At 39.6% G+C, this 144,179-nt stretch overlaps 12 protein-coding genes across 15 annotated transcripts in view; 4 read left to right on the plus strand and 8 right to left on the minus strand.

Annotated features, from left to right (window-relative positions):
* The window catches only part of LOC132932882 (uncharacterized), a 5,129-nt gene extending 698 nt beyond the window's left edge, over positions 1-4,431 (minus strand). The window contains 11 exon segments of the mRNA XM_060999230.1: positions 81-380; positions 448-671; positions 1,021-1,213; positions 1,502-1,762; positions 1,824-2,046; positions 2,396-2,667; positions 3,027-3,150; positions 3,152-3,290; positions 3,385-3,498; positions 3,731-3,805; positions 4,388-4,431. Coding sequence (XP_060855213.1) covers positions 81-380; positions 448-671; positions 1,021-1,213; positions 1,502-1,762; positions 1,824-2,046; positions 2,396-2,667; positions 3,027-3,150; positions 3,152-3,290; positions 3,385-3,498; positions 3,731-3,805; positions 4,388-4,431 — 1,969 coding nt within the window.
* Positions 4,432-10,845: 6,414 nt separating this feature from the next.
* Positions 10,846-18,508, minus strand: LOC132932884 (uncharacterized). Its single transcript, XM_060999232.1, has 5 exons — positions 18,311-18,508; positions 17,653-18,248; positions 16,774-17,027; positions 15,021-16,185; positions 10,846-13,099 (listed from the first exon to the last, which is right to left on the minus strand). The coding sequence occupies exons 1-5, from the start codon at positions 18,506-18,508 to the stop codon at positions 10,846-10,848; spliced, it is 4,467 nt and encodes a 1,488-aa protein (XP_060855215.1).
* Positions 18,509-38,821: 20,313 nt separating this feature from the next.
* LOC132932885 (proteoglycan 4-like) lies at positions 38,822-39,917 on the plus strand. The gene has a single exon (XM_060999233.1). It carries the CDS (start codon positions 39,189-39,191, stop codon positions 39,915-39,917), a length of 729 nt encoding a protein of 242 aa, XP_060855216.1. The 5' UTR covers positions 38,822-39,188.
* Positions 39,918-42,533: 2,616 nt separating this feature from the next.
* On the minus strand, positions 42,534-45,604 carry LOC132932886 (uncharacterized). Its single transcript, XM_060999234.1, has 3 exons — positions 45,402-45,604; positions 44,528-44,781; positions 42,534-43,651 (listed from the first exon to the last, which is right to left on the minus strand). Exons 1-3 carry the CDS (start codon positions 45,602-45,604, stop codon positions 42,534-42,536), a joined length of 1,575 nt encoding a protein of 524 aa, XP_060855217.1.
* Positions 45,605-54,579: 8,975 nt separating this feature from the next.
* LOC132932887 (uncharacterized) lies at positions 54,580-55,086 on the plus strand. The gene is made up of 3 exons (XM_060999235.1): positions 54,580-54,718; positions 54,785-54,832; positions 54,899-55,086. The coding sequence occupies exons 1-3, from the start codon at positions 54,580-54,582 to the stop codon at positions 55,084-55,086; spliced, it is 375 nt and encodes a 124-aa protein (XP_060855218.1).
* A 12,570-nt stretch (positions 55,087-67,656) lies between these two features.
* LOC132932888 (uncharacterized) lies at positions 67,657-79,718 on the minus strand. The gene is made up of 6 exons (XM_060999236.1): positions 79,640-79,718; positions 78,156-78,717; positions 77,310-77,569; positions 71,629-72,793; positions 68,924-69,911; positions 67,657-68,880 (listed from the first exon to the last, which is right to left on the minus strand). Exons 1-6 carry the CDS (start codon positions 79,716-79,718, stop codon positions 67,657-67,659), a joined length of 4,278 nt encoding a protein of 1,425 aa, XP_060855219.1.
* A 4,427-nt stretch (positions 79,719-84,145) lies between these two features.
* LOC132937258 (uncharacterized) lies at positions 84,146-86,608 on the minus strand. Its single transcript, XM_061004091.1, has 2 exons — positions 85,142-86,608; positions 84,146-85,059 (listed from the first exon to the last, which is right to left on the minus strand). The coding sequence occupies exons 1-2, from the start codon at positions 86,447-86,449 to the stop codon at positions 84,916-84,918; spliced, it is 1,452 nt and encodes a 483-aa protein (XP_060860074.1). The 5' UTR covers positions 86,450-86,608; the 3' UTR covers positions 84,146-84,915.
* A 2,816-nt stretch (positions 86,609-89,424) lies between these two features.
* LOC132935454 (uncharacterized) lies at positions 89,425-91,252 on the plus strand. 4 transcript variants are annotated; one of them, XM_061002005.1, is made up of 5 exons: positions 89,427-89,780; positions 89,880-90,029; positions 90,123-90,209; positions 90,266-90,462; positions 90,809-91,249. In XM_061002005.1, the coding sequence occupies exons 1-5, from the start codon at positions 89,736-89,738 to the stop codon at positions 90,957-90,959; spliced, it is 630 nt and encodes a 209-aa protein (XP_060857988.1). In that variant the 5' UTR covers positions 89,427-89,735; the 3' UTR covers positions 90,960-91,249. The 4 variants fall into 4 exon arrangements, with proteins under 4 accessions (XP_060857991.1, XP_060857988.1, XP_060857989.1 ...); XM_061002006.1 differs by having other exon boundaries at positions 89,434-89,780; positions 89,880-90,017; positions 90,809-91,244; XM_061002008.1 differs by lacking the exon at positions 90,123-90,209 and having other exon boundaries at positions 89,425-89,780; positions 90,809-91,252.
* Positions 91,253-98,093: 6,841 nt separating this feature from the next.
* LOC132935459 (uncharacterized) lies at positions 98,094-100,762 on the plus strand. Its single transcript, XM_061002019.1, has 2 exons — positions 98,094-98,513; positions 99,772-100,762. The coding sequence occupies exons 1-2, from the start codon at positions 98,122-98,124 to the stop codon at positions 100,664-100,666; spliced, it is 1,287 nt and encodes a 428-aa protein (XP_060858002.1). The 5' UTR covers positions 98,094-98,121; the 3' UTR covers positions 100,667-100,762.
* LOC132935460 (uncharacterized) lies at positions 98,510-101,642 on the minus strand. Its single transcript, XM_061002020.1, has 2 exons — positions 101,179-101,642; positions 98,510-99,367 (listed from the first exon to the last, which is right to left on the minus strand). The coding sequence occupies exons 1-2, from the start codon at positions 101,363-101,365 to the stop codon at positions 98,670-98,672; spliced, it is 885 nt and encodes a 294-aa protein (XP_060858003.1). The 5' UTR covers positions 101,366-101,642; the 3' UTR covers positions 98,510-98,669.
* A 41,211-nt stretch (positions 101,643-142,853) lies between these two features.
* LOC132932889 (ATP-dependent DNA helicase PIF1-like) lies at positions 142,854-143,888 on the minus strand. The gene has a single exon (XM_060999237.1). The coding sequence runs from the start codon at positions 143,886-143,888 to the stop codon at positions 142,854-142,856; it is 1,035 nt and encodes a 344-aa protein (XP_060855220.1).
* Positions 143,889-144,016: 128 nt separating this feature from the next.
* The window catches only part of LOC132932890 (uncharacterized), a 4,166-nt gene continuing 4,003 nt past the window's right edge, over positions 144,017-144,179 (minus strand). Inside the window, exons 2-3 of the mRNA XM_060999238.1 lie at positions 144,140-144,179; positions 144,017-144,077 (exon numbers count right to left, since the gene is read on the minus strand). The exon at positions 144,140-144,179 is cut by the window's right edge and continues 929 nt beyond it. Coding sequence (XP_060855221.1) covers positions 144,017-144,077; positions 144,140-144,179 — 101 coding nt within the window. The remainder of the gene's footprint in view (positions 144,078-144,139) is intronic.

Below are 144,179 nucleotides of genomic sequence, written 5' to 3' on the forward strand. Positions count from 1 at the left end.
ATTATAATTTGGTTTTAATTATTTTAAATTAATTATAACTAATTAGGTATTGTTATTTAATAGTTTTTGCTTTTAACTACCTGGACTTGCGGCTAAATATAGAATGTTCTCATCTACACACAAACCCACAGGTGCAATTATCAAATTATATAAACTTTCAAATTTTTGTTTTGCTTCGATCTCCATTACACGTCCATATTCAATAGCCTTTATTTTTATGTTTATGCAACTATAGAGCAAGTCGTATACAATCTTTTTACAAGATGTATATTGTCGCATTTTGCATATTTTCCCTATATTTGAGGCAGTAATTCTTTTTTTTCTCTCCGAATACCAAAGTTGGGATTTAGATTGATCTTTGGTTTCGTTTTCCAATTTTTCTGAAAAATTAATACAAAAGATTCATATAGCATCAATTTTATTCGATACCTAATTAAAATTTTTTACCTCGATTAGTGGTCTTAAATTCGTTGAGAAAATTATCTTTTCTTATTTTGAATTCTGCAGGAGTTAAATCGTCAACCAACTCATCTGCTAATCCATAGTTTTCATCCGGACCACATTTTTTATTAATTTTTTTATTTTTAGAAGGAAATAACTCTCGGCTTCGTGCATTATTACGTCTCTTTCTCGCAACATCTTTTAAGAATAATTTACTAAATTTCCCTAAAATATTTATAATGAATTATTATAAATTTATATATATTAACATTTTACCTATAATATATAAAATGACAACTCATTATACTTATTTATTTGTTATTTTTATGATATTTTATAAGATATAATTTTATTAATTGACAATTGACAATTGTCCAAACTAGTTATTATAAATAGGTACCTGGACTTTTTTCCATCACGTTTTTATTTATTGCTCGCAGGTATTCTTTAGAATTGAAGGACACTACTGCAGCTTCAACCCGGGTGTTGTATGAATTTCGTTGCGATAAATTTATTCTTTTTCCGCCGATGTATTTATTTATAATGCTGTTAAATTGCTCGCATATGTTGTTATCTACGTCTAAAATCAAACTTTCCGAATTTATCACTAAGCGATTAACAATATTTTTTATTTCAACCATCATTCCACAGATTTCTGCACGCTGTACCCAATTTTCTTCTTCTAGAAGTCTTTTTTTACAAAAATAATCGTCACACTTTGAATGTTCACCAAAAATGTGATACGGACTATTAAATAAGTCGGCTGATAAATCTAAAAAAATATATTCATTTAGTACAATACACAAATTTTATACAAATATTAAATTTATAACATATATAGGTTTGTACATATTTATTTATTATTTATAATTAAAATATAATAAACTATTTATAAGAAACCTTTTACTAAATTTTACTATAAAGTATAAATGTATATATTATATTGTCAATTGTGTCACTATAACTAAAATTTTGGGGTGTTTGAATGATTTATCTGTCGACCATAAATCATAATACAGTATAATATACTGTGTATTTATAATTAAAATGTTTTACAAACTTTTAATTTTCTGTGCTGTTGGTACATTTTCATTTTTTCTGTGTCTTATTGCTGTCACAATAGCAGTCCGGAATCTTAATATATTTTTCAAAATAAATTGCCTTAAGTTGATAGGATAATTAGTTTTTTTTGCAATAAAAGTTAATTTTTGGATATAATTCCGTAACATGTGATTACGGCACTCGATCTTCTGCACAATATAATCAGGTCCATAGGGTAGAATTTCTTTAAGTCTTTTAGTGACACTACTGTCACCATCACCTATGAAATCAAAAGTAAATTAATATAGGTGCATAATAGTTTTTAAAATTGAATAACGTACCAATAAGCTTATTGAACTTCAATTTGTGTAGCTCTACACTTTTTAAAAAGCCCTCAGCTATTCCATCTGATTCTATACCGGTGGCTGCTTTTTTCCAGTTTAGAAAACATGTATGAATGCCTGGAGTTTCATTTTTTGTTTCAGCTCGACTACAGATAATACAAAAGCGGTTTCTGATCCCAACAAATAGCACTTTTTTAGTTTTGTATCCAATAATAGTGGCCTGTATATTTTAATATTTTAATAATTATAATTTATTTTTTATAAATAATAATAAATATTATAAATAATTTCTATAGATTAACACGTTATTTTCCACGTTACTAAAATAATAATTATGAATGTAGAATATATAAATGTATATTGTATGACAAACATTAATTTACCTAGCACTGCAGGCTTTATCTAACAATAGTCGAATTATTTGTACTAATTTTGGGAGACAAATATTTCAAATAAAATTTACTTATAAAATAAAAAACAAGGTACCTACTACTTAAATTTTTAAAGTTTGAAAATCATATTTTAATGGGCTTTAAATATATAACGAAAGTACAAAGTATAGTATATACCACTCCGGATAAAGCGTCGTATTTAGATTTATAACTCCGTTTTGACCATTGTCCATCTGCTACAACGGTACAAAACGGTATCCCATCATCGCCAACATCTCCTGCTTCTATTGCTAATTTTCTTTCTTCCTCTCCGGCTTTTTGTATTTCCTCCCACGCTGAGTTATGAATACTAGAGCTTAAGTTTTCATGTTCTTTAAAAAAAGTGGTACTTGTCATGCACGGAATTTCCATTGCAGCTGATAATTCAGCTAGTTGTTTTTGGCCAATTCCTTGAAGATGATTTATAACAATGTATAACTTTTACAACCAACGACAAAATCGAATACAACAAAAACTGTATTGACTATTTTCAATTTTTTTTTTTTTCAAAATTTTAGATTAATGATTTTCTAATAGTGTATAATATTTTAATTTTTTTAGACCCTTATATTTATTGGTTAAAACACTATAACATTTTGATTTTAAAATGGCAACATATAATACAAATTTATGACATTTGAAAATCAAATGACGATAGTGGTTTAATCAGAAAACATAAAAAAAAAAATAATAAGGTAATATAATATTACCTCTATAATTTAGGTAGGTATATATTAAGTAAATCAATATTATTATTTTTTCAACTTACCAATTGCTACAGTTCCATTTGTTACGGCTTTATTTATGGGAAGATATGATTTATCAGATGGTTCTGAAGAAATAACTGTTACAATGTTGCACATTTTGCATTGAAATTTGAATTTGGAAAAAAAAACCATAACGTTTTTCTGAGACAAAAGACATATTCAAAAAAGAACAGTCTAGTCCACTACCATGTGAACTGTTTTGGATTTGTTTAAAAATATAATCAACATCTACAATTCGTCTACCCGATAAATGGTCAGCAAGAACCCTAAATATAAAAAAAATAAAAATAATAATAAAATCGAAAACGAAATTCGAAATAAGAATAATCAAAGAGATTATTGTTTTTTTCTGATACTTACTCAGTATTACTATTTTCCTCAACACATGGTAATGTGTAGGATTCAATATCATTTAAATTAAAAGATTGATTACATTCAACAATTGGGTCAACTTGAACAGGTGTCGAAGTAAACCTAAAGTTTTTAATTAATTCATTATTTCTTAAAAGGTGAAGTCTCAAAAACAAAATACACGATAAAATGTTTGGCACTGCCTACTAATGTACAATAATAGGTAAAAATATATTATGTCAAAATTATGAATAATATAAAATGTACTATAGTTAGATTTAACATTTAACTGGTTTTGTGTTATATTAACACACACACACACACCAATTTATAGGTTCTAAAATAATGTTATTACCTCGAATTTTGATCAACATTGTTGAATCGAATTTGAACTGAAGATTCTTCAGGATCTCTGTCCTCAACAACACCACTAGAGTTTAATTAATTAAAAAAAAAAAAGTAAGTATAATCGCTCTGCTATATAGTAGATGTCAAGTGAACCTCGTCATTGAGTCATAGGTTAGTTTGATTGATGTGTTAAAATATGAAATTCAAACACGTTTTAGATTCTGAGCGGATATTTTATTTGTTAGGTAAAAAATCTTGAAAATTTAATAGCAGGCTCCATATATATTATATAGTAAGATATTATATAGACTGACTGACCGTCTTCGCTCAGAATCGTTTTTCTTATTCAATGATATTATATCATTGGATTCAAATTTAACACAATCCATTACAGTGACTTACTTTTAATTTCAATAATTTCTTTGTTTTATATGTTCAAGATTTTTGGGGTGGTATACATTTTTATCGGCATTTTACAAATGATCAGTGACTTTCTCTATGACGAGGTGCAGTCGAGACTCGACACTAATTATATATATATATATATAACAAAACAATTTTTTTCGTTTTAGATCGGGAGACTAAGCTTATAAAATTAAATTTAAATTGGTAATACACTGTTTTTAATTTTTAAAATAAATAATATGTAATTTAGGGCACTTACCTTGGTTTTTTAGATCGTCTAAGTGCAAGTGTCTTAGTGACCATTTTTTTAGTCGACCGTTTACGCTTTAGCACATTTTTTTTATTTGCCATAATGAACAATGTAGATCCGGAAAATTATAAAAAAAAATGATAAAAATTTTCACAACTGATGTGATCACGTTGAATCATACAGAAGAAATGGTTATTTTTCAGAGTTTACTTTACGATAATTCGAGTATTAAAATAGTTATAGTAATAATTATACTTGAATATTTATTTTTAATTTTTATACATATTTCTGGAAATACAGCAATTAGTCTAGCAATAATCTATTCTCAGAAGCGTTTGTCGTAGTGTCGTCGGCACTCGTCGCCGATCACCGGCGACCGTACGAGCAGTCACTTTTTGGCGTAGTGGGGAATTTGCGACCTCCGTCACAACGGCATGTAGGTGGCAGCACACTATTGCAATGAAATATCAAATCTAACGACGTAAACACGCTGTCGAAAAACAAACGAAAAGCAATTAAAAAGTGGTTTTAGAGTAAAATTACCTATAATAAATTTTATAGAAAACAATATTTGGGAGGGAACCTCATCGGGGTTTTGTATTTATACAAATACACAGCTCGATATTAAAGGCACAAAAATCTTTTTTTTTACATTTTTTAAATAACTGTAACTTTTTTACTGCTTAATATTTCGAAAAACACCGATGAGGTTCCCTCCCAAATATTGTTCTCTATAAATTTCATAATAAGTATTTTTACTCTAAAAACACTTTTTAATGCCGTTTCGTTTGTTTTTCGTAGACGTGTTTTTACCGCTGAAAATAACCAGTGTGACATCCTCTTAATTCTACTATAATTACTTTCTTAAACATGCTTATCCAGCAAAATTCTGATTTTAAGTAGGTACCTATGTTTCTTTAATTAGGTATATTTCATAAAAAATGTGTAATTATATTTAGTTTTAAATAAGTATGTATGTAGGTGACTACTTGATTGATGTAAAATTTATCACAATTATTATAAGTAAGTTAATAATATAAACTAGCATTATTAAAAGAAAGATATTTTTTCTAGGCCTAAGTTCTATAATATATAAATTATTGTTTATATTCAACACTATAACATTATTATTTGGAAATTTAGAAAACTTTGATAAATTACTACTTTTTTATTTTATAGATTACTAGCTCTCCGAGCGTCAACTCAGTGGTCCGAGTAGGCAATCCGACTTCGTCGGATAGCAGACAATATGCGACGGCCGGGTCACGTCGTCAGGTATGCAATCCGACTGCGTCGGATAGCGGACAGCGTTCTTTACTGTGAAAAAAATTTTAAAACATTTCGGGGGTCCATGAAAATCATATAGCCTCCGTCTTTTTATGGGTGTCTAGCAGGTCAGTCACCTCGAATGACGTTCGCCGTAGTAATAAGGGTAGGCTATCCGACAATGTGCGACGACTGGGTTACGTCGACAGGTATGCAATCCGACTGCGTCGAATCGCGGACAGCGTTCATTACTGTCTCCGAAAACAGAAAATTAAGTAATAATGTACGTGAAAAAAAATTCAAAACATTTCGGGCTTCTATGCAAATCTTATAGTAACCGTCTTTTTAGGGTGTCTAGCAGGTCAGTCACCTCAGTGGTCCGGATAATTATATATATGCAGTATAATGTTATACTATGTATACTATGTATATATGTAAATAAACTTTAGGTATATAATAAGCAAACCCATATAATGTTACAAATTACAATAACCAATACGATCTACAAAAACATTAAACATTTCCATGCGTAATATATATTGGAAATATTATGTGAATTTCCAGCGGCCACGTTAATAATTTCTGTCGTCATAAGCTTAGTAGTAGAGTAGAGCAATATAGAAGCGAAACTCGATCAGCGGATCGGGGTTCTGTTTCCCATACGAACCTCCGAAAAACACGGAAACGTTTCCGCGCACCAACATGATGTTTGACCCAAGGTCTCCCGTATCGTGTAATCGGGGGATACGTAACGCGGGGTCGGCTTGTTAAAAGTCGCGCCTACAACTTACTGTAAGTCATTCGCTGATAGCGAGAGGATCGACGATAAACGGTCGGTGATAAGGCCTACCACTTTGGCGGTATTCTGTCAAAGGCGGGAATGTTTGAAAACCATGTTTGCGTGTGTATTAATGAATTTGAGTGATGATCCTGTGGCATTATTATGACTATATGAAAATTTTTTGCAAAAATGAAAAAAAAAATGATGGTCAAAAGTGTAAGGTGTAATGCTGTGTTCGAATGAATAATAAAAATATAAAATATCGATATAATATGTCAATTCAATAAATCAGCCGTGCGATATCGTCACCCGCATGGGTTACCTGCCTTGACTCTTGTTATTGTCGCCGCTCTAAGACTGCGCCGACGACCCGACGTCCGACTATAACCGTTATTAAACATCCGACAGCCGTGAATAACAGAAAACACGTGAGTATACAATTTAGTATTAATTTAATTTGTTGCTTTTTAAAACATTGACCGCAGATCGTAGGTATTAATCAATCAATGTAATGTAACACATGCTTTCCGTTCAACGAATTTAATATTTTATCATACCATCGACTTAATAATACCGACAGATCACTTATTGTTTGTTTTACTATACACTTTCTTTATTGCTTTTTATTTGTCAACTTCAGAATGAGTAACAAAGTCTAAAACATTAACGGCAATTGCCAAGCGTACATCAGGGCCTTGTTTTTTTAACACGTTCAACGCGGATCGTATATAATAATTTATTAATTTAAATAATAAAATAATAATATAAATTTGCGAAGAAAATCGAGCCTTAGTTTTGTCTGCAACACATGCTATCTGTGAAACTAAATATTTTTTCTATTTTTTGTTTTTGTTTTTAACACGGTCACCGCCGATCGTATTTACCAATTAATTTGAACGCTGGCTTAGTTTTAGTGTGCACCATATTATGCATTTCGTTAGACAAATTGAATATTTTATAATGCCACAAACATAATAATGCAGACCAATCAATTGTTCTTTTCAACTGTCTTATTAAATTTAGAATGAGCCTCTTCAATATAAGCCACAGCTGCACAGTTTATGTGAACCACGGGCAAGACCGCGCTCAGCGTAAGTATAAATTTGTATAAGATCATTGGTTAATATATTATATATTATCTACCCGTTTCAGAATGTTATAACTGTTATGTATATTATGTATATAATTGTAATTTATATTGTAGCCAAGCCCAGAGGTGGCCCGTTGAAAGGGGGCGGTGGTGGTGGTGATAGCGATGGCGGTGGTGGTGGAGGTCGCGACCGAAGTAAGCATACATTTGTATAAGACTATTGGTTAATATATATATATTGTATACAATAATTAGAAACGATTAAAATGATATCTACCCGTTTCAGAATGCTATAACTGTGGTAAACAGGGACATTTGTCCCGGGATTGCGGTGAGTGTTTACTTTACATATTCCTTAATAACAGTCTTAATATTATGTATATAATTGTAATTTATATTGTAGCCAAGTCCAGAGGTGGCCCGTCCAAAAGGGGCGGTGGCGGTGGCGGTGGCGGTGGCAAAGGTCGTGATAGTGGTAGGCGGAGGGGTGGTGATGGTGGTAGGCGGCGGCCGTCGTCAAGCGTAAGGATATATTAGTATATTTAAAAAGACATTCAAGTTTTCGAAATCAAAAAATCTAATTAAACAAATTATTTTCAGGACGGTCTACTGAAAACGGCCTCGCCGCGGCCGAAGAAGGTAAGGATATATATTTAGTATAATTAAAAAAAGCGTTCAAGTTTTCGAAATTGATAAATCTAATTAAACAAATTTTTCAGGACCGTAGGCAGACGGAAAGTCGGAGGCCGCCGAACGTAATGATATATTAGTATATTTAAAATAATTATCAAGTTTTTGAAATTTATAAATCTAATTAAACAAATTATTTTCAGGAGGCCAGCAGTAGTCGACCAGCAGACGTAAGGATATATTAGTATAATAAAAAAAAGCTATTGAGTTTTTGAAATTTATAAATCTAATTAAACCAATTATTTTCAGGAGGCCAGCAGTAGTCGACCAGCAGACGTAAGGATATATTAGTATATTAAAAAAAAGCTATTGAGTTTTTGAAATTTATAAATCTAATTAAACAAATTATTTTCAGGAGGCCAGCAGTAGTCGACCAGCAGACGTAAGGATATATTAGTATATTAAAAAAAAGCTATTGAGTTTTTGAAATTTATAAATCTAATTAAACAAATTTTTCAGGACCTCAATCAGACCGCCGAAACTGCGCAGCCGCCAAACGTAAGGATATATTAGTATATAATATATTTAAGAAAACTTCAAGTTTTGTCTAATCAAACACATTATTTTCAGGAGCTCTACGTCACAGCAAGGGAGACGCCACCGAGCCCACCGCCAAACGTCGTAAGGATATAATATAAATACTTTAGTTTTTGAAATTAATAATTCTAATCAAACATATCATTTTCAGGTACCGATAGCAGACACCCAATAAGTGAGTTTTTAACAGGAACATTTTTTCTCAACAAAAATTTTTCTATGTTTATTTGTTATGTTTTTTTCAGATGATCAATAAAATAATGACATTTATGACAAAAACATGACTATATCATTTAAAATTATATTTTATTTTCCTTTTCCTCTCCTACTGGATATTTTTAAATTACTATGTGTGTACTTTCGGTACAGTATGAAGGATTTTTTTAAATTTCTATTAGTTACCAAAAACATAATATAGTTCATACTATTACAACACAATAAATTATGTGTGGTGTGTGGATCAAATAAGAGTTATAAATAGTTATAATGGTTGTCAGGATGTCAGTGAAGTTAATGACATTAGGTAGGTATTGCATGGGATGTCTAAAGATTTGCATGTAACAAAATTAAAGATTTTAGAATCAATATACTACAATGAGTAAAACAAATACAACCTAAATTGTATAAATATTTCCATTGTTAAAGTAATTTAATTTCATGTGTAATAATAATATAAAACTAATAAAAACTAATAAAAAAGTAAATAATATAATATGTGTTTCCGTCTCATCCGAGAGTTACTTTTCATAGCAATTGATCCAGTGGCAAAATAAATTATATCAATTCACGGTGACCTAGTATGTAGTAGCACACTACATAATATTAAAGTTTTTAGTGAATAAAATAGTATCATCAATGGTGTTTTATTATGTAAAACAAATTATGTAAAAAATAATTTACAGCAATTTGCAGTGTTGTAGCGTGTACAAAATGTTGCATTACACATTATCTTATATAATAAATTATAAATTAAATATTGTTATTAAGATATCCAATTGTGTGTATAGTATCAATGGTTTTTTAAATTGTTATTTTAGTTATATTAGTTAGGTTAGGTTCTACTCATGTACCAAATAGGACAAAACTGTTGTGCTTATTAATTTACTGTATTTTAAAAAAAATTGTTATTGAACAAATGGTGTTTAACACAAAACAAATACTCTTTTACTGAGCAAAACAATTAATACAATGTCAATTATATAAATATTGAAATAATTACATTTATATATAGTAAGTAAATAGTAATAAAATCTAATTATATAGTATCTAATAGTAATGAAATCTCAATCATGAGTAAAACAATTAATAAAAATATGTCAATACGTTAATACAATTAAGTAATGTCTCAACCATTAATACAATATAAATCAATCAAGTAGTTCAGCGAAATACAGTGTACAAAATATTAAAAATATTGTGAGTACAGTGAAATTGACTGATTAATGTCAATAGCATATATATGATTACATAAAAACAAAGGAGAACCATTAATACAATATAAATTAATACTACTTAAGAAAGAAATACAACAATAAAATGGTGTAATAAATATTGGGAACATAGTGAAATTAACTTATTAATGTTATTTATACATCATATAATATAGGTACATTAGAATCTTAATGTGTGAAATAAAATACAACATTTAAATTAAATTGTCTGTACTATCTGTACTATATCATACTATTCAATAGGATGTGGTACAATACAAATAACACAGACATTACATACATTGTTTGACATTAGTTACGAATTCACATTATAGTGAATTCGCATCCAGAGAGAACCACTAGGAGGTTGTCAAACTTTCTCTCCGTTTAGCCCGAAGGCAAGGTCCACGAAGTACCTCCACACAGACCACGTAGAACAGCGGTGTAACGTATTATTTTTGAAAAATATGTCACACATGTTAGGTTTAAAGTCACCTAGACTATCATCATCATCTTTGACCATCGGGCGCATGTAGAACACATACCACGTAGAACAGCGGTGTAACGTATTATGTTTGAAAAATATGTTACACGTGTTAGGTTTAAAGTCACCTAGACTATCAGCAGGCGTCACCTAATTATAATATACTTACCATTGTCACCACTCGTTGCATTACAGAACTTCCCTGTACACTATGTTCTTGGTGACGAATCGGCCGCTGTCATCGGCGTACATGCCGACTCTCACGGACTGTGCGTTTCTCACCCTCGAAAACGCTACGTACAGCTGCCCGTGCGTGAACACAGGCGACGTCAGTAGCAAACCTACCCTGTAGAACGTCTGACCCTGCGACTTGTTGATAGTCATGGCGAACGACAATCTCACCGGGAATTGAAGGCGCCGCAGTAAGATGGGCAGGTCGTCCTCACCGCTGGACGTGAGCGGTATCTTGGGCACGACGATGTCGTCGTCCTGTGCTTCACCACCCAAAATCCTAGCCTTGAAATTGTGACGCCGCAGTTCGGTGACCACCAACCTCGTACCGTTGCACAGTCGTCTCCTCAGATCGAGATTTCTGAGCAACATCACGATGCACCCCACCTTCAACGTCAGCCGGTACGGCGGCAGGCCGTCCGGTTCCAAGCTGTTGAGGAACTCCGTGGGAAAATTGGCCACTTCGTCGGGATCGTCCGCCATCATGGTGTTGACGGCGGTGTAGCTCATCTGAGCACCGTCGACGCGCTCCAGCACGTCCCTGTTGACACCTCTACAGTCTTCGTTTGTGGGACACACAACGATTCTCCGAGCGAATTCGTCGACGTTGGCCAACGACATTTGCTGCGGGTACACGAAATCGATCAAATCATCAACGTCGCATACCATTTGCCGCGGGATTTGCACGGTGTTCGGAACGCCGTCGACCGCGGGCAGTCGGCCGTTGCCGAGCTCAAGCAACCAAGTCGCAAAGTCCGCGTCGTGGTCCGCGCGCATGTTCTGGACCAGATTGAAGCGCTCCATGACGCGCCAAAGACCGTTTTCCTTGATCGACGACATGACGATCTCGGCTCTCGTCCCTCTCCGGACCACGGGCAATATCTGCCTGAAGTCGCCGGCGAACAGCATGGTTTTACCGCCGAACGGTAATTCCGATGCCATGACGTCCCTGAGCAGGCGGTCCACCACCGTCAGTTGCAGTCCCGGCGACATTGGGGCTTCGTCCCAGACGATGAGCGCCGCGTTGCGTATCTTCTGCGCTCGCTCGGACTGCATGGTGACGCTGGACGTCGAGTCTTCGGTCACCGTGCCGAAAGGCAGTCCGAACGTCGAGTGTACGGTCATGCCGCCGTCCATGAGCGACGCGGCGATACTGGTGAACGCCACGCACAACACCTCCCGCTGCGGAGGTCGGTGCCGAAGCGCCCATATCAGGCATCCGTACAGCGTCGTTTTTCCGGTACCCCCGGGTCCGTCGACGAAGAAAGTTTTCGCCACCTCGCGTTGGTCGTCGACGGCCGCCATCACGCGGTCGTACACCGTTCGCTGTTCGGCGTTCAAGGCGTCTACTTGTGGGGCCCACCGTGCCGCCACGTCTATTGCCCGGAACAGCGCGTCGTCCTGCAGCGGTTCCAGTAGACGGGGGTCGGCGAGGGGCAGACTGTAGTCGCCCGGCGATTTCCGGTGTACACGAAGTAGATCCTCGATGGCCGCCAGACACGCGGCCCTCGCGCGGTCGACGTCTTGGAGACGGCGGTTGAAGTCCTCCATCATGTTTGCTTCGTTCGCCTCGTACAACGCCAGCGGGTTTGAGGGCTCGCAGAACACCAGTATAGTGACGAACAGATACCGCAGCTGCCGCGGTGTGTCCAACGTCGCCGATTCCGTCAAGCAATCCCGCCACGCTCGGTCGTCTTCCAATAATCCGAGTGCAACGGCAGCCGCCGTGAATGTTTCGTGAACGACCCCGTCCACCGTCCTTATGTCTTGAAAGGACTTCGGGCCTCTTCGGTTCAGAAGTAGCAATCTCAGGTGGAAACGGTCCCGGTCCAGTGGGTTTACTATGTACATCCGAGCCAACGTAACGTTTGCCATCCGAATCCGCCGCGGCAACCATTGGGTGACATTTCTTACGAGTGCGTTTTCTTGATTACGTGGCATCTGCCAGGTGTAATGCGTCGGTATTTCTTGGTACAAGTATTGTCGAGCATTCACGTCTGTTGTGTTGAGCGCGAAGAACTGCGTGAGTTTCGTACTACGCACAGCTTGGTTCTGTAGCCGTTCTTCTGCTTGGCCCGGCGCAAAGTACACGTTCTGACGACCCTCCAGGTGGACAGGAAGTCTGACGACCTTGTGACTCTTGCCGTGCAATTTGTACGAAAACAACCGCCAGATGCCTTCTGGTGGGCTGACATATCTTGAGTTTACGTAACTGAAAATTAATATTGAAAAGATAACTAACAATGGCTCTATAGATGATACCGTCTGGTGTTGTGATTGGTATTATTATGTGCATATGACGAAGAATCCCTACAACTGTTGAACGATATATTATGATGTTTTGATAAATAAATGTCGTGAAATGTCAACTCGAGTAGCTAAATATAATCATAGTGGACGTCTAGTGAATGTTATGAATTAATTTATATAAGTATACAATTTAATCTATAATTTACAGAGTTGGTATTAGTATATTAGTAGTATATTAGGTGATCAAGGTGATAGCAGTGTACAATCGGTGTATTTAATTCGATTTATATTCGAATTACACATAAAATATTCAAAATTTAAATTATTATTATTATTATTATTATTATATTATATTATATTGTATCAGGTGGAGTACATTATAACTGTATAATATTATTTAAGAATGGCAAAGCTGTAGGAATTTTAATTTATGCCAACGAAAATAACAACCATAAAAGCGTGTTTCACATTGCCGAGGTGTTGAAGTTTACAATTTGAGGCAGTATATTATGTGATCACGGTTAAACTTAGATCAGGTTATAAACCAAAATTTATATCTATTAGGTATATTAGTTAATTGGTGTAATTAATGTCATTGATGTTTAGTTCTCTATGCAATGTAATGTGTATAAACAACTTGAATGAAATAAAATAACAAATTTAATGTAATAATAATAATACCTAAAGAACACACATTAAATGTTAAGTACATAATATAGCTAGTATACAATAGTAAAAAAAACTAAAAGTTATCGGTAAACGATTACAACTACCCTAAAAACCTAAAAAATAGTGAGTAAAATAATTCATACGCACTGGACACACTGCTAAAAATGACATATGCATAAAATATTGTTATATGCTAATAATGATGGAATGGTAATAATTTTCAATGTAATACCTATAATAAAAATCTAACAATAATAATGTACACCACCTATAGAACTCTCTGTATAGAAGTACATAACATAAGGTACAACCTACATATTAATTAATATATAATTATAAAAATCCTAAGACACTATTAAATCATTTATTAATTAACTATTTATTTAATTTATGTTTAATACTGTATGCAATAGAATGTTTATTGTACACAGCTTGAATGAAGACACATGAAAAAAAGGATTAAATGTAATATAAAATTATAAAATTAATATATAATATTATAAAAATCTTAAGACACTATTAAATCATTTATTAATTAACTATTTATTTAATTTATGTTTAATACTGTATGCAATAGAATGTTTATTATACACAGCTTGAATGAAGACACATGAAAAAAAGGATTAAATGTAATATAAAATTATAAAAATCTTAGACACTATTGATGGGAATTATTAAAAATTAATAAATGATTTATTAGTTAACTATTTATTCAATTGATGTTTATTACTGTGTGCAATAGAATGTTTATTATACACAGTTTGAATGAAAACACATGATATAACGCATTAAATGTAATAATAATAATAATAATAATAATAATAATAATAATAATAGTTTATAAATGTAGAAGTTCCTAAAGTTTTTCTCAACTGAATATTCTTATTAAAATGTAGAAATGATTTCATAAAAAAGTAAAGTTCTTTAATCATTAAAATTTTAGTTTTTAGCCAATGTCAAACCAAAGTAATTTTATTATTTCAAACTAAAACGTACATATTTAAAATTAAAAACAAAACAAGAGTAATACAAATTTTAAATTTAAGATTTTTATGTGAATTTTAAAAATTGTCCAATTTAATATTTAAAAGTAGTAAATAATTCCTACACAAAAAAACACACTAAATAAACATATACAATATACTATTGTAATCATTATACCATGTATACATTATATCGTTTATTTAAAATTATAAAATTAAGTTAAGACTCACTTGGCAATCTCATCCTGGTCCTGAACTTCCAACGTCACACGGTCGTGTCCCTTGTATATATACTTGTAGATATACATGACACTCTTTATGGACGTGCATATCTCGACGTTGATGTGCGCGTCATACTTGGCCAGAAGGTAAGGGTTGTATGGCACTACACACTCGTTACCAACCTCACGACCTCTCACAAGTACCACCCGGCCGTCATCCGGTCGGCGGTACTTTGGATATCCGCCGTCCGCAACGTACACAGTCTCCTCTGCGTACGCTTTCGGGAAATCTTTGGAGCATTTGTTGTCCACCATGCACGGACACTGTGGATTGACTGTTCCACACGGCCCGTGGATCATGTGAGACTTGACGCAGTCGTGTAGGCGCCTGTCGATTGCGGGGTCCGGCAAGAAGGCGCAAACCACGTCGTCCACGTCCTTGGCCGTGCGGAACTTACAGTCCTCCGCCAGGATTATCAGTATATGCGCATGGGGCAGACCACGTTTCTGAAACTCGATAGTGTACACGTAAGCGCCGACATTACCAAACACACGATTCACAGTTATGTCAACTATTAGCTCCTGTAGCTTCCTGTTGAACACTCTGGCCACCAGGTCCGGCCTGTCGCTTGCCGTGCTGTGGGCAGCCAGGTTTTCAGTGATCTCTGGCCACCTGGGATTGCACGTAAACGTTATGAACAGGTCGGGTTTCCCTTTGGTACGCACTATGGTGATGGCGTCTTGATAATTCATCTTGTTGAATCGGTCGCTACCCGTGAACGTCGACGGCAATATGACCCTACGCCCGACCGCCATGGGATCGACGTGGAGCTGTTGGTTCACATGGTCCATGAGCCCTTGATACACTTCGGCGAGGAGATCCCTCTGGTGCAAACGTATGTAGTTCAGATTGTTCGACTCCATTCGAACATACTGGTCGCACACATACATCTGCAACAAGAACCGACCCTGATGTAATAAACTAAACAGTTCATGCCTTTGGTCGTTATTTCCCTGATATCTAACAGCCAAACGGTAGGACGCAAACGCTCTGATACTGTTGCGATTGCGGACATTGTTTCGTCGGTTGCCCGCTTGCAACATCCCGTTATGCCAACCGGCCTCGCCGTACGGGAAAAACAGCGGATACAACATCGGATCCGAGTGACACGACCCTTGTGAAATGTAACGAATGGTATATATTATTTAAAGTGAATTGCTAAATCAACGATTTGTAGTAGCTGGGGGTTAGAGGATGGAGTTGTGATTGTGTTGTGAGTATATAACCGCAAAAGAAAGGTTATTAAAATATTAACTCTGATCTCTTTGTATTCCAATGATTTATAGTGTATATTTGTAAGTGATGTCCTAAATAGAATTCCTGGCCTGTCTATCTAACATTCTAATCACTGATAAATCTTTGAACGACACTTATTGTCGGAGATGCGAACAATAATATAATTATCCTTCATAGTCTTTCATCTGTGTATTTCGCAAAAAAAATTTGTCAAAATATCAGTAAAGCTTATTAAAATAATTGTACCTCAGATTGTTAAAGTAATAGAAATTAATAGAATCATTCAAAAGAATGTCCAAAATGTAGTGTATACTTAATGTAAATTTAAAATCGCAGTGTCAGCTTTACTGTACAACAAAAACTATGATTCTATTTGATGGTGTTGATATTAATGTGCAATGAATATAGTGAATATAAGTGAACAATTTGAGACAGCTGTGTTTATAGGAAATAATTATTAACTAACCCACTGGTATGGTTTGCATCCTGTGTTGCGGGGTGATTGGATTCGTATCGTAGATGACCAGATTAATGTCTCTTGGCGGACGACCCCCTTCGCCTACGAACACGGCCGCAACTTCGTTTGCGGTAGGCAGGTTGTTTCGCCCGTCGTCCCGGGCCGCATCTCGGACAAAATGCATCGTCACTGGCCTAGGTCGCACACCTGCGGGATCGGCGTCGGCTAGGTCTCTTTCTGCCAGCCACACCTCACGCATGTTCCTGGAATAAATATAGACATGTATATTTTTATACTTAGACAGACTACACGTAGAAATCATAAATAAATCATTCAGTGCATTTAACTCTATAATTGTATAATTAACATAATACATAATAATAAATATATATATTATAAATGTGTGTGAAGTGTAGTAAGCTTAGGAGACCACATAGGTTAGGTAATAACAATAAAACCTATATACTTCATATAAAATATAAAAACGTCCCAGCCCTAAGTTATATTTAATGTTACCTGTATCATTCATAAGTACATATATCTCTGTTGGTAGCAGAGTAAAATTATAATAAACACATAAAATACATATAATATTTAATATAATTTAAGTAATAAAGGTAAGAAAATTTTTTGCTTTGTATACTATGTTGAATGAACATTAAGTAATAACTGCAGTATATTGGTAGCTGTGAGTGTCTAATATCAACGTAATATCTAGTTTGACAGTTAACATAGTTAGTTTATTGGTTACAGTGTGTAATTTTTTTTGTTTTTTCTGTCTACTTTGAGAAAGGTATATGTAAAAGAAATTTACTCTAAGGGGCAATTCATAGTCCTAATGTTAATAAATACAATAAATTTATATCTTAATTAAAAGCCATTGCGTACGGATTTACGTCCCGCAGAAAACCGTCCAATAGTCCCATCACAACTACGGACAGTTCACGATGATTTCTCTGCAGAGCCATACCGACGCGGCGGGCGTTGGCCTCTGCGGACTCGAGGAAATACAACTGACAGTAGTTGGCATCTACTCGGTCAACGGCCACGTCATTATTTATCCTCTGATAAGTTTGGCCTTGGATACACATCGTTCGCGGTCCACGCCCTCGCAAACGCCTGTCGTCTGTGCCACAGCTAAACGCAGCGAATGCCAGGGCGTTGTTGTACCGGCGGATGTCGTCTCGGAATCTACGACCATCCTGTGAATCTCCAACCAACAAACTCATTAGTAAAAAAGGGGCGGGCAACAACGCGTGTTGTCCTGCAGCGGTCACTTGACCGTTGTTACAGCAAGTGGAGAAGTGCCTATTGGCATCCCGGCCCACTACCTCGCCTTCGAAGTGGCGGGCGTTACACTGTGTGCAGATTCTGTTCAACGCGCCCGCGTTGTGCTGCTCTGGAAGCGGGTGTGTCACGCTTGCCTGCCTGTCAATTATTGGCGCACGCCCTCGGGGTTGTTCACCCACGGCAAGTGGTCGGAACTGCAATTTAAATGATGAGTTTTATTTATGGTTTTTTTTATAAGGAAGACATATTTACTGACCTCTTCGTCGACGTCTGGCTGCAACTCGTCGAGCATGTCCACAAACTCCAGTTCCGCTTGCACTTCGTCCATCTGCACTTCTACAACTTCCACGTCATCCCCTCCGTCCATCTGGACTTCTACCACTTCCACGTCATCCCCTCCGTCCATCTGTACCTCAACAAATTCCACGTCCTCCACCACCTCCACTCCTTCCATGTCATTCCCTACATCCACTGGGACACCAACGACTTCCACGTACTCCACACCCTCCACTGGGACGCCGACGACCTCCACGTCCTCCCTTTCTTCCATCTCGACATCCCCAAGCACCTAAAAGTTAGGTTGAGTTTAGAGTAGGTACAATTGTATTGATAATTCTATATAATTATAATAATAACAACAATAATCATTGCTATCTATGACAGTAAGCGTAGGTATACCTATAATATGCAATAAGTGAATATTTATATGAAATAAGGTTTACGTCACACAAATAAAAGCATACATGTTGTGGTTCAAATTTTTTTTTAAATAGTTACAAAATAATGTTTAGCTGAATGTGTGTTCAATGTGATCAAGTCACACCTATATACAAGCCCTGCCTAACCTAACCTTAATACAATCTTTTATGATAACATTGTAAAATAATATAAAACTGCCATTGCAGTAGGCAGGTATATTGAGATAATAAAAGATGCACTGAATTTTGTTACAGTGAAATAAATAAATGTTAACTTTAAATTAAAACTTTGGTTGAATGAAGTTTAAAAAGTGAGCTGTATATTGAACGCCATAACTATATCAAATGTTGGCAATAAGGTTTATAGAATGTTTTTGCTGTTGTAATTTCGTACTGGTAGTACAGTGTACCTACACACTTTATTTGAAATAAAATTAGTTATAAAATCATGTGATAATTATAAACCATCAGCACAGCAAGTAGCCTATTGGATTTGGTTTGCAGTCTAGTGAAGTATCAAACTGTAGCCACTGTGAAATACCGCCCACATGGGTAAATTGAAATAATAAACACATTTTAATGCACAAAAGTTGATGTAGTAGGTAACATTTAAAATAAAGTGAGATAATTGTAACTCAAACTACAGGAGATTAAACCTAGGTCAGTAATAAGTAGTGAGTAGTAGTAGTAGTAATATTAAGAACAGTGTGAGGAAACGTTTAAGTATTTTGTTTATTGGTTGTAAACACCCATAATAAAAGTGAAAATACAGTGTGTTAACTGGAAATTACACTACCCATTGCGTATGAGTAGATAATATACAGTTTAACATGACATTTTGAAATGAAAATTGTCCAACTGAACAACATTATATAGGTTGTATTAGTTACCTAATGAATCACAATAAGATTGACCCAGTGTTTAATATGCAATGAAACAGCAATGTTGTTCGTAATTGTTTAAAGAATAAAAGCAATAACAAAAAAAGATTATAATTTTATATAGAATGCAAGTAGGCTATTGGATTTGGTTTGCAGTCTAGTAAAGTATCAAACTGTAGCCACTGTGAAATACCTACCACATGGGTGTATATAAATAATAAACACATGATAATGCACACCGTAGTAAAAGTTGATGTATTAGGTAATATTTAAAACTAAGTGAGATAATTGTAACTCACACTACCTACAATTGTGTATGAGTGGACAATGACTTACATTTTAAAAATGTATTGTACTCTTTAACAGTAAGTGTCATATGCAATAAGTGCATTTATATTAAATCACATGATAAGTTGAATATAATAAGGTTTATGTTACACTAATAGAAGCATACATGATATGATTCTAATTATTTTTTAAAGAGTCTTCAATGTGATTAAATTAAGTACACCTACCAAATAATACACAGGGTGCACAGTGTACATATTTTATTTTAAACAAAGTTAGTCATACAAATAAAGTCAAGAAAGTATTGAAATAATCTTACTGTATAACAGTAAGTGTTAAAGTGAAATTGCATGATAATTTAAGGTTTATGATACACCCATAAAAGTATACATGTTATAGTAAGTCTAAGAGTACCACATGTGAAATGATAAAATACCTATCTAGTACCCAAGGTCAGTAGTAAGTAGTGAGTGGTGGTAATATTAAGAAGTGTGTGAAGTATCTTGTTTATTGGTTGTGAATACCCATAATAAAAGTTAAAATACAGTGAGTTAACTGTAACTTACACTACCCATTGTATATGAGTAGATAATATACAGTTTAACATGACATTTTGATAGAAAAAAGTCCAATTGAACAACATTATATAATATAGTTTAACACAGAATGTTAACCAACAACAATAAAAGTACCTATTGTATTTGGTTTGCAGTCTAGTAAAGCATCAAACTGTAGCCGCTGTGAAATAATAAACACATGTGATATTTTAATGCACACCGTAGTAAAAGTTGATGAATTAAATAACGTTTGAAACAAAGTGAGATAATTGTAACTCACACTACCTACAATTGTGTATGAGATGGCAGTTTAACGTGACCTTTTACCACACATTAGTAGTAATATTACACTGTAGTGTATAGGGTGTACAGTGTACATATTTTATTTTAATCAAAGTTAAAGAAAGTATTGAAATAATCTTGACATTGCTAACAGATGTGACACATGTTCTTAAATGATAAAATACTTATCCAGTAATGAGTCAAGTAATACTTTGTGTAGTAGTTGTATTAAGAAAATGTAAATTCATGTAAGAAAACGTCAAGCACTCTGTTTAGGTTAAGTCAATATACCCGTAATAATTTTAGTTAATGTATTAAAATAAGCTTTACCCAGTGTTTAATATCCAATTACAATGTTGAACGGCAGTAACGCAATTGAATAACGAAGCATACAAGTAGGTAGTGTTTAAGACACTGTCTGAAAAACACTATATTAAGTCAATCCCATATTGTAAATGATCAAAATGTATATCAATGTGATATTATCATGACCTTTGTTACAGAACCGTAGTACATACCTATTTATTATGTTTAGTAGTATACTTGTATGTTGCTACAAAATAGTTGAATGTCATTGAGTTAAGTTATTAAATCAAGTTTGAAATACACAGTAGGTACCTACATTAAACTTATGGGAGTACACGACAGTAATAGTGACAAAGTGTCGAGGTCCACCATAATAAAATTTATACTCACCAAAGACGGCAGTGCTGTGTGCAACAGACGGCGGTGATGTGCATTTCCTACAGGATAGTCATAACCCGGAATAAAGTGCCTTGAACACACCTTGGAGGTGTGGTTCACAGCAAAACCCTGGGCCACCACAAATGCCACCCACTCAAGACGACGACGCACGTCGGTTGGAAATCTAAAGGTGACATATTATTGATTTTATTACATTGATATTCATTGACGTGTTGTGTGAAATTGTAAATACCCGTGTATTGAAACGCCGTCGATGTCGTCCACGATTCCGCATAGAATGCAGCGTTTGACCATATTGAATGGCCTAAAGACATCACGAACAGGTTATAGTAAATTTATCAGATTTATTTATATAAGTAAAAAGTAAAATATACTAAATAGTAAATAATATGAAAAACTCGTTCAAAAAAAAAAAATCGTTGTAATCGAATATAACGACGGTATCAGTCTGTTATCAGTGTTGATGTATTTTTAGAATTAATAGGTATACACCTTACATTGTAGTGTACGTAAGAGAAAATAGGAAAATGTGAAAAATGACATACCCAGCTCGTCGTAGCACACCTAACTGTTTGCGTAAAAATATGCTAAAGCGACTTAAAAAAATGTCATGAAAAAAAATAGTCGCCGAAACGGCCAACGGGCTTACGTCGATCAGAGCAACTGATAATTGTCAATACGAATGCGGCTATAAAAAAGTTAAAAAAGTACAATGAAACTGCGGTGTCAAAAACAAAAAAAGCGACGTGGTCAAAATAACGGAAAACCATGTGTGTGTAGGTAGTTAAACGGCACGCGCTACCGCGAATACACGTGTGTGCGGAAAAGGTAATCTGAATATTATGATGCGTATCTTGACTTGTACTCACCGGTATGAAAAGCGCCCAAAACAAAGCACACCAAAACACAGAGAAAAGCTCTAAACAACAAACTCTATCACTTTATAGTTACTTTTCTGTGTTCGTAAATGTGCGTTGCGAGAGCGCCGGTCACGAGATGACGTTGGATGACACGGACGCGCACCGCGTCGCTAAAGTTGTCCCCCGCACACCGCCACACCACCGAGGACGAATGCGTATAATCATAATCTACTGGTCATACTGTAACAACTACGTGGTATTGCAGTGATATATTGCACACCCACACACACACGCATACCCACAAACACACAATATACACATACCTATGTATATTATAGTGTGGATATTCACGGACAACATTGTTGAAAGCACATACTGCTCGTAGGTAGCTATTGAATCAACTCGACCAACTATTTCCCTTTAAGCTGTAATATAAAAAAAAATTGTATTAATGACTAATGAATAATATATTTTAACCTAAGCAATAAATACCGAAATATACCTACCTATGTGAATTAATAAATCCACACTTCTAAATATATAATAATATAGTCCATCATTTACCAACTGACTTCCCTGTTAATCGATATATATATATATATGTATACTATGTCATAATATAACGTAGTCAAATATAATATAATAATAATTGTATAAAGTCAACAGCACATATTATTGTGTAATAGCTTAAAAATACAAACTACCTACATACTGTATAGGTACATTTATAATATTATGTTGTCGTATTATACATCTGAGTTAATTTTACACGTAAATACACAGGCACACTAATGATTATCAATTATCATTCTTAATTACTATTCCATAATTACAAACTACCTTTCGTTGAGTGTGATAGCAAAAGATAAATTACGAAAAAAAAATTCCAAATTAACACAGCCGCCGGAAATTATCTTCAATCCCGGCGTCCGGCATCGAAACCACGACCCCCGGGTCATCCGCACCGACGCCTTACCTACCTACCTACCTACTGAGTTGATAACTGGTGTCGAATCTATGACTCTTAGGCCGTTTCAACGTCCCGGCGAATTACGAACGCGGATTCGACGTCCGCAGAGGGCTTTTGAGCCGGCGATCCCACGGCTTCGGGCAGCGGACGACCGGCTCCGCCACCCTCGGACGTCGAAAACGCGATATTCGCGAAAAAAATATAACCCTCCGACGCACGTATTTATGTCTGTATATAGTAATACCTACTCGACGGCGGCGATATCGGCACTCGACTCTCGGCGCCGTCCCGCCGCCCCGAGAATCGTACCGGACGAAGTACGGCCGGGTGCAACCTGTAAATTTAGCGGGAAACGCGAATATCGCGTCGACGGGGAGGTGAGACTTTCGAGAGAGCGGTGAGACGCGACTTTAGTCGAAAAAGTCGGAAAAATCGGTAAAACGGCGACGACGCCGCGCTTTCCGCTATCGTTCTCTACGCCTCGGCGCGCGCGGCCTATAAATGACACGGGGAACGCGAATAAGTCGCGAACGGGAGGTGAGACGTTTCCAAAACGGTTAAAACTCGACTTTTCGAAAAAATTATCGAAAAACGCGGGCGACGGCGGCACTCCTATTGCACGTCGTCTCGGCCGGGGCGGGACGGGACGGGACGAAGTACGGCCGCGCGCGGCCTCAAAATTTAACGGGGAACGCGAATAAGGTCCGAACGGGGCCGTCCGAGGTGCGTGAAGGCGTTAAAACACGAATTTTGAAGTAATTTTGAAAAAATTCGTCAAAAGTGATAGGGCGGAAGTAAATAAGGAAAAAAAAAAACGCGAAAAAAAAAATCCGAAATAACACGGCCGCCGCAAATTATCATCGATCCCAGCGGCCGGCATAGAAACAACGACCCCCGGGTCATCCGCACCAACGCCTTACCTACCTACCTACCTAATGAGTTGAAAACTGGTGTCGAATCTATGACTCTTAAGCCGTTTCGCCGTCCCGGCGAATCGCGAACGCGGTCCCGGCGTCCGCGGAGGGCTTTTGAGCCGGTGATCCCACCGCTTCGGGCGACGGACGACAGGCTCCGCCATCCCCGGACGTCGAAAACGCGATATTCGCGAAAAAAATCGGACCCTCCGACGCACGTATTTATGACCGTATATAGTAATACCTACTCGACGGCGGCGATATCGGCACTCTGCTCTCGGCGTCGTCCCGCGGCCTAGAAATTTAGCGGGGAACGCGAATATCGCGTCGGCAGGGAGGTGAGACTTTCGAGAGAGCGGTGAGACGCGACTTTAGTCGAAAGAGTCGGAAAAATCGGTAAGACGGCGACGCCGCCGCGCTTTCCGCTATCGATCTCTACGCCGCGGCGCTCTAAAATATTCGAGTACGGCCGCGCGCGACCTATAAACGTAACGGGGAACGCGAATAAGTCGCGAACGGGGAGGGCGGACGCCCCGAAGAGGGCTAAAACTCGAATTCTCGAAAAAAAAAGGCAAAAAACGCGCGCGACGGCAGCGGACGTAAAGCGCGTCTTCTCGGCCGCGGAGAGCCCGCCGGGAAAAAAGTACGGCCGTGCGCGGTATGTAAATTTAGCGGGGAAGGCGAATAAGGTCCGAACAGGGCTGCCCGGGGACCCCCGGGGGGGTAAAACACGAAAATTTGCAAAAATTTTGAAAAAAATCGCGAAAAGTGATAAGAAGGAGTGATAACGCAGCGACGGCTCCGCCGCCGCCGGGAGACCCGTTTTCCCTCCATTATCCTCTAAGAGGGTTCGGAAATTCGCCACAGGCTGCGCCACACGGATCTTCGTTTTATACTATAAGACTAGCTCTCCGAGCGTCGCTGGGGGAGACCCCCAGACCCCCCGGTGTTGGTTATGAGTGTTTTCGATGTCGGAAGCCGCAGTGGTCTTGTGGTCTGGTCGTCAACTGAAGCCGACGCGGTGTATGGGTGATACAGAGGTCTAGTGATAGGGATCTGTGAAAAAATTAAGTGATAAGGATTTTAGATTTTGATAAGAAAAGTGGATTTATGATAAGGATGGTGGATTAGTGATAAGGATTTTGGATTTCTGATAAGGATTCTGGGTTAATGATAAGAATAGTGGATTGTGAATGGTGGACAATGTGCGACAACTGGGTAACTTCGTCAGGTATGCAATCCGACTGCGTCGAATCGCGGACAGCGTTCATTACTGTCACCGAGAACGGAAAAATTAATTACTTGAAAAAAAATTCAAAACATTTCGGGCTTCTATGCAAATCATATAGCAATCGTCTTTTAAGGGTGTCTAGCAGGTCAGTCACCTCAGTGGTCTGAGTAGGCAATCCGTCTTCGTCGGATAGCAGACAATGTGCGTCGGCCGGTCGTCAGGTATGCAATACGACTGCGTCGAATCGCGGACAGCGTTCATTACTGTCGCCGAAAACGCGAAATTAGGTAATAAGTTTCATGAAAAAAATTGTAACATTTCGGGCGTCCATGCAAGTCATATAGCTGTCGTATATTTTTGAGTGTCTAGGTGGTCAGTCACCTCAAATGACGTTCACCGTAATAATAAGGGTAGGGTGTCTAGCAGGTCAGTCACCTCAGTGGTGTGGGTAGGCAATCCGACTTCGTCGGATAGCAGACAATATGCGACGGCCGGGTCACGTCGTCAGGTATGCAATCCGACTGCGTCGAATCGCGGACAGCGTCCATTACTGTCGCCGAAAACGCGAAATTAGGTAATAAGTTTCGTGAAAAAAATTCAAAACATTTCGGGCTTCTATGCAAATCATATAGCAATCGTCTTTTAAGGGTGTCTAGCAGGTCAGTCACCTCAGTGGTGTGGGTAGGCAATCCGACTTCGTCAGATTGCAGACAATATGCGTCGGCCGGGTCACGTCATCAGGTATGCAATCCGACTGCGTCGAATAGCGGACAGCGTTCATAACTGTCACCAAAAATGCAAAATTAAGTAATAAATTACGTGAAAAAAAATTATGCAAAATTCAAAACATTTCGGGCTTCTATGCAAATCATATAGCAATCGTCTTTTAAGGGTGTCTAGCAGGTCAGTCACCTCAGTGGTCCGAGTAGGCAATCGTCGGATAGCGGACAATGTGCGACGGCTGGGTAACTTCGTCAGGTATGCAATCCGACTGCGTCGAATCGCGGACAACGTTCATTACTGTCACCGAAAACGGAAAAATTAATTACGTGAAAAAAATTCAAAACATTTCGGGCTTCTATGGAAATCATATAGCAATCGTCTTTTAAGGGTGTCTAGCAGGTCAGTCACCTCAGTGGTGTGGGTAGGCAATCCGACTTCGTCAGATAGCAGACAATATGCGTCGGCCGGGTCACGTCATCAGGTATGCAATCCGACTGCGTCGAATAGCGGACAGCGTTCATAACTGTCGCCAAAAATGCAAAATTAAGTAATAAATTACGTGAAAAAAAATTATGCAAAATTCAAATCATTTCGGGCTTCTATGCAAATCATATAGTAACTGTCTTTTTAGGGTGTCTAGCAGGTCAGTCACCTCGGTGGTCCGAGTAGGCAATCCGACTTCGTCGGATAGCGGACAATGTGCGACGGCTGGGTAACTTCGTCAGGTATGCAATCCGACTGCGTCGAATCGCGGACAACGTTCATAACTGTTCATAACTCCCCGGGTCATCCGCACCGACGCCTTACCTACCTACCTACCCACAGAGTTGAAAACTGGCGTCGAATCTATGACTCTTAAGCCGTTTCGCCGTCCCGGCGAATCGCGAACGCGGTCCCGGCGTCCGCGGAGGGCTTTTGAGCCGGCGATCCCACCGCTTCGGGCGGCGGACGACAGGCTCCGCCACCCCCGGACGTCGAAAACGCGATATTCGCGAAAAGAAATCGGACCCTCCGACGCACGTATTTATGCCTGTATATAGTAATACCTACTCGACGGCGGCGATATCGGCACTCGACTCTCGGCGTCGTCCCGGACGAAGTCCGGCCGCCCGCGGCCTAGAAATTCAGCGGGGAACGCGAATATCACGTCGGCGGGGAGGTGAGACTTTCGAGAGAGCGGTGAGACGCGACTTTAGTCGAAAAAGTCGGAAAACTCGGTAAGACGGCGACGACGCCGCGCTTTTCGCTATCGTTCTCTACGCCGCGGCGCTCTAAGATATTCAAGTACGGCCGCGCGCGGCCTATAAATGTAACGGGGAACGCGAATAAGTCGCGAACGGGAGGTGAGACGTTTCCAAAACAGTTAAAACTCGACTTTTCGAAAAAATTATCGAAAAACGCAGGCGACGGCGGCACTCCTATCGCACGTCGTCTCGGCCGCGGCGGGACGGGCCGAGACAAAGTACGGCCGCGCGCGGCCTCACAATTTAACGGGGAACGCGAATAAAGTCCGAACGGGGCCGTCCGAGGTGCGAGAAGGCGTTAAAACACTAATTTTGAAGAAATTTTGAAAATTCATCAAAAGTGATAAGGCGGAAGTGATAGCGAAAGGAAAATAACGAAAAAAAAAAAACGTGAAAAAAAAATTCCGGATTAACACGGCCGCCGCAAATTATCTCCGATCCCGGCGGCCGGCATCGAAACCACGACCCCCGGATCATCCGCACATACGCCTAAACCTACCTACCTACCTACTGAGTTGAAAACCGGTGTCGAATCTATGACTCTTAAGCGGTTTCGCCGTCCCGGCGAATCACGAACGCTCTCCCGGCGTTTGCAGAGGGCTTTTGAGCCGGCGATCCCACGGCTTCGGGCAGCGGACGACCGGCTCCGCCACTCCCGGACGTCAAAAACGCGATATTCGTGAAAAAAATCGAACCTTCCGACGCACGTATTTATGCCTGTATATAGTAATACCCACTCGACGGCGGCGTTCTCCGCACTCGGCTCTCGGCGTCGTCCCGCGGACCCGGGACTTGTACCGGACGAAGTACGGCCGCGCGCGGCCTATAAATTTAGCGGGGAACGGGAATAAGTCTTCGACGGGGAGGTCCGACGTCTTCAAAAGAGGTGAAACTCGAATTTAAAAAAAAAAACGTCAAATTTTCGTCAAATCCGTATATCACGATAAGGCGAAAGTGATGGCGAAAGGAAAATGACAAAAAAAAAAACGCGAAAAAAAAAAATTCCGAAATATCACGGCCGCCGCAAATTATCTCCGATCCCGGCGGCCGGCATCGAAACCACGACCCCCGGATCATCCGCACATACGCCTAAACCTACCTACCTACCTACTGAGTTGAAAACTGGTGTCGAATCTATGACTCTTAAGCCGTTTCGCCGTCCCGGCGAATCGCGAACGCTTTCCCGGCGTCCGCAGAGGGCTTTTGAGCCGGCGATCCCACGGCTTCGGGCAGCGGACGACCGGCTCCGCTACCCCCGGACGTAAAAAACGCGATATTCGCGAAAAAAATCAAACCTTCCGACGCACGTATTTATGCCTGTATATAGTAATACCCACTCGACGGCGCCGCTCTCCGCACTCGGCTCTCGGCGTCATCCCGCGGCCTCGGGACCCGTCCCGGAGGAAGTACGGCCGCAGGCGGCCTATAAATTTGGCTGGGAACGCGAATATCGCGTCGACGGGGAGGTGAGACTTTTGAGAGAGCGGCGAGACGCGACTTTAGTCGAAAAAGTCGGAAAAATCGGTAAGACGCCGCGGCGCTCTAAAATATTCAAGTACGGCCGCGCGCGGCCTATAAATGTAACGGGGAACGCGAATAAGTCGCGAACGGGAGGTGAGACGTTTCCAAAACGGTTAAAACTCGACTATTCGAAAAAATTATCGAAAAACGCGGGCGACGGCGGCACTCCTATCGCACGTCGTCTCGGCCTCGGCGGGACGGGACGGGACAAAGTACGTGCCGCGCGCGGCCTCACAATTTAACGGGGAACGCGAATAAGGTCCGAACGGGGCCGTCCGAGGTGCGCGAAGGCGTTAAAACACGAATTTTGAAGAAATTTTGAAAATTCGTCAAAAGTGATAAGGCGAAAGTGATGGCGAAAGGAAAATGACAAAAAAAAAAACGCGAAAAAAAAAATTCCGAATTATTACAGCCGCCGCAAATTAACGACATTCCCGGCGGCCGGCATCGAAACCACGACCCCCGGGTCATCCGCACAGACGCCTTACCTACCTACCTACCTACTGAGTTGAAAACCGGTGTCGAATCTATGACTCTTAAGCGGTTTCGCCGTCCCGGCGAATCACGAACGCTCTCCCGGCGTTTGCAGAGGGCTTTTGAGCCGGCGATCCCACGGCTTCGGGCAGCGGACGACCGGCTCAGCCACTCCCGGACGTCAAAAACGCGATATTCGTGAAAAAAATCGAACCTTCCGACGCACGTATTTATGCCTGTATATAGTAATACCCACTCGACGGCGGCGTTCTCCGCACTCGGCTCTCGGCGTCGTCCCGCGGACCCGGGACTTGTACCGGACGAAGTACGGCCGCGCGCGGCCTATAAATTTAGCGGGGAACGGGAATAAGTCTTCGACGGGGAGGTCCGACGTCTTCAAAAGAGGTGAAACTCGAATTTAAAAAAAAAAACGTCAAATTTTCGTCAAATCCGTATATCACGATAAGGCGAAAGTGATGGCGAAAGGAAAATGACAAAAAAAAAAACGCGAAAAAAAAAAATTCCGAAATATCACGGCCGCCGCAAATTTACGAAATTCCCGGCGGCCGGCATCGAAACCACGACCCCCGGGTCAACCGCACCGACGCCTTACCTACCTACCTACCTACCGAGTTGAAAAGTTGTGTCGAATCTATGACTCTTAAGTGGTTTCGCCGTCCCGGCGAATCGCGAACGCGGTCCCGGCGTCCGCGGAGGGCTTTTGAGCCGGCGATCCCACCGCTTCGGGCGGCGGACGACAGGCTCCGCCACCCCCGGACGTCGAAAACGCGATATTCGCGAAAAAAAATCGGACCCTCCGACGCACGTATTTATGCCTGTATATAGTAATACCTACTCGACGGCGGCGATATCGGCGCTCCGCTCTCGGCGTCGTCCCGCGGCCCCGGGACTCGTCTCGGACGAAGTACGGCCGCGCGCGGCCTATAAATTTAGCTGGGAACGCGAATATCGCGTCGACGGGGAGGTGAGACTTTCGAGAGAGCGGCGAGACGCGACTTTAGTCGAAAAAGTCGGAAAAATCGGTAAGACGGCGACGACGCCGCGCTTTCCGCTATCGTTCTCTACGCCGCGGCGCACTAAAATATTCGAGTACGGCCGCGCGCGACCTATAAACGTAACGGGGAACGCGAATGAGTCGCGAACGGGGAGGGCGGACGCCTCGTTGAGGGCTAAAACTCGAATTCTCGAAAAAAAAAGGCAAAAAACGCCCGCGACGGCGGCGCTCGGTTTTCACGTAACGGCCTACGCGGCGGGCCCGCCGGGAAAAAATTACGGCCGCGCGCGGTACGTAAATTTACCGGGGAACGCGAATAAGGTCCGAGCGGGGCCGCCCGGGGACCCCAGGGGGGGTAAAACTCGAAATGTGAAGAAATTTTGAAAATATCGAAAGAAATCGCGAAAAGTGATAAGAAGGAGTGATAACGCGGCGACGGCTCCGCCGCCGCCGGGAGACCGCCCGTCGAATTTTTTCATTGGTAGTCTCTTACGCTGGTTCGGAAAATCGACATAGGAGGCGCCACACGGGTCTTCGTTTTATACTATACTAGCTCTCCGAGCGTCGCTGGGGGAGACCCCCAGACCCCCCGTGGTTGGTGAGGAGTGTTGTCGATGTCGGATGCCGCAGTGGTCTTGTGGTCTGGTCGTCAACCGAAGCCGACGCGGTGTATGGGTGATACAGAGGTCTAGTGATAGGGATCTGTGAAAAAATTAAGTGATAAGGATTTTAGATTTTGATAAGAAAAGTGGATTTATGATAAGGATGGTGGATTAGTGATAAGGATTTTGGATTTCTGATAAGGATTCTGGGTTAATGATAAGAATAGTGGATTGTGAATGGTGGACAATGTGCGACAACTGGGTAACTTCGTCAGGTATGCAATCCGACTGCGTCGAATCGCGGACAGCGTTCATTACTGTCACCGAGAACGGAAAAATTAATTACTTGAAAAAAAATTCAAAACATTTCGGGCTTCTATGCAAATCATATAGCAATCGTCTTTTAAGGGTGTCTAGCAGGTCAGTCACCTCAGTGGTCCGAGTAGCAGACAATATGCGACGGCCGGGTCACGTCGTCAGGTATGCAATCCGACTGCGTCGGATATCGGACAGCTTTCTTTACTGTGAAAAAAAAAAGTAAAACATTTCGGGCTTTTATGCAAATCATATAGCCACCGTCTTTTTAGGGTGTCTAGCAGGTCAGTCACCTCAGTGGTGCAGGTAGGCAATCCGACTTCGTCGGATAGCGGACAATGTGCAACGGCCGGGTCACGTTGTCAGGTATGCAATCAGACTGCGTCGAATCGCGGACAGCGTTCATTACTGTCACCGAAAACGCAAAATTAAGTAATAAAATTCAAAACATTTCGGGCTTCTATGCAAATCATATAGTAACCGTCTTTTTAGGGTGTCTAGCAGGTCAGTCACCTCAGTGGTGCGGGTAGGCAATCCGACTTCGTCGGATAGCGGACAATGTGCGACGGCCGGGTCACGTCGTCAGGTATGCAATCCGACTGCGTCGAATCGCGGACAACGTTCATTACTGTCACCGAAAACGGAAAATTAAGTAATAAAATTCAAAACATTTCGGGCTTCTATGCAAATCATATAGCCACCGTCTTTTTAGGGTGTCTAGCGACCTGCTGAGTCAACTCGGTGGTCCGAGTAGGCAATCTGACTTCGTCGGAAAGCAGATAATATGCGACGGTCGGGTCACGTCGTCAGGTATGCAATCCGACTGCGTCGGATAGCGGACAGCGTTCTTTACCGTGAAAAAAATTTTAAACCATTTCGGGGGTCCATGAAAATCATATAGTCTCAGTCTTTTTATGGGTGTCTAGCAGGTCAGTCACCTCGAATGACGTTCACTGTAGTAATAAGGGTAGGCATCCGACAATCTGCGACGGCTGGGTTACGTCGTCAGGTATGCAATCCGACTGCGTCGAATCGCGGACAACGTTCATTACTGCCACCGAAAACGGAAAAAAAAATTCAAAACATTTCGGAATTCTATGCAAATCATATAGCCATCGTCTTTTTAGGGTGTCTAGCAGGTCAGTCACCTTTGTGGTCCGAGTAGGCAATCCGACTTCGTCGGATAGCAGACAATATGCGATGGCCAGGTCACGTCGTCAGGTATGCAATCCGACTGCGTCGGATAGCGGACAGCGTTCTTTACTGTGAAAAAAATTTTAAAACATTTCGGGGGTCCATGAAAATCATATAGCCTCCGTCTTTTTATGGGTGTCTAGCAGGTCAAACCTCGAATGACGTTCGCCGTAGTAATAAGGGTAGGCAATCCGACTTCGTCAGATAGCGGACAATGTGCGACGGCTGCGTAACTTCGTCAGGTATGCAATCCGACTGCGTCGAATCGCGGACAACGTTCATTACTGTCGCCGAAAACACAAAATTAAGTAATAAATTCAAAACATTTCGGGCGCATATATTCAAGCCTGTATAAGATAGTAATAGCGACACGACGGTGGAGCTCTCCGCGATGTCAATCGGCCCCCGGGACTCGTCGCGAACGAAGCGCGGCCGCGAGCAGCCTATACATCTAGGAGGGAATGCGAATAAGGTTTCAACGGAACTGTATGGAGTTCGAAAAGGAGGTAAAACTTGAATTTCGAAAAAAATATTGAAATTTTCGTTAATTACGAATAATATAGGCGGAAGTGATAGCAAAAGTAAATAACGGAAAAAAAAATACGGATTATCACGGCCGCCGCAAAATATCTTCAATCCCGGCTGCCGGCATCGAAACCACGACCCCGGGTCATCCGCACCTACGCCTTACCTACTGAGATGAAAACTGGTGTCGAATCTATGACTCTTAAGCCGTTTCGCCGTCCCGGCAAATTACGAACGTGGTTTCGACGTCCTTCAAAGGGCGCGTAAAGGGGGACGCGATCGCGTCGGGAAGCGGACGACGTGCTCCGCTGTCTTCGGACGTCGAAACGGCAAGATTCGCGAAAAAAATCGAACCTTCTGACGCACGTATTTATGCCTATATATAGTAATACCCACTCGACGGCGGCGTCCTGCGGCCTGTAAATTTAGCTGGGAACGCGAATATCGCGTCGACGGGGAGGTGAGACGTTTCCAAAACGGTTAAAACTCGACTTTTCGAAAAAATTATCGAAAAACGCGGGCGACGGCGGAACTCCTATCGCACGTCGTCTTGCTCAAAATTTAACGGGGAACGCGAATAAGGTCCGAACGGGGCCGTCCGAGGTGCACGAAGGCGTTAAACCACGAATTTTGAAGAAATTTTGAAAAAATTCGTCAAAAGTGATAAGGCGGAAGTGATAGCGAAAGGTAAATAACGAAAAAAAAAACGCGAGAAAAAAATTCCGAATTAACACGGCCGCCGCAAATTATCTTCAATCCCGGCGACCGGCATCGAAACCACGACCCCGGGTCATCCGCACATACGCCTAAACCTACCTACCTACCTATCGAGTTGAAAACTGAAGTCAAATCTATGACTCTTAAACCGTAATGCGCAAAAAAATATATCCCTCCGACGCATATATTAAAGCCTGTATATAGTAATAACGACTTGACGCCGCTAAATTAATTATTGTTGTTAATCAATTACTTATTTAAAAACAATATTTACTAAACGTATCTATACATAAGCAATATCAAACAGTATAGGCATATCATTATACAATTTAACTACCAGATTTTACTGAAATATATGAAAATCTATTTGTTTATTAATATTGTATTATATGGTATCTGCAGCATTATAATTTTTAATTTCCTCAACCAATCAAGTCACCTAAAAACTGTAATGAATTAAGTGGGTACTATATAGTTATTTTGTACTATTGTCTATTCAAGTAAAGAACCATATAATGCAGCCCTTGTTAAATAATATAGGGGGGTCACTCAATAAATGTGTAGATAATAAAATAGTATTAATTAAATATTAATTATTAAATAGTTTAATGGTATAGTCATATCATAATACAATTTAACTGCCAGAATTTAATTAAATACATAATATGTTATTTTTTGTCTATTAATATACATAATTTGACTCACCTAAAAACTGAAATATTTTATTATATATTTAATATTTAACCACATAATCGTTTGACATGGGCTCAAAACCTATCCATATAGTATAGTCATATCATAATACATTACCTCAACCAATTAACTCACTTGAACTGTAATATATTGAGCACAACATACTATACGTTAGTTATGTTACTATTGTCTATTCAAGTAATTAATTTATTATGTTTTAAATAGTTTATTTCATATTATACTCATAATTAAACCTACCTATATAAGTTGTTTCAAATAGTTTATAGTCATATAATCATACAATTTAATAAAAGCAGTAGCTGTGTATATTTTTTATTTATTAATTTGATTTTATGCTAAAGATTGAAGAATTTCAAGAAATTAATTAAATACATTCATTTTTACTATGTTTATTTATATTGTATTATTTAAAATCTGTAGCATCGTTTGTATTTTATACCAAATTTGACTCACCTAATAACTGTACATAAAATACATAAAATTTATAATTAGCAAATTATATTACCTCAAAACTGTAATATATTTAGTACTACCTTTATAGTATACATGTAGGTAAATTATATTACTATTGTCTAATTCAAGTATAAAAGAACCGTCCCATATATTCCATAAGTTCTATTTTGTTATTGTATTATTTAGAATCTGTTGCAGTATATTTTGTATGCTACACTAAATTTATTTACATATTTAATATTTAACCACATAATCGAGCCCAATAAATATTGCTCAATAAAATATGTACCTAGTCAATAAAAGCCATAGCTGTGTATATCAATTTGTTATTTACCTTTAAATTAACTGTTTATTAATTTGATTTTGTGCTCTTTACGGGGTAAATAAACTCACTTGAACTGTAATATATTTAGCATAACATAGTATACATGTACATTAGTTATGTTACTATTGTCTATTCGAGTAATTAATTTATTATGTATTAAATAGTTGATTTCATATAATACTCATAATTAAACCTACCTATATAAGTTGTTTCAAATAGTATATAGTCATATAATCATACAATTTAATTTCCAGACTTTAATTAAATACATACATTTTTATTTTTTCTTTATTAATATTGTATTATTTAAAATCTGTATCATCATTTGTATGCTACAACAAATTTGACTCACCAAAAATCTGTAATGAATGAAGTGGGTACTACATAGTTAACATTTAGTTTAGTTATTATAAGATAATAAAAGCATTAGCTGTGTATATTTGTTATATTTTATTAATTTGATTTTATGCTAATGATTGAACCAATCAAACAATGCTTAATAAATGTAGCTAATTATTTATCAAATAGTCTAATTGATCACTTAATACTCATAACTAAACCTACCTACATAAGTAATATCAAATAGTATAGCCATATCTTTATACAATTTAACTGCCAGAATTTAATTAAATACATTAAGATCTATAAGTTCATAATAATTATTGTATTATATAGTATCTGCAGCAGCTTTGTATCATACATAAAATTTATAATTAGCAAATTATATTACCTCGAACAATCAACTGCCCTAAAAACTGTAATATATTTAGTACTACCTACATATTATACAATGTAGGTAAATTATATTACTATTGTCTAATTCAAGTATAAAAGAACCGTCCCATATATTCCATAAGTTATATTTTGTAATCATTAATATAAAGTTAAATTGTATAATGATATGGCTATACTATTTGATATTACTTATGTAGGTAGGTATTGTGTATTTAATCATGAGCATAAAATCAAATTAATAAATAGATAATCAAAAGGTAAATAATAAATTACAGTTTTTAGGTGAGTCAAATTTGGTAAACAAAAATTTAGTGTGGCATACAAAATATACCTACCCGTAGTATAGTCATATCGACCAATCGATCAATAATAATATATGTATTGTAATACACTCTGCGTTGAAGTATTCGAACGTTTCCGTCACATCCATCGTCGACTCGAGCTAGGATATTATTATATAATTCAACTAACCCAACCACCGTATCAACTCTTAACATTTAGGCGTTTATTTATTAAGTATACGTGTACCTACAGTACCTTCTGTGGCTATATCGTGTATCAAATATATATGTATACCGATATGAGTAGCTCACGGCGTCACCGAGACCGAGTAGGCAAAAGTCTGTAAAATATAAAATCGAACGCTTCGACGCATATATATATATATGCCTGTACATAATAATAACGACGCCGACCGATCTCGCTGTTCGCGAACGAAGTACAGCCGCAGGCGGTCAATACATTTAGCGGAGAACGCGATTAAGTCATCAAGGGGGAGGTCCGACGTCTTCGAAAAGGGTAAAACTCGAATTTTGAAAAAAAAGGTAAAATTTTCGTTCAATACGAATATATAATATGATAAGGCGAAAATGATAGCGAAAGGAAAATGACAAAAAAAAAAATGTGGAAAAAAAAATTCCGATTTAACACGGCCGCCGCAAATTAACTCCCGGCGGCCGGCATCGAAACCACGACCCCAGGTCTTCCGTACCGACGCCTTACCTACCTACCTACCTACTGAGTTGATAACTGGCGTCGAATCTATGACTCTTAAGCCGTTTCAACGTCCCGGCGAATTACGAACGCGGATTCGACGTCCGCAGAGGGCTTTTGACAGGGCAATCCCACCGCTTTGGGCAGCGGACGACCGGCTCCGCCACCCTCGGACGTCGAAATCGAACCCTCCGACGCACGTATTTATGCCTGTATTTAGTATTACCCACTCGACGGCGGCGATATGGGCACTCGGCTCTCGGCGTCGTCCCGCGGCCACGGGACTCGTCCCGGAGGAAGTACGGCCTATAGATTTAGCGGGGAACGCGAATAAGGGGCAAACGGGGAGGGCAGACCCCTCGAAAAGGGCTAAAACTCGAATATTTTAAAAAAAAGGCAAAAAACGCGCGCAACGGTGGCGGACGTAAAGCGCGTAGTCTCGGCCGCGGAGGGCCAAAAGGTACTCAAAATCTGACGGGGAACGCGAATAAGTCATCAACGGGGAGGTCCGACGTCTTCAATAGGCGTAAAACTCGAATTTTGAAAAAAAAAACGTAAAATGTTGGCTAAATACGAATATCACGATAAGGCGAAAGTGATGGCGAAAGGAAAATGACAAAAAAAAAAACGCGAAAAAAAAAAATTCCGAATTATCACGGCCGCCGCAAATTAACGAAATTCCCGGCGGCCGGCATCGAAACCACGACCCCCGGGTCAACCGCACCGACGCCTTACCTACCTACCTACCTACCGAGTTGAAAACTCGTGTCGAATCTATGACTCTTAAGCGGTTTCGCCGTCCCGGCGAATCGCGAACGCGGTCCCGGCGTCCGCGGAGGGCTTTTGAGCCGGCGATCCCACCGCTTCGGGCGGCGGACGACAGGCTCCGCCACCCCCGGACGTCGAAAACGCGATATTCGTGAAAAAAAATCGGACCCTCCGACGCACGTATTTATGCCCGTATATAGTAATACCTACTCGACGGCGGCGATATCGGCGCTCCGCTCTCGGCGTCGTCCCGCGGCCCCGGGACTCGTCTCGGACGAAGTACGGCCGCGCGCGGCCTATAAATTTAGCTGGGAACGCGAATATTGCGTCGACGGGGAGGTGAGACTTTCGAGAGAGCGGCGAGACGCGACTCTAGTCGAAAAAGTCGGAAAAATCGGTAAGACGGCGACGACGCCGCGCTTTCCGCTATCGTTCTCTACGCCGCGGCGCACTAAAATATTCGAGTACGGCCGCGCGCGACCTATAAACGTAACGGGGAACGCGAATGAGTCGCGGACGGGGAGGGCGGACGCCTCGAAGAGGGCTAAAACTCGAATTCTCGAAAAAAAAAGGCAAAAAACGCCCGCGACGGCGGCGCTCGGTTTTCACGTAACGGCCCACGCGGCGGGCCCGCCGGGAAAAAATTACGGCCGCGCGCGGTACGTGAATTTACCGGGGAACGCGAATAAGGTCCGAGCGGGGCCGCCCGGGGACCCCAGGGGGGGGTAAAACTCGAAATGTGAAGAAATTTTGAAAATATCGAAAGAAATCGCGAAAAGTGATAAGAAGGAGTGATAACGCGGCGACGGCTCCGCCGCCGCCGGGAGACCGCCCGTCGAATTTTTTCATTGGTAGTCTCTTACGCTGGTTCGGAAATTCGCCACAGGCGGCGCCCTCGGGTTTCTGTTTTATACTATAAGACTAGTAACGGGCAAACATAAATCTTGGGACACGAAACTACCCTCAATCCTATTTTCGATACGGAACAGGTGCAACGAACAGACATGCTACCCACCCGCGGTCCTTGTCCTCGGCAGAGAGTGCAAGAGACCCGAGACTGGGCGCTGTCTAAAGCGGCGCCGGTACACATCAAAAAAATACAGGAAGAGAGGGTAGAGCGGGAGAAACGTATTTTAGGCAAAAAGGTAGTGGTAAAACCAAGCACGAACACCGGCACACCGGTGAAGTTCGGCAAGGGCGACGTAGTCTACTACAAAGCACACCACTTATCTAAGGCACACAAAGATTTTCACGCCGGTTTCGCACCAAAGTGGTGGGGACCGGTAAGACTGGCGAAACAGGTCGGGAAAGGAGTCTTCCAAACCGACCAACAACCACCGCGGAAAATACATGTGTCATGCTTAAAACGGGCACCGATAGGCCAACATTAAATAAACAATTGTCTGTAATAATAATCATTTACAGACAACATGACCGGCCAACAGCAGGAGAAGTGGCAGCAGGTTGCCGAGCTAATCCAACGGCTGGGGCTGGTATCCGGTGGCCAGGATGAGCCACGAACAGCCGCCCAGGTCGCGAGGATGACTACCCGCCAACTCCTGCAGGACCCAGTGCGGGCGGCCATCTACAACCGGGGCTGGGCGGACCGTACGACGGACATTCAGCGGAGGTTGCGGCCACACCGACCACCATCAACGTCAACACCCGGCAGCCGCACACCGTCCTTGACAAGGCCACCACCCCCAGCAACGACACCTGCCCCCGTAACACCTGCGGAGCCGGCACCGGTACCCAGGCCAACGGGGGTACTCCCCGGCCCAACGGGAAGGGTGAGGACGGAGGCGCAGCAGGCAAGGAACCGCCGGAAATTCCAACAGCTGAAGGAGAAGAGGAAGGCCAGGGAAAGCGAGGCAAGCCAACAACGTCGGCTTGCCAAGCAACCCGCGCCAACCTCAGAACCGGAAGCAGCCGGCACGCCTCCGACCAACCCTACACCGATGGAGGTTGACAAACCGGCCTCCAAGGACGGCAAGTCCGAGGAGCCGGGACAACCCACCAGCCAGGAGTCGCCAGACCAATCGGAGTCCACGGTAGAAATTACCGAGACAGATTGGCTGGTGGCGTTCGAGGGGATGCCAGATTTGGACGAGCACCACTCGTACTACACTCCGGTAGGGTCCCCAAAACACCTTCAATAACACTCACAGGCGCGGGCAAGTCTACCTCAAGCGAAAGCCAGAGGTAGTACAAGCCACCCCGTCCTGATATGACACACGGACACCGGTACAAGTGTACCCCGTGTGACGGTTTGGCGGGGGAGTATGACGCGGTACGCAGCGGCCACCAGTACAAAGTACAGGTACCGCAGCGACCAGTCTACACTTTTCGTCAACCGCCACTACGGGCTACAGCGCGACAACGCCAACTCCCCCACCACGCCACAAAGGCACAAGGTGGGACGGGAAGGCGAGTCGCGTAGAACGAGTACCGGCCGTCGTAGACCTACTACTAGCAACATAACCCACGTCGTGAGCACAGCCACACGACCACAACCAGAGAGATATATATTTTCATATAGCCCGCCGTCATTTTGTTCTTTTTTTTTTGATATATTTCTTTGCTACATATATTTATATATCTACGTATACCCGGTACGGGGTAAAATAAACCCAACCGTCGACACCCGAAATTGTGTTTGTTTTTTTTTTACGCTCGAGTGTGCCACCCAATATACCACACCAACGACCGGCTCTCCGCGGACCACCTACCACCACCGTCGTAGCCGCGTCAAACCATTAAAGATAACTAACAATGGCTCTATAGATGATACCGTCTGGTGTTGTGATTGGTATTATTATTATTATATAATTCAAGTAAATGTAATTTTTTTTTGGTTCTGTAGACACAAAGCATTGCATTACAATGTGCATATGACGAAGAATCCCTACAACCGTTGAACGATATATTATGATGTTTTGATAAATAAATGTCGTGAAATCAAATTGTTAATGTCAACTCGAGTAGCTAAATATAATCATAGTGGACGTCTAGTGAATGTTATGAATTAATTTATATAATTATACAATTTAATCTATAATTTACAGAGTTGGTATTAGTATATTAGGTGATCAAGGTGATAACAGTGTACAATCGGTGTATTTAATTCGATTTATATTCGAATTACACATAAAATATTCAAAATTTAAATTATTATTATTATTATTATTATTATTATATTATATTATATTGTATCAGGTGGAGTACATTATAACTGTATAATATTATTTAAGAATGGCAAAGCGTGTTTCACATTGCCGAGGTGTTGAAGTTTACAATTTGAGACAGTATATTATGTGATCACGGTTAAACTTAGATCAGGTTATAAACCAAAATTTATATCTATTAGGTATATTAGTTAATTGGTGTACTTAATGTCATTGATGTTTAGTTAGATAAAATGTATAGATAAAATAACAAATTTAATTTAATAATAATAATACCTAAAGAACACACATTAAATGTTAAGTATATAATATAGCTAGTATACAATAGTAAAAAAAACTAAAAGTTATCGGTAAACGATTACAACTACCCTAAAAACCTAAAAAATAGTGAGTAAAATAATTCATACACACTGGACACACTGCTAAAAATGACATATGCATAAAATATTGTTATATGCTAATAATGATGGAATGGTAATAATTTTCAATGTAATACCTATAATAAAAATCTATCAATAATAATGTAGACCACCTATAGAACTCTCTGTATAGAAGTACATAATATAAGGTACAACCTACATATTAATTAATATATAATTATAAAAATCCTAAGACACTATTAAATCATTTATTAATTAACTATTTATTTAATTTATGTTTAATACTGTATGCAATAGAATGTTTATTGTACACAGCTTGAATGAAGACACATGAAAAAAAGGATTAAATGTAATATAAAATTATAAAATTAATATATAATATTATAAAAATCTTAAGACACTATTAAATCATTTATTAATTAACTATTTATTTAATTTATGTTTAATACTGTATGCAATAGAATGTTTATTATACACAGCTTGAATGAAGACACATGAAAAAAAGGATTAAAAGTAATATAAAATTATAAAAATCTTAGACACTATTGATGGGAATTATTAAAAATTAATAAATGATTTATTAGTTAACTATTTATTCAATTGATGTTTATTACTGTATGCAATATAATGTTTATTATACGCAGTTTGAATGAAAACACATGATATAACGCATTAAATGTAATAATAATAATAATAATAATAATAATAATAATAATAATAATAATAATAATAATAATAGTTTATAAATGTAGAAGTTCCTAAAGTTTTGCTCAACTGAATATTCTTATTAAAATGTAGTAATGTTTCATAAAAAAGTAAAGTTCTTTAATCATTAAAATTTTAGTTTTTAGCCAATGTCAAATCAAAGTAATTTTATTATTTCAAACTAAAACGTACATATTTAAAATTAAAAACAAAATAAGAGTAATACAATGGAATAAAAACAAATGTAATTAAGTAACAGAATTTTTAAATTTAAGATTTTTATGTGAATTTTAAAAATTGTCCAATTTAATATTTAAAATTCCTGAACATAAATAGTAGTAAATAATTCCTACACAAAAAACACACTAAATAAACATATACAATATATACAATATACTATTATAATCACTATACCTAAATTTAGAAATATGTAAATTATAAAATTAAGTTAAGACTCACTTGGCAATCTCATCCTGGTCCTGAACTTCAACGTCACACGGTCGTGTCACTTGTATATATACTTGTAGATATACATGACACTCTTTATGGACGTGCATATCTCGACGTTGATGTGTGCGTCATACTTGGCCAGAAGATAAGGGTTGTATGACACTACACACTCGTTACCAACCTCACGACCTCTCATAAGTACCACCCGGCCGTCATCCGGTCGGCGGTACTTTGGATGTCCGCCGTCCGCAACGTACACAGTCTCCTCTGCGTACGCTTTCGGGAAATCTTTGGAGCATTTGTTGTCCACCATGCACGGACACTGTGGATTGACTGTTCCACACGGCCCGTGGATCATGTGAGACTTGACGCAGTCGTGTAAGCGCCTGTCGATTGCGGGGTCCGGCAAGAAGGCGCAAACCACGTCGTCCACGTCCTCGGCTGTGCGGAACTTACAGTCCTCCGCCAGGATTATCAGTATATGCGCATGGGGCAGACCACGTTTCTGAAACTCGATAGTGTACACGTAAGCGCTGACATTACCAAACACACGATGTACAGTTATGTCACCTATTAGCTCCTGTAGCTTACTGTTGAACACTCTGGCCACCAGGTCCGGCCTGTCGCTTGCCGTGCTGTGGGCAGCCAGGTTTTCAGTGATCTCTGGCCAGCTGGGATTGCACGTAAACGTTATGAACAGGTCGGGTTTCCCTTTGGTACGCACTATGGTGATGGCGTCTTGATAATTCATCTTGTTGAATCGATCGCTACCCGTGAACGTCGACGGCAATATGACCCTACGCCCGACCGCCATGGGATCGATGTGGAGCTGTTGGTTCACATGGTCCTTGAGCCCTTGATACGCTTCGGCGAGGAGATCCCTCTGGTGAAAACGTTTGTAGTTCAGATTGTTCGACTCCATTCGAACATACTGGTCGCACACATACATCTGCAACAAGAACCGACCTTGATGTAATAAACTAAACAGTTCATGCCTTTGGTCGTTATTTCCCTGATATCTAACAGCCAAACGGTAGGACGCAAACTCTCTGATACTGTTGCGATTGCGGACATTGTTTCGTCGGTTGCCCGCTTGCAACATCACGTTATGCCAACCGGCCTCGCCGTACGGGAAAAACAGCGGATACAACATCGGATCCGAGTGACACGACCCTTGTGAAATGTAACGAATGGTATATATTATTTAAAGTGGAATGCTAAATCAACGATTTGTAGTAGCTGGGGGTTAGAGGATGGAGTTGTGACTGTGTTGTGAGTATATAACCGCAAAAGAAAGGTTATTAAAATATTAACTCTGATCTTTTTGTATTCCAAGGATTTATAGTGTATATTTGTAAGTGATGTCTGTTATGAAGTCCAAACAAATCATGAAATTAAGCACCGAAGTAATGTGACTATATTATGTTTGATTATTGATAAATTATATAGTACACTACATACAAATCATAACACGACTTATTGTCATACTATCACTACAAGATGAACATAATTTATAATGAATATGGTTGTAAGGAATTAAATATTGTTAATTTAACTTTATCTAATATTTTATGTATACATAGGTCCCCTAGCTTGAATAGCAATACCTGATCTATTATGATTAAATTATGTCCTGAATAGAATTCCTGGCCTGTCTATCTAACATTCTAATCACTGATAAATCTTTGAACGACACTTATTGTCGGAGATGCGAACAATAATATAATTATGCTTCATAGTCTTTCATCTGTTTATTTCGCAAAAAAAAAAATAGGAGACTGCTGCAGGATTTGTCAAAATATCAGTAAAGCTTATTAAAATAATTGTACCTCAGATTGTTAAAGTAATAGAATTTAATAGATTCATTCAAAAGAATGTCCAAAATGTAGTGTATACTTAATGTAAATTTAAAATCGCAGTGTCAGCTTTACTGTACAACAAAAACTATGATTCTATTTGATGGTGTTGATATTAATGTGCAATAAATATAGTGAATATAAGTGAACAATTTGAGACAGCTGTGTTTATAGGAAATAATTATTAACTAACCCGCTGGTATGGTTTGCATCCTGTGTTGCGGGTTGATTGGATTCGTATCGTAGATGACCAGATTAATGTCTCTTGGCGGACGACCCCCTTCGCCTACGAACACGGCCGCAACTTCGTTTGCGGTAGGCAGGTTGTTTCGCCCGTCGTCCCGGGCCGCATCTCGGACAAAATACATCGTCACTGGCCTAGGTCGCACACCTGCGGGATCGGCGTCGGCTAGGTCTCTTTCTGCCAGCCACACCTCACGCATGTTCCTGGAACAAATATAGACATGTATATTTTTATATTTAGACAGACTCCATGTAGAAACAAATAAATCATTCAGTGCATTTAACTCTATAATTGTATAATTAACATAATACATAATAATAAATATATATATTATAAATGTGTGTGAAGTGTAGTAAGCTTAGGAGAACACATAGGTTAGGTAATAACAATAAAACCTATACTTCATATAAAATATAAAAACGTCCCAGCCCTAAGTTATATTTAATGTTACCTGTATCATTCATAAGTACATATAACTCTGTTGGTAGCAGAGTAAAATTATAATAAACACATAAAATACATATAATATATAATATAATTTAAGTAATAAAGGTAAGAAAATTTTTTGCTTTGTATACTATTTTGAACGAACATTAAGTAATAACTGCAGTATATTGGTAGCTGTGAGTGTCTAATATCAACGTAATATCTAGTTTGACAGTTAACATAGTTAGTTTATTGGTTACAGTGTGTAATTTTTTTTGTTTTTTCTGTCTACTTTGAGAAAGGTATATGTAAAAGAAATTTACTCTAAGGGGCAATTCATAGTCCTAATGTTAATAAATACAATAAATTTATATCTTAATTAAAAGCCATTGCGTACGGATTTACGTCCCGCAGAAAACCGTCCAATAGTCCCATCACAACTACGGACAGTTCACGATGATTTCTCTGCAGAGCCATCCCAACGCGGCGGGCGTTGGCCTCTGCGGACTCGAGGAAATACAACTGACAGTAGTTGGCATCTACTCGGTCAACGGCCACGTCATTATTTATCCTCTGATAAGTTTGGCCTTGGATACACATCGTTACGACAGTAATAGTGACAAAGTGTTGAGGTCCACCATAATAAAATTTATACTCACCAAAGATGGCACTGCTGTGTGCAACAGACGGCGGCGATGTGCGTTTCCTACAGGGTAGTCACAACCCGGAATAAAGTGCCTTGAACACACCTTGGAGGTGTGGTTCACAGCAAAACCCTGGCCACCCACTCAAGACGACGACGCACGTCGGTTGGAAATCTAAAGGTGACATATTATTGATTTTATTACATTGATATTTGTTGTGTTAAATCGTAAATACCCGTGTATTGAAACGCCGTTGATGTCGTCCACGACTCCGCATAGAATGCAGCGTTTGACCATATTGAATAGCCTAAAGACATCACGAACAGGTTATAGTAAATTTATCAGATTTATTTATATAAGTAAAAAGTAAAATATACTAAATAGTAAATAATATGAAAAACTCGTTCAAAAAAAAAAAATCGTTGTAATCGAATATAACGACGGTATCAGTCTGTTATCAGTGTTGATGTATTTTTAGAATTAATAGGTATACACCTTACATTGTAATGTACGTAAGAGAAAATAGGAAAATGTGAAAAATGACATACCCAGCTCGTCGTAGCACACCTAACTGTTTGCGTAAAAATATGCTAAAGCGACTAAAAACATGTCATAAAAAAAAATAGTCACCGCAATGGTAACGCGCCGAAACGGCCAACGGGCTTACGTCGATCAGAGCAACTGATAATTGTCAATACGAATGCGGCTATAAAAAAGTTAAAAAAGTACAATGAAACTGAGGTGTCAAAAACAAAAAAAGCGACGTGGTCAAAATAACGGAAAACCATGTGTGTGTAGGTAGTTAAACAACACGCGCTACCGCGAATACACCTGTGTGCGGAAAAGGTAATCTGAATATTATGATGCCTATCTTGACTTGTACTCACCGGTATGAAAAGCGCCCAAAACAAAGCACACCAAAACACAGAGAAAAGCTCTAAACAACAAACTCTATCACTTTATAGTTTTTTCTGTGTTCGTAAATGTGCTTTGCGAGACCGCCGGTCACGAGATGACGTTGGATGACACGGACGCGCACCGCGTCGCTAAAGTTGTCCCCCGCACACCACCACACCGCCGAGGACGAATGCGTATAATCATAATCTACTGGTCATACTGTAACAACTACGTGGTATTGCAGTGATATATTGCACACACACACACACACATACCCACAAACACACAATATACACATACTTATGTATATTAATTACGCAAAACAACCACAACAAATATTATAGTGTGTATATTCACGGACAACATTGTTGAAAGCACATACTGCTCGTAGGTAGCTATTGAATCAACTCGACCAACTATCTCACTTTAAGCTGTAATATAAAAAAAAATTGTATTACTGACTAATGAATAATATATTTTAACCTAAGCAATAAATACCGAAAAATACCTACCTGTGGAATTAATAAATCCACACTTCTAAATATATAATAATATAGTCCATCATTTACCAACTGACTTCCCTGTTAATCGATATATATATGTATAATATGTCATAATATAACGTAGTCAAATATAATAATTGTATATAAAGTCAACAGCACATATTATTGTGTAATAGCTTAAAAATACAAACTACCTACATACTGTTTAGGTACATTTTTAATATGTTGTCGTATTATACATCTGAGTTAATTTTACACGTAAATACACAGGCACACTAATGATTATCAATTATCATTCTTAATTACTATTCCATAATTACAAATTACCTTTCGTTGAGTGTGATAGCAAAAGATAAATTACGAAAAAAAAATTCCAAATTAACACGGCCGCCGCAAATTATCTTCAATCCCGGCGTCCGGCATCGAAACCACGACCCCGGGTCATCCGCACCGACGCCTTACCTACCTACCTACCTACTGAGTTGATAACTGGTGTCGAATCTATGACTCTTAAGCCGTTTCAACGTCCCGGCGAATGACGAACGCGGTCCCAGCGTCCGCAGAGGGCTTTTGAGCCAGCGATCCCACCGCTTTGGGCAGCGGACGACCGGCTCCGCCACCCTCGGACGTCAAAAACGCGATATTCGCGAAAAAAAATCGAACCCTCCGACGCACGTATTTATGCCTGTAATAGTAATACCCACTCGACGGCGGCGATATAGGCACTCGGCTCTCGGCGTCGTCCCGCGGACCCGGGACTTGTACCGGACGAAGTACGGCCGCGCGCGGCCTATAAATTTAGCGGGGAACGGGAATAAGTCTTCGACGGGGAGGTCCGACGTCTTCAAAAGAGGTGAAACTCGAATTTAAAAAAAAAAACGTCAAATTTTCGTCAAATCCGTATATCACGATAAGGCGAAAGTGATGGCGAAAGGAAAATGACAAAAAAAAAAACGCGAAAAAAAAAAATTCCGAAATATCACGGCCGCCGCAAATTTACGAAATTCCCGGCGGCCGGCATCGAAACCACGACCCCCGGGTCAACCGCACCGACGCCTTACCTACCTACCTACCTACCGAGTTGAAAAGTTGTGTCGAATCTATGACTCTTAAGCGGTTTCGCCGTCCCGGCGAATCGCGAACGCGGTCCCGGCGTCCGCGGAGGGCTTTTGAGCCGGCGATCCCACCGCTTCGGGCGGCGGACGACAGGCTCCGCCACCCCCGGACGTCGAAAACGCGATATTCGCGAAAAAAAATCGGACCCTCCGACGCACGTATTTATGCCTGTATATAGTAATACCTACTCGACGGCGGCGATATCGGCGCTCCGCTCTCGGCGTCGTCCCGCGGCCCCGGGACTCGTCTCGGACGAAGTACGGCCGCGCGCGGCCTATAAATTTAGCTGGGAACGCGAATATCGCGTCGACGGGGAGGTGAGACTTTCGAGAGAGCGGCGAGACGCGACTTTAGTCGAAAAAGTCGGAAAAATCGGTAAGACGGCGACGACGCCGCGCTTTCCGCTATCGTTCTCTACGCCGCGGCGCACTAAAATATTCGAGTACGGCCGCGCGCGACCTATAAACGTAACGGGGAACGCGAATGAGTCGCGAACGGGGAGGGCGGACGCCTCGTTGAGGGCTAAAACTCGAATCCTCGAAAAAAAAAGGCAAAAAACGCCCGCGACGGCGGCGCTCGGTTTTCACGTAACGGCCTACGCGGCGGGCCCGCCGGGAAAAAATTACGGCCGCGCGCGGTACGTAAATTTACCGGGGAACGCGAATAAGGTCCGAGCGGGGCCGCCCGGGGACCCCAGGGGGGGGTAAAACTCGAAATGTGAAGAAATTTTGAAAATATCGAAAGAAATCGCGAAAAGTGATAAGAAGGAGTGATAACGCGGCGACGGCTCCGCCGCCGCCGGGAGACCGCCCGTCGAATTTTTTCATTGGTAGTCTCTTACGCTGGTTCGGAAAATCGACATAGGAGGCGCCACACGGGTCTTCGTTTTATACTATAAGACTAGCTCTCCGAGCGTCGCTGGGGGAGACCCCCAGACCCCCCGTGGTTGGTGAGGAGTGTTGTCGATGTCGGATGCCGCAGTGGTCTTGTGGTCTGGTCGTCAACCGAAGCCGACGCGGTGTATGGGTGATACAGAGGTCTAGTGATAGGGATCTGTGAAAAAATTAAGTGATAAGGATTTTAGATTTTGATAAGAAAAGTGGATTTATGATAAGTATGGTGGATTTGTGATAAGGATTTTGGATTTCTGATAAGGATTCTGGGTTAATGATAAGAATAGTGGATTGTGAATGGTGGACAATGTGCGACAACTGGGTAACTTCGTCAGGTATGCAATCCGACTGCGTCGAATCGCGGACAGCGTTCATTACTGTCACCGAGAACGGAAAAATTAATTACTTGAAAAAAAATTCAAAACATTTCGGGCTTCTATGCAAATCATATAGCAATCGTCTTTTAAGGGTGTCTAGCAGGTCAGTCACCTCAGTGGTCCGAGTAGGCAATCCGACTTCGTCGGATAGCGGACAATGTGCGACGGCTGGGTAACTTCGTCAGGTATGCAATCCGACTACGTCGAATCGCGGACAACGTTCATTACTGTCACCGAAAACGGAAAAATTAATTACGTGAAAAAAATTCAAAACATTTCGGGCTTCTATGCAAATCATATAGCAATCGTCTTTTAAGGGTGTCTAGCAGGTCAGTCACCTCAGTGGTCCGAGTAGGCAATCCGACTTCGTCGGATAGCGGACAATGTGCGATGGCTGGGTAACTTCGTCAGGTATGCAATCCGACTGCGTCGAATCGCGGACAACGTTCATAACTGTCACCGAAAACGGAAAAATTAATTACGTGAAAAAAAATTCAAAACATTTCGGGCTTCTATGGAAATCATATAGCAATCGTCTTTTAAGGGTGTCTAGCAGGTCAGTCACCTCGGTGGTCCGAGTAGGCAATCCGACTTCGTCGGATAGCGGACAATGTGGGACGGCTGGGTAACTTCGTCAGGTATGCAATCCGACTGCGTCGAATCGCGGACAACGTTCATAACTGTTCATAACTCCCCGGGTCATCCGCACCGACGCCTTACCTACCTACCTACCTACAGAGTTGGAAACTGGCGTCGAATCTATGACTCTTAAGCCGTTTCGCCGTCCCGGCGAATCGCGAACGCGGTCCCGGCGTCCGTGGAGGGCTTTTGAGCCGGCGATCCCACCGCATCGGGCAGCGGACGACCGGCTCCGCCACCCTCGGACGTCGAAAACGCGAAAAAATCGGACCCTCCGACGCACGTATTCATGCCTGTATATAGTAATACCTACTCGACGGCGGCGATATCAGCACTCCACTCTCGGCGTCGTCCCGCGGCCCCGGGACTCGTCCCGGACGAAGTCCGGCCGCCCGCGGCCTAGAAATTCAGCGGGGAACGCGAATATCACGTCGGCGGGGAGGTGAGACTTTCGAGAGAGCGGTGAGACGCGACTTTAGTCGAAAAAGTCGGAAAACTCGGTAAGACGGCGACGACGCCGCGCTTTTCGCTATCGTTCTCTACGCCGCGGCGCTCTAAGATATTCAAGTACGGCCGCGCGCGGCCTATAAATGTAACGGGGAACGCGAATAAGTCGCGAACGGGGGTGAGACGTTTCCAAAACAGTTAAAACTCGACTTTTCGAAAAAATTATCGAAAAACGCAGGCGACGGCGGCACTCCTATCGCACGTCGTCTCGGCCGCGGCGGGACGGGCCGAGACAAAGTACGGCCGCGCGCGGCCTCACAATTTAACGGGGAACGCGAATAAAGTCCGAACGGGGCCGTCCGAGGTGCGCGAAGGCGTTAAAACACTAATTTTGAAGAAATTTTGAAAAAATTCATCAAAAGTGATAAGGCGGAAGTGATAGCGAAAGGAAAATAACGAAAAAAAAAAACGTGAAAAAAAAATTCCGGATTAACACGGCCGCCGCAAATTATCTCCAATCCCGGCGGCCGGCATCGAAACCACGACCCCCGGATCATCCGCACATACGCCTAAACCTACCTACCTACCTACTGAGTTGAAAACTGGTGTCGAATCTATGACTCTTAAGCCGTTTCGCCGTCCCGGCGAATCGCGAACGCTTTCCCGGCGTCTGCAGAGGGCTTTTGAGCCGGCGATCCCACGGCTTCGGGCAGCGGACGACCGGCTCCGCTACCCCCGGACGTAAAAAACGCGATATTCGCGAAAAAAATCAAACCTTCCGACGCACGTATTTATGCCTGTATATAGTAATACCCACTCGACGGCGCCGCTCTCCGCACTCGGCTCACGGCGTCATCCCGCGGCCTCGAGACCCGTCCCGGAGGAAGTACGGCCGCAGGCGGCCTATAAATTTAGCTGGGAACGCGAATATCGCGTCGACGGGAAGGTGAGACTTTTGAGAGAGCGGCGAGACGCGACTTTAGTCGAAAAAGTCGGAAAAATCGGTAAGACGCCGCGGCGCTCTAAAATATTCAAGTACGGCCGCGCGCGGCCTATAAATGTAACGGGGAACGCGAATAAGTCGCGAACGGGAGGTGAGACGTTTTCAAAACGGTTAAAACTCGACTATTCGAAAAAATTATCGAAAAACGCGGGCGACGGCGGCACTCCTATCGCACGTCATCTCGGCCTCGGCGGGACGGGACGGGACAAAGTACGGCCGCGCGCGGCCTCACAATTTAACGGGGAACGCGAATAAGGTCCGAACGGGGCCGTCCGAGGTGCGCGAAGGCGTTAAAACACGAATTTTGAAGAAATTTTGAAAATTCGTCAAAAGTGATAAGGCGAAAGTGATGGCGAAAGGAAAATGACAAAAAAAAAAACGCGAAAAAAAAAATTACGAAATATTACGGCCGCCGCAAATTAACGAAATTCCCGGCGGCCGGCATCGAAACCACGACCCCCGGGTCATCCGCACCGACGCCTTACCTACCTACCTACCTACTGAGTTGAAAACTGGTGTCGAATCTATGACTCTTAAGCGGTTTCGCCGTCCCGGTGAATCGCGAACGCGGTCCCGGCGTCCGCGGAGGGCTTTTGAGCCGGCGATCCCACCGCTTCGGGCGGCGGACGACAGGCTCCGCCACCCCCGGACGTCGAAAACGCGATATTCGCGAAAAAAAATCGGACCCTCCGACGCACGTATTTATGCCTGTATATAGTAATACCTACTCGACGGCGGCGATATCGGCGCTCCGCTCTCGGCGTCGTCCCGCGGCCCCGGGACTCGTCTCGGACGAAGTACGGCCGCGCGCGGCCTATAAATTTAGCTGGGAACGCGAATATCGCGTCGACGGGGAGGTGAGACTTTTGAGAGAGCGGCGAGACGCGACTTTAGTCGAAAAAATCGGTAAGACGGCGACGACGCCGCGCTTTCCGCTATCGTTCTCTACGCCGCGGCGCTCTAAAATATTCGAGTACGGCCGCGCGCGACCTATAAACGTAACGGGGAACGCGAATAAGTGGCAAACGGGAAAGGCGGACGCCTCGAAGAGGGCTAAAACTCGAATTCTTGAAAACAAAGGCAAAAAACGCGCGCGACGGCGGCGGACGGTTTGCACGTAATCGCCACCGCGGCGGGCCCGCCGGGAAAAAAGTACGGCCGCGCGCGGTACGTAAATTTAGCGGGGAACGGGAATAAGGTCCGAACGGGGCCGCTCAGGGAACCCCGGGGGGGTAAAACTCGAAATGTGAAGAAATTTTGAAAATATCGAAAGAAATCGCGAAAAGTGATAAGAAGGAGTGATAACGCGGCGACGGCTCCGCCGCCGACGGGAGACCGCCCGTCGAATTTTTTCATTGGTAGTCTCTTACGCTGGTACGGAAAATCGACATAGGAGGCGCCACACGGGTCTTCGTTTTATACTATAAGAAGACTAGCTCTCCGAGCGTCGATGGGGGAGACCCCCAGACCCCCCGTGGTTGGTGAGGAGTGTCGTCGATGTCGGATGCCGCAGTGGTCTTGTGGTCTGGTCGTCAACCGATGTCGGTTATGAGTGTTATGATAAGAACGGTGGATATTGATAAGAAAAGTGGATAAGTGATAAGGATTTTGGATTGCTGATAAGGATGTTGGATTAATGAAAAGAATGGTGGATTTGTGAGAAGGATAGTGGATTAGTTAACCGGAGAGCTGTAAGTTTTTTACTGCCTTCAAAAACGCAAAATCAAGTAATAGAATTCAAATATTTCGGATAATCATATAGCCACCTCGATTTATTTGGGGTTTGGCGGGTCAGTCACCTACCTCGACGTTAGACTTATATGTCTCGGCAACAGGTATGCAACGTTCAAAACGTGAAACGTGAAACGTGAAAAAAATTGTAAGACATTTCGGGGGTCCATGAAAATCATATAGCCGCCGTCTTTTTATGGGTGTCTAGCAGGTCAGTCACCTCGAATGACGTTCGCCGTAGTAATAAGGGTAGGCAATCCGACTGCGTTGAATCGCGGACAACGTTCATAACTGTCACCGAAAACGGAAAATTAAGTCATAAAATTCAAAACATTTCGGGCTTCTATGCAAATCATATAGCCACCGTCTTTTAAGGGTGTCTAGGAGGTCAGTCACCTCAGTGGTCCGAGTAGCAGACAATATGCGACGGCCGGGTCACGTCGTCAGGTATGCAATCCGACTACGTCGGATATCGGACAGCTTTCTTTACTGTGAAAAAAAAAAGTAAAACATTTCGGGCTTTTATGCAAATCATATAGACACCGTCTTTTTAGGGTGTCTAGCAGGTCAGTCACCTCAGTGGTGCAGGTAGGCAATCTGACTTCGTCGGATAGCGGACAATGTGCAACGGCCGGGTCACGTTGTCAGGTATGCAATCCGACTGCGTCGAATCGCGGACAGCGTTCATTACTGTCACCGAAAACGCAAAATTAAGTAATAATTTACATGAAAAAAATTCAAAATATTTCGGGCGTCCGTGCAAATCATTTAGTCGCCGTATTTTTTTGGGTGTCTAGCAGGTCAGTCACTTCTAATGACGTTCGCCGTAGTAATAAGTAATTGTTGTCGTTATAAGTAATAGTCGGTATTTTGTCGAAGGCGGGAATTTTTGAAAATCATGTTTGCGTGTGTATCAATCAATGTCGATATAATGTCAATTAATCAATTTGTTACCTGCATGGGTTACCTGCGTTGACAATTAACTGCGCCGACGTCCCACAAACCGTTCTTAAACATCCGACTGCCGTCCGACGGACAACACGTGAGTATATTTTGTATTATTAATTTAATTTTTTTTTTTAAAACGTTCACCGCAGATCGCAGGTATTTATCAATCAGTATAATGTAACACATGCTTTCCGTCAGAAAATTAAAATATTTAATGTTTAAACTTAGATTTTTTGTAAGCACCTGTCCACGCTTTCCGGCAAAGTTGTTAAATATCTATACTGTGTCTACGTTGCACAGGTCGGGGAGACCAATATAGAAAAAACAAATATATTGCGCTGACATACTGTAAATGTTGCATCTTTTTTCTTTTTAGAATGAATTATATAAAGATCAACTTCAATGCGGCGGTGCAAACACTAAACATGAGCACCGCCGCCCCTGCACCGCCGGCCGAGACCGCCGTCGCCGCACGCCATCGCCATCAACCGCCGCGAAAGGCACCCCCCAAACGCCGTAAGTACATAGGTGATAGGAAAATTTAAAAGTTTACTATTAATTAACGCCTACATCGTGTTTCAGGATGTTATAGATGCAATAAAATGGGGCACACTGTCCGGCAATGCCTCGGTGAGTGTATATCGCATTTTCATAATAAAATAAAAATTAAATTAATAACGTTTGTTATATTTATAGCCCCACAAACACCTAGGAGAGCACCAGCCACACAACGTGGAGGGTTGAGTTCCGTTAGGGTAAGGCCGCCGCGGAGTCTGAGTGCAAGGTCGACACGCACTCAGACTCCCGGTCCCCAACCTATCGGAATATCAACCCCGATGGCATCAACCGTAAGTAATATTTTTAATCCTAATAGTGCTAAATAAATACAAAATTGTAAGATATGAATGCACACATGTGGTATTGGAGAGACCACAGTTAGTTGTGAATTTGAGAATACCTTTTAATGCCATGTTTAATTTGTTTATATAAATTGTAGACGTTGTATGAATCGATGGCTGGTGGCTCGTGTGATTCGGCGTTGCGGCAGCTGGAGGCGCTCATAATTTCAACACCGTAAGTAGTCAATTGGATAATTTTTTTGTAATGCCATTATCCTAACAATATTTTTTCCTCTAATATTTTTCAGATCTCATGAATAAAAATTTTTTTTTTCACATGTCTTGTTTTTATTTCTTACCTTAATATAATAATCATGGTTAACACATTAGTTAATAGTAGTAATATTAGAGTATAATAATATGAGTAGCCTATGTGTTAGATGTACAATTTCTAGGGGTCTGATGTGATATGTTTACTTGTGTAATTATGTATTTGAATAGTTTGTGCCATTGGTAGATGTGTATCACAAAAATAGGTAGTGTAATACAAAGAACACCAACCAATACTGATGTGTCATTATAATACGGTGACGATACAAATAAAACTTTAGGCTATTAAATATAAGTCATGATTCGCCTTGCAATATTATTTTTATTCTTACATAGACGTTACAAATTATTTACAAATTACCAGTAATTCTAAGTGATGAGAGGTAAAATAGCTTATAGTGTAATAGGTAGGTAATAATAATAATAAGGTAGCTAGTAAAATATTGATGATACAATTAAAACGTTACCTATCACAGTAAAAATAATACAAACATAACAATACAGTCTACTTGAAACTAACTGATATTTGGACTATTATTTAAAATAATTCATACTGATATAAATCACAAAGTTCTTGACATAGGCGTTTAAATGTATTATAATATACAAACATTGTAATGACAATTGGTGGTCAAACACCAATAAAATATTGAATATAATTAACTATACATTACAAAGTAATGTATATTAACTGTGTAAGAAAACTTTCCAAATGCCTATAATAATATAATAACTAACTGTAACCGTAGAACTTGTATAATACTACTAAATGCCATTGAAGGTGTGTAAAACATCAATACAACAATATAGATAGTATAAGATAAATGTTGTTAAGAGATTTTCAAGAGAAAAAGGTCTACCTAAATAACATCAGTACAATGCTCTAGGTTAAGATATCTGTTGTATTTACAAGTACCAATCATAGAACAAAGAAATCCACAGAAGAATATTTAAGTTGTTTCACACATACTAATAATCTTTCTAACAACAATAACTTTGAAACGTTGTAAAACTGTATTGCACTGTATAAAAGTATAAAAGTATACATGTTGTAGTCCAGATCATTTTTCAAAGAGTTGTACAAAATAATGTGTGTGACTACGCCTAAATCTAAGCTCTGTCCATCCTAACATCAGTACAATGTTGTATTAAGTATTAAAATAAAATACTAATAAAATACTTATCTAGTACACAACTTACAAATGGCCTAGTTCAGTAGTAAGTAGTAGTAGTAGTAGTAGTAGTAGTAGTAGTAGTAGTAGTAGTAGTAGTAGTAGTAGTAGTAATAGTAGAAAAAAAAATGTGTTATTTAATACAGAACTTTAACTTACAACAATAAAAAGAAAACATTTTAATGATTGTGTGTTCAATCTTGTGTTGGTTAGGTATTACTGTAACAACAACAATAACGACTTACATTTAAAAAATGTATTGCACTCTATAACAGTAAGTGTAGGTACTCGTATGCAATAAGTGCATTTATATGAAATCATTATATGATAAGTTGAATGTAAGGTTGAATATGAAATCATATATGTGGTGTTATTTTTTAAAGAGTCTTCAATGTGATAAAATCAAGCACACCTATATTTATCACCACTAAGTATTGATATAACACACATCAGTAGTAAATATGTTACACCGTAGTACAAACAAAGTTAGTTGTATAAATAAAGGAGAGAAAGTATTAAAATAATCTTAACATTGCTAACAGTACGGCAATATGTGAAATTGTAAAACACTTATCCAGTACACAGTTCACAAAAAAAGGAGAGGTTAGTTAGGAGTCTCTAGTAATACCTACTTTGTGTAGTAGTAACATTAAGAAAATGTAAATTTATGTGAGAAAACCTTAAGTGTTCTATAGTAAAAGTTGATATATTAGTATAGTTATGAGTTAATCTAGGTAAAATAAGCTTTACCCAGTGTTTGATAAGCAAAGTGTTTGAAATCTGAAACAGCAGTAACACAATTGAATGTCGTTCAAGTTATTCTACAATTTAATCATAATATAATAAGTTGAATGAAAGTTTTATGATAAAATAGACATTTAGTTTTCAAGAATGTTGTACCGAGCCAGTATAGTATGGTAGTATAGTAGAGTACAGAAACAATGATATGCATCTAAGAGCACAGTGAATAATTAAGCATGTAAGGAATTTTAACCGCAGGTTGGGTACTACTCATTGTCATTGGCTTAACTTTAAAAATTACATACTATGGAATAAACGTAAACAAATGAAATGAAATTAGCACTGCAGAAATTGTAAATGTTGTGAAAATTGATCAAACTTGAAATAATGAAGATATGTGATCCAAATGAGTGTAATATCATGAATTTTGTTATAATATGTCATTCACTTGATATTGTGTATTAAACCGTATTTATAAGGTCTAGAAGTATACTTTTGTGAGGTCATGTGTATTATGTTACAACAAAAAGCTTGAATGCCATTGAGTTAAGTTATGAAATTAAGTTAGGTTTGAAATACACAGTAGGTACATCAAACTCACGAGAGTATACAACAGTATTAGAAGTCCAGTCAGACGGGCATACAGTCATGGTGTACTGCAATGAAATGATATTTATTGAACACACTCACCAAAGAAGGCACTGCCATGGGCCACAGACGGCGGCGCCGCGCGTTTCCCACAGCGTAGTCGACACCGGGGACGAAATGCCTCGAACACAGCTGAGATGTTTGGTTCACGGGAAAACCATGGTCTACCACAAATGCCACCCACTCAATACGACGATGTACGGCAGTTGGAAATCTAAGAGGCGACACATTATTTATTATAATATATATATCGATATGTATCAACGTGTTGTGTGAAATACCTGTGTACGGAAACGTCATCGATGTTGTCCACAACTCCGCATAAAGCACAGCGTTTGACCATTTTGAATAGCCTAAAAACATCATCACGAACGAACATATTATAATAATAGGAATAATAATAAGTGAAAAGTAAATACTGAATATTATGAAAACCTCGTGGTAAAAAAAAAACGACTGATACAGTTTGTTATCAGCGGTGATGTATGAGTATCGTGTGTTATTTTTAGAATTAATAGGTACACACCGGCTTACATGATGTACATAAAAAATAGAAAAATACGAAAAATTACATATCCAGCTCGCAGTAGCACAGTATTATGAATTAACCGTAAAACACGTGTCCGCAATGGCAACGCGCCGAAACGGCCAACGGACTTACACGTCTAATACGTATTCAGCTAATACGAATGCGGTTTAATTAACGTTGTAGGTATTCAAAGTGTACGAAAAAAAACTCGAAATGCGCCGTGAGCAGCGGAGAACGATGTCTGTAGGCGGTGAAAATATGTTCGTTGGCGATATGCGCCGCCGCCACGAATACACCTGTAGTTTATCTATCTAAATAGTATAATATAGTAGTAGTAGATATAAAAGTTTACTCACCGGTTTGTGAAAAGCGCCCAATGCAGAACAACAAAACTCAAAGAAAAGCACTGAATATTAAATAATACAACGTATTAGGCTTTTCGGTGAGATTTGATGTACGTTGCAAGAGCGCCGGTCACGAGATGAGGCAGGTTGACACGGGCGCGTTTCGCGTCGCCAAAGTTGTCCCCCCACGGCTCCACTCCACCCCACGCAAAGCGTATAATGTTGCGTATAATAACGGTCGTACTGTATTATCGCGCGTAGTATTGTGCACTGTATAATATTGATGGTCCACTTTTAATATTTCTCACGCATGCATAAACACTTACACCTATTATTGTATTGTGGGTATGTACGCACACAATAATAATAAGAAAAAACAACCACCTAACCTAACGTACTTATATTTACCTACGTCATTAGTGTACATTTGAACGCAAATTGGTATACCTACACTTGAAGTAATAGTTATTATAATAATTATTATGTGTCAAGACATTCGGTACTGACCCAACGAAAACATCGTGACCGTTATGTTTATATATTTATTATGTAGGTACATGATATAATATTATTAAGTTACCATACGATATACGTGTTTAGTATATTGGTGTCTTTTATCAGATACACGTGTAGGATAATAAGAACCTATACGACCTACATAAACATTAAGCATGATATGTATATCTATATACGTATATTTGAAAAATCGCGTGAAAAAAATGCTCTTCGTCGCATATATTCAAGCCTAATTCATTTATTTTCATGCGCTCACCGCGACGTCAATCGGTCAAACGGGGAGTCAGAATTATAAAAGGCGAAAAAAGAGGTCCGTTATTACACGAGCGCCACAAATTAACTTCAATCCCGGCGGCCGGCATCGAAACCACGACACCGGGTCATCCGCACTAACGCCTCACCTACCTACCTACCTACTGAGTTGGAAACTGGTGCCCCGGGACTCGTACAGGAGAAAGTACGGTGGCGCGCGGCCTAGAAATTTAGCGGGGAACACGAATAAGGGGCAAACGGGGAGGGCAGACCCCTCGAAAAGGGCTAAAACTCGAATATTTGAAAAAAAAGGCAAAAAACGCGCGCAACGGCGGCGGACGTAAAGCGCGTCGTCTCGGCCGCGGAGGGCAAAAAAGTACTCAAAATCTGACGGGGAACGCGAATAAGTCATCAACGGGGAGGTCTGACGTCTTCGATAGGCGTAAAACTCGAATTTTGAAAAAAAAAACGTAAAATGTTGGTTAAATACGAATATCACGATAAGGCGGAAGCGATGGCGAAAGTTAAATACCGAAAAAAAAAAACGCGAAAAAAAGAATTCCGAATTAACACGGCCGCCGCAAATTATTTTCAATCCCGGCGTCCGGCATCGAAACCACGACCCCCGGGTCATCCGCACCGACGCCTTACCTGCCTACCTACCTACCGAGTTGAAGACTCGTGTCGAATCTATGACTCTTAAGCCGTTTCGCCGTCCCGGCGAATTACGAACGCGGATTCGACGTCCGCAGAGGGCTACCGGCTCCGCCACCCTCGGACGTCGAAAACGCGATATTCGCGAAAAATATCGGACCCTCTGACGCACGTATTTATGCCTGTATATAGTAATACCTACTCGACGGCGGCGATATCGGCACTCGACTCTCGGCGCCGTCCCGCGGCCCCGGGAATCGTACCGGTGAAAGTACGGCCGCGCGCGGCCTACAAATTTAGCGGGGAACGCGAATAAGGGGCAAACTGGGAGGGCGGACGCCTCGAAGAGGGCTAAAACTCGAATTCTCGAAAAAAAAGACAAAAAACGCGCGCGACGGCAGCGGACGTAAAGCGCGTCTTCTCGGCCGCGGAGGGCCCGCCGGGGACCCCCCGGTGTCGGTAATGAGTGTTTTCGATGTCGGAAGCCGCAGTGGTCTTGTGGTCTGATCGTCAACCGATGTCGGTTATGAGTGTTATGATAAGAACGGTGGATATTGATAAGAAAAGTGGATAAGTGATAAGGATTTTGGATTGCTGATAAGGATGTTGGATTAATGAAAAGAATGATGGATTTGTGAGAAGGATAGTGGATTAGTTAACCGGAGAGCTGTAAGTTTTTTACTGCCTTCAAAAACGCAAAATCAAATAATAGAAATCAAATATTTCGGATAATCATATAGCCACCTCGATTTATTTGGGGTCTAGCGGGTCAGTCACCTACCTCGACGTTGGACTTATATGTCTCGGCAACAGGTATGCAACGTTCAAAACGTGAAAAAAATTGTACAACATTTCGGGGGTCCATGAAAATCATATAGCCGCCGTCTTTTTATGGGTGTCTAGCAGGTCAGTCACCTCGAATGACGTTCGCCGTAGTAATAAGGGTAGGCAATCCGACTGCGTCGAATCGCGGACAACGTTCATTACTGTCACCGAAAACGGAAAATTAAGTAATAAAATTCAAAACATTTCGGGCTTCTATGCAAATCATATAGCCACCGTCTTTTTAGGGTGTCTAGCGACCTGCTGAGTCAACTCGGTGGTCCGAGTAGGCAATCTGACTTCGTCGGAAAGCAGATAATATGCGACGGTCGGGTCACGTCGACAGGTATGCAATCCGACTGCGTCGGATAGCGGACAGCGTTCTTTACCGTGAAAAAAATTTTAAACCATTTCGGGGGTCCATGAAAATCATATAGTCTCAGTCTTTTTATGGGTGTCTAGCAAGTCAGTCACCTCGAATGACGTTCACTGTAGTAATAAGGGTGGGCATCCGACAATGTGCGACGGCTGGGTTACGTCGTCAGGTATGCAATCCGACTGCGTCTAATCGCGGACAACGTTCATTACTGCCACCGAAAACGGAAAAAAAAATTCAAAACATTTCGGGATTCTATGCAAATCATATAGCCATCGTCTTTTTAGGGTGTCTAGCAGGTCAGTCACCTTTGTGGTCCGAGTAGGCAATCCGACTTCGTCGGATAGCAGACAATATGCGATGGCCAGGTCACGTCGTCAGGTATGCAATCCGACTGCGTCGGATAGCGGACAGCGTTCTTTACTGTGAATAAAATTTTAAAACATTTCGGGGGTCCATGAAAATCATATAGCCTCCGTCTTTTTATGGGTGTCTAGCAGGTCAAACCTCGAATGACGTTCGCCGTAGTAATAAGGGTAGGCAATCCGACTTCGTCAGATAGCGGACAATGTGCGACGGCTGGGTTACGTCGTCAGGTATGCAATCCGACTGCGTCGAATCGCGGACAACGTTCATTACTGCCACCGAAAACGGAAAAAAAAATTCAAAACATTTCGGGATTCTATGCAAATCATATAGCCATCGTCTTTTTAGGGTGTCTAGCAGGTCAGTCACCTCAGTGGTGCGGGTAGGCAATCCGACTTCGTCGGATAGCAGACAATATGCGACGGCCGGGTCACGTCGTCAGGTATGCAATCCGACTGTGTCGGATAGCGGACAACGTTCATTACTGTCGCCGAAAACACAAAATTAAGTAATAAATTCAAAACATTTCGGGCGCATATATTCAAGCCTGTATAAGATAGTAATAGCGACACGACGGTGGAGCTCTCCGCGATGTCAATCGGCCCCCGGGACTCGTCGCGAACGAAGCGCGGCCGCGAGCAGCCTATACATCTAGGAGGGAACGCGAATAAGGTTTCAACGGAACTGTATGGAGTTCGAAAAGGAGGTAAAACTTGAATTTCGAAAAAAATATTGAAATTTTCGTTAATTACGAATAATATAGGCGGAAGTGATAGCAAAAGTAAATAACGGAAAAAAAAATACGGATTATCACGGCCGCCGCAAAATATCTTCAATCCCGGCTGCCGGCATCGAAACCACGACCCCGGGTCATCCGCACCTACGCCTTACCTACTGAGATGAAAACTGGTGTCGAATCTATGACTCTTAAGCCGTTTCGCCGTCCCGGCGAATTACGAACGTGGTTTCGACGTCCTTCAAAGGGCGCGTAAAGGGGGACGCGATCGCGTCGGGAAGCGGACGACGTGCTCCGCTGTCTTCGGACGTCGAAACGGCGAGATTCGCGAAAAAAATCGAACCTTCTGACGCACGTATTTATGCCTGTATATAGTAATACCCACTCGACGGCGGCGTCCTGCGGCCTGTAAATTTAGCTGGGAACGCGAATATCGCGTCGACGGGGAGGTGAGATGTTTCCAAAACGGTTAAAACTCGACTTTTCGAAAAAGTCTGGTCGTCAACCGAAGCCGACGCGGTGTATGGGTGATACAGAGGTCTAGTGATAGGGATCTGTGAAAAAATTAAGTGATAAGGATTTTAGATTTTGATAAGAAAAGTGGATTTATGATAAGGATGGTGGATTAGTGATAAGGATTTTGGATTTCTGATAAGGATTCTGGGTTAATGATAAGAATAGTGGATTGTGAATGGTGGACAATGTGCGACAACTGGGTAACTTCGTCAGGTATGCAATCCGACTGCGTCGAATCGCGGACAGCGTTCATTACTGTCACCGAGAACGGAAAAATTAATTACTTGAAAAAAAATTCAAAACATTTCGGGCTTCTATGCAAATCATATAGCAATCGTCTTTTAAGGGTGTCTAGCAGGTCATTCACCTCAGTGGTCCGAGTAGGCAATCCGACTTCGTCGGATAGCAGACAATATGCGACGGCCGGGTCACGTCGTCAGGTATGCAATCCGACTGCGTCGAATCGCGGACAGCGTTCATTACTGTCGCCGAAAACGCGAAATTAGGTAATAAGTTTCGTGAAAAAAATTGTAAAACATTTCGGGCGTCCATGCAAGTCATATAGCCGTCGTATATCTTTGAGTGTCTAGGTGGTCAGTCACCTCAAATGACGTTCACCGTAATAATAAGGGTAGGGTGTCTAGCAGGTCAGTCACCTCAGGGGTCCGAGTAGGCAATCCGAATTCGACGGATAGCAGACAATATGCGACGGCCGGGTCACGTCGTCAGGTATGCAATCCGACTGCGTCGAATCGCGGACAGCGTCCATTACTGTCGCCGAAAACGCGAAATTAGGTAATAAGTTTCGTGAAAAAAATTCAAAACACTTCGGGCTTCTATGCAAATCATATAGCAATCGTCTTTTAAGGGTGTCTAGCAGGTCAGTCACCTCAGAGGTGTGGGTAGGCAATCCGACTTCGTCAGATAGCAGACAATATGCGTCAGCCGGGTCACGTCATCAGGTATGCAATCCGACTGCGTCGAATAGCGGACAGCGTTCATAACTGTCGCCAAAAATGCAAAATTAAGTAATAAATTACGTGAAAAAAAATTATGCAAAATTCAAAACATTTCGGGCTTCTATGCAAATCATATAGTAACTGTCTTTTTAGGGTGTCTAGCAGGTCAGTCACCTCAGAGGTCCGAGTAGGCAATCCGACTTCGTCGGATAGCGGACAATGTGCGACGGCTGGGTAATTTTGTCAGGTATGCAATTCGACTGCGTCGAATCGCGGACAACGTTCATTACCGTCACCGAAAACGGAAAAATTAATTACGTGAAAAAAAATTCAAAACATTTCGGGCTTCTATGCAAATCATATAGCAATCGTCTTTTAAGGGTGTCTAGCAGGTCAGTCACCTCAGAGGTCCGAGTAGGCAATCCGACTTCGTCGGATAGCGGACAATGTGCGACGGCTGGGTAACTTTGTCAGGTATGCAATCCGACTGCGTCGAATCGCGGACAACGTTCATTACTGTCACCGAAAACGGAAAAATTAATTACGTGAAAAAAAATTCAAAACATTTCGGGCTTCTATGGAAATCATATAGCAATCGTCTTTTAAGGGTGTCTAGCAGGTCAGTCACTTCGGTGGTCCGAGTAGACAATCCGACTTCGTCGGATAGCGGACAATGTGCCACGGCTGGGTAACTTCGTCAGGTATGCAATCCGACTGCGTCGAATCGCGGACAACGTTCATTACTGTCACCGAAAACGGAAAAATTAATTACGTGAAAAAAAATTCAAAACATTTCGGGCTTCTATGCAAATCATATAGCCACCGTCTTTTAAGGGTGTCTAGCAGGTCAGTCACCTCGGTGGTCCGAGTAGGCAATCCGACTTCGTCGGATAGCGGACAATGTGCGACGGCTGGGTAACTTCGTCAGGTATGCAATCCGACTGCGTCGAATCGCGGACAGCGTTCATTACTGTGAAAAAATTTTATAGCTTAATCATATAGCTTACGTTTTTTCAAGGGTGTCTAGCAGGTCAGTCACCTCGAATGACGTTCGCTGTAGTAATAAGGGTAGGCTATCCGACAATGTGCGACGACTGGGTTACGTCGTCAGGTATGCAATCCGACTGCGTCGAATCGCGGACAGCGTTCATTACTGTCTCCGAAAACGGAAAATTAAGTAATAATGTACGTGAAAAAAAATTCAAAACATTTCGGGCTTCTATGCAAATCATATAGCCAACAACATTTTTTGAGTGTCTAGGTGGTCAGTCACCTCGAATGACGTTCACCGTAATAATAAGGGTAGGGTGTCTAGCAGGTCAGTCACCTCAGGGGTCCGAGTAGGCAATCCGACTTCGTCGGATAGCAGACAATATGCGACGGCCAGGTCACGTCGTCAGGTATGCAATCCGACTGCGTCGGATAGCGGACAGCGTTCTTTACTGTGAAAAAAATTTTAAAACATTTCGGGGGTCCATGAAAATCATATAGCCTCCGTCTTTTTATGGGTGTCTAGCAGGTCAGTTACCTCGAATGACGTTCGCCGTAGTAATAAGGTTCGTTATGTTTTTTTCAGATGATCAATAAAATAATGACATTTATGACAAAAACATGACTATATCATTTAAAATTATATTTTATTTTCCTTTTCCTCTCCTACTGGATATTTTTAAATTACTATGTGTGTACTTTCGGTACAGTATGAAGGATTTTTTTAAATTTCTATTAGTTACCAAAAACATAATATAGTTCATACTATTACAACACAATAAATTATATGTGTGGTGTGTGGATCAAATAAGAGTTATAAATAGTTATAATGGTTGTCAGGATGTCAGTGAAGTTAATGACATTAGGTAGGTATTGCATGGGATGTCTAAAGATTTGCATGTAACAAAATTAAAGATTTCAGAATCAATATACTACAATGAGTAAAACAAATACAACCTAAATTGTATAAATATTTCCATTGTTAAAGTAATTTAATTTCATGTGTAATATAATAATATAAAACTAATTACACAACTATTGAATATTTGTACAATTACATTACTCCAATAAAATAAATAAATTAGCAGTGTACCAAGTCACTATATGTACAACTATTGATTGAATGGTACTTAAAAAAGTAAATAATATAATATGTGTTTCCGTCTCATCCGAGAGTTACTTTTCATAGCAATTGATCCAGTGGCAAAATAAATTATATCAATTCACGGTGACCTAGTATGTAGTAGCACACTACATAATATTAAAGTTTTTAGTGAATAAAATAGTATCATCAATGGTGTTTTATTATGTAAAACAAATTATGTAAAAAATAATCAACAGCAATTTGCAGTGTTGTAGCGTGTACAAAATGTTGCATTACACATTATCTTATATAATAAATTATAAATTAAATATTGTTATTAAGATATCCAATTGTGTGTATAGTATCAATGGTTTTTTAAATTGTTATTTTAGTTATATTAGTTAGGTTAGGTTCTACCCATGTACCAAATAGGACAAAACTGTTGTGCTTATTAATTTACTGTATTTTAAAAAAATTGTTATTGAACAAATGGTGTTTAACACAAAACAAATACTCTTTTACTGAGCAAAACAATTAATACAATGTCAATTATATAAATATTGAAATAATTACATTTATATATAGTAAGTAAATAGTAATAAAATCTAATTATATAGAATCTAATAGTAATGAAATCTCAATCATGAGTAAAACAATTAATAAAAATATGTCAATACGTTAATACAATTAAGTAATGTCTCAACCATTAATAATACAATATAAATCAATCAAGTAGTTCAGCGAAATACAGTGTACAAAATATTAAAAATATTGTGAGTACAGTGAAATTGACTGATTAATGTCAATAGCATATATATGATTACATAAAAACAAAGGAGAACCATTAATACAATATAAATTAATACTACTTAAGAAAGAAATACAACAATAAAATGGTGTAATAAATATTGGGAACATAGTGAAATTAACTTATTAATGTTATTTATACATCATATAATATAGGTACATTAGAATCTTAATGTGTGAAATAAAATACAACATTTAAATTAAATTGTCTGTACTATCTGTACTATATCATACTATTCAATAGGATGTGGTACAATACAAAATATAATACAGACATTACATACATTGTTTGACATTAGTTACGAATTCACATTATAGTGAATTCGCATCCAGAGAGAACCACGAGGAGGTTGTCAAACTTTCTCTCCGTTTAGCCCGAAGGCAAGGTCCAAGAAGTACCTCCACACAGACCACGTAAAACAGCGGTGTAACGTATTATGTTTGAAAAATATGTCACACATGTTAGGTTTAAAGTCACCTAGACTATCATCATCATCTTTGACCATCGGGCGCATGTAGAACACATACCACGTAGAACAGCGGTGTAACGTATTATGTTTGAAAAATATGTTACACGTGTTAGGTTTAAAGTCACCTAGACTATCATCATCATCTTTGACCATCGGGCGCATGTAGAACACATACCACGTAGAACAGCGGTGTAACGTATTATGTTTGAAAAATATGTTACACGTGTTAGGTTTAAAGTCACCTAGACTATCAGCAGGCGTCACCTAATTATAATATACTTACCATTGTCACCACTCGTTGCATTACAGAACTTCCCTGTACACTATGTTCTTGGTGACGAATCGGCCGCTGTCATCGGCGTACATGCCGACTCTCACGGACTGTGCGTTTCTCACCCTCGAAAACGCTACGTACAGTTGCCCGTGCGTGAACACAGGCGACGTCAGTAACAAACCTACACGGTCGAACGTCTGACCCTGCGACTTGTTGATGGTCATGGCGAACGACAATCTCACCGGGAATTGAAGGCGCCGCAGTAAGATGGGCAGGTCGTCCTCACCGCTGGACGTGAGCGGTATCTTGGGCACGACGATGTCGTCGTCCTGTGCTTCACCGCCCAAAATCCTAGCCTTGAAATTGTGACGCCGCAGTTCGGTGACCACCAACCTCGTACCGTTGCACAGTCGTCTCCTCGGATCGAGATTTCTGAGCAACATCACGATGCACCCCACCTTCAACGTCAGCCGGTACGGCGGCAGGCCGTCCGGTTCCAAGCTGTTGAGGAACTCCGTGGGAAAATTGGCCACTTCGTCGGGATCGTCCGCCATCATCGTGTCGACGGCGGTGTAGCTCATCTGAGCACCGTCGACGCGCTCCATCACGTCCCTGTTGACACCTCTACAGTCTTCGTTGGTGGGACACACAACGATTCTCCGAGCGAATTCGTCGACGTTGGCCAACGACATTTGCTGCGGGTACACGAAATCGATCAAATCATCAACGTCGCATACCATTTGCCGCGGGATTTGCACGGTGTTCGGAACGCCGTCGACCGCGGGCAGTCGGCCGTTGCCGAGCTCAAGCAACCAAGTCGCAAAGTCCGCGTCGTGGTCCGCGCGCATGTTCTGGACCAGATTGAAGCGCTCCATGACGCGCCAAAGACCGTTTTCCTTGATCGACGACATGACGATCTCGGCTCTCGTCCCTCTCCGGACCACGGGCAATATCTGCCTGAAGTCGCCGGCGAACAGCATGGTTTTACCGCCGAACGGTAATTCCGATGCCATGACGTCCCTGAGCAGGCGGTCCACCACCGTCAGTTGCAGTCCCGGCGACATTGGGGCTTCGTCCCAGACGATGAGCGCCGCGTTGCGTATCTTCTGCGCTCGCTCGGACTGCATGGTGACGCTGGACGTCGAGTCTTCGGTCACCGTGCCGAAAGGCAGTCCGAACGTCGAGTGTACGGTCATGCCGCCGTCCATGAGCGACGCGGCGATACCGGTGAACGCCACGCACAACACCTCCCGCTGCGGAGGTCGGTGCCGAAGCGCCCATATCAGGCATCCGTACAGCGTCGTTTTTTCCGGTATCCCCGGGTCCGTCGACGAAGAAAGTTTTCGCCACCTCGCGTTGGTCGTCGACGGCCGCCATCACGCGGTCGTACACCGTTCGCTGTTCGGCGTTCAAGGCGTCTACTTGTGGGGCCCACCGTGCCGCCGCGTCTATTGCCCGGAACAGCGCGTCGTCCTGCAGCGGTTCCAGTAGACGGGGGTCGGCGAGGGGCAGACCGTAGTCGCCCGGCGATTTCCGGTGTACACGAAGTAGATCCTCGATGGCCGCCAGACACGCGGCCCTCGCGCGGTCGACGTCTTGGAGACGGCGGTTGAAGTCCTCCATCATGTTTGCTTCGTTCGCCTCGTACAACGCCAGCGGGTTTGAGGGCTCGCAGAACACCAGTATAGTGACGAACAGATACCGCAGCTGCCGCGGTGTGTCCAACGTCGCCGATTCCGTCAAGCAATCCCGCCACGCACGATCGTCTTCCAATAATCCGAGTGCAACGGCAGCCGCTGTGAATGTTTCGTGAATGACCCCGTCCACCGTCCTTATGTCTTGAAAGGACTTCGGGCCTCTCCGGTTCAAAAGTAGCAATCTCAGGTGGAAACGGTCCCGGTCCAGTGGGTTTACTATGTACATCCGAGCCAACGTAACGTTTGCCATCCGAATCCGCCGCGGCAACCATTGGGTGACATTTCTTACGAGTACGTTTTCTTGATTACGTGGCATCTGCCAGGTGTAATGCGTCGGTATTTCGTGGTACAAGTATTGTCGAGCATTCACGTCTGTTGTGTTGAGCGCGAAGAACTGCGTGAGTTTCGTACTACGCACAGCTTGGTTCTGTAGCCGTTCTTCTGCTTGGCCCGGCGCAAAGTACACGTTCTGACGACCCTCCAGGTGGACAGGAAGTCTGACGACCGTGTGACTTTTGCCGTGCAATTTGTACGAAAACAACCGCCAGATGCCTTCTGGTGGGCTGACATATCTTGAGTTTACGTAACTGAAAATTAATATTGAAAAGATAACTAACAATGGCTCTATAGCTGATACCGTCTGGTGTTGTGATTGGTATTATTATTATTATATAATTCAAGTAAATGTAATTTATTTTTTGTTCTGTAGACACATAGCATTGCATTACAATGTGCATATGACGAAGAATCCCTACAACCGTTGAACGGTGTTTAAACGTTTGCCATACAATAAATGTGACTGATATATTATGATGTTTTGATAAATAAATGTCGTGAAATGTCAACTCGAGTAGCTAAATATAATCATAGTGGACGTCTAGTCTAGTGACATAAAAGTTATAGTTATATAAGTATACAATTTAATCTATAATTTACAGAGTTGGTATTAGTATATTAGTAGTATATTAGGTGATCAAGGTGATAACAGTGTACACATAAAATATTCAAAATTTAAATTATTATTATTATTATTATGATATTATATTATATTTTAAAATTTGTATCAGGTGGAATACATTATAACTGTATAATATTATTTAAGAATGGCAAAGCTGTAGGAATGTTAATAACAATCCATAAAAGCGTGTTTCACATTGCCGAGGTGTTGAAGTTTACAATTTGAGATAGTATATTATGTGATCACGGTTAAACTTAGATCAGGTTATAAACCAAAATTTATATCTATTAGGTATGTTAGTTAATTGGTGTACTTAATGTCATTGATGTTTAGTTCTGTATGCAATGTAATGTGTATAAACAACTTGAATGGAAAAGCATAAAATAACAAATTTACCTAAAGAACACACATTAAATAATATAGCTAGTATACAATAGTAAAAAAACTAAAAGTTATCGGTAAACGATTACAACTACCCTAAAAACCTAAAAAATAGTGAGTAAAATAATTCATACACACTGGACACACTGCTAAAAATGACACATGCATAAAATATTGTTATATGCTAATAATGATGGAATGGTAATAAAAATGGTAATAAAAATCTATCAATAATAATGTAGACCACCTATAGAACTCTCTGTAGAAGTACATAATATAAGGTACAACCTACATATTAATTAATATATAATATTATAAAAATCTTAAGACACTATTAAATCATTTATTAATTAACTATTTATTTAATTTATGTTTAATACTGTATGCAATAAAATGTTTATTATACACAGCTTGAATGAAGACACATGAAAAAAAGGATTAAATGTAATATAAAATTATAAAAATCTTAGACACTATTGATGGGAATTATTAAAAATTAATAAATGATTTATTAGTTAACTATTTATTCAATTGATGTTTATTACTGTATAATAATAATAATAGTTTATAAATGTAGAAGTTCCTAAAGTTTTGCTCAACTGAATATTCTTATTAAAATGTAGAAATGTTTTCATAAAAAAGTAAAGTTCTTTAATCATTAAAATTTTAGTTTTTAGCCAATGTCAAACCAAAGTAATTTTATTATTTCAAACTAAAACGTGTACATATTTAAAATTAAAAACAAAACAAGAGTAATACAATGGAATAAAAACAAATGTAATTAAGTAACAGAATTTTTAAATTTAAGATTTTTATGTGAATTTTAAAAATTGTCCAATTTAATATTTAAAATTCCTGAACATAAAAAGTAGTAAACACACTAAATAAACATATACAATATACTATTATAATCATTATACCTAAATTTAGAAATATGTAAATTATAAAATTAAGTTAAGACTCACTTGGCAATCTCATCCTGGTCCTGAACTTCCAACGTCACACGGTCGTGTCCCTTGTATATATACTTGTAGATATACATGACACTCTTTATGGACGTGCATATCTCGACGTTGATGTGCGCGTCATACTTGGCCAGAAGGTAAGGGTTGTATGGCACTACACACTCGTTACCAACCTCACGACCTCTCACAAGTACCACCCGGCCGTCATCCGGTCGGCGGTACTTTGGATATCCGCCGTCCGCAACGTACACAGTCTCCTCTGCGTACGCTTTCGGGAAATCTTTGGAGCATTTGTTGTCCACCATGCACGGACACTGTGGATTGACTGTTCCACACGGCCCGTGGATCATGTGAGACTTGACGCAGTCGTGTAGGCGCCTGTCGATTGCGGGGTCCGGCAAGAAGGCGCAAACCACGTCGTCCACGTCCTCGGCCGTGCGGAACTTACAGTCCTCCGCCAGGATTATCAGTATATGCGCATGGGGCAGACCACGTTTCTGAAACTCGATAGTGTACACGTAAGCGCCGACATTACCAAACACACGATTCACAGTTATGTCAACTATTAGCTCCTGTAGCTTCCTGTTGAACACTCTGGCCACCAGGTCCGGCCTGTCGCTTGCCGTGCTGTGGGCAGCCAGGTTTTCAGTGATCTCTGGCCACCTGGGATTGCACGTAAACGTTATGAACAGGTCGGGTTTCCCTTTGGTACGCACTATGGTGATGGCGTCTTGATAATTCATCTTGTTGAATCGGTCGCTACCCGTGAACGTCGACGGCAATATGACCCTACGCCCGACCGCCATGGGATCGACGTGGAGCTGTTGGTTCACATGGTCCATGAGCCCTTGATACACTTCGGCGAGGAGATCCCTCTGGTGCAAACGTATGTAGTTCAGATTGTTCGACTCCATTCGAACATACTGGTCGCACACATACATCTGCAACAAGAACCGACCCTGATGTAATAAACTAAACAGTTCATGCCTTTGGTCGTTATTTCCCTGATATCTAACAGCCAAACGGTAGGACGCAAACGCTCTGATACTGTTGCGATTGCGGACATTGTTTCGTCGGTTGCCCGCTTGCAACATCCCGTTATGCCAACCGGCCTCGCCGTACGGGAAAAACAGCGGATACAACATCGGATCCGAGTGACACGACCCTTGTGAAATGTAACGAATGGTATATATTATTTAAAGTGAATTGCTAAATCAACGATTTGTAGTAGCTGGGGGTTAGAGGATGGAGTTGTGATTGTGTTGTGAGTATATAACCGCAAAAGAAAGGTTATTAAAATATTAACTCTGATCTCTTTGTATTCCAATGATTTATAGTGTATATTTGTAAGTGATGTCTGTTATGAAGTCCAAACAAATCATGAAATTAAGCACCGAATTAATGTGACTATATTATGTTTGATTATTGATAAATTATATAGTACACTACATACAAATCATAAGACGACTTATTGTCATACTATCACTACAAGATGAATATAATTTATAATGAATATGGTTGTAAGGAATTTAATATTGTTAATTTAACTTTATCTAATATTTTATGTATACATAGGTCACCTAGCTCGAATAGCAATACCTGATCTATTATGATTAAATTATGTCCTGAATAGAATTCCTGGCCTGTCTATCTAACATTCTAATCACTGATAAATCTTTGAACGACACTTATTATCGGAGATGTGAACAATAATATAATTATCCTTCAAAAAATAGGAGACCGCTGCAGGATTTGTCAAAATATAAGTAAAGCTTATTAAAATAATTTTACCTCAGATTGTAAAAGTAATAGAATTTAATAGATTCATTCAGAACCTTAATTTAAAAAAGTAAAAACTAAGTAAAATGTACTATTAATTCTGAAAAAAACTGTTTTTGTTGCGTTTTCTATTTATAATTGTACTCATTTTTCTAAGCACAAACTAATAATATAAAATGATAGTCATAAAACTGACAGTGCATATTATTTTAAAGTTAAGAGATAAAAGTCAGATAATTAGGTTTAATATTAAGACTGCAATTTGAGATGGAACATATTAATATGCGCTTACAAACTATTATTACTTGACACTATATCAATCTATTTTACAATATGGGATAACTATATGGGGTGGTACCTCTGAAAACACACTAAAACCACCAATTTAATTTGATATACATAAATAAACGTGAATCTATAAGATACAACCTAAATATCAATTATTCAAAAAACAGTATTGGTCAGATATTTCTAGACTATTTAGGACCAACTTATTTCAATAATCTAGAAATTAATTTTAAGAGGTATCTAAGGTAACTAATTTGTTATCTCAATTACATAGTTTATAAGTTTCTCATTTTTGTTATAATTGTATCGAGTCTTTTTATAATTATATTATATTATTTTATTATTTTTTTGTTAAAAATTGTTATAATGTTTGATTTAAAACTGTTTGAATAAATAAATAAATAGTAAATTGTATATGCTGTGTAATCTCTCTAGCTAAATAGCTTGTTCAGTATCCTTATATTATTTTATTGATGATACACGTGATAAGTACTATATGTTGATCCCCGCTGTATTTAATGTATAATGATGTAATTTAGTAAAGTATTACTGCACAAGTGAACGGGTTAAGGTCGGTTTTGACCTAACGAATTAGTTATTAAGTAATTATATTTCAAAATAATGTCCAAAATGTAGTGTATACTTAATGTAAATTTAAAATCGCTGTGTCAGCTTTACTGTACAACAAAAACTATGATTCTATTTGATGGTGTTGATATTAATGTGCAATAAATATAGTGAATATAAGTGAGTAGGTAGTATATGTAGGTTCTATCCCAGTTTTTACAATTACAGGGAGATTTAAAAACGGTTATCCACGACTTTCCCCCTTGAACGATCAGATTTGTGGGTGCTTACTACCCCAGTTTTTTACTGTTCCAGGGTGATTTAAAAACGGTTATCCACGACTTTCCCCCTTGGATGAACAGATTTTTGGCTGCTTTCTATCCCAGTTTATACTGTTTAATTTTTTCATCACTGCTAGATATCGCTTTTTGCTTAAAGCAGACTATGGTGTACCAGGAGAACATGTGAATTAAATTTTCATTGATGTATTTGTTCATTCACAGACTGTTTTTCCGGAGAAACTTAAATTTTACTTTTGTTGGTTGCACTGTATTTTTTATCAAAATTTGGTAAACAAATTATTAATAATTTTTAAATATATTCAGTTGCTTGCGATTAGCTGTTTTACCAAGTTGTGTTTTGTAGTTTCTAATTTCCTCGTCGTTTCTTTAATTTTTTTAAAAAAAATGAATTTCCAAAAATGTACAAATGATATCCGGTCATTGGTTAGTCAAATACGATTCAATTCAACACCGGCTTATCCAGAATTCACCGCATTTTCATCAAGGCTAAGATCATTTCAAACATACCCATCAAATACGGGCCAGAACAAATATAAATTGGCCCAGTGTGGTTTCCAGTATCTAAACATCGGGGATGCAGTTCAATGTCACTGGTGTGGGATAATTCTACATAATTTTGAAATTTTTGACGATTGTTTTATAGAACATACTCGTTATTCACCAAAATGTGTATTTCTATTATTAATGAAGGGAAATCAGTATATACAAAAAGTCTTAAGTAATTATTGTAAAACCGATGTTATTTGTAATTGTGAAACCGATCCGGACGACACCATTTGTTAAATCATGTGTTTTTGCTTATAATATATATTTTTTTTACATTTTTTGTATTTTTTATCCATGATTTTAGTATATAATATGTTTACAAACGATAAAAACTCACAGTTCAACGTAGGACTTCTAGCAGTTATATTTCACTTTATATTTATGCTTATAGTGGTCAAAATATTTTTAACTTATAAAAAAATTAACAAAATTATTTAACAATGGGTTCACCAATAATTGTCTGTAAGTCTACTTTTGACATCCGTGCTTTTAGCAAGAAAAATATTACAGTGGGGTTATTAATTAATAATCAGATTTCTATTATTTTGCTATTGGAGTGTAAACTTTCAAAGAAAATTATTACATTAAGTTTGGAAGAATGGTTTACACTTATGTCTGAATCTAATTACAATTCAATTATGAATAATTTACATATCAGATGTAGACGTGTAAAAATAACAGATAACTTTTCATATTCAACCAATGTTAAACATAGTTTAATTACCTTGCATATAAACGACAATTACATTAGTTTGACGAACATTGACTTCGCCCGTCTCAAGCAAATACAAAATTTGATCGATTTGTATATTGTAGAAAAACAGAAACGTTTGTCAAGTTATCAGGTTACATTTGACACAGCTTACGAACTGATTAAAAACGATGTCCGCGGTCTTCCCATCACTTGCCAGAGGAATGAATTTACAAACCAATATATTCAAAACTATGACTTTAGTTATTATTCGCATCTACAAAACGATGACACATCATTTTTACATGAAATATTGCAATTTCATTTTAACACAATGTCTGATATGATATTACAAGACCTATTAGTATAATAAATTATTGTTTTTTTATAAATAAAACTTTTTTGTATACAATAATCAATCTTTTTTTATTTCAGGAGATAACCTATGTAAATAATTAATTTGCCTTGATAAAAAACTTTTATATTTTTTATTATAAAAAGTATAACATATAAAATATCTTTATTTTAAAATATCTGATGATGTTATCCATGAATTTTGGCTCGAATCAAAGCCTAACCATTTGACAAACATTTTATTCCCAACTTTTTTTATGATACGTTCAACGAGGAAAGTGTCTGGATAATCCGTTAACTTAATTTCCTGTTCGTAAAAACCACCTAAGATTTTATTGCCTGTTCCATCTTTTAGTCGATAAGTTACTGGGTTTGTCTGTAAGACTTTTGAAATTGTAAATATTTCCGTTGTCCAATTTGGGGTGTATCCTTTACTAAATGCATGTTTATACTTAGATATTCTTACTTTATCATTAACTTTAAATTTCGGTTTATATAATGTTTTATCATTTATATGGGTATTAAATTTAATTTTGTTTGCGTCCAACCGAGCATCATTGGGTGTACATTTGATTGTTCTATGTTTTGTATTATTATAGTTTTGTATAATTTTTGATATTTTATCATACCAATTCCATGTACCTGTTGCAGTGAAATGTCTATATATATTATTTTTAAGGGTTTGTATAACACGTTCACAAATTGAACACTTGATAACACTGTATGAACTAAAATGTTTAATTTTATATTTTTTCATTAAATTTTGAAATTGAATATTATAAAATTCTGTGCCATTATCTGTCTGTAACAATTTTGGATTAGCTTTTTTCAATATATTAGACATGGCTTTTGTACAATTTTCACCGGACTTATTTTTCAGTGACTCAACCCAAATATATTTTGAATACGTGTCTATAACAACTAAAATATATCTAAAGCCGTGATTTTTTTTAGAATGAGATTGCATATCCATTAAATCAGCTTGCCAGAGGTCATCAATAAACCGTGTTACTACGCATCGTCTAGGAAATATTTTTCTGGCTGTCCGATGTAGTTCATTAGCTATACTATCTAAGGTTACCATTATACTATAATATTTCTCTCACGTAGCTCTTCTAAAATAGATATAATTTCATTATTAACACCAGTATTACCCGCACTTTGTGATGATGCTAAAAGATTTAATCTAGTCACTAGCTCATTTGGGTCGTCATAATAAACTAACTGGGTTTGAGGTATTACATCTTTATATAAACCAGCACCTTTATTATTAGTCTGCGGTGTTGAAGTAAAACTAAACATATTTTCAACAACAGGTTCTGAAATCATAGAACTGTTAGCTGTTGGTTGAAATTCAAACGGAGCATTTCCCATGGTTGTATTATTATGAATATTACTACGTTTAGCGCTCAACCTAGATATATGTTCGTTAAATGGTAATAAGTAGGGTTCGGATTTGAAGGCAAATGCCTTTCTTTTATTAATCATAATAGAAAAATAATTTTTATACAAAAATGTGTTTCATTTAATTTCTTAGACGATGGAACCTTTTTTTTTTGCCTTTTTTTGCCTTTTTACTTATAAATGCCTTTTTGCCTTTTTTTACCTTTTGTACTTATAAATGCCTATTTTTTGTTTAATTTTTCAGTTGATTTTATAATTTTATACACAGCTTGCGTATATAGCTACAAATGGGTTTTATTATTCGCAATATTTATCGATATCGTCTTTATATTTAGGTATTTACTGAGGACACCCTATCAAAATACATGGTAGTCAATTTTTTTTTAATACCAACTAGTTTATTTTGCATGCAGTTTTAATTTTTAATTTGTATTTGTCTCAAAATGTGTGCAATTGAAAGTGTTTAAAAAATGTTCTTTTTTTTATTTTGTAGTATATTTATGAATTGCCTTTTTGTATAAATTAAATGCCTTTTTTTGCCTTTTTTTACATTTTAAATGCTTTTTTTATTGATTATATTGCCTTCAAATCCGAACCCTAGTAATAAGTTAATTTGAGGAGTTTTAGGGGTATTAATTTTAGTTATTTCTTTGTTTAACTGATGATCCTCATTTTTCATTCGTTCGTACAGAGGTTTTACAACATTAATCCATTTAAAGTATCTTGAGGTTTTGGGTTTCCCATCGGGTTTTAAATGAACATGTGTTGTTCTTAAAATATCATAATAAGATTCCATATCTTCTATAGTGTGATTTTTTGGTTCCTTCTCGCATAATAACGACCATAGCCCTTTAGTCCATTTATAGTATTTATTAACCAACTGTAAGTTACCATGACAAAAAGTTACTGTGTGATCTCCTATTTTGTACGAATCACTAGCTTTATCATAATACATACCATAGGATTTATCATAACGTTGTATTGTCTGTCGATTATTAAAAAAATTTGAAAATGTTGAATTTAATACATCGTCATCTTCGTCACTAATATGCGAGGTTTCCGTATTTTTTTGATCAGCTGGGTGCGAGTTACATTGATTATTTTTTTCTATACTTGTACTCAATGGTTTAAATGCTTCACGGAAATAGTTTTCAGAATCTATAACGCCCCGTTTCATTTCCATTATTTTTCGTTTAATATTTTTTTTTGATGTTATTAAATTTTCCAGCAAAACTTTTTCTTTATCCATTGTAAATAATAAATACAATTTAACTGTATCGTATGACTACTGATATCACTATGTGGTTAATAACTGCGTACTATGGTATATATATATATTTATAAAGTATTTTATTAAAATAATATTAAGGTTTACAATAATTTTTACAAAGTTCATCATTAAATGGCTTGTAAATTATAATATCAGAAAATTAATGATATGTATGTTAACATAATACAATACTAATTTATCTTATTTTAATAAACGTATGAAAACCACATCTATATCTTCCTTCATTCATTTCTCGAGTCTTATCGATAACCAGAAACCCGTAATCACTGTGGTTCCAACATAAATGGGAAATTTCCCGAAATTTTGAGAAATCCATATCTGCTGACGTATGATCGTTGAATATATGTCGTAAATTTGTATCATCTTGTTTCAGCAGCATTAAAAAGTTTGAGTTATCTCTTACTAATTGTTTTGATATTTTAGAATATGTTTGTGCTAAATAAAATACAGAGCTAGCACCTGAATGTCTTCCAATGCTGAAGTATTCTCTGATTACAGATTGTGGACCACATATTACATCATCAAAAATTATAATAGAATTTTTTTTAGTCAAGTTCGGTTTTATAACCTTATCAGCGCTTGTAAATATGAAAAAATTAGCACCTTGTATATCATCTATAATTTTTTTTAATAAAACATATTTTTCTTGATTGGAGGTTTTCGAGTATAAATAAATATTTTCAAATCTTAACCCGTTTGCGTGTGTGATCAGATTATACATTATATTTGTTTTTCCTGAACCGCTGGGACCAACTAGTATAGCACGTATAGTATCAGGAAATAACGAACCATGTCTTGATGGTTTTTTAACTGTCCGAACATCCACATTTATAACATCCAATTTATCTTTCTGTTCAATCAAATCCATTTTTTCTTATAAATACGCTAGAATTTTCCAATTTGTAATCAGTTATCGATGACACGTTCAACTCGTAAGTGTAAGTCAGTCAAGACTGGAAAAGGATTTGTAAACTCCCTTATAAATAGTCTCCCGTTTGAAGCCCATGTACCAGGATATCAGTATTGCGGTCCAGGTACGAAATTAAAAAAGAGGTTAGATCGTGGTGATAAAGGAATAAACCCATTGGATGCTGCTTGTCGCGATCACGATATTGTGTATGCAGCGAGTAAAAATTTAGACGATAGACATAGAGCTGATAAAGTGTTAGAAAATCGTGCTTGGGAAAGATTTAAAGCAAAAGATACTCCTAAAAAAGAGAAACTAGTTGCGTATGCAGTAACAAATGCGATGAAAGCTAAAAGAAAAATAGGTATGGGTTGTAAACGGAAACGTGCTATAAAAACAAATGGTATATTAGCAGCGAAGAAAAAAAGAATCTCAAAGAAAAAGAATGGTGGTAAAAGGCTGATTTTAGCACCGAGACAGTCAGGAGGTGTAATTCCTTTAATACCTATATTTGCAGGATTGTCAGCACTTGGTAGTTTGATGTCTGGAGGTGCTAGTGTGTATAATGCGGTTCAAAATAGAAAAAGAAAAAAAGGAAGTGGTTTGAATTCAAACAAGAATAGATCAAGAAAAAAAAAAAACTGATGATTACGCTACCTGACAGACCGCTTTCGTCTCAGGATATTATAAAATACGTCGGGAAGTTGAAAATCAATCATTTCCGTGGTGTCTTTTCACGTGATAACTTACCTAAAAAACCGCATACGATTGAATGTGGTATATTAAACTTGGATATATCTTCAGGCGACGGAAGCCATTGGGTAGCGTTTTATAAAAATAAGGACAAAGTTGTATATTTTGATAGCTTTGGTGATTTACCACCACCAATTGAATTACAACATTATTTCAGACAGTTCAAAATAGTATACAACTATTCCAACTATCAAGACTTCAATACATTTAACTGTGGTCATTTATGTCTTGAATTTTTACAATGTATGAATCTGTTACATTAAGTTTAACTGGAAATACAACTATATTATCCACGAATTATTTTCCATCTCTAAACGTTTACGAGGATTCAGAAATAGCTTTGTTATCTTTGCAAACATACAATTCATTTCCAAATATTATAAATCTAACTAATAACCGGCTGAGAATAAAATCAATTCCTCCAGATAGAAAAGTAAATATTCAATTTTTTGTGCCAGTCGAATGCTGTGACATAGAAGATATTAACAAATATATGGTAGAAGAGTTACCTCAAGCTAATAAAGTCTACGGAACAAAGCTAACATTCAATGTACGTATTGATCCTATCGATTTTAGAACGTATATAAAATGTAATGGAATACTACGCTTTGAGCATCCGTATAGTATAGCACCTGTTTTTGGGTATAGAAAGAAAGATTGTGGACCGTTTTATGAAGAACATCGATCGGATAAAGCTGCAAATTTAAACACATTTAATTCTATAAAAGTAATGTGTAATATAGCACATGGGTCATTCAACAACCAACTTCAAACCCATTCGATATATGAGTTTTTCCCGAGTGGGAGAAGAGGAACAAAGGTTGTTCAATCTCCGGTAAACCTTATATATTACCGATTAAACAAAACAGATATTAATTCAATTACTGTTCAGTTAGTTGACCAAAACAATAATCCAATTGACAATTTTAACGAAACGTTAACAGTTGTTCTGCATATTAAACGTCACGGATCTCATCATTAAATTTATATCTTAGATTTTGTAATGTATGAGTCAGTTACTTTAAGTTTAACTGGGAATGCTACCATATTATCTGTAAATTATTTTCCACCTATAGGCCTTTACGAGGACTCAGAAATAGCTTTGTTATGTTTACAGTCATTTAATTCGTTTCCAAATATTAATGATAATAATAATAAATTTTCTATACAAGTAGCTGAGAATGAAAACAATAATGATCCTATGATATGTTTTATTACATTGGAAGAGGGTTGTTATGAAATTGAAGATATTAAGCAACGAGTTAAGAAGCAAATAGATACCTATAATAGTAAAAACTTAACCAATTTAACATTCGACATTACGGTTGATCCTAACGATTTCAGATCGTATATAAAATGTAATGGGATACTACACTTTGAGTATCCGCATAGTATAGCACCTGTATTCGGTTTTGAAAAACGAGTATATAACCCATACAATGAAATTCTTCGATCAAAAAAAGCTGTCAATTTAAACACAATTAATTCTATAAAAGTAATGTGTAATATAGCTCAAGGATCATTCAACAACCATCTTCAAAGTCATTCGATTTATGAGTTTTTCCCGAGTGAAAAAACAGGATCTAAAGTTATACAGTCACTACCAAACTTAATATATTACAAATTGAATAAAACAAATATTGACTCGATAACCGTTCAGTTAGTAGATCAAGATCATAATCCGATTGATAATTTTGATGAGGCATTGACAATTGTGTTACATATTAAACGTTACGGGTCTTGAGATGGGATTAAAATTCAATATAAGTCCACTACTTCGGATCAGAACAACTAGTCATAAGACTAAAGTGCTACCAGTAACATCAAATAAAATAAAAAAATTGACAATGAAGAATAAAAAAATTTTACAAGCTCTGGGTTATCAATTGAAGCAAAATGCCTGAAAGTGATATTTTGGATATAACTTCACAGTACGAAACGGATTCTAAAATTACGAAAATTGAATATCATTCATACGCACCGTATACAACATCATTTAATAATAATGATGAAATACGTATATCAATCCAGCAAACGGATGTTTATCCATACCTACACGAAAGCTTCATTTTTTTGGAAGGAACAATTACTGATCCTACCAAAGTGAAACTATCTAATAACGGTTACTCTTACCTCTTCGAACAAATACGATTGGAAATCAATGGGATAGAAGTAGATAGCGCACGTGTTCTTGGAATCACTAGCTCGTTGAAAGGTTACTTATCCGGTACGCCAGACAACTACAATTGCTATGAAAATGCTGGCTGGAATTTTAAAAACGCAACACAATCGGAAAATGATAAAGGTGAATTTAGTGCTTGCATTCCATTGAAATATTGGTTAGGTTTATTTGAAAACTATAAAAGAATATTAGTGAATTCTACATTGGAATTAATATTAACCCGAAGTCATAGTGATTTAAATGCTTTACAAGTTAAAACTGGTGCAACTGCTACTGAAGGTAAAGTCGTTTTAAATAAAATTGTCTGGATGGTACCACATATCACTGTTGACGATGAAGAAAGATTAAAATTATTGAAACTTATAGAAAAAGAAAAAAGCCTATTTATCCCTTTTAGATCTTTTGAAACTTTTGAATATCCTGAACTTGGTACCACTAAAAAAGTTGTATGGAATTTGAAAACTGCATCAAAATTAGAAAAACCCCGATTTATCATAATTGGATTACAAAAAGGACGCAAAAATTTGATAACAAAAGATTGTAGTATATTTGACCATTGTAATTTAACAAACGTTAAAGTGTTTCTGAACTCGATAGTTTATCCGTACAATAATTTGAATTTAGATTTTACTAAAAATAATTTCACCTTATTATATAATATGTATACATCGTTTCAAGAATCGTACTATGAAAAAAGTATTCGTAACCCCATATTGAGTCCTTCTACTTTTCTGACAAACGCACCAATTATAGTCATCGATACTTCGAAACAGAACGATTCAGCCACTGCTTCAGCAGTAGATGTTCAATTGGAAATTGAAGCTTCAGAATCACTAGCAGGTGTGACTGCTTACTGTTTATTAATTCATGATAGAATTGTAGAATATGTACCTTTTACTAGAGAAGTAAGAAAACTTGTGTAAATATAATTAAGAATTAATTTATAACAATAAAAAAACTATTATTTATTAATTTGTAATATTTTCATTAAATATTATTTCAGTTTTATAGTAAGGTTTGATAAAAAATAATTTTGACTATAGTGTAAACAATTGATGTATATACACTAAATAATTTTGTGTAATGAATAAATAGGTTTACAACATGTGTGTAATCTCAGTAATGTGTGTCTCAGTAAATCGGTGACCCCCCGGAGGGATATCCAGATTAAGTCTTAATCATTACGTTACAACACGTCAATGAACTGTAAACATACAGATGTATACTACTAGCACGGGATAATAAGCGATCAGGTTTATATAAAAATTACACAATTGGTTAAGTACAATATTGTTTCAAATGATTTAGTTATACAAGATTCAAAAAATTAAAAACATAATTTTATAAGTTATAACACTAAATTTCAAAATTGAATGATCAAGTATAAAATACATCATTATTCTATATATTATTTATTTAATTTTATTTAATATTTACAAGGCCAATGTTCAATTACAATATAGAATAACGATATTAACAAAAGTATAATAATATTTACCAATTATAACATATTTTAAATAAATCAATATAACTAAAGTATATAAACATAAATAGACTTCTATATTTAATATAATAGGATCAATAAAAAGTAAAATTATATACATTTTGCTTCATCATCTTCATAGAACCGGCATATTACAATTTTTTAATTTATTATTAAATAATTACAGTATCATAAATCATATTACTTACAATTTAACATAATGAATCTCGACCAAAGTCAATCACAATACAATTATGTATATTATTATTTAATAATAAAAAATAAATAGAAATGAATCATACATAAAAGTTAATGATCAATGTTAGAATATTAAAATATATACATAGTTTTAACAAAAAGTTTGTAACCAAATTAAATAACATACATTTTCCATTTTTACAATTTATAAAATGTTCAATGAATTAAATATTATAACACTTTTAGAAATATTAAATTTGAAAAACAATGATTATTGTTATATTTTGTACATTAATATATTATAATATAAAAATTAAACAATTTGCTTCATGATTAGGTTACTATAGCTCCCTTAATTAATTTTATCATCGATAACGATTTGTCGAATAGCTAATTAGTTAAATGATTTACTATTTATAAAATACGTTTGTAATAAAACATATTCATAATTATTTTTGATTAGTTTAATTTATAATGTCCGTATGGTAAAGTGCAAATACCACCTTTTAATATGACACGTTTATCGTCATTTGCACTCAATACTATTTTTCTGGTTGTTTTGGAATAAACATTATGTTTTGTTGCCTGTATTGAGTTAATATCACAGTATGCATTAATTTGACTAGATTCACCATTTTGTGCATCCAAATGTGAGGAATTTTGTATACTGAACTTTGATAAAATATCTAAATAATGATTGACCGTCATATACTTGTCTCTAACATACTTTTTTACACCTTTTGCCTTTTTGTATTCAATACCACTTACTGTATAAGCATATAATTTGGGTCTTAGCGTTACAAATTGCGTCATAATTTCACTCTTCAATTCGTCTTTAAAATATCCTGGGGTGTTCTTATGTTTATCACTGTAACAAAAGTGACTAATTGGAAAATTAGAAGTATCAAAATGACTCAATAAATCAAATTTTAAATCATTAAAATAATTATTTGTTTTAATACGATATATTAATGAATCGGTATCAGTGTATAATAGTGATATTTTTTTTCCGTATTTATTTTTCATTACGTCATAATGGAAATTATAAATATAGGTTTTCGATATATCTAAAATAGAAAATCCCACGTAGATTGGTTTATCAAATTTAATCTTTTCTTTTTGAAAATGTAAAGACATTAACTCATTGCTATATATAGTTCTATCTATGAAATTAGGTTTTCTCATTAGCCTATGAGCTTTTCGATCATCTGATACCAACTTTATATCCAATCTTTTACGCGGATTCTCCATACATTTCCCATAGACACTATTCACGAGTAATTTCCAAAATTCATATTCAAACTTGTTTTTTGCCAAGACCCTCATACTAGTGCATTTATCAACATAAGGGGCTAACCATTTTGATTGATCAAACTTAATTATTTTATGAACTTTTACAACTTTTAATCCGTTGTGAATTGCCTGCTTTAACAATCTATAATGAACGACATAATTTGATTTATTATTTAAAGTTGTCAGCAGTTTAATAATCTTAGAATTAGGTGGACAACTATTGTGTGGCAAAAAAGGTAAATCGCTATGAATATCATGTAATTTTTCGGGGTAATCCACATCCACTTCCAGTATATAACCAATAGGTGCATCGTCATCTATAGTAGTAACGTCTAATATCAAATCATTATACCATTCAAAATTTTTGTATGGTAAACTTGCAAGCATTGATTTGCCGTATAAATTTACACAATCAAAATATGCCAAATAAATGTGTGGTTTTTTTTTGTTATAATTAATCCCATCAACATCTGGTAGATTAGCTCTGGCATAGCGTCTTACAGATTGGCATACCCCCCCTCTTATTCCATTCTCCATCATGAGTAACATCAAATAATCTGTTAATCTCTCAAGTTTAACTCCAGTAAAACTTAACATTGCGTCAAACGCAAAACCAGGTGCTGTCAAATAATAAGAGGCGTCTAAATTAAAAGTTTTCAAACAAATATCTCTAAAATTTTCAAATACATCAGCCAGAATCAATATGTCCGTTAATAAATATAAATCACTATATTCACCTAATGTTTTTATATTAAATTTCTCCCAAACATTGCATGCATGCATGTAATCTTTTTTTGAAATATGATCATCTGTTAACGAATTATAAAATTTAATTCTAGGTGGTAATGAGGTATCTTTAAGTTTTGAGTTGCAGTCTACATACTCATATGGAAATACACCTTTCCGAATAACTAAATCAATGTTTTCTAAAGGAAAATGATGGTTAATTTAACGGAATCTTGTTTTATCTTCGGCTAAATTAGTAGCTAAATTAGAGAGTGATTCTGACATGAACATAAAAGTGTCTACAAATTTTACATAAAATTTATCAAAAATTTGCTTACTAAAGGTCAAATATTTTTCACCCGAGTTTGGAATAATGCGTATGTCATTATCATTACAGCCTAAGGTGCGTACAATAAAATGACCGTCATACGATAAATTATGGAAATATACTGGTACAAATGATGGGTTTTGTGCCGAAAAATTACAATTTAAGCATAAAGCCCTTAAATATTTCCCTGTAAGATGTGAGTGGTCTCTAACTTTAAATACGGTTTCATTATTAAATGATCTCAAACATAGTTCACATTTTTTCGAATTAATATATTGACCTTCTTCCTTTTTTGTTAATTTATGCATTGATTTATTAGTATTATATAGATAATACATTTTGGTAGAAATATCAATTATAGTTAACATAAAATGCTTTGATGCATTTTTGCCTCTATAAATTATTGGATTTTTAGGAATTTTAAATTGTTTTACTAATTTTTTTGGGACGATGTTGTAATCAATTTTAACATATAGCCCATAACTCATGGGCTTATGATAATGCGTGTTTTTAGTATTGACCGTTATGATATTATTAGTGGGTTTTAAAAAGCATTCAAAATCGGCATAAATTACAATAGGAATTCGGTCAGCCCGATTATATTTATTAAAATATATAAATTTGTCATCATGTGGATCAATCATTACAGGCTTACAAAGTTTATGTTTTTGGCAGATTACTTTATGCCTATCGAGACCATGCTGCCCCCATGCCTTGTTTTTATTTGGTTTAACATTAAAAGTCGTAAAACATCGCTTGCAAATAATTATTTTACTTTCATGTTTTGTTCTTTGTGATCTAATCAGTCGTGAGAAATTAGCTATGTAACAATAATGTGTTGTTGGTTCATTTGAGAAAAAAAACAAATCATAATGATCGGATTTTTCGTTATTATTTATATGAAGTAGGTAAATTTGATTTTTATCATCACAACTATAAACATTAACGGATATGTTATTAATTTTTTCAAATTTTTTTATTTGATTGATTGGTGTAGGGTAATCAATACAATTAAAATTAAGACCACTTTTTTTTTCCAAAAAATTAAAATATTTAATACTAAAATTATTTTTATTTTTTTTTTCATTAAATTTTGATAAAATTGCATATTTAAAACATCTATTGTCATAATTCATTACGTTTATTATTGCTTTTTTATTATAAATTGATTGGGGTAATTTTATAAATGAGGAACCCCCTAGTAAATTTACTTTATTTGTTCTTAATTGGAGACCATCTAAACTAATTTGTCTCCAAGAAGAACCCTTCAACAGAAATGACTCTTGTTCATTTAATAATTTATCGAACATGTTTTTAAAAAGGGTAGAAAAATTTGAAGTAAAATAACATAAAACATTTGTTGTTTTAAATGCAACATCCCGAACTTCTCCCGTAATTAAATTTTCATATACTAAGTCTACAAATAAATTAAATTTATATGTGGATGAAGAACATAATTCTTTTAGTTTTGATTTTAATGAAGAAGAAGTAGAATTTAAAAATGACAATAAGTCAATAAGGTTTTCGTTGTTTTTATAATAAAAAGTTTTTGAGCGATTATTTTTAAATTTCTCAATTTCTACTAATTTTTGTCCAGTGATGTTTAATCGATTAATTTTTTTAATGCGGTTAAATTTTGGCATTTTTAACAATTAATTCAAAACCGCATTAAAATAAAATATATAATAACGTATTAAAATAAAATATCACTTATGTAGTTATGTATGAACTGTTGATTGAAGTAGATTGACGGTGCAATTGGTTATTGGAAATACTTGTATTACATAATCCTCTTCGGGTTCAGCATATAAATTGCGATTGTCACAGACAGTGACGTATTTTTGGCATGCCAAACACCTTCGTCTTTGACAATACATTTGTAGCACATTTATATCCTTAAACATAACATGGTACGCTTTTAAACTTAAATTTACAAGATTCGACTCAAAATACGCCTGATTGATATAATTGGCACGAATGAGCAAAATATATCGATAATATTATCATCAAATGAATATCGAACTTCCCTCACGACAAAAGCTGAATGCAACTGGCGAAAATATTCATAAACTTCACGTTCACTGTGAGTAAATGGATATTTTGCAATATGTTGTATTGTGATCGGTGGTATATGACTAATTACATTATCGAGGTTGTCGTCAGGTATCATATCTTTGCTAAAAATGAATAAAATGATTATATTTTAAAAATTAAAATGTTATAATTAATTAACTTACAATGAAATATTCTGCTCGCTGCATGCGGCGTTCTTGCATACCAGCTTGTTGAGTATTATTATTATTGATCTAATGAACCCCACTATTTAAGTAACATGGAAAAGCAGATTATAAACTGTATGCCAAAAATCGTTTGATATATCCATCACTTATTCGCACGGCACTATTTTTATTATTAGCACCTTATATGTTAATGTAAACATGAAATGCGATCAAATTTTAATTATAATCATTGATGTACAAAATACTAAAAATAAAAAATAGTGCAGTGCGAATAAGTGATGGATATATCAAACGAATTTTGGCATACAGTTTATAATCTGCTTTTCCACACATTAGCCAATGTCAAATATCTTTTAATTCCTCTGTTAATCGTTAAAAAACAATGTGTATATCAGTTTTTATTTATTACCAACACGGCACCTTATATCTTAATGTAAACATAAAATGCGATCAAATTTTAATTATAATCATTGATGTACAAAATACTAAAAATAAAAATAGTGCAGTGCGAATAAGTGATGGATATATCAAACGATTTTGGGCATACAGTTTATAATCTGCTTTTCCACACATTAGTCAATGCCAAATATCTTTTAATTTCTCTGTTTATCGTTAAAAACAATGTGTATATCAGTTTTTATTTATTACCAACACCATGTGTAACAGGCATTGACATGACTATTACTATATATCATAGATATTAATTTATATAAAATAAAGAGACCTAATGTGAATTTCATCAGTTAATTTTAAGCAATACGAGTGCATAGTAATAATGTCCGACATGAGTGTACAAAATTCGGCCGATGAAGAAATCAATGTAAGTACATTATTATAATAATTATAATATATTATTAATATACTTTAATTTAACACCATTTATTAACAATAAGTTTAAAACATAATCATTTAAATTTAGGATCATTATTCATATCGAAAAAATGTGCAAATGCAGAATTCTAAAAAACCCAAAATCACTATGAAAGCTAAACCAAAAAAACAGAAATTAATAATGGTCAACACAAGCGATCAAAATTCAGATGATGAAGAAATTGATGTATGTGCACCGGTATTATTATTATTATTATTATATCATAAACTTTTTTCTTAATTTCCTTACATTACACATCAATATGTTAAAAACATGGGTATATAAATTTAGGAACTTTATAATCATCGGAAAAATGAGCAAATGCAGAATTCTAAAAAACCTGAAACCGTTATAAAACCTAAACCAAAAAAACAGAAAGTAAAATATTCCATATTTTAATAATAATATATTTATCAATTTAATATTGATTTTAGTTTCAGTCGCATTTATTAAAACTGGAACAAGAATATAATGGTTTAACAACTATGGTTAATGAAAACTGCATACGCGTAAAAAAATCAGATGGTGGAAATTTTTGTATCAAAATACCCGAAATCAAAACAGCAAGTGATTATTTGGTTATTCAAAAATACAAAACATCGGACATGGAAAAAGTAGAGTCAAAAGACAGGTAACTATTAATATTTTGTATAAACAGAGTATATTAAGATTTACACTAGGTATCATTAAAATGAATAAGAAAAAAAAAAAATTAAGTACAATATTTGTAAATTATTGGGGAAACATATCATGCCATAGTACTATTTTATAACCTAAATAGGCACGATGCTTACAACCAAGCAATTTTGTGAATATAGGTATGATGATGTTTCGTCGTTGATACTAATAATATTCACACAGTATGTAAAATATTTAACTGCTCAACAATTGTGTCATCTAGTTTATTTGATAAAATATTTATGATAATATGAAAATATATGCATTTATAATATACAATCATTAATTTGTTTTAATAGATGGAAAACCTCAACGTTCAACGCAAAAACTATGCTGAACGAAAAAGATAAAGCTGACAATACAATAATATCGGCATTTAATAATTTGCAAGATTTATTAATGGATAAATTTATGTGTAACAACAACAAAAAAATTGAATCTTATAAATAATAACTATATGTTTATATTATTATAGTTTCACTAAATGAAACCCGTCATTAATATTTGTGTATTTTTTATTTATTACCAAACGGTTAAAATATTTGTATTCAATTTTATTTTAGAAAGCTTACATTTGATTCAATAATTTATACAATATGATTATATTATGGAAAATATTTTGGTTTATTTTAACCAGTTAACATTTAAGATTATTTATAATATATAATATATTAATTATATTATTATCATTTATTATTAAATAAAGGTATGCATTTGACAAAATAAATAATGTTTATTATGAAGGTATAATCTAATTATTAAATAGTAAGCTTGTCGTATATCATGATTATTTTGGTTTTATTGGCTGGTTATATCAGGCTTTAGTATAATGTCTGCAAACGTTTCGTGATGGATTTGTTGTAATTCAAGTAAAAATGACTTTTCTTCATCCTTCAGGTCATTCATTTTGAAATTATAATCTTTAATATATGTACTGATAAAATCACTTCTAATACAATCAGGTGATAAATATAAAATATCATACTTGATAATTATACATGCATTATTGAAAACAGTCTGATACGCCACTAATTTATTTGATAACTCTATGATATTTGCATTTATACATGTTTCCAATAATTTCAATCGATTTAAATTATCACTGGATAATGTGATTCTGTTATTATTATGATGTAAATTAACTGATTCAGATTTTGCACATATTTTATAATAAAAATTATTATCTAAATGTAATCGTTTTGAATGTTGAACAGTGGATAAAGAACAAACAATTATATTAAAACTATCATCAGATATAAACTTATTCCATTGAAATACATTTAGTATTAGATATCGTTTAGTTACGTTACACATGAATAAAATAATAACAGATAAAGGTTGATCAACTAGGTATCCAATATAAATGTTTTTTTTATTCTGTTGATGTATGCTGAATATTGATTTGACTACTACGGCGTCCATGATGTGTGCAGTATTGATTTAATTATTGAATTCAAGATGATAATATTTTGGTTTGGATTTCAGTATAGTGAATCTTCTATGTGCCTTCAATGTTTGGCAGAGTTGACGTACCTATTGATTGATTTTTATCGATTGAAATATATGTTCCAATTTTAATTAAATTATTAGTACCTTAACAAATAAATAAAATACAGCATAGTCAACACTACTACACTGTAAAAACACAACTAAAATAAAATCAAAAAAAAGTCAAATATAGTGTGTTGGATAACAGTTTGATCACATTATGAAAGTTAAAAAGTGATTATTTAACTAATGATTTTTGTTTATTGATCAATATTTTTTTCAAATCGGTAAACAGATAATTGATAACAATGCACAAACATGTATCAGGTCCGCAATCACAATTTTGATTTGACCACGCACATAAAGTAAAATGATTATTGTTTTTTTCTGTTCCACATTTAATAGCGTGGCTTTTTAATTTTGATAATAATGTATACAATTCAGCTAATTCCTTGTAACAAAAATGTGATGGATGAATTATACCCATTTCTGAAATGTCTCTTTCAATTTCTTTTAATAAGTCCATTGTAAAAATAACGCACAATTCAACGGTTACTAATAAACTGATACAGATTAAGTTGTGCGTTATTATATAACATATTATAAACAGTTATTACAAAATCTAATAACCCGAAAATTGAAACATAATATATTATAAAATTAAAAATTACAGTTTATGAATAAAAACATGAAAAAAAAAAACAAAAAAAATGTAGACCCATGGTATAGTGGACTATGACACTGGGTGTAGTATTAACATACATACTTACCCTAAATTTAAATTTATCAAACTCTACACTCAACGCCTTAGCCCACTAGGCCATGAGTCTACAAGTTATTTAATTACTATTTTTGTATATAAGTTAAAATAATGAAAAAATTAAAAAGTAAGATAAAAATGGAAACAGTAAATATATTTGTATGGGCCAAAAAATAATAATAATCACTTGTTGTGAAACTGAGTAAAATTTGAATTGAAAAAATTAAGCAGTATAAACTGGGATAGAAAGCAGCCAAAAATCTGATCGACCAAGCGGGAAAGTTGTGGATACACGTTTTTAAATCTCCCTGTAATTGTAAAAACTGGGATAGTAAGCACCCACAAATCTGATCGTCCAAGTGGAAAAGTCGTGGATATCCGTTTTTAAATCTCCCTGGAACAGTAAAAAACTGGAAACAGTAAATATATTTGTATGGGCAAAAAATAATAATAATCACTTGTTGTGAAACTGAGTAAATATCTTTTTTTTTTTTGGGTAAAATTTAAATTGGAAAAATTAAATAGTGTAAACTGGGATAGAAAGCAGCCAAAAATCTGTTCATCCAAGGGGGAAAGTCGTGGATAACCATTTTTAAATCACCCTGGAACAGTAAAAAACTGGGGTAGTAAGCACCCACAAATCTGATCGTTCAAGGGGGAAAGTCGTGGATAACCGTTTTTAAATCTCCCTGTAATTGTAAAAACTGGGATAGAACCTACATATACTACCTACTTAAGTGAACAATTTGAGACAGCTGTGTAAAAAATTGTGTTTTTAGTAAATAATTATTAACTAACCCGCTGGTATGGTTTGCATCCTGTGTTGCGGGTTGATTGGATTCGTATCGTAGATGACCAGATTAATGTCTCTTGGCGGACGACCCCCTTCACCTACGAACACGGCCGCAACTTCGTTTGCGGTAGGCAGGTTGTTTCGCCCGTCGTCCCGGGCCGCATCTCGGACAAAATGCATCGTCACTGGCCTAGGTCGCACACCTGCGGGATCGACGTCGGCTAGGTCTCTTTCTGCCAGCCACACCTCACGCATGTTCCTGGAACAAATATAGACATGTATATTTTTATACTTAGACAGACTCCATTTAACTGCATTTAACTCTATAATTGTATAATTAACATAATACATAATAATAAATATATATATTATAAATGTGTGTGAAGTGTAGTAAGCTTAGGAGACCACATAGGTTAGGTAATAACAATAAAACCTATACTTCATATAAATCCAAGCATTAAATTAGTAATATATTTTGGTATAATTATGATATAATAATAAAAACGTCCCAGCCCTAAGTTATATTTAATGTTACCTATATCATTCATAAGTACATATAACTCTGTTGGTAGCAGAGTAAAATTATAATAAACACATAAAATACATATAATATTTAATATAATTTAAGTAATAAAGTAAAATTTTTTGCATTGTATACTATTTTGAATCAACATTAAGTAATAACTGCAGTATATTGGTAGCTGTGAGTGTCTAATATCAACGTAATATCTAGTTTGACAGTTAACATAGTTAGTTTATTGGTTACAGTGTGTAATTTTTTTTGTTTTTTCTGTCTACTTTGAGAAAGGTATCTGTAAAAGAAATTTACTCTAAGGGGCAATTTATATTCCTAATGTTAATAAATACAATAAATTTATATCTTACTTAAAAGCCATTGCGTACGGATTTACGTCTCGCAGAAAACCGTCCAATAGTCCCATCACAACTACGGACAGTTCACGATGATTTCTCTGCAGAGCCATCCCAACGCAGGGGGCGTTGGCCTCTGCGGACTCGAGGAAATACAACTGACAGTAGTTGGCATCTACTCGGTCAACGGCCACGTCATTATTTATCCTCTGATAAGTTTGGCCTTAGATACACATTGTTCGCGGTCCACGCCCTCGCAAACGCCTGTCGTCTGTGCCACAGCTAAACGCAGCGAATGCCAGGGCGTTGTTGTACCGGCGAATGTCGTCTCGGAATCTACGACCATCCTGTGAATCTCCAATCAACAAACTCATTAGTAAAAAAGGGGCGGGCAACAACGCGTGTTGTCCTGCACCGGTCACTTGACCGTTGTTACAGCAAGTGGAGAAGTGCATATTGGCACCCTGGCCCACAACCTCGCCTTCGAAGTGGCGGGCGTTACACTGTGTGCAGATTCTGTTTAACGCGCCCGCGTTGTGCTGCTCTGGAAGTGGGTGTGTCACGCCTGCCGGCCTGTCAATTATTGGCGCACGCCCTCGGGGTTGTTCACCCACGGCAAGTGGTCGGAACTGCAATTTAAATGATAAATTTATCTATGGTTTTTTTTATAAGTAAGACATATTTACTGACCTCTTCGTCGACGTCTGGCTGCAACTCGTCGAGCATGTCCACAAACTCCAGTTCCGCTTGCACTTCGTCCATCTGCACTTCTACCACTTCCACGTCATCCCCTCCGTCCATCTGGACTTCTACCACTTCCACGTCATCCCCTCCGTCCATCTGGACCTCAACAAATTCCACGTCCTCCACCACTTCCATCTGGACTACCTCGTCCTCCACTTCCTCCACACCTTCCATCAGGACCTCGACAAATTCCATGTCCTCCACCACCTCCACTCCTTCCACATCATCCCCTACATCCACTGGGACACCAACGACTTCCACGTACTCCACACCCTCCACTGGGACGCCGACGATCTCCACGTCCTCCCTCTCTTCCATCTCGACGTCCCCAAGCACCTAAAAGTTAGGTTGAGTTTAGAGTAGGTACAATTGTATTGATAATTCTATATAATTATAATAATAACAACAATAATTATTGCTATCTATGACAGTAAGCGTAGGTACCTATAATATGCAATAAGTGAATTTATATGAAATAAGGTTTATGTCACACAAATAAAAGCATACATGTTTTGGTTCAAATTTTTTTTTAAATAGTTACAAAATAATGTTTAGCTGAATGTGATCAAGTCACACCTATATACAAGCCCTGCCTAACCTAACCTTAATACAATCTTTTATGATAACATTGCAGTAGGTATATTGAATAGGTAGGTAATAGTAGGTATACTGAATTTTGTTACAGTGAAATAAATAAATTTAAACTTAAAATTAAAACTTTGGTTGAATGAAGTGAGCTGTATATTGAACGCCATAACTATATCAAATATTGGCAATAAGGTTTATAGAATTTTTTTGCTGTTGTCATTTCGTACTGGTAGTACAGTGTACCTACACACTTTATTTGAAATAAAATTAGTTATAAAATCATGTGATAATTATAAACCATCAGCACAGCAAGTAGGCTATTGGATTTGGTTTGCAGTCTAGTGAAGTATCAAACTGTAGCCACTGTGAAATACCGCCCACATGGGTAAATTGAAATAATAAACACATTTTAATGCACAAAAGTTGATGTAGTAGGTAACATTTAAAATAAAGTGAGATAATTGTAACTTAAACCTAGGTCAGTAGTAAGTAGTGAGTAGTAGTAGTGGTAGTAATATTAAGAACAGTGTGAGGAAACGTTTAAGTGTTTTGTTTATTGGTTGTAAACACCCATAATAAAAGTGAAAATACAGTGAGTTAACTGGAAATTACACTACCCATTGCGTATGAGTAGATAATATACAGTTTAACATGACATTTTGAAATGAAAATTGTCCAACTGAACAACATTATATAGGTTGTATTAGTTACCTAATGAATCACAATAAGATTGACCCAGTGTTTAATATGCAATGAAACAGCAATGTTGTTCGTAATTGTTTAAAGAATAAAAGCAATAACAAAAAAAGATTATAATTTTATACAGAATGCAAGTAGGCTATTGGATTTGGTTTGCAGTCTAGTAAAGTATCAAACTGTAGCCACTGTGAAATACCTACCACATGGGTGTATATAAATAATAAACACATGATAATGCACACCGTAGTAAAAGTTGATGTATTAGGTAATATTTAAAACTAAGTGAGATAATTGTAACTCACACTACCTACAATTGTGTATGAGTGGACAATGACTTACATTTTAAAAATGTATTGTACTCTTTAACAGTAAGTGTCATATGCAATAAGTGCATTTATATTAAATCACATGATAAGTTGAATATAAGGTTTATGTTACACTAATAGAAGCATACATGATATGATTCAAATTATTTTTTAAAGAGTCTTCAATGTGATAAAATTAAGTACACCTATCAAATAATACACAGGGTGCACAGTGTACATATTTTATTTTAAACAAAGTTAGTAATACAAATAAAGTCAAGAAAGTATTGAAATAATTTTACTGTATAACAGTAAGTGTTAAAGTGAAATTGCATGATAATTTAAGGTTTATGATACACCCATAAAAATATACATGTTATAGTAAGTCTAAGTCTGAGAGTACCACATGTGAAATGATAAAATACCTATCTAGTACCCAACTTACAAATAAAGGAGAGTAAACCTAGGTCAGTAGTAAGTAGTGAGTGGTGGTAATATTAAGAAGTGTGTTAAGTATTTTGTTTATTGGTTGTAAACACCCATAATAAAAGTGAAAATACAGTGTGTTAACTGGAAATTACACTACCCATTGCGTATGAGTAGATAATATACAGTTTAACATGACATTTTGAAATGAAAATTGTCCAACTGAACAACATTATATAGGTTGTATTAGTTACCTAATGAATCACAATAAGATTGACCCAGTGTTTAATATGCAATGAAACAGCAATGTTGTTCGTAATTGTTTAAAGAATAAAAGCAATAACAAAAAAAGATTATAATTTTATATAGAATGCAAGTAGGCTATTGGATTTGGTTTGCAGTCTAGTAAAGTATCAAACTGTAGCCACTGTGAAATACCTACCACATGGGTGTATATAAATAATAAACACATGATAATGCACACCGTAGTAAAAGTTGATGTATTAGGTAATATTTAAAACTAAGTGAGATAATTGTAACTCACACTACCTACAATTGTGTATGAGTGGACAATGACTTACATTTTAAAAATGTATTGTACTCTTTAACAGTAAGTGTCATATGCAATAAGTGCATTTATATTAAATCACATGATAAGTTGAATATAATAAGGTTTATGTTACACTAATAGAAGCATACATGATATGATTCTAATTATTTTTTAAAGAGTCTTCAATGTGATTAAATTAAGTACACCTACCAAATAATACACAGGGTGCACAGTGTACATATTTTATTTTAAACAAAGTTAGTCATACAAATAAAGTCAAGAAAGTATTGAAATAATCTTACTGTATAACAGTAAGGCTCGTTTCACACTTATACGGTTCGATTCGGTTCGGTGCGTATTCGATTCGTTTTCGGTAGCGCCTAAAACGAATGAAAACTCTTCACACACACTCGGTTAGTATAAGGTTTGATTTCACGACCGAATCATCGAATACGCAGTCACTCACTTTTCCCACAATGCTCACTATGGAGAAAAGACAAATAGCTGCCATGTTATTTCTCTATAGAAGAATGAAAAAACGAAAGAGGAATAATCGGCTGCACTGGGTACACCCTATCCTCACCAAACGGGTGGAATTTGGTGCATTTTATACCCTTTTTCCAAAATTAAGGGAGCACGAAGACAAATTTTCAAATTATTTTAGGATGTCTACGACATCATTTGATGAATTACATTTGAAGTTAAAGGACTGTATTCAACGCCAAGATACATTTATGCGCGAATGTATTCAACCAGTTCAGATGTTAGCCATCACTTTGAGGTAAGTCAATAAGATCAATTATTAGAATGAACAATTAAACAGAAATACATTTATTTTGAAATAAAATAATATTTTGATAATTATATTTTGAAATTACAAATAAATAACGAAATTAAATATTATAATTATATAATATAATATATTTGGTTACATATTTCAATTTAAATTAAATAAATAATCTGAACTATCATCGGAAACCGAATGGGAGCTGTAGCTAGGGTTTGGGCTTGAAAGATAGTGGGCAGTTTTCTCATAGTATTGACCAGCGGATATTTGCGGTTCAGTTTGTAGCTGGGAAACTGAACTACTACATAAAGGTGGATGATGTTGGTTGTAGACCGGTTGTGTCTGCTGCTGATACTTCCGCTCCCTGATGTTCTTAACGATTTTCAATACCTCCATTTGAAAATCAATTGTATCAAATTCATTAAAATCTTCAAGAGAAGGGAGTAATCCTTTGAAAAATGAGAGGTGCCGATTTACTGGTTCTCTTAAGGCTGAAATCATTTCTAATTCAACAGGATCCATTTTTCGTTTCTTGGTAACGGGTTTTTTGAAAGGTGATTTAGGTTTTTCAGCCGCTCCATCACTCGATGTACTTGGAACTTGTTCCACAGGGTTCTCTCCTGTTTCAACCATGGCATCCTCATCACCACAATCGTCAATATTTTGTGACAAAGTGTCTTCTGTATTTCTTTCTTCGAATATTTTGTCAAGGAATTGCAACTGAGATGAATAAACGTAGGCTTTTACTTTTACCACCCCAGATCCCGATTTCTTAGCAGCCTTAGTTTTTCCTAATGATTTTCGGTACGAGTCTCTCACTTGCGTCCACTTTTTTAGAACATGTTTACCTACAAATAAGTATTGAAGTAACTAACTAATCGAAAAATATATAATTTCACTATTCAATGTTTAGATGCGATATTTTTAATTCTATTTATAATTTTTTTATCATACTTATATTGTATTTATTGATTAATTTATGTTGTGTCAAAAAAAAATAAAGGCATAAAAACGTTGACTTAAAAAAAAAATTAGAAATGTAAAAATGCATACATAGGTACAGGCGGTACAGCTATTTAATACAAACCAACATATGATATGAATATATAAAATATAAGTATTATATGTATTCCTCATTTATTTTTTTATAAAGTATTAATCTAAAACAATTTTCTGTGAACATTTTTAATAAAAAAGTAATTTATTTTAATTTTAATTTTTCTAATTAAAATTTTTTTTTTATCTATTTTAGGTACTTGGCTAGTGGTTGCTCTTTCGTGGATTTGCATTATACTTTTCTCCTCGGGGTTTCAACTATCAGCAAGATTGTTAGAGTAGTTTGCTGTGCTATCTGGTCAGTGCTACGATTAGAATGCATCCCAGAGCCAGATAAAGACAAATGGAAATCAATTGCCCAGAAATTCGAAACTCGCGCCAACTTTCCAAATTGTATTGGTGCAGTTGACGGTAAACACGTCAGAATAGTCCATCCCCTAAATTCGATGCATATAAATTATAAAGGATATTCATCTATAGTTCTGATGGCTGTAGCCGATGCAGATTACCGATTTGTGTACGCAAATATTGGAGCGTATGGAAAGGACTGCGATTCTAACGTTTTTCAAAAATGTCAATTGTGGAGATCTATTGTTAACGGCACCATGGATATACCTGAAGAAAAGTGTCTTCCAGGCTCGCAAGACAAAAAAATTCCTTATTATCTAGTAGGAGATGAGGCTTTTGGTTTACATAAGCATCTCCTAAAACCGTACGGTGGACATAGTTTAACAATCAAGAAGAGGATATTCAACTATCGGTTATCTAGAGCACGCAGGTTCGTGGAATGTACGTTTGGAATATTAAGCAACAAATGGAGAATCTTCCATCGTGCAATTAACTTAGATCCAGACTTTGCTACGGATATAGTGAAAGCTTGTGTAGTTTTACATAATTTCGTACGCGACCGAGACGGCTTTGAAACGGAAGATATGTTGTCTATTGCAGGACTTGAAAGTGACCCAGGAAATCCCCCAGGGGAAATGAGAAGAAATCAGGCAACAGCCTCAGCCAAAAATGTAAGAGATGTACTCAGTAATTACTTCATGACTGAGAATGGTTCAGTCCCTTGGCAGTTTTCAAAAATCTAAATATGTTTAATTATATTTTAATAAAAATAAAATGATATAAAATATAATACTGTATTTATTCATTTATATTGTATTCAATTTTAAAATTAAACTATTAAAAATATTAATACGGATATTTGAAATTAAATAATATAAATAAAATAATAACTAATAAGAAATAACTACATAGTGCCCATAGTGGCTTATACTACTTAGTAGCATAAAGTACGGGCATAGTACTTTAGTAGTTAATGATACAAATTATAATTATTTATAAATCAAACTATTAAAACCATTATTTTTCGTATAAACAGGATAAATATTATTAAGATATTAGTTTTAAGGGTTTCCCATAATATAATGTTTTTATTTTTCAGAAAATCAGTTAAAAATATAAACAATTATTTATAATGTTACATGCCAAAAATAGCTTATACTAAAATCCAATATAATTATAAATTTAGAAAGTACTCATAAAATATTTTAAATAATCTTAATACTCGACGGAAATAAAATATGCAATACCTACGTACCGATATCATTTTTTTTAGAGTCGTCAAAATCTTCGTAGCCGTCTACGATTTCCGTACAAACAGCTTTCCATGCTTCCAGCGTCTTAAATTTATCTTTATACTTTTCACTTGTTTTGTCCCACAGCACTACACGTGATTGGACTGATGTAATCAGCCGCTCAATATCAATGTCAAGTGAATCAGACATTGCCAAATGTAAATTACAAAATTTAAAATGAGAAAATGAAAATGAAATAATATTTTCCCTTGCCGAAAACGTGACCGAACCGAAACTAAACCGTATGTGTGTAAACGACTAATTGCTTTTGTGAACTCTGGACCCGAATGGAAACCGAACGAAACCGATTCGTGTCGAGGGGCTTTTCGGTTCTATCAGTTATCTATTAGGTACCGAACACACACCGTATCACCGTTTCACACTTTTCCGGCGGCTTCCGAAAACGAATCGAATACGCACCGAACCGAATCGAACCGTATAAGTTCGAAAGTGAAATTTAAAGTGAAATTGCATGATAATTTAAGGTTTATGATACACCCATAAAAGTATACATGTTATAGTAAGTCTAAGAGTACCACATGTGAAATGATAAAATACCTATCTAGTACCCAAGGTCAGTAGTAAGTAGTGAGTGGTGGTAATATTAAGAAGTGTGTGAAGTATCTTGTTTATTGGTTGTGAATACCCATAATAAAAGTTAAAATACAGTGAGTTAACTGTAACTTACACTACCCATTGTATATGAGTAGATAATATACAGTTTAACATGACATTTTGATAGAAAAAAGTCCAATTGAACAACATTATATAATATAGTTTAACACAGAATGTTAACCAACAACAATAAAAGTACCTATTGTATTTGGTTTGCAGTCTAGTAAAGCATCAAACTGTAGCCGCTGTGAAATAATAAACACATGTGATATTTTAATGCACACCGTAGTAAAAGTTGATGAATTAAATAACGTTTGAAGCAAAGTGAGATAATTGTAACTCACACTACCTACAATTGTGTATGAGATGGCAGTTTAACGTGACCTTTTACCACACATTAGTAGTAATATTACACTGTAGTGTATAGGGTGTACAGTGTACATATTTTATTTTAATCAAAGTTAAAGAAAGTATTGAAATAATCTTGACATTGCTAACAGATGTGACACATGTTCTTAAATGATAAAATACTTATCCAGTAATGAGTCAAGTAATACTTTGTGTAGTAGTTGTATTAAGAAAATGTAAATTCATGTAAGAAAACGTCAAGCACTCTGTTTAGGTTAAGTCAATATACCCGTAATAATTTTAGTTAATGTATTAAAATAAGCTTTACCCAGTGTTTAATATCCAATTACAATGTTGAACGGCAGTAACGCAATTGAATAACGAAGCATACAAGTAGGTAGTGTTTAAGACACTGTCTGAAAAACACTATATTAAGTCAATCCCATATTGTAAATGATCAAAATGTATATCAATGTGATATTATCATGACCTTTGTTACAGAACCGTAGTACATACCTATTTATTATGTTTAGTAGTATACTTGTATGTTGCTACAAAATAGTTGAATGTCATTGAGTTAAGTTATTAAATCAAGTTTGAAATACACAGTAGGTACCTACATTAAACTTATGGGAGTACACGACAGTAATAGTGACAAAGTGTCGAGGTCCACCATAATAAAATTTATACTCACCAAAGACGGCAGTGCTGTGTGCAACAGACGGCGGTGATGTGCATTTCCTACAGGATAGTCATAACCCGGAATAAAGTGCCTTGAACACACCTTGGAGGTGTGGTTCACAGCAAAACCCTGGGCCACCACAAATGCCACCCACTCAAGACGACGACGCACGTCGGTTGGAAATCTAAAGGTGACATATTATTGATTTTATTACATTGATATTCATTGACGTGTTGTGTGAAATTGTAAATACCCGTGTATTGAAACGCCGTCGATGTCGTCCACGATTCCGCATAGAATGCAGCGTTTGACCATATTGAATGGCCTAAAGACATCACGAACAGGTTATAGTAAATTTATCAGATTTATTTATATAAGTAAAAAGTAAAATATACTAAATAGTAAATAATATGAAAAACTCGTTCAAAAAAAAAAAATCGTTGTAATCGAATATAACGACGGTATCAGTCTGTTATCAGTGTTGATGTATTTTTAGAATTAATAGGTATACACCTTACATTGTAGTGTACGTAAGAGAAAATAGGAAAATGTGAAAAATGACATACCCAGCTCGTCGTAGCACACCTAACTGTTTGCGTAAAAATATGCTAAAGCGACTAAAAACATGTCATGAAAAAAAATAGTCGCCGAAACGGCCAACGGGCTTACGTCGATCAGAGCAACTGATAATTGTCAATACGAATGCGGCTATAAAAAAGTTAAAAAAGTACAATGAAACTGCGGTGTCAAAAACAAAAAAAGCGACGTGGTCAAAATAACGGAAAACCATGTGTGTGTAGGTAGTTAAACAGCACGCGCTACCGCGAATACACCTGTGTGCGGAAAAGGTAATCTGAATATTATAATGCCTATCTTGACTTGTACTCACCGGTATGAAAAGCGCCCAAAACAAAGCACACCAAAACACAGAGAAAAGCTCTAAACAACAAACTCTATCACTTTATAGTTACTTTTCTGTGTTCGTAAATGTGCGTTGCGAGAGCGCCGGTCACGAGATGACGTTGGATGACACGGACGCGCACCGCGTCGCTAAAGTTGTCCCCCGCACACCACCACACCGCCGAGGACGAATGCGTATAATCATAATCTACTGGTCATACTGTAACAACTACGTGGTATTGCAGTGATATATTGCACACACACACACACACACATACCCACAAACACACAATATACACATACTACCACAACAAATATTATAGTGTGTATATTCACGGACAACATTGTTGAAAGCACATACTGCTCGTAGGTAGCTATTGAATCAACTCGACCAACTATCTCGCTTTAAGCTGTAATATAAAAAAAAATTGTATTAATGACCTAAGCAATAAATACCGAAAAATACCTACCTATGTGAATTAATAAATCCACACTTCTAAATATATAATAATATAGTCCATCAATTACCAACTGACTTCCCTGTTAATCGATATATATATATATATATATATATATATATATATATATGTATAATATGTCATAATATAACGTATAGTCAATTATAATATAATAATAATTGTATATAAAGTCAACAGCACATATTATTGTGTAATAGCTTAAAAATACGAACTACCTACATACTGTATAGGTACATTTATAATATGTTGTCGTATTATACATCTGAGTTAATTTTACACATAAATACACAGGCACACTAATGATTATCAATTATCATTCTTAATTACTATTCCATAATTACAAATTACCTTTCGTTGAGTGTGATAGCAAAAGATAAATTACGAAAAAAAATTCCAAATTAACACGGCCGCCGCAAATTATCTTCAATCCGGGCGCCCGGCATCGAAACCACGACCCCAGGTCTTCCGCACCGACGCCTTACCTACCTACCTACCTACTGAGTTGATAACTGGCGTCGAATCTATGACTCTTAAGCCGTTTCAACGTCCCGGCGAATTACGAACGCGGTCCCAGCGTCCGCAGAGGGCTTTTGAGCCAGCGATCCCACCGCTTTGGGCAGCGGACGACCGGCTCCGCCACCCTCGGACGTTGAAATCGAACCCTCCGACGCACGTATTTATGCCTGTATATAGTATTACCCACTCGACGGCGGCGATATGGGCACTCGGCTCTCGGCGTCGTCCCGCGGCCCCGGGACTCGTCCCGGAGGAAGTACGGCCTATAGATTTAGCGGGGAACGTGAATAAGGGGCAAACGGGGAGGGCAGACCCCTCGAAAAGGGGTAAAACTCGAATATTTTAAAAAAAAGGCAAAAAACGCGCGCAACGGCGGCGGACGTAAAGCGCGTCGTCTCGGCCGCGGAGGGCAAAAAGGTACTCAAAATCTGACGGGGAACGCGAATAAGTCATCAACGGGGAGGTCCGACGTCTTCAATAGGCGTAAAACTCGAATTTTGAAAAAAAAACGTAAAATGTTGGTTAAATACGAATATCACGATAAGGCGGAAGCGATAGCGAAAGTTAAATACCGAAAAAAAAAAAAGCGAAAAAAAGAATTCCGAATTAACACGGCCGCCGCAAATTGTTTTCAATCCCGGAGGCCGGCATCGAAACCACGACCCCCGGGTCATCCGCACCGACGCCTAACCTACTTACCTACCTACTGAGTTGACAACTGGTGTCGAATCTATGACTCTTAAGCCGTTTCAACGTCCCGGCGAATTACGAACGCGGATTCGACGTCCGCAGAGGGCTTTTGAGCCGGCGATCCCACGGCTTCGGGCAGCGGACGACCGGCACCGCCACCCTCGGAAGTCGAAAACGCGATATTCGCGAAAAAAATATAACCCTCCGACGCACGTATTTATGCCTGTATATAGTAATACCTACTCGACGGCGGCGATATCGGCACTCGACTCTCGGCGCCGTCCCACGGCCCCGGGAATCGTACCGGTGAAAGTACGGTGGCGCGCGGCCTATAAATTTATCAAATAGTTTAATTGATCACTTAATACTCATAACTAAACCTACCTACATAAGTAATATCGAATAGTATAGCCATATCATTATACAATTTAACTGCCAGAATTTAATTAAATACATGTAGATCTATTAGATTATAATAATTATTATTGTATTATATAGTATATGCAGCAGCTATGCATCATACATAAAATTTATAATTAGCAAATCATATTACCTCAAAGAATCAACTGCCCTAAAAATTGTAATATATTTAGTACTACCTTCATAGTATACTTGTAGGTAAATTATATTACTATTGTCTAATTCAAGTATAAAAGAACCGTCCCATATATTCCATAAGTTATATTTTGTTATTGTATTAATATTATTTAGAATCTGTTGCAATTCGTTATTATCAATTTGTTATTTACCTTTAAATTAACTGTTTATTAATTTGATTTTATGCTCTTTACTATGTAGTAGGTACATACTATATTGCAGTTTTTAGGTGAGTCAGAACTGGTAATCATTAATATAAAGTTAAATTGTATAATGATATGGCTATACTATTTGATATTACTTATGTAGGTAGGTATTGTGTATTTAATCATGAGCATAAAATCAAATTAATAAATAGATAATCAAAAGGTAAATAATAAATTACAGTTTTTAGGTGAGTCAAATTTGGTAAACAAAAATTTAGTGTGGCATACAAAATATACCTACCCGTAGTATAGTCATATCGACCAATCGATCAATAATAATATATGTATTCGAACGTTTCCGTCACATCCATCGTCGACTCGAGCTAGGATATTATTATATAATTCAACTAACCCAACCACCGTATCAACTCTTAACATTTAGGCGTTTATTTATTAAGTATACATGTACCTACAGTACCTTCTGTGGCTATATCGTGTATCAAATATATATGTATACCGATATGAGTAGCTCACGGCGTCACCGAGACCGAGTAGGCAAAAGTCTGTAAAATATAAAATCGAACGCTTCGACGCATATATATATAATATATGCCTGTACATAATAATAACGACGCCGTCCGATCTCGCGTTTCGCGAACGAAGTACAGCCACAGGCGGTCAATACATTTAGCGGAGAACGCGATTAAGTCATCAAGGGGGAGGTCCGACGTCTTCGAAAGGGGTAAAACTCGAATTTTGAAAAAAAAGGTAAAATTTTCGTTCAATACGAATATATAATATGATAAGGCGAAAATGATAGCGAAAGGAAAATGACAAAAAAAAAATGTGGAAAAAAAAAATTCCGATTTAACACGGCCGCCGCAAATTAACTCCCGGCGACCGGCATCGAAACCACGACCCCAGGTCTTCCGTACCGACGCCTTACCTACCTACCTACCTACTGAGTTGATAACTGGCGTCGAATCTATGACTCTTAAGCCGTTTCAACGTCCCGGCGAATTACGAACGCGGATTCGACGTCCGCAGAGGGCTTTTGACAGGGCAATCCCACCGCTTTGGGCAGCGGACGACCGGCTCCGCCACCCTCGGACGTCGAAATCGAACCCTCCGACGCACGTATTTATGCCTGTATTTAGTATTACCCACTCGACGGCGGCGATATGGGCACTCGGCTCTCGGCGTCGTCCCGCGGCCACGGGACTCGTCCCGGAGGAAGTACGGCCTATAGATTTAGCGGGGAACGCGAATAAGGGGCAAACGGGGAGGGCAGACCCCTCGAAAAGGGGTAAAACTCGAATATTTTAAAAAAAAGGCAAAAAACGCGCGCAACGGTGGCGGACGTAAAGCGCGTCGTCTCGGCCGCGGAGGGCAAAAAGGTACTCAAAATCTGACGGGGAACGCGAATAAGTCATCAACGGGGAGGTCCGACGTCTTCAATAGGCGTAAAACTCGAATTTTGAAAAAAAAAACGTAAAATGTTGGCTAAATACGAATATCACGATAAGGCGGAAGCGATAGCGAAAGTTAAATACCGAAAATTAAAAACGCGAAAAAAAGAATTCCGAATAAACGCGGCCGCCGCAAATTATTTTCAATCCCGGCGGCCGGCATCGAAACCACGACCCCCGTGTCATCCGCACCGACGCCTTACCTACCTACCTACCTACTGAGTTGATTACTGGAGTCGAATCTATGACTGTTAAGCCGTTTCAACGTCCCGGCGAATTACGAATGCAGTCCCAGCGCCCGCAGAGGGCTTTTGAGCCGGCGATCCCACGGCTTCGGGCAGCGGACGACCGGCTCCGCCACCCTCGGACGTCGAAAACGCGATATTCGCGAAAAAAATATAACCCTCCGACGCACGTATTTATGCCTGTATATAGTAATACCCACTCGACGGCGGCGTTCTCCGCACTCGGCTCTCGGCGTCGTCCCGCGGACCCGGGACTTGTACCGGACGAAGTACGGCCGCGCGCGGCCTATAAATTTAGCGGGGAACGTGAATAAGTCTTCGACGGGGAGGTCCGACGTCTTCAAAAGGGTTGAAACTCGAATTTAAAAAAAAAAACGTCAAATTTTCGTCAAATCCGTATATCACGATAAGGCGAAAGTGATGGCGAAAGGAAAATGACAAAAAAAAAAACGCGAAAAAAAAAAATTCCGAAATATCACGGCCGCCGCAAATTAACGAAATTCCCGGCGGCCGGCATCGAAACCACGACCCCCGGGTCAACCGCACCGACGCCTTACCTACCTACCTACCTACCGAGTTGAAAACTGGTGTCGAATCTATGACTCTTAAGCGGTTTCGCCGTCCCGGCGAATCGCGAACGCGGTCCCGGCGTCCGCGGAGGGCTTTTGAGCCGGCGATCCCACCGCTTCGGGCGGCGGACGACAGGCTCCGCCACCCCCGGACGTCGAAAACGCGATATTCGCGAAAAAAACTCGGACCCTCCGACGCACGTATTTATGCCTGTATAAAGTAATACCTACTCGACGGCGGCGATATCGGCGCTCCGCTCTCGGCGTCGTCCCGCGGCCCCGGGACTCGTCTCGGACGAAGTACGGCCGCGCGCGGCCTATAAATTTAGCTGGGAACGCGAATATCGCGTCGACGGGGAGGTGAGACTTTCGAGAGAGCGGCGAGACGCGACTTTAGTCGAAAAAGTCGGAAAAATCGGTAAGACGGCGACGACGCCGCGCTTTCCGCTATCGTTTTCTGCGCCGCGGCGCTCTAAAATATTCGAGTACGGCCGCGCGCGACCTATAAACGTAACGGGGAACGCGAATAAGGGGCGAACGGGGAGGGCGGACGCCTCGAAGAGGGCTAAAACTCGAATTCTCGAAAAAAAAGGCAAAAAACGCGCGCGACGGCGGCGCTCGGTCTGCACGTGATCGCCACCGCGGCGGGCCCGCCGGGAAAAGAGTGCGGCCGCGCGCGGTACGTAAATTTAGCGGGGAACGCGAATAAGGTCCGAGCGGGGCCTCCCGGAGACCCCCGGGGGGGTAAAACTCGAAAACGTGAAGAAATTTTGAAAATCTGGAAAAAAATCGCGAAAAGTGATAAGGCGGAAGTGATAGCGCGGCGACGGCTCCGCCGCCGCGTCCCGACCGTCCCATTGGCGGGTTCTCTGTTTTCCCTCCATTATCCTCTATGCTGGTACGGGAAAACGCCATAGGGGGCGCCCTCGGGTTTCTGTTTTATACTATAAGACTAGCTCTCCGAGCGTCGCTGGGGGAGACCCCCAGACCCCCCGCGGTTGGTGAGGAGTGTTGTCGATGTCGGATGCCGCAGTGGTCTTGTGGTCTGGTCTTCAACCGATGTCGGTTATGAGTGTTATGATAAGAACGGTGGATATTGATAAGAAAAGTGGATAAGTGATAAGGATTTTGGATTGCTGATAAGGATGTAGGATTAATGAAAAGAATGGTGGATTTGTGAGAAGGATAGTGGATTAGTTAACCGGAGAGCTGTAAGTTTTTAACTGCCTTCAAAAACGCAAAATCAAGTAATAGAATTCAAATATTTCAGATAATCATATAGCCACCTCGATTTATTTGGGGTCTAGCGGGTCAGTCACCTACCTCGACGTTGGACTTATATGTATCGGCAACAGGTATGCAACGTTCAAAACGTGAAACGTGAAACGTGAAAAAAATTGTAAGACATTTCGGGGGTCCATGAAAATCATATAGCCGCCGTCTTTTTATGGGTGTCTAGCAGGTCAGTCACCTCGAATGACGTTCGCCGTAGTAATAAGGGTAGGCAATCCGACTGCGTTGAATCGCGGACAACGTTCATAACTGTCACCGAAAACGGAAAATTAAGTAATAAAATTCAAAACATTTCGGGCTTCTATGCAAATCATATAGTAACCGTCTTTTTAGGGTGTCTAGCAGGTCAGTCACCTCAGTGGTGCGGGTAGGCTATCCGACTTCGTCGGATAGCGGACAATGTGCGACGGCCGGGTCACGTCGTCAGGTATGCAATCCGACTGCGTCGAATCGCGGACAACGTTCATTACTGTCACCGAAAACGGAAAATTAAGTAATAAAATTCAAAACATTTCGGCTTCTATGCAAATCATATAGTAACCGTCTTTTTAGGGTGTCTAGCAAGGTCAGTCACCTCAGTGGTCCGAGTAGGCAATCCGACTTCGTCGGATAGCGGACAATATGCGACGGCTGGGTCACGTCGTCAGGTATGCAATCCGACTGCGTCGAATCGCGGACAGCGTTCATTACTGTCGCCAAAAACGCAAAATTAAGTAATGAATTACGTGAAAAAAAATTCAAAACATTTCGGGCTTCTATGCAAATCATATAGCCACCGTCTTTTAAGGGTGTCTAGCAGGTCAATCACCTCAGTGGTCCGAGTAGGCAATCCGACTTCGTCGGATAGCAGACAATGTGCGACGGCCGGGTCACGTCGTCAGGTATGCAATCCGACTGCGTCGAATCGCGGACAACGTTCATTACTGCCACCGAAAACAGAAAAAAAAATTCAAAACATTTCGGGATTCTATGCAAATCATATAGCCTCCGTCTTTTTATGGGTGTCTAGCAGGTCAGTCACCTCGAATAACGTTCACTGTAGTTATAAAGGTAGGCATCCGACAATGTGCGACGGCCGGGTCACGTCGTCAGGTATGCAATCCGACTGCGTCGAATCGCGGACAGCGTTCATTACTGTCGCCGAAAATGAAAAATTAATTAATAAATTACGTGAAAAAAAATTCAAAATATTTCGGGCTTCTATGCAAATCATATAGCAATCGTCTTTTAAGGGTGTCTAGCAGGTCAGTCACCTCAGTGGTCCGAGTAGGCAATCCGACTTCGTCGGATAGCAGACAATATGCGACGGCCGGGTCACGTCGTCAGGTATGCAATCCGACTGTGTCGGATAGCAGACAGCGTTCATTACTGTCGCCGAAAACACAAAATTAAGTAATAAATACAAAACATTTCGGGCGCATATATTCAAGCCTGTATAAGATAGTAATAGCGACACGATGGCGGAGCTCTCCGCGATGTCAATCGGCTCCCGGGACTCGTCGCGAACGAAGCGCGGCCGCGAGCAGCCTATACATCTAGGAGGGAACGCGAATAAGGTTTCAACGGAACTGTATGGAGTTCGAAAAGGAGGTAAAACTCGAATTTCGAAAAAAATATTGAAATTTTCGTTAATTACGAATAATATAGGCGGAAGTGATAGCAAAAGTAAATAACGGAAAAAAAAATTCGGATTATCACGGCCGCCGCAAATTAACGACAATCCCGGAGGTCGGCATCGAAACCACGACCCGCAAGTCATCCGCACATACGCCTAAACCTACCTACCTACCTATCGAGTTGAAAACTGATGTCAAATCTATGACTCTTAAACCATAATGCTCAAAAGAATCTAACCCTCCGACGCATATATTCAAGCCTGTATATAGTAATAACGATTTGATGCCGCTAAATTAATTATTGTTGTTTATTTACTAAACGTACCTATACATAAGCAATATCAAACAGTATAGGCATATCATTATACCAGATTTTACTGAAACATATGAAGATCTATTTGTTTATTAATATTGTATTATATGGTATCTGCAGCATTATAATTTTTAATTTCCTCAACCAATCAAGTCACCTAAAACCTGTAATGAATTAAGTGGGTACTATATAGTTATATTGTACTATTGTCTATTCAAGTAAAGAACCATATAATGCAGTCCTTGTTAAATAATATAGGTGGGTCGCTCAATAAATGTGTAGATAATAAAATAGTATTAATTAAATATTAATTATTAAATAGTTTAATAGTATAGTCATATCATAATACAATTTAACTGCCAGAATTTAATTAAATACATAATAAATTATATTTTGTCTATTAATATACATAATTTGACTAACCTAACAACTGAAATATTTTATTATACATTTAATATTTAACCACATAATCGTTTGACATGGGCTCAAAACCTACCCATATAGTATAGTCATATCATAATACATTACCTCAACCAATTAACTCACTTGAACTGTAATATATTAAGCACAACATACTATAAGTCTGTTATGTTACTATTGTCTATTCAAGTAATTAATTTATTATGTTTTAAATAGTTTATTTCATATTATACTCATAAGTAAACCTACCTATATAAGTTGTTTCAAATAGTTTATAGTCATATAATCAAACAATTTAATAAAAGCAGTAGCTGTGTATATTTTTTATTTATTAATTTGATTTTATGCTAAAGATTGAAGAATTTCAAGAAATTAATTAAATACATTCATTTTTACTATGTTTATTTATATTGTATTATTTAAAATCTGTAGCATCGTTTGTATTTTACACCAAATTTGACTCACCTAAAAACTGTACATAAAATACATAAAATTTATAATTAGCAAATTATTTTACCGCAAAACTGTAATATATTTAGTACTACCTTTATAGTATACATGTAGGTAAATTATATTACTATTGTCTAATTCAAGTATAAAAGAACCGTCCCATATATTCCATAAGTTCTATTTTGTTATTGTATTATTTAGAATCTGTTGCAGTATATTTTGTATGCTACACTAAATTTATTTACATATTTAATATTTAACCACATAATCGAGCCCAATAAATATTGCTCAATAAAATATGTACCTAGTCAATAAAAGCCATAGCTGTGTATATCAATTTGTTATTTACCTTTAAATTAACTGTTTATTAATTTGATTTTGTGCTCTTTACGGGGTAAATAAACTCACTTGAACTGTAATATATTTAGCACAACATAGTATACATGTACATTAGTTATGTTACTATTGTCTATTCGAGTAATTAATTTATTATGTATTAAATAGTTGATTTCATATAATACTCATAATTAAACCTACCTATATAAGTTGTTTCAAATAGTATATAGTCATATAATCATACAATTTAATTTCCAGACTTTAATTAAATACATACATTTTTATTTTTTCTTTATTAATATTGTATTATTTAAAATCTGTATCATCATTTGTATGCTACAACAAATTTGACTCACCAAAAATCTGTAATGAATGAAGTGGGTACTACATAGTTAACATTTAGTTTAGTTATTATAAGATAATAAAAGCATTAGCTGTGTATATTTGTTATATTTTATTAATTTGATATTATGCTAATGATTGAACCAATCAAACAATGCTTAATAAATGTAGCTAAACCTACCTACATAAGTAATATCAAATAGTATAGCCATATCTTTATACAATTTAACTGCCAGAATTTAATTAAATACATTAAGATCTATAAGTCCATAATAATTATTGTATTATATAGTATCTGCAGCAGCTTTGTATCATACATAAAATTTATAATTAGCAAATTATATTACCTCAAACAATCAACTGCCCTAAAAACTGTAATATATTTAGTACTACCTACATATTATACAACGTAGGTAAATTATATTACTATTGTCTAATTCAAGTATAAAAGAACCGTCCCATATATTCCATAAGTTATATTTTGTTATTGTATTAATATTATTTAGAATCTGTTGCAATTCGTTATTATCAATTTGTTATTTACCTTTAAATTTACTGTTTATTAATTTGAATTTATGCTCTTTACCATGTAGTAGGTACATACTATATTGCAGTTTTTAGGTGAGTCAGAACTGGTAATCATTAATATAAAGTTAAATTGTATAATGATATGGCTATACTATTTGATATTACTTATGTAGGTAGGTATTGTGTATTTAATCATGAGCATAAAATCAAATTAATAAATAGATAATCAAAAGGTAAATAATAAATTACAGTTTTTAGGTGAGTCAAATTTGGTAAACAAAAATTTAGTGTGGCATACAAAATATACCTACCCGTAGTATAGTCATATCGACCAATCGATCAATAATAATATATGTATTGTAATACACTCTGCGTTGAAGTATTCGAACGTTTCCGTCACATCCATCGTCGACTCGAGCTAGGATATTATTATATAATTCAACTAACCCAACCACCGTATCGACTCTTAACATTTAGGCGTTTATTTATTAAGTATACATGTACCTACAGTACCTCCTGTGGCTATATCGTGTATCAAATATATATGTATACCGATATGAGTAGCTCACGGCGTCACCGAGACCGAGTAGGCAAAAGTCTGTAAAATATAAAATCGAACGCTTCGACGCATATATATATATATGCCTGTACATAATAATAACGACGCCGTCCGATCTCGCTGTTCGCGAACGAAGTACAGCCGCAGGCGGTCAATACATTTAGCGGAGAACGCGATTAAGTCATCAAGGGGGAGGTCCGACGTCTTCGAAAGGGGTAAAACTCGAATTTTGAAAAAAAAGGTAAAATTTTCGTTCAATACGAATATATAATATGATAAGGCGAAAATGATAGCGAAAGGAAAATGACAAAAAAAAAAATGTGGAAAAAAAAAATTCCGATTTAACACGGCGGCCGGCATCGAAACCACGACCCCCGTGACATCCGCACCGACGCCTTACCTACCTACCTACCTACTGAGTTGATAACTGGCGTCGAATCTATGACTCTTAAGCCGTTTCAACGTCCCGGCGAATTACGAATGCAGTCCCAGCGTCCGCAGAGGGCTTTTGAGCCGGCGATCCCACGGCTTCGGGCAGCGGACGACCGGCTCCGCCACCCTCGGACGTCGAAAACGCGATATTCGCGAAAAAAATATAACCCTCCGACGCATGTATTTATGCCCGTATATAGTAATACCTACTCGACGGCGGCGATATCGGCACTCGACACTCGGCGCCGTACCGCGGCCCCGGGAATCGTACCGGACGAAGTACGGCCGCGTGCAACCTGTAAATTTAGCGGGGAACGCGAATATCGCGTCGACGGGGAGGTGAGACGCGACTTTAGTCGAAAAAGTCGGAAAAATCGGTAAGACGGCGACGACGCCGCGCTTTCCGCTATCGTTCTCTACGCCGCGGCGCTCGAAAATATTCGAGTACGGCCGCGCGCGACCTATAAACGTAACGGGGAACGCGAATAAGGGGCAAACGGGAAAGGCGGACGCCTCGAAAAGGGCTGAAAACAAAGGCAAAAAACGCGGGCGACGGCGGTGGACGTAAAGCGCGTCTTTTTAGCGGGGAACGCGAATAAGGTCCGAACGGGGCCGCCCGGTGACCCCCGTCGGGGTAAAACTCGAAAATTTGCAAAAATTTTGAAATAATTCGCGAAAAGTGATAAGAAGGAGTGATAACGCCGGGAACCCGTTTTCCCACCAAAATTCACTAAGTCAGTTCGGAAATTCGCCACAGGCCGCGCCACACGGGTCTTCGTTTTATACTATAAGAAGACTAGCTCTCCGAGCGTCGCTGGGGGAGACCCCCAGACCCCCCGTGGTTGGTGAGGAGTGTTGTCGATGTCGGATGCCGCAGTAGTCTTGTGGTCTGGTCGTCAACCGATGTCGGTTATGAGTGTTATGATAAGAACGGTGGATATTGATAAGAAAAGTGGATAAGTGATAAGGATTTTGGATTGCTGATAAGGATGTTGGATTAATGAAAAGAATGGTGGATTTGTGAGAAGGATAGTGGATTAGTTAACCGGAGAGCTGTAAGTTTTTTACTGCCTTCAAAAACGCCAAATCAAGTAATAGAATTCAAATATTTCGGATAATCATATAGCCACCTCGATTTATTTGGGGTCTAGCGGGTCAGTCACCTACCTCGACGTTGGACTTATATGTATCGGCAACAGGTATGCAACGTTCAAAACGTGAAACGTGAAACGTGAAAAAAATTGTAAGACATTTCGGGGGTCCATGAAAATCATATAGCCGCCGTCTTTTTATGGGTGTCTAGCAGGTCAGTCACCTCGAATGACGTTCACCGTAGTAATAAGGGTAGGCAATCCGACTGCGTTGAATCGCGGACAACGTTCATAACTGTCACCGAAAACGGAAAATTAAGTAATAAAATTCAAAACATTTCGGGCTTCTATGCAAATCATATAGTAACCGTCTTTTTAGGGTATCTAGCGACCTGCTGAGTCAACTCGGTGGTCCGAGTAGGCAATCTGACTTCGTCGGAAAGCAGATAATATGCGACGGTCGGGTCACGTCGTCAGGTATGCAATCCGACTGCGTCGGATAGCGGACAGCGTTCTTTACCGTGAAAAAAATTTTAAACCATTTCGGGGGTCCATGAAAATCATATAGTCTCTGTCTTTTTATGGGTGTCTAGCAGGTCAGTCACCTCGAATGACGTTCACTGTAGTAATAAGGGTAGGCATCCGACAATCTGCGACGGCTGGGTTACGTCGTCAGGTATGCAATCCGACTGCGTCGAATCGCGGACAACGTTCATTACTGCCACCGAAAACGGAAAAAAAGTTCAAAACATTTCGGGATTCTATGCAAATCATATAGTAACCGTCTTTTTAGGGTGTCTAGCAGGTCAGTCACCTCAGTGGTGCGGGTAGGCAATCCGACTTCGTCGGATAGCGGACAATGTGCGACGGCCGGGTCACGTCGTCAGGTATGCAATCCGACTGCGTCGAATCGCGGACAACGTTCATTACTGTCACCGAAAACGGAAAATTAAGTAATAAAATTCAAAACATTTCGGGCTTCTATGCAAATCATATAGTCACCGTCTTTTTAGGGTGTCTAGCGACCTGCCGAGTCAACTCGGTGGTCCGAGTAGGCAATCTGACTTCGTCGGATAGCAGATAATATGCGACGGTCGGATCACGTCGTCAGGTATGCAATCCGACTGCGTCGGATAGCGGACAGCGTTCTTTAACGTGAAAAAAATTTTTAACCATTTCGGGGGTCCATGAAAATCATATAGTCTCCGTCTTTTTATGGGTGTCTAGCAGGTCAGTCACCTCGAATGACGTTCACTGTAGTAATAAGGGTAGGCATCCGACAATGTGCGACGGCTGGGTTACGTCGTCAGGTATGCAATCCGACTGCGTAGAATCGCGGACAACGTTCATTACTGCCACCGAAAACGGAAAAAAAAATTCAAAACATTTCGGGATTCTATACAAATCATATAGCTATCGTCTTTTTAGGGTGTCTAGCAGGTCAGTCACCTTCGTGGTCCGAGTAGGCAATCCGACTTCGTCGGATTGCAGACAATATGCGACGGCCAGGTCACGTCGTCAGGTATGCAATCCGACTGCGTCGGATAGCGGACAGCGTTCTTTACTGTGAAAAAAATTTTAAAACATTTCGGGGGTCCATGAAAATCATATAGCCTCCGTCTTTTTATGGGTGTCTAGCAGGTCAAACCTCGAATGACGTTCGCCGTAGTAATAAGGGTAGGCAATCCGACTTCGTCAGATAGCGGACAATGTGCGACGGCTGGGTTACGTCGTCAGGTATGCAATCCGACTGCGTCGAATCGCGGACAGCGTTCATTACTGCCACCGAAAACGGAAAAAAAAATTCAAAACATTTCGGGATTCTATGCAAATCATATAGCCATCGTCTTTTTAGGGTGTCTAGCAGGTCAGTCACCTCAGTGGTGCGGGTAGGCAATCCGACTTCGTCGGATAGCGGACAATGTGCGACGGCTGCGTAACTTCGTCAGGTATGCAATCCGACTGCGTCGAATCGCGGACAACGTTCATTACTGTCACCGAAAATGGAAAAAATAATTACGTGAAAAAAAATTCAAAACATTTTGGGATTCTATGCAAATCATATAGCCATCGTCTTTTTAGGGTGTCTAGCAGGTCAGTCAACTCAGTGGTCCGAGTAGGCAATCCGACTTCGTCGGATAGCAGACAATATGCGACGGCCGGGTCACGTCGTCAGGTATGCAATCCGACTGTGTCGGATAGCGGACAACGTTCTTTACTGTCGCCGAAAACACAAAATTAAGTAATAAATTCAAAACATTTCGGGCGCATATATTCAAGCCTGTATAAGATAGTAATAGCGACACGACGGCGGAGCTCTCCGCGATGTCAATCGGCCCCCGGGACTCGTCGCGAACGAAGCGCGGCCGCGAGCAGCCTATTCATCTAGGAGGGAACGCGAATAAGGTTTCAACGGAACTGTATGGAGTTCGAAAAGGAGGTAAAACTTGAATTTCGAAAAAAATATTGAAATTTTCGTTAATTACGAATAATATAGGCGGAAGTGATAGCAAAAGTAAATAACGGAAAAAAAAATACGGATTATCACGGCCGCCGCAAAATATCTTCAATCCCGGCTGCCGGCATCGAATCCACGACCCCGGGTCATCCGCACCTACGCCTTACCTACTGAGATGAAAACTGGTGTCGAATCTATGACTCTTAAGCCGTTTCGCCTTCCCGGCGAATTACGAACGTGGTTTCGACGTCCTTCAAAGGGGGCGTAAAGGGGGACGCGATCGCGTCGGGAAGCGGACGACGTGCTCCGCTGTCTTCGGACGTCGAAACGGCGAGATTCGCGAAAAAAATCGAACCTTCTGACGCACGTATTTATGCCTGTATATAGTAATACCCACTCGACGGCGGCGTCCTGCGGCCTGTAAATTTAGCTGGGAACGCGAATATCGCGTCGACGGGGAGGTGAGACGTTTCCAAAACGGTTAAAACTCGACTTTTCGAAAAAATTATCGAAAAACGCGGGCGACGGCGGAACTCCTATCGCACGTCGTCTTGCTCAAAATTTAACGGGGAACGCGAATAAGGTCCGAACGGGGCCGTCCGAGGTGCACGAAGGCGTTAAAACACGAATTTTGAAGAAATTTTGAAAAAATTCGTGAAAAGTGATAATAGGCGGAAGTGATAGCGAAAGGTAAATAACGAAAAAAAAACGCAAGAAAAAAATTCCGAATTAACACGGCCGCCGCAAATTATCTTCAATCCCGGCGGCCGGCATCGAAACCACGACCCTGGGTCATCAGCACATACGCCTAAACCTACCTACCTACCTATCGAGTTGAAAACTGAAGTCAAATCTATGACTCTTAAACCGTAATGCGCAAAAAAATATATCCCTCCGACGCATATATTAAAGCCTGTATATAGTAATAACGACTTGACGCCGCTAAATTAATTATTGTTGTTAATCAATTACTTATTTAAAAACAATATTTACTAAACGTATCTATACATAAGCAATATCAAACAGTATAGGCATATCATTATACAATTTAACTACCAGATTTTACTGAAATATATGAAGATCTATTTGTTTATTAATATTGTATTATATGGTATCTGCAGCATTATAATTTTTAATTTCCTCAACCAATCAAGTCACCTAAAAACTGTAATGAATTAAGTGGGTACTATATAGTTATATTGTACTATTGTCTATTCAAGTAAAGAACCATATAATGCAGCCCTTGTTAAATAATATAGGGGGGTCGCTCAATAAATGTGTAGATAATAAAATAGTATTAATTAAATATTAATTATTAAATAGTTTAATGGTATAGTCATATCATAATACAATTTAACTGCCAGAATTTAATTAAATACATAATATGTTATTTTTTGTCTATTAATATACATAATTTGACTCACCTAAAAACTGAAATATTTTATTATATATTTAATATTTAACCACATAATCGTTTGACATGGGCTCAAAACCTATCCATATAGTATAGTCATATCATAATACATTACCTCAACCAATTAACTCACTTGAACTGTAATATATTGAGCACAACATACTATACGTTAGTTATGTTACTATTGTCTATTCAAGTAATTAATTTATTATGTATTAAATAGTTTTTCATATAATATTCATAATTAAACCTACCTATTTAAGTTGTTTCAAATAGTATATAGTCATATAATCATACAATTTAATTTCCAGACCTTAATTAAATACATACATTTTTACTTCCTATGTTTATTTATATTGTATTATTTAAAATCTGTAGCATCGTTAGTATTTTACACCAAATTTGACTCACCTAAAAACTGTAGTACCCACTACATAGTATATTATATTTTTAATATTTAATATTCGAGCCCATGTCAAACGATATGGGAGTGTTGCTTTATAAACGTAGATAATAAAAGCAATAGCTGTGTATATTTGTTTTTTATTAATTTGATTTTATGCTAAAGATTGAACCTATCAAACGATGCTTAATAAATGTAGCTCACAATTTATCAAATAGTTTAATTGATCACTTAATACTCATAACTAAACCTACCTACATAAGTAATATCGAATAGTATAGCCATATCATTATACAATTTAACTGCCAGAATTTAATTAAATACATAAAGATCTATAAGTTCATAATAATTATTGTATTATATAGTATCTGCAGCAGCTTTGTATCCTACATAAAATTTATAATTAGCAAATCATATTACCTCAAAGAATCAACTGCCCTAAAAATTGTAATATATTTAGTACTACCTTCATAGTATACATGTAGGTAAATTATATTACTATTGTCTAATTCAAGTATAAAAGAACCGTCCCATATATTCCATAAGTTCTATTTTGTTATTGTATTATTTAGAATCTGTTGCAGTAAATCTATGATTACCAAATTTGACTCACCTAAAAACTGTAATATATTAAGTACCTACTGCATAGTATAGGTATTACATATTTAATATTTAACCACATAATCGAGTCCAATAAATATTGCTCAATAAAGGTAGACAATAAAAGCAATAGCTGTGTATATCAATTTGTTATTTACCTTTAAATTAACTGTTTATTAATTTGATTTTATGCTCTTTACGGGGTAAATAAACTCACTTGAACTGTAATATATTTAGCACAACATAGTATACATGTACATTAGTTATGTTACTATTGTCTATTCGAGTAATTAATTTATTATGTATTAAATAGTTGATTTCATATAATACTCATAATTAAACCTACCTATATAAGTTGTTTCAAATAGTATATAGTCATATAATCATACAATTTAATTTCCAGACTTTAATTAAATACATACATTTTTATTGTCTTTATTAATATTGTATTATTTAAAATCTGTATCATCGTTTGTATGCTACAACAAATTTGACTCACCAAAAATCTGTAATGAATGAAGTGGGTACTACACAGTTTACATTTAGTTTAGTTATTATAAGATAATAAAAGCATTAGCTGTGTATATTTGTTATATTTTATTAATTTGATTTTATGCTAATGATTGAACCAATCAAACAATGCTTGATAAATGTAGCTAATTATTTATCAAATAGTCTAATTGATCACTTAATACTCATAACTAAACCTACCTACATAAGTAATATCAAATAGTATAGCCATATCTTTATACAATTTAACTGCCAGAATTTAATTAAATACATTAAGATCTATAAGTTCATAATAATTATTGTATTATATAGTATCTGCAGCAGCTTTGTATCATACATAAAATTTATAATTAGCAAATTATATTACCTCAAACAATCAACTGCCCTAAAAACTGTAATATATTTAGTACTACCTACATATTATACAATGTAGGTAAATTATATTACTATTGTCTAATTCAAGTATAAAAGAACCATCCCATATATTCCATAAGTTATATTTTGTTATTGTATTAATATTATTTAGAATCTGTTGCAATTCGTTTTTATCAATTTGTTATTTACCTTTAAATTAACTGTTTATTAATTTGATTTTATGCTCTATACTATGTATAGTAGGTACATACTATATTGCAGTTTTTAGGTGAGTCAGAACTGGTAATCATTAATATAAAGTTAAATTGTATAATGATATGGCTATACTATTTGATATTACTTATGTAGGTAGGTATTGTGTATTTAATCATGAGCATAAAATCAAATTAATAAATAGATAATCAAAAGGTAAATAATAAATTACAGTTTTTAGGTGAGTCAAATTTGGTAAACAAAAATTTAGTGTGGCATACAAAATATACCTACCCGTAGTATAGTCATATCGACCAATCGATCAATAATAATATATGTATTGTAATACACTCTGCGTTGAAGTATTCGAACGTTTCCGTCACATCCATCGTCGACTCGAGCTAGGATATTATTATATAATTCAACTAACCCAACGACCGTATCGACTCTTAACATTTAGGCGTTTATTTATTAAGTATACATGTACCTACAGTACCTTCTGTGGCTATATCGTGTATCAAATATATATGTATACCGATATGAGTAGGTCACGGCGTCACCGAGACCGAGTAGGCAAAAGTCTGTAAAATATAAAATCGAACGCTTCGACGCATATATATATATATATATATGCCTGTACATAATAATAACGACGCCGTCCGATCTCGCTGTTCGCGAACGAAGTACAGCCGCAGGCGGTCAATACATTTAGCGGAGAACGCGATTAAGTCATCAAGGGGGAGGTCCGACGTCTTCGAAAGGTGTAAAACTCGAATTTTGAAAAAAAAGGTAAAATTTTCGTACAATACGAATATATAATATGATAAGGCGAAAATGATAGCGAAAGGAAAATGACAAAAAAAAAAAATGTGGAAAAAAAAATACCGATTTAACACGGCCGCCGCAAATTAACTCACGGCGGCCGGCATCGAAACCACGACCCTCGTGTCATCCGCACCGACGCCTTACCTACCTACCTACCTACTGAGTTGATTACTGGCGTCGAATCTATGACTCTTAAGCCGTTTCAACGTCCCGGCGAATTACGAACGCAGTCCCAGCGTCCGCAGAGGGCTTTTGAGCCGGCGATCCCACGGCTTCGGGCAGCCGACGACCGGCTCCGCCACCCTCGGACGTCGAAAACGCGATATTCGCGAAAAAAATATAACCCTCCGACGCATGTATTTATGCCCGTATATAGTAATACCTACTCGACGGTGGCGATATCGGCACTCGACTCTCGGCGCCGTCCCGCGGCCCCGGGAATCGTACCGGACGAAGTACGGCCGCGCGCAACCTGTAAATTTAGCGGGGAACGCGAATATCGCGTCGACGGGGAGGTGAGACTTTCGAGAGAGCGGTGAGACGCGACTTTAGTCGAAAAAGTCGGAAAAATCGGTAAGACGGCGACGACGCCGCGCTTTCCGCTATCGTTCTCTACGCCGCGGCGCTCGAAAATATTCGAGTACGGCCGCGAGCGACCTATAAACGTAACGGGGAACGCGAATAAGGGGCAAACGGGAAAGGCGGACGCCTCGAAAAGGGCTAAAACTCGAATTCTTGAAAACAAAGGCAAAAAACGCGGGCGACGGCGGCGGACGGTTTGCACGTAATCGCCACCGCGGCGGGCATGCCGGGAAAAAAGTACGGCCGCGCGCGGTAAGTAAATTTAGCGGGGAACGCGAATAAGGTCCGAACGGGGCCGCCCGGGAAGTCCCGGGGGGGTAAAACTCGAAAATCTGCAAAAATGTTGAAAAAAATCGCGAAAAGTGATAAGAAGGAGTGATAACGCCGGGAACCCGTTTTCCCACCAAAATTCACTAAGTCAGTTCGGAAATTCGCCACAGGCCGCGCCACACGGGTCTTCGTTTTATACTATACTAGCTCTCCGAGCGTCGCTGGGGGAGACCCCCAGACCCCCCGTGGTTGGTGAGGAGTGTTGTCGATGTCGGATGCCGCAGTGGTCTTGTGGTCTGGTCGTCAACCGAAGCCGACGCGGTGTATGGGTGATACAGAGGTCTAGTGATAGGGATCTCTGAAAAAATTAAGTGATAAGGATTTTAGATTTTGATAAGAAAAGTGGATTTATGATAAGGATGGTGGATTAGTGATAAGGATTTTGGATTTCTGATAAGGATTCTGGGTTAATGATAAGAATAGTGGATTGTGAATGGTGGACAATGTGCGACAACTGGGTAACTTCGTCAGGTATGCAATCCGACTGCGTCGAATCGCGGACAGCGTTCATTACTGTCACCGAGAACGGAAAAATTAATTACTTGAAAAAAAATTCAAAACATTTCGGGCTTCTATGCAAATCATATAGCAATCGTCTTTTAAGGGTGTCTAGCAGGTCAGTCACCTCAGTGGTCCGAGTAGGCAATCCGACTTCGTCGGATAGCAGACAATATGCGTCGGCCGGTCGTCAGGTATGCAATCCGACTGCGTCGAATCGCGGACAGCGTTCATTACTGTCGCCGAAAACGCGAAATTAGGTAATAAGTTTCGTGAAAAAAATTGTAAAACATTTCGGGCGTCCATGCAAGTCATATAGCCGTCGTATATCTTTGAGTGTCTAGGTGGTCAGTCACCTCAAATGACGTTCACCGTAATAATAAGGGTAGGGTGTCTAGCAGGTCAGTCACCTCAGGGGTCCGAGTAGGCAATCCGAATACGACGGATAGCAGACAATATGCGACGGCCGGGTCACGTCGTCAGGTATGCAATCCGACTGCGTCGAATCGCGGACAGCGTCCATTACTGTCGCCGAAAACGCGAAATTAGGTAATAAGTTTCGTGAAAAAAATTCAAAACATTTCGGGCTTCTATGCAAATCATATAGCAATCGTCTTTTAAGGGTGTCTAGCAGGTCAGTCACCTCAGTGGTGTGGGTAGGCAATCCGACTTCGTCAGATAGCAGACAATATGCGTCGGCCGGGTCACGTCATCAGGTATGCAATCCGACTGCGTCGAATAGCGGACAGCGTTCATAACTGTCGCCAAAAATGCAAAATTAAGTAATAAATTACGTGAAAAAAAATTATGCAAAATTCAAAACATTTCGGGCTTCTATGGAAATCATATAGCAATCGTCTTTTAAGGGTGTCTAGCAGGTCAGTCACCTCGGTGGTCCGAGTAGGCAATCCGACTTCGTCGGATAGCGGACAATGTGCGACGGCTGGGTCACGTCGTCAGGTATGCAATCCGACTGCGTCGGATAGCGGACAGCGTTCTTTACCGTGAAAAAAATTTTAAACCATTTCGGGGGTCCATGAAAATCATATAGTCTCAGTCTTTTTATGGGTGTCTAGCAGGTCAGTCACCTCGAATGACGTTCACTGTAGTAATAAAGGTAGGCATCCGACAATCTGCGACGGCTGGGGTACGTCGTCAGGTATGCAATCCGACTGCGTCGAATCGCGGACAACGTTCATTACTGCCACCGAAAACGGAAAAATTAATTACGTGAAAAAAAATTCAAAACATTTCGGGCTTCTATGCAAATTATATAGCAATCGTCTTTTAAGGGTGTCTAGCAGGTCAGTCACCTCAGTGGTCCGAGTAGGCAATCCGACTTCGTCGGATAGCGGACAATGTGCGACGGCTGGGTAACTTCGTCAGGTATGCAATCCGACTGCGTCGAATCGCGGACAACGTTCATAACTGTCACCAAAAACGGAAAAATTAATTACGTGAAAAAAAATTCAAAACATTTCGGGCTTCTATGCAAATTATATAGCAATCGTCTTTTAAGGGTGTCTAGCAGGTCAGTCACCTCAGTGGTCCGAGTAGGCAATCCGACTTCGTCGGATAGCGGACAATGTGCGACGGCTGGGTAACTTCGTCAGGTATGCAATCCGACTGCGTCGAATCGCGGACAACGTTCATAACTGTTCATAACTCCCCGGGTCATCCGCACCGACGCCTTACCTACCTACCTACCCACAGAGTTGGAAACTGGCGTCGAATCTATGACTCTTAAGCCGTTTCGCCGTCCCGGCGAATCGCGAACGCGGTCCCGGCGTCCGCGGAGGGCTTTTGAGCCGGCGATCCCACCGCATCGGGCAGCGGACGACCGGCTCCGCCACCCTCGGACGTCAAAAACGCGAAAAAATCGGACCCTCTGAAGCACGTATTTATGCCCAGACCCCCCGTGGTTGGTGAGGAGTGTTGTCGATGTCGGATGCCGCAGTGGTCTTGTGGTCTGGTCGTCAACCGAAGCCGACGCGGTGTATGGGTGATACAGAGGTCTAGTGATAGGGATCTGTGAAAAAATTAAGTGATAAGGATTTTAGATTTTGATAAGAAAAGTGGATTTATGATAAGGATGGTGGATTAGTGATAAGGATTTTGGATTTCTGAGAAGGATTCTGGGTTAATGATAAGAATAGTGGATTGTGAATGGTGGACAATGTGCGACAACTGGGTAACTTCGTCAGGTATGCAATCCGACTGCGTCGAATCGCGGACAGCGTTCATTACTGTCACCGAGAACGGAAAAATTAATTACTTGAAAAAAAATTCAAAACATTTCGGGCTTCTATGCAAATCATATAGCAATCGTCTTTTAAGGGTGTCTAGCAGGTCAGTCACCTCAGTGGTGTGGGTAGGCAATCCGACTTCGTCAGATAGCAGACAATATGCGTCGGCCGGGTCACGTCATCAGGTATGCAATCCGACTGCGTCGAATAGCGGACAGCGTTAACAACTGTCGCCAAAAATGCAAAATTAAGTAATAAATTACGTGAAAAAAAATTATGCAAAATTCAAAACATTTCGGGCTTCTATGGAAATCATATAGCAATCGTCTTTTAAGGGTGTCTAGCAGGTCAGTCACCTCGGTGGTCCGAGTAGGCAATCCGACTTCGTCGGATAGTGGACAATGTGCGACGGCTGGGTAACTTCGTCAGGTATGCAATCCGACTGCGTCGAATCGCGGACAACGTTCATAACTGTCACCGAAAACGGAAAAATTAATTACGTGAAAAAAAATTCAAAACATTTCGGGCTTCTATGCAAATCATATAGCAATCGTCTTTTAAGGGTGTCTAGCAGGTCAGTCACCTCAATGGTCCGAGTAGGCAATCCGACTTCGTCGGATAGCGGACAATGTGCGACGGCTGGGTAACTTCGTCAGGTATGCAATCCGACTGAGTCGAATCGCGGACAACGTTCATAACTGTCACCGAAAACGGAAAAATTAATTACGTGAAAAAAAATTCAAAACATTTCGGGCTTCTATGCAAATCATATAGCAATCGTCTTTTAAGGGTGTCTAGCAGGTCAGTCACCTCGGTGGTCCGAGTAGGCAATCCGACTTCGTCGGATAGTGGACAATGTGCGACGGCTGGGTAACTTCGTCAGGTATGCAATCCGACTGCGTCGAATCGCGGACAACGTTCATAACTGTCACCGAAAACGGAAAAATTAATTACGTGAAAAAAAATTCAAAACATTTCGGGCTTCTATGCAAATCATATAGCAATCGTCTTTTAAGGGTGTCTAGCAGGTCAGTCACCTCGTTGGTCCGAGTAGGCAATCCGACTTCGTCGGATAGCGGACAATGTGCGACGGCTGGGTAACTTCGTCAGGTATGCAATCCGACTGCGTCGAATCGCGGACAACGTTCATAACTGTTCATAACTCCCCGGGTCATCCGCACCGACGCCTTACCTACCTACCTACCCACAGAGTTGAAAACTGGCGTCGAATCTATGACTCTTAAGCCGTTTCGCCGTCCCGGCGAATCGCGAACGCGGTCCCGGCGTCCGCGGAGGGCTTTTGAGCCGGCGATCTCACCGCATCGGGCAGCGGACGACCGGCTCCGCCACCCTCGGACGTCGAAAACGCGAAAAAATCGGACCCTCCGACGCACGTATTTATGCCTGTATATAGTAATACCTACTCGACGGCGGCGATATCGGCACTCCACTCTCGGCGTCGTCCCGGACGAAGTCCGGCCGCCCGCGGCCTAGAAATTCAGCGGGGAACGCGAATATCACGTCGGCGGGGAGGTGAGACTTTCGAGAGAGCGGTGAGACGCGACTTTAGTCGAAAAACTCGGAAAACTCGGTAAGACGGTGACGACGCCGCGCTTTTCGCTATCGTTCTCTACGCCGCGGCGCTCTAAGATATTCAAGTACGGCCGCGCGCGGCCTATAAATGTAACGGGGAACGCGAATAAGTCGCGAACGGGAGGTGAGACGTTTCCAAAACAGTTAAAACTCGACTTTTCGAAAAAATTATCGAAAAACGCAGGCGACGGCGGCACTCCTATCGCACGTCGTCTCGGCCGCGGCGGGACGGGCCGAGACAAAGTACGGCCGCGCGCGGCCTCACAATTTAACGGGGAACGCGAATAAAGTCCGAACGGGGACGTCTGAGGTGCGCGAAGGCGTTAAAACACTAATTTTGAAGAAATTCATCAAAAGTGATAAGGCGGAAGTGATAGCGAAAGGAAAATAACGAAAAAAAAAAACGTGAAAAAAAAATTCCGGATTAACACGGCCGCCGCAAATTATCTCCAATCCCGGCGGCCGGCATCGAAACCACGACCCCGGGTTATCCGCACCGACGCCTTACCTACCTACCTACCTACTGAGTTGAAAACCGGTGTCGAATCTATGACTCTTAAGCGGTTTCGCCGTCCCGGCGAATCACGAACGCTCTCCCGGCGTTTGCAGAGGGCTTTTGAGCCGGCGATCCCACGGCTTCGGGCAGCGGACGACCGGCTCCGCCACTCCCGGACGTCAAAAACGCGATATTCGTGAAAAAAATCGAACCTTCCGACGCACGTATTTATGCCTGTATATAGTAATACCCACTCGACGGCAGCGTTCTCCGCACTCGGCTCTCGGCGTCGTCCCGCGGACCCGGGACTTGTACCGGACGAAGTACGGCCGCGCGCGGCCTATAAATTTAGCGGGGAACGCGAATAAGTCTTCGACGGGGAGGTCCGACGTCTTCAAAAGGGGTGAAACTCGAATTTTACGTCTTCAATAGGGGTAAAACTCTAAAAAAACGTCAAATTTTCGTCAAATCCGTATATCACGATAAGGCGAAAGTGATGGCGAAAGGAAAATGACAAAAAAAAAAACGCGAAAAAAAAAATTCCGAAATATCACGGCCGCCGCAAATTAACGAAATTCCCGGCGGCCGGCATCGAAACCACGACCCCCGGGTCAACCGCACCGACGCCTTACCTACCTACCTACCTACTGAGTTGAAAACTTGTGTCGAATCTATGACTCTTAAGCGGTTTCGCCGTCCCGGCGAATCGCGAACGCGGTCCCGGCGTCCGCGGAGGGCTTTTGAGCCGGCGATCCCACCGCTTCGGGCGGCGGACGACAGGCTCCGCCTCCCCCGGACGTCGAAAACGCGATATTCGCGAAAAAAAATCGGACCCTCCGACGCACGTATTTATGCCTGTATATAGTAATACCTACTCGACGGCGGCGATATCGGCGCTCCGCTCTCGGCGTCGTCCCGCGGCCCCGGGACTCGTCTCGGACGAAGTACGGCCGCGCGCGGCCTATAAATTTAGCTGGGAACGCGAATATCGCGTCGACGGGGAGGTGAGACTTTTGAGAGAGCGGCGAGACGCGACTTTAGTCGAAAAAATCGGTAAGACGGCGACGACGCCGCGCTTTCCGCTATCGTTCTCTACGCCGCGGCGCTCTAAAATATTCGAGTACGGCCGCGCGCGACCTATAAACGTAACGGGGAACGCGAATAAGTGGCAAACGGGAAAGGCGGACGCCTCGAAGAGGGCTAAAACTCGAATTCTTGAAAACAAAGGCGAAAAACGCGCGCGACGGCGGCGGACGGTTTGCACGTAATCGCCACCGCGGCGGGCCCGCCGGGAAAAAAGTACGGCCGCGCGCGGTACGTAAATTTAGCGGGGAACGCGAATAAGGTCCGAGCGGGGCCGCTCGGGGAACCCCGGGGGGGTAAAACTCGAAATGTGAAGAAATTTTGAAAATATCGAAAGAAATCGCGAAAAGTGATAAGAAGGAGTGATAACGCGGCGACGGCTCCGCCGCCGACGGGAGACCGCCCGTCGAATTTTTTCATTGGTAGTCTCTTACGCTGGTACGGAAAATCGGCACAGGCGGCGCCACACGGGTCTTCGTTTTATACTATAAGACTAGCTCTCCGAGCGTCGCTGGGGGAGACCCCCAGACCCCCCGTGGTTGGTGAGGAGTGTTGTCGATGTCGGATGCCGCAGTGGTCTTGTGGTCTGGTCGTCAACCGAAGCCGACGCGGTGTATGGGTGATACAGAGGTCTAGTGATAGGGATCTGTGAAAAAATTAAGTGATAAGGATTTTGGATTTCTGATAAGGATTCTGGGTTAATGATAAGAATAGTGGATTGTGAATGGTGGACAATGTGCGACAACTGGGTAACTTCGTCAGGTATGCAATCCGACTGCGTCGAATCGCGGACAGCGTTCATTACTGTCACCGAGAACGGAAAAATTAATTACTTGAAAAAAAATTCAAAACATTTCGGGCTTCTATGCAAATCATATAGCAATCGTCTTTTAAGGGTGTCTAGCAGGTCAGTCACCTCAGTGGTCCGAGTAGGCAATCCGACTTCGTCGGATAGCAGACAATATGCGTCGGCCGGTCGTCAGGTATGCAATCCGACTGCGTCGAATCGCGGACAGCGTTCATTACTGTCGCCGAAAACGCGAAATTAGGTAATAAGTTTCGTGAAAAAAATTGTAAAACATTTCGGGCGTCCATGCAAGTCATATAGCCGTCGTATATCTTTGAGTGTCTAGGTGGTCAGTCACCTCAAATGACGTTCACCGTAATAATAAGGGTAGGGTGTCTAGCAGGTCAGTCACCTCAGGGGTCCGAGTAGGCAATCCGAATACGACGGATAGCAGACAATATGCGACGGCCGGGTCACGTCGTCAGGTATGCAATCCGACTGCGTCGAATCGCGGACAGCGTCCATTACTGTCGCCGAAAACGCGAAATTAGGTAATAAGTTTCGTGAAAAAAATTCAAAACATTTCGGGCTTCTATGCAAATCATATAGCAATCGTCTTTTAAGGGTGTCTAGCAGGTCAGTCACCTCAGTGGTGTGGGTAGGCAATCCGACTTCGTCAGATAGCAGACAATATGCGTCGGCCGGGTCACGTCATCAGGTATGCAATCCGACTGCGTCGAATAGCGGACAGCGTTCATAACTGTCGCCAAAAATGCAAAATTAAGTAATAAATTACGTGAAAAAAAATTATGCAAAATTCAAAACATTTCGGGCTTCTATGGAAATCATATAGCAATCGTCTTTTAAGGGTGTCTAGCAGGTCAGTCACCTCGGTGGTCCGAGTAGGCAATCCGACTTCGTCGGATAGCGGACAATGTGCGACGGCTGGGTCACGTCGTCAGGTATGCAATCCGACTGCGTCGGATAGCGGACAGCGTTCTTTACCGTGAAAAAAATTTTAAACCATTTCGGGGGTCCATGAAAATCATATAGTCTCAGTCTTTTTATGGGTGTCTAGCAGGTCAGTCACCTCGAATGACGTTCACTGTAGTAATAAAGGTAGGCATCCGACAATCTGCGACGGCTGGGGTACGTCGTCAGGTATGCAATCCGACTGCGTCGAATCGCGGACAACGTTCATTACTGCCACCGAAAACGGAAAAATTAATTACGTGAAAAAAAATTCAAAACATTTCGGGCTTCTATGCAAATTATATAGCAATCGTCTTTTAAGGGTGTCTAGCAGGTCAGTCACCTCAGTGGTCCGAGTAGGCAATCCGACTTCGTCGGATAGCGGACAATGTGCGACGGCTGGGTAACTTCGTCAGGTATGCAATCCGACTGCGTCGAATCGCGGACAACGTTCATAACTGTCACCAAAAACGGAAAAATTAATTACGTGAAAAAAAATTCAAAACATTTCGGGCTTCTATGCAAATTATATAGCAATCGTCTTTTAAGGGTGTCTAGCAGGTCAGTCACCTCAGTGGTCCGAGTAGGCAATCCGACTTCGTCGGATAGCGGACAATGTGCGACGGCTGGGTAACTTCGTCAGGTATGCAATCCGACTGCGTCGAATCGCGGACAACGTTCATAACTGTTCATAACTCCCCGGGTCATCCGCACCGACGCCTTACCTACCTACCTACCCACAGAGTTGGAAACTGGCGTCGAATCTATGACTCTTAAGCCGTTTCGCCGTCCCGGCGAATCGCGAACGCGGTCCCGGCGTCCGCGGAGGGCTTTTGAGCCGGCGATCCCACCGCATCGGGCAGCGGACGACCGGCTCCGCCACCCTCGGACGTCAAAAACGCGAAAAAATCGGACCCTCTGAAGCACGTATTTATGCCCAGACCCCCCGTGGTTGGTGAGGAGTGTTGTCGATGTCGGATGCCGCAGTGGTCTTGTGGTCTGGTCGTCAACCGAAGCCGACGCGGTGTATGGGTGATACAGAGGTCTAGTGATAGGGATCTGTGAAAAAATTAAGTGATAAGGATTTTAGATTTTGATAAGAAAAGTGGATTTATGATAAGGATGGTGGATTAGTGATAAGGATTTTGGATTTCTGAGAAGGATTCTGGGTTAATGATAAGAATAGTGGATTGTGAATGGTGGACAATGTGCGACAACTGGGTAACTTCGTCAGGTATGCAATCCGACTGCGTCGAATCGCGGACAGCGTTCATTACTGTCACCGAGAACGGAAAAATTAATTACTTGAAAAAAAATTCAAAACATTTCGGGCTTCTATGCAAATCATATAGCAATCGTCTTTTAAGGGTGTCTAGCAGGTCAGTCACCTCAGTGGTGTGGGTAGGCAATCCGACTTCGTCAGATAGCAGACAATATGCGTCGGCCGGGTCACGTCATCAGGTATGCAATCCGACTGCGTCGAATAGCGGACAGCGTTAACAACTGTCGCCAAAAATGCAAAATTAAGTAATAAATTACGTGAAAAAAAATTATGCAAAATTCAAAACATTTCGGGCTTCTATGGAAATCATATAGCAATCGTCTTTTAAGGGTGTCTAGCAGGTCAGTCACCTCGGTGGTCCGAGTAGGCAATCCGACTTCGTCGGATAGTGGACAATGTGCGACGGCTGGGTAACTTCGTCAGGTATGCAATCCGACTGCGTCGAATCGCGGACAACGTTCATAACTGTCACCGAAAACGGAAAAATTAATTACGTGAAAAAAAATTCAAAACATTTCGGGCTTCTATGCAAATCATATAGCAATCGTCTTTTAAGGGTGTCTAGCAGGTCAGTCACCTCAATGGTCCGAGTAGGCAATCCGACTTCGTCGGATAGCGGACAATGTGCGACGGCTGGGTAACTTCGTCAGGTATGCAATCCGACTGAGTCGAATCGCGGACAACGTTCATAACTGTCACCGAAAACGGAAAAATTAATTACGTGAAAAAAAATTCAAAACATTTCGGGCTTCTATGCAAATCATATAGCAATCGTCTTTTAAGGGTGTCTAGCAGGTCAGTCACCTCGGTGGTCCGAGTAGGCAATCCGACTTCGTCGGATAGTGGACAATGTGCGACGGCTGGGTAACTTCGTCAGGTATGCAATCCGACTGCGTCGAATCGCGGACAACGTTCATAACTGTCACCGAAAACGGAAAAATTAATTACGTGAAAAAAAATTCAAAACATTTCGGGCTTCTATGCAAATCATATAGCAATTGTCTTTTAAGGGTGTCTAGCAGGTCAGTCACCTCAATGGTCCGAGTAGGCAATCCGACTTCGTCGGATAGCGGACAATGTGCGACGGCTGGGTAACTTCGTCAGGTATGCAATCCGACTGAGTCGAATCGCGGACAACGTTCATAACTGTCACCAAAAACGGAAAAATTAATTACGTGAAAAAAAATTCAAAACATTTCGGGCTTCTATGCAAATCATATAGCAATCGTCTTTTAAGGGTGTCTAGCAGGTCAGTCACCTCGTTGGTCCGAGTAGGCAATCCGACTTCGTCGGATAGCGGACAATGTGCGACGGCTGGGTAACTTCGTCAGGTATGCAATCCGACTGCGTCGAATCGCGGACAACGTTCATAACTGTTCATAACTCCCCGGGTCATCCGCACCGACGCCTTACCTACCTACCTACCCACAGAGTTGAAAACTGGCGTCGAATCTATGACTCTTAAGCCGTTTCGCCGTCCCGGCGAATCGCGAACGCGGTCCCGGCGTCCGCGGAGGGCTTTTGAGCCGGCGATCTCACCGCATCGGGCAGCGGACGACCGGCTCCGCCACCCTCGGACGTCGAAAACGCGAAAAAATCGGACCCTCCGACGCACGTATTTATGCCTGTATATAGTAATACCTACTCGACGGCGGCGATATCGGCACTCCACTCTCGGCGTCGTCCCGGACGAAGTCCGGCCGCCCGCGGCCTAGAAATTCAGCGGGGAACGCGAATATCACGTCGGCGGGGAGGTGAGACTTTCGAGAGAGCGGTGAGACGCGACTTTAGTCGAAAAACTCGGAAAACTCGGTAAGACGGTGACGACGCCGCGCTTTTCGCTATCGTTCTCTACGCCGCGGCGCTCTAAGATATTCAAGTACGGCCGCGCGCGGCCTATAAATGTAACGGGGAACGCGAATAAGTCGCGAACGGGAGGTGAGACGTTTCCAAAACAGTTAAAACTCGACTTTTCGAAAAAATTATCGAAAAACGCAGGCGACGGCGGCACTCCTATCGCACGTCGTCTCGGCCGCGGCGGGACGGGCCGAGACAAAGTACGGCCGCGCGCGGCCTCACAATTTAACGGGGAACGCGAATAAAGTCCGAACGGGGACGTCTGAGGTGCGCGAAGGCGTTAAAACACTAATTTTGAAGAAATTCATCAAAAGTGATAAGGCGGAAGTGATAGCGAAAGGAAAATAACGAAAAAAAAAAACGTGAAAAAAAAATTCCGGATTAACACGGCCGCCGCAAATTATCTCCAATCCCGGCGGCCGGCATCGAAACCACGACCCCGGGTTATCCGCACCGACGCCTTACCTACCTACCTACCTACTGAGTTGAAAACCGGTGTCGAATCTATGACTCTTAAGCGGTTTCGCCGTCCCGGCGAATCACGAACGCTCTCCCGGCGTTTGCAGAGGGCTTTTGAGCCGGCGATCCCACGGCTTCGGGCAGCGGACGACCGGCTCCGCCACTCCCGGACGTCAAAAACGCGATATTCGTGAAAAAAATCGAACCTTCCGACGCACGTATTTATGCCTGTATATAGTAATACCCACTCGACGGCAGCGTTCTCCGCACTCGGCTCTCGGCGTCGTCCCGCGGACCCGGGACTTGTACCGGACGAAGTACGGCCGCGCGCGGCCTATAAATTTAGCGGGGAACGCGAATAAGTCTTCGACGGGGAGGTCCGACGTCTTCAAAAGGGGTGAAACTCGAATTTTACGTCTTCAATAGGGGTAAAACTCTAAAAAAACGTCAAATTTTCGTCAAATCCGTATATCACGATAAGGCGAAAGTGATGGCGAAAGGAAAATGACAAAAAAAAAAACGCGAAAAAAAAAATTCCGAAATATCACGGCCGCCGCAAATTAACGAAATTCCCGGCGGCCGGCATCGAAACCACGACCCCCGGGTCAACCGCACCGACGCCTTACCTACCTACCTACCTACTGAGTTGAAAACTTGTGTCGAATCTATGACTCTTAAGCGGTTTCGCCGTCCCGGCGAATCGCGAACGCGGTCCCGGCGTCCGCGGAGGGCTTTTGAGCCGGCGATCCCACCGCTTCGGGCGGCGGACGACAGGCTCCGCCTCCCCCGGACGTCGAAAACGCGATATTCGCGAAAAAAAATCGGACCCTCCGACGCACGTATTTATGCCTGTATATAGTAATACCTACTCGACGGCGGCGATATCGGCACTCGACTCTCGGCGTCGTCCCGGACGAAGTCCGGCCGCCCGCGGCCTAGAAATTCAGCGGGGAACGCGAATATCACGTCGGCGGGGAGGTGAGACTTTCGAGAGAGCGGTGAGACGCGACTTTAGTCGAAAAAGTCGGAAAACTCGGTAAGACGGCGACGACGCCGCGCTTTTCGCTATCGTTCTCTACGCCGCGGCGCTCTAAGATATTCAAGTACGGCCGCGCGCGGCCTCACAATTTAACGGGGAACGCGAATAAAGTCCGAACGGGGCCGTCCGAGGTGCGCGAAGGCGTTAAAACACTAATTTTGAAGAAATTTTGAAAATTCATCAAAAGTGATAAGGCGGAAGTGATAGCGAAAGGAAAATAACGAAAAAAAAAACGTGAAAAAAAAATTCCGGATTAACACGGCCGCCGCAAATTATCTCCGATCCCGGCGGCCGGCATCGAAACCACGACCCCCGGATCATCCGCACATACGCCTTAACCTACCTACCTACCTACTGAGTTGAAAACTGGTGTCGAATCTATGACTCTTAAGCCGTTTCGCCGTCCCGGCGAATCGCGAACGCTTTCCCGGCGTCCGCAGAGGGCTTTTGAGCCGGCGATCCCACGGCTTCGGGCAGCGGACGACCGGCTCCGCTACCCCCGGACGTAAAAAACGCGATATTCGCGAAAAAAATCAAACCTTCCGACGCACGTATTTATGCCTGTATATAGTAATACCCACTCGACGGCGCCGCTCTCCGCACTCGGCTCTCGGCGTCATCCCGCGGCCTCGGGACCCGTCCCGGAGGAAGTACGGCCGCAGGCGGCATATAAATTTGGCTGGGAACGCGAATATCGCGTCGACGGGGAGGTGAGACTTTTGAGAGAGCGGCGAGACGCGACTTTAGTCGAAAAAGTCGGAAAAATCGGTAAGACGCCGCGGCGCTCTAAAATATTCAAGTACGGCCGCGCGCGGCCTATAAATGTAACGGGGAACGCGAATAAGTCGCGAACGGGAGGTGAGACGTTTCCAAAACGGTTAAAACTCGACTATTCGAAAAAATTATCGAAAAACGCGGGCGACGGCGGCACTCCTATCGCACGTCGTCTCGGCCTCGGCGGGACGGGACGGGACAAAGTACGTGCCACGCGCGGCCTCACAATTTAACGGGGAACGCGAATAAGGTCCGAACGGGGCCGTCCGAGGTGCGCGAAGGCGTTAAAACACGAATTTTGAAGAAATTTTGAAAATTCGTCAAAAGTGATAAGGCGAAAGTGATGGCGAAAGGAAAATGACAAAAAAAAAAACGCGAAAAAAAAAATTCCGAATTATTACAGCCGCCGCAAATTAACGACATTCCCGGCGGCCGGCATCGAAACCACGACCCCCGGGTCATCCGCACAGACGCCTTACCTACCTACCTACCTACTGAGTTGAAAACCGGTGTCGAATCTATGACTCTTAAGCGGTTTCGCCGTCCCGGCGAATCACGAACGCTCTCCCGGCGTTTGCAGAGGGCTTTTGAGCCGGCGATCCCACGGCTTCGGGCAGCGGACGACCGGCTCAGCCACTCCCGGACGTCAAAAACGCGATATTCGTGAAAAAAATCGAACCTTCCGACGCACGTATTTATGCCTGTATATAGTAATACCCACTCGACGGCGGCGTTCTCCGCACTCGGCTCTCGGCGTCGTCCCGCGGACCCGGGACTTGTACCGGACGAAGTACGGCCGCGCGCGGCCTATAAATTTAGCGGGGAACGGGAATAAGTCTTCGACGGGGAGGTCCGACGTCTTCAAAAGAGGTGAAACTCGAATTTAAAAAAAAAAACGTCAAATTTTCGTCAAATCCGTATATCACGATAAGGCGAAAGTGATGGCGAAAGGAAAATGACAAAAAAAAAAACGCGAAAAAAAAAAATTCCGAAATATCACGGCCGCCGCAAATTTACGAAATTCCCGGCGGCCGGCATCGAAACCACGACCCCCGGGTCAACCGCACCGACGCCTTACCTACCTACCTACCTACCGAGTTGAAAAGTTGTGTCGAATCTATGACTCTTAAGTGGTTTCGCCGTCCCGGCGAATCGCGAACGCGGTCCCGGCGTCCGCGGAGGGCTTTTGAGCCGGCGATCCCACCGCTTCGGGCGGCGGACGACAGGCTCCGCCACCCCCGGACGTCGAAAACGCGATATTCGCGAAAAAAAATCGGACCCTCCGACGCACGTATTTATGCCTGTATATAGTAATACCTACTCGACGGCGGCCTATAAATTTAGCTGGGAACGCGAATATCGCGTCGACGGGGAGGTGAGACTTTCGAGAGAGCGGCGAGACGCGACTTTAGTCGAAAAAGTCGGAAAAATCGGTAAGACGGCGACGACGCCGCGCTTTCCGCTATCGTTCTCTACGCCGCGGCGCACTAAAATATTCGAGTACGGCCGCGCGCGACCTATAAACGTAACGGGGAACGCGAATGAGTCGCGAACGGGGAGGGCGGACGCCTCGTTGAGGGCTAAAACTCGAATTCTCGAAAAAAAAAGGCAAAAAACGCCCGCGACGGCGGCGCTCGGTTTTCACGTAACGGCCTACGCGGCGGGCCCGCCGGGAAAAAATTACGGCCGCGCGCGGTACGTAAATTTACCGGGGAACGCGAATAAGGTCCGAGCGGGGCCGCCCGGGGACCCCAGGGGGGGGTAAAACTCGAAATGTGAAGAAATTTTGAAAATATCGAAAGAAATCGCGAAAAGTGATAAGAAGGAGTGATAACGCGGCGACGGCTCCGCCGCCGCCGGGAGACCGCCCGTCGAATTTTTTCATTGGTAGTCTCTTACGCTGGTTCGGAAAATCGACATAGGAGGCGCCACACGGGTCTTCGTTTTATACTATAAGACTAGCTCTCCGAGCGTCGCTGGGGGAGACCCCCAGACCCCCCGGTGTTGGTTATGAGTGTTTTCGATGTCGGAAGCCGCAGTGGTCTTGTGGTCTGGTCGTCAACCGATGTCGGAGAAAAGTGGATAAGTGATAAGGATTTTGGATTGCTGATAAGGATGTTGGATTAATGATAAGAATGGTGGATTTGTGAGAAGGATAGTGGATTAGGTAACCGGAGAGCTGTAAGTTTTTTACTGCCTTCAAAAACGCCAAATCAAGTAATAGAATTCAAATATTTCGGATAATCATAGAGCCACCTCGATTTATTTGGGGTCTAGCGGGTCAGTCACCTACCTCGACGTTGGACTTATATGTCTCGGCAACAGGTATGCAACGTTCAAAACGTGAAACGTGAAAAAAATTGTAAAACATTTCGGGGGTCCATGAAAATCATATAGCCGCCGTCTTTTTATGGGTGTCTAGCAGGTCAGTCACCTCGAATAACGTTCGCCGTAGTAATAAGGGTAGGCTATCCGACTTCGTCGGATAGCGGACAATGTGCGACGGCCGGTTCACGTCGTCAGGTATGCAATCCGACTGCGTCGAATCGCGGACAACGTTAATTACTGTCACCGAAAACGGAAAATTAAGTAATAAAATTCAAAACATTTCGAGCTTCTATGCAAATCATATAGCCACCGTCTTTTAAGGGTGTCTAGGAGGTCAGTCACCTCAGTGGTCCGAGTAGCAGACAATATGCGACGGCCGGGTCACGTCGTCAGGTATGCAATCCGACTGCGTCGGATATCGGACAGCTTTCTTCACTGTGAAAAAAAAAAGTAAAACATTTCGGGCTTTTATGCAAATCATATAGCCACCGTCTTTTTAGGTTGTCTAGCAGGTCAGTCACCTCAGTGGTGCAGGTAGGCAATCCGACTTCGTCGGATAGCGGACAATGTGCAACGGCCGGGTCACGTTGTCAGGTATGCAATCCGACTGCGTCGAATCGCGGACAGCGTTCATTACTGTCACCGAAAACGCAAAATTAAGTAATAATTTACATGAAAAAAATTCAAAATATTTCGGGCGTCCGTGCAAATCATTTAGTCGCCGTATTTTTTTGGGTGTCTAGCAGGTCAGTCACTTCTAATGACGTTCGCCGTAGTAATAAGTAATTGTTGTCGTTATAAGTAATAGTCGGTATTTTGGCGGTATTTTGTCGAAGGCGGGAATTTTTGAAAATCATGTTTGCGTGTGTATCAATCAATGTCGATATAATGTCAATTAATCAATTTGTTACCTGCATGGGTTACCTGCGTTGACAATTAACTGCGCCGACGTCCCACAAACCGTTCTTAAACATCCGACTGCCGTCCGACGGACAACACGTGAGTATATTTTGTATTATTAATTTAATTTTTTTTTTTTAAAACGTTCACCGCAGATCGCAGGTATTTATCAATCAGTATAATGTAACACATGCTTTCCGTCAGAAAATTAAAATATTTAATGTTTAAACTTAGATTTTTTGTAAGCACCTGTCCACGCTTTCCGGCAAAGTTGTTAAATATCTATACTGTGTCTACGTTGCACAGGTCGGGGAGACCAATATAGAAAAAACAAATATATTGCGCTGACATACTGTAAATGTTGCATCTTTTTTCTTTTTAGAATGAATTATATAAAGATCAACTTCAATGCGGCGGTGCAAACACTAAACATGAGCACCGCCGCCCCTGCACCGCCGGCCGAGACCGCCGCCGCCGCGCGCCACCCGCCGGCCGAGACCGCCGTCGCCGCACGCCGCCCGCCAGCCGAGACCGCCGTCGCCGCACGCCATCGCCATCAACCGCCGCGAAAGGCACCCCCCAAACGCCGTAAGTACATAGGTGATAGGAAAATTTAAAAGTTTACTATTAATTAACGCCTACATCGTGTTTCAGGATGTTATAGATGCAATAAAATGGGGCACACGGTCCGGCAATGCCTCGGTGAGTGTATATCGCATTTTCATAATAAAATAAAAATTAAATTAATAACGTTTGTTATATTTATAGCCCCACAAACACCTAGGAGAGCACCAGCCACACAACGTGGAGGGTTGAGTTCCGTTAGGGTAAGGCCGCCACGGAGTCTGAGTGCAAGGTCGACACGCACTCAGACTCCCGGTCCCCAACCTATCGGAACATCAACCCCGATGGCATCAACCGTAAGTAATATTTTTAATCCTAATAGTGCTAAATAAATACAAAATTGTAAGATATGAATGCACACATGTGGTATTGGAGAGACCACAGTTAGTTGTGAATTTGAGAATACCTTTTAATGCCATGTTTAATTTGTTTATATAAATTGTAGACGTTGTATGAATCGATGGCTGGTGGCTCGTGTGATTCGGCGTTGCGGCAGCTGGAGGCGTTGATGATTTCAACACCGTAAGTAGTCAATTGGATAATTTTTTTGTAATGCCATTATCCTAACAATATTTTTTCCTCTAATATTTTTCAGATCTCATGAATAAAAACTTTTTTTTTTCACATGTCTTGTTTTTATTTCTTACCTTGATATAATAATCATGGTTAACACATTAGTTAATAGTAGTAATATTAGAGTATAATAATATGAGTAGCCTATGTGTTAGATGTACACTATATGTTTACTTGTGTAATTATGTATTTGAATAGTTTGTGCCATTGGTAGATGTGTATCACAAAAATAGGTAGTGTAATACAAAGAACACCAACCAATACTGATGTGTCATTATAATACGGTGACGATACAAATAAAACTTTAGGCTATGAAATATAAGTCATGATTCGCCTTGCAATATTATTTTTATTCTTACATAGACGTTACAAATTATTTACAAATTACCAGTAATTCTAAGTGATGAGAGGTAAAATAGCTTATAGTGTAATAGGTAGGTAATAATAATAATAAGGTAGCTAGTAAAATATTGATGATACAATTAAAACGTTACCTATCACAGTAAAAATAATACAAACATAACAATACAGTCTACTTGAAACTAACTGATATTTGGACTATTATTTAAAATAATTCATACTGATATAAATCACAAAGTTCTTGACATAGGCGTTTAAATGTATTATATTATACAAACATTGTAATGACAATTGGTGGTCAAACACCAATAAAATATTGAATATAATTAACTATACATTACAAAGTAAAAACATATGTAAAAAGTTACTTAATATATTAATATAATATGTACAACAAATCAATAACAGATATTTAGATTGTTATTAAAATTTATTCATACAGACATGAATACCAAAGTTATAGAGAGCTAAATATAAAGCTAGAGTACTATAATAACAATTAGTGGTTGAATACCAAATTATCTTATATGGTACATTGGTACAAAGTAAAAAACAAATGTAAAAAGTTTCATAATAGCATAGTATAACAAATATAAATACAATCACAGTATAGGATTGTGAATGCAATTTCAACTATAATAATATTATATTAACAGATATTTAGATTAATATAAAAAGTTATTGCAAATTGTGTTTAAAATTTAATATTATATAAGTAAAAGTAAAAATTATATAAGTAAAAGTAAAAACAAATTTAAAAAGTCACTCATACAGACATCAATATCAAATCCATTGTATGATATTAATACTAACAAAACATATAAAAAGGTCAAATAATTTAAACTAACGTTAGAAAGTTACATAATATTATTTAAATGTTTTTTTACATTTCATTACATTGACCATGTATTTTGAAGTAGGTATAAATAAATAATTATTGATATAGCGTAAATTAATTATTGACAAATGTATGTGTGACTGTACAATATTATAAAATCCTAACAAACCGTTTGACATTAGTTACGAATACACCTTTGAGTATTCGCATCCAGAGAGACCACGTGGAGGTTGTCAAACTTTCTCTCCACATCACCTAGACTTGAACATCTGGTGTGACGCTAGACTTGATCATTGAGCGTCACCTAGACTTGATAATCTAGCATCACTCAGATTTGAACATCGAGCGTCACCTAGACTTGATCATCGAGCGTCACCTAGACTTGATCATTGAGCGTCACCTAGACTTGATCATCGAGCGTCACCTAGACTTGATAATCTAGCGTCACCTAGACTTGATAATCTAGCATCACTCAGATTTGAACATCGAGCGTCACCTAGACTTGATCATCGAGCGTCACCTAGACTTGAACATCGAGTGTCACCTAGACTTTATCATTGAGCGTCACCTAGACTTACACTTACCATTGTCAACACATATTGCATTACAGAACTTCCCTGTACACAATGTTCTTGGTGACGAATCGCCCGCTATCATCGGCGTACATGCCAACTCTCACGGACTGTGCGTTTCTCACCCTCGAAAACGCTACGTACAGCTGCCCGTGCGTGAACACAGGCGACGTCAGTAGCAAACCTACCCTGTCGAACGTCTGACCCTGCGACTTGTTGATAGTCATGGCGAACGACAATCTCACCGGGAATTGAAGGCGCCGCAGTAAGATGGGCAGGTCGTCCTCACCGCTGGACGTGAGCGGTATCTTGGGCACGACGAAGTCGTCGTCCTGTGCTTCACCGCCCAAAATCCTAGCCTTGAAATTGTGACGCCGCAGTTCGGTGACCACCAACCTCGTACCGTTGCACAGTCGTCTCCTCGGGTCGAGATTTCTGAGCAACATCACGATGCACCCCACCTTCAACGTCAGCCGGTACGGCGGCAGGCCGTCCGGTTCCAAGCTGTTGAGGAACTCCGTGGGAAAATTGGCCACTTCGTCGGGATCGTCCGCCATCATGGTGTCGACGGCGGTGTAGGTCATCTGAGCACCGTCGACGCGCTCCAGCACGTCCCTGTTGACACCTCTACAGTCTTCGTTGGTGGGACACACAACGATTCTCCGAGCGAATTCGTCGACGTTGGCCAACGACATTTGCTGCGGGTACACGAAATCGATCAAATCATCAACGTCGCATACCATTTGCCGCGGGATTTGCACGGTGTTCGGAACGCCGTCGACCGCGGGCAGTCGGCCGTTGCCGAGCTCAAGCAACCAAGTCGCAAAGTCCGCGTCGTGGTCCGCGCGCATGTTCTGGACCAGATTGAAGCGCTCCATGACGCGCCAAAGACCGTTTTCCTTGATCGACGACATGACGATCTCGGCTCTCGTCCCTCTCCGGACCACGGGCAATATCTGCCTGAAGTCGCCGGCGAACAGCATGGTTTTACCGCCGAACGGTAATTCCGATGCCATGACGTCCCTGAGCAGGCGGTCCACCACCGTCAGTTGCAGTCCCGGCGACATTGGGGCTTCGTCCCAGACGATGAGCGCCGCGTTGCGTATCTTCTGCGCTCGCTCGGACTGCATGGTGACGCTGGACGTCGAGTCTTCGGTCAGCGTGCCGAAAGGCAGTCCGACCGTCGAGTGTACGGTCATGCCGCCGTCCATGAGCGACGCGGCGATACCGGTGAACGCCACGCACAACACCTCCCGCTGCGGAGGTCGGTGCCGAAGCGCCCATATCAGGCATCCGTACAGCGTCGTTTTTCCGGTACCCCCCGGGTCCGTCGACGAAGAAAGTTTTCGCCACCTCGC

This window comes from Metopolophium dirhodum, chromosome 1, assembly GCF_019925205.1.
Source record: "Metopolophium dirhodum isolate CAU chromosome 1, ASM1992520v1, whole genome shotgun sequence".
In the NCBI taxonomy this organism is placed as follows: domain Eukaryota; kingdom Metazoa; phylum Arthropoda; class Insecta; order Hemiptera; family Aphididae; genus Metopolophium; species Metopolophium dirhodum.

Bases quoted from the DNA above. Each gene is read 5' to 3' on its own strand.
- LOC132932884 (XM_060999232.1), bottom strand. From the start codon at position 18,508: ATGGAAGGAGTGGAGGTGGTGGAGGACGTGGAATTTGTTGAGGTACAG. The intron at 18,249-18,310 runs GTCAGTAAATAT...TTTAAATTGCAG, and splicing joins AGCCAGACGTCGACGAAGAG to TTCCGACCACTTGCCGTGGG. The intron at 17,028-17,652 runs GTACGCAATGGC...TATTTATTCCAG, and splicing joins TTTCTGCGGGACGTAAATCC to GAACATGCGTGAGGTGTGGC.
- LOC132932886 (XM_060999234.1), bottom strand. From the start codon at position 45,604: ATGTGTATCCAAGGCCAAACTTATCAGAGGATAAATAATGACGTGGCC. The intron at 44,782-45,401 runs GTACGCAATGGC...TATTTGTTCCAG, and splicing joins TTTCTGCGGGACGTAAATCC to GAACATGCGTGAGGTGTGGC. The intron at 43,652-44,527 runs GTTAGTTAATAA...ACATTTCACAAG, and splicing joins GATGCAAACCATACCAGCGG to GGTCGTGTCACTCGGATCCG.
- LOC132935459 (XM_061002019.1), top strand. From the start codon at position 98,122: ATGAAAACTCTTCACACACACTCGGTTAGTATAAGGTTTGATTTCACG. The intron at 98,514-99,771 runs GTAAGTCAATAA...TATCTATTTTAG, and splicing joins ATGTTAGCCATCACTTTGAG to GTACTTGGCTAGTGGTTGCT.
- LOC132937258 (XM_061004091.1), bottom strand. From the start codon at position 86,449: ATGCATGCATGCAATGTTTGGGAGAAATTTAATATAAAAACATTAGGT. The intron at 85,060-85,141 runs GTAAGTGGTATT...ATCATTATTTAG, and splicing joins CCAAATTATATGCTTATACA to ATATTTTATCAAAGTTCAGT.
- LOC132935460 (XM_061002020.1), bottom strand. From the start codon at position 101,365: ATGTCTGATTCACTTGACATTGATATTGAGCGGCTGATTACATCAGTC. The intron at 99,368-101,178 runs GTACGTAGGTAT...ACTTATTTGTAG, and splicing joins CTCTAAAAAAAATGATATCG to GTAAACATGTTCTAAAAAAG.
- LOC132932887 (XM_060999235.1), top strand. From the start codon at position 54,580: ATGAATTATATAAAGATCAACTTCAATGCGGCGGTGCAAACACTAAAC. The intron at 54,719-54,784 runs GTAAGTACATAG...ATCGTGTTTCAG, and splicing joins AAAGGCACCCCCCAAACGCC to GATGTTATAGATGCAATAAA. The intron at 54,833-54,898 runs GTGAGTGTATAT...TTATATTTATAG, and splicing joins CACTGTCCGGCAATGCCTCG to CCCCACAAACACCTAGGAGA.
- LOC132932888 (XM_060999236.1), bottom strand. From the start codon at position 79,718: ATGGATTTGATTGAACAGAAAGATAAATTGGATGTTATAAATGTGGAT. The intron at 77,570-78,155 runs GTTCGGATTTGA...ACATATATCTAG, and splicing joins CAAATTAACTTATTACTAGG to GTTGAGCGCTAAACGTAGTA. The intron at 72,794-77,309 runs GTAATACTGGTG...ACATTTCACAAG, and splicing joins AGCATCATCACAAAGTGCGG to GGTCGTGTCACTCGGATCCG.
- LOC132932889 (XM_060999237.1), bottom strand. From the start codon at position 143,888: ATGTCGCCGGGACTGCAACTGACGGTGGTGGACCGCCTGCTCAGGGAC.
- LOC132932885 (XM_060999233.1), top strand. From the start codon at position 39,189: ATGACCGGCCAACAGCAGGAGAAGTGGCAGCAGGTTGCCGAGCTAATC.
- LOC132935454 (XM_061002005.1), top strand. From the start codon at position 89,736: ATGTCCGACATGAGTGTACAAAATTCGGCCGATGAAGAAATCAAT. The intron at 90,030-90,122 runs GTATTATTATTA...ATATAAATTTAG, and splicing joins AAATTGATGTATGTGCACCG to GAACTTTATAATCATCGGAA. The intron at 90,210-90,265 runs GTAAAATATTCC...TATTGATTTTAG, and splicing joins CTAAACCAAAAAAACAGAAA to TTTCAGTCGCATTTATTAAA.